The sequence below is a fragment of the Eptesicus fuscus genome, chromosome 2 (assembly GCF_027574615.1).
Source record: "Eptesicus fuscus isolate TK198812 chromosome 2, DD_ASM_mEF_20220401, whole genome shotgun sequence".
NCBI classification, from domain to species: domain Eukaryota; kingdom Metazoa; phylum Chordata; class Mammalia; order Chiroptera; family Vespertilionidae; genus Eptesicus; species Eptesicus fuscus.
In genome coordinates this window covers 102,744,645-102,888,408 of record NC_072474.1, presented here as the reverse complement: position 1 = coordinate 102,888,408, position 143,764 = coordinate 102,744,645, and the positions used below count along the sequence as shown (strand labels likewise).

At 47.2% G+C, this 143,764-nt stretch overlaps 1 protein-coding gene across 2 annotated transcripts; it reads left to right on the top strand.

Annotated features, from left to right (window-relative positions):
- Positions 1-78,816: 78,816 nt before the first annotated feature.
- Positions 78,817-143,174, top strand: SLC34A2 (solute carrier family 34 member 2). Of its 2 annotated transcripts, none has more exons than XM_028143609.2 (14): positions 78,817-79,047; positions 125,939-126,012; positions 133,672-133,786; positions 133,889-134,023; positions 135,032-135,160; positions 136,476-136,619; positions 137,517-137,628; positions 138,638-138,833; positions 139,546-139,641; positions 139,999-140,119; positions 140,291-140,458; positions 140,839-140,955; positions 141,047-141,171; positions 142,424-143,174. In XM_028143609.2, exons 1-14 carry the CDS (start codon positions 78,999-79,001, stop codon positions 143,048-143,050), a joined length of 2,208 nt encoding a protein of 735 aa, XP_027999410.2. In that variant the 5' UTR covers positions 78,817-78,998; the 3' UTR covers positions 143,051-143,174. The 2 variants fall into 2 exon arrangements, with proteins under 2 accessions (XP_027999410.2, XP_054585690.1); XM_054729715.1 differs by lacking the exon at positions 78,817-79,047 and adding an exon at positions 98,838-98,895.
- Positions 143,175-143,764: the final 590 nt, after the last annotated feature.

Genomic DNA, 143,764 nt, shown 5'->3' with positions numbered 1-143,764 from the left:
TCTGGCCTCCAGGGAGGGGCTTGAAGAGGAGGAAGAGATGGTGAGGAGGTCAGGAGAGTGTCCCCCTCTCCGGTACCCACAATCAGTCTTCTCCTCCCAGAGGAGGGGTCAGGCCCAGGTCCCCAGAGCAGACAGTGAGGAGATAGGGCACAGGACCCTCTTGGTTGTGCAGGTGGTTTGGCGCAGTGTGGCCTCTGGGCAAGGTGGGTCCCTAAATTTTATAAACTTTGGTTCGAATTTGTGTGATCAAATAGGTGACTCGGTTTCTAGGTGAACATGTTTTAGAAAGATCAAAGTTATGGGATTTCAAGAAGAAAGATGGGTGTTTTCCAAAGAGGCTGTGTCAGGTGGAGAGGGAGAGGGAGAAAGGGAGCCGCGGGAGGAATGGCTCCCTCTAGTGGCCGCAGTGGGAACAGCGTTAAACTGAAGCAGTTACTGGAAAGGGGATGGCTGAGAGGTGCAGAAAGGAAGAGGGAGAGCGGCGAAGGCTGGCTTGCTTCTCCTCTTGGGAGCCCCATCCACGTCCCTCCATGGCTTCCTTTACCACTGGACCCTGTGCCCTAGCTCCTCTGCTCCACAGTGTTTTTAACAAACACCCCTGCGCATCAGACCCTAAGTGCTTTATTAACAGTAATCCATTTAATTCTCCCAACACCCTGGGGAAATTTTCCATGTTGATGTATGGTACATTTTATCTGTATTTTACCACAATTAAGAAAAAAATAGCTGCAACATGTGGCCGCTTGGGATTCACTACAGGCAAGGTACAAATCACACACCACAGGGAGCTTGATTCTGTTTGAGGAGCGAGTCATTCATTCATTGATTCATTCATTCTTTTATCCCGTCAATCAGTCCATGTTGAGCACCTCCTGGGTACTAGCCACTGTGCTTGTGTGAGAAACAGCAGTCGCCCTCCCAGCACACTCCCCATCCCTGTTTAGTTTCTCTTCTTGGCACTGACTGTGACTGCACTGGTAATAAACTTACTTAAGTTTCTGGTTGTCTGTCTCCTGGCTTCATGATGGCAAGGAGCTGGACTTTTTGCTTAACCGTGGTGAGCATGTGCCAGGACATAGCAGGTACTCAATAAACACTGAAGGACTCAAACATGTATTGGGGGTCTTCTATGTGCCAGGTACCGGAAATGCTGATAGATCAATGAAACCTAGTCCCTGGCCCCAGGTCTGGCAGGGAGATGCCCAAGCAAGCAGATGGGCATAGTCCTGTGCCCCAAGTGCCGGCACGGTGGCACACTCAGGGCGGAGTCACTTGGGTGGCGGCCAGGAAAGCTTCTTGGGGGAGGGAGCCCCCTAAGCTTAGTTCTCAAGAATGAGTTGAGGATGCTCTGGTGAAGAAGTGGAAGGAAAAATATGCTTCACCCTGAATAGCAGCTGTCCTTCTAGCAAGGTCACCTGCCTCCCCATCCCCCATCCCTCAAGTTTTCTTCAATCTGGGCCCTGTAGGCAATTCAATATTTTTAGCCCTGGACTATTTGATTTTTTTCCTTTCTTCCATTTTTAATGTTGTGACTTGGAAACTCATATATATATATTTATTTATATATATAGATACACATATATATTTATATATATTTAAATGTGGGGGAAATGGTAAAAGACATGTTTAAGAGCTTCTATGCACTGTATTCTAAGTATTTTACATATATGATCTCACGTAATCTTTAAAACAATTGTTTAACATCAGTATTATTTTTATTACCCCCAAGTTACAAGTGAGGAACAAAGGCCTAGAGAAGCTAATTTGCCCAAAGTCATAGGGCAGCTGAGTGGTAAATCAGGATTTGAACCCAACATTCTGACTCCAGAGCTAGTGCTTCTAAACCAGTGGTCAGCGAACTCATTAGTCAACAGAGCCAAATATCAACAGTACAATGATTGAAATTTCTTTGGAGAGCCAAATTTTTTAAACTTAAATTTCTTCTAATGCCACTTCTTCAAAATAGACTCACCCAGGCCGTGGTATTTTGTGGAAGAGCCACACTCAAGGGGCCAAAGAGCCACATGTGGCTCGCGAGCCGCAGTTTGCCGACCACTGTTCTAAACCATTAAGATCTTTGACAGGAAGATCAGTGAATTTTGGGGAAAGGCTCGTTGGTTCTAGGTATAGGGGAGGAGGATGGTCAGTGTGTCATCATGGACAAGAAGGGGATGAAGATAACTAAGATACATGGCACCCTAGGTAGAGGAGTGAGAATCCTCGGCCGTTGTGAATTTCCACACCAAACATCAAACCACCAGAAGGAGAGACCCATGTAGTCCTAGTGGCAACGAAGCACTGAGAGAGAGCGAGCGTAAGAGGCCTTCGGAAAGGATTTAAGAATTAAGGGAGGAATGGCCTCCAGAGTGCCAGCTCGGGGTTGGGGGAGGGTGGCAGAGTAAAGCAGACATGTGCTAGCCCCTTTCTTCTGCCAGGAAGCTGCAGGAGCAAGCTCAGAATTTGGACTGGAGGCCAGGTAGGTGAGATGTTGCTGTACCTCTGTCAAATCCCGTTTACAAACTATGCCGAGCAAGTTGTTTTTGTAAGACTATCCAGAGTGCCACTGGGCGATGGAGCTACCAGGAAAGCTTAGGGACTCTTTTAAATTTCCAGTTTATTAACTGTGGATAGCTAAAATATATAACCCATTTTAATAAAATATGGAAAAATTAAAAAAAAAAAAAGAAGAGGGATTTCTAGGCAGAGGGAACAGCATGTGAAAAGGCCCAGAGGCCTGAAAGAGCCCTGACCGCCCTTTAGGAGAACCCAGATAGTCGGTGCAAGGGAGCAAGGAGGAGGTTTGTGTCCTGGGAGGAGGCCCAGGCAGAGCTTCAAGGACCTTGATTGCCTGCCGGGGACCCCTGCTGGGTCCGGAGAGCTGTTCCTCTCACTGTCTCCTTTCCTGTTTCCTCTGTTCCAAGTGGGGGAGGGGGGAAGGTGCCTCAATATATATTAAACCAAATTCCAGCTCAGTTGGGCCTGAAATTCCATCAGCGATGAGCAAAAAGGGAAAAGTGCCCCAGATCTTATCATTCAGAAATAACCACTGTTTATATTTTGGTATGGTTTAGTCTTTCAATTTTTTCTTTTTTAAACAAGACAAGCCCAGCCAGTGTGGCTCAGTGGTTGAGTGTCGACCTATGAACCAGGAGGTCACAGTTCAATTCCCAGTCAGGGCACATGCCCCAGGTGGCAGGCTCGATCCCCAGTGTGGGGTGTGCAGGAGGCAGCCAATCAATGGTTCTCCCTCATCATTGATGTTTCTATCTCCTTCTCTCTTCCTCTCTGAAATCAATGAACATATATATAAAAAATTAAAAAACAAGACATCTTGTTTTTTTACAGGGATTTTAGTTGTTATGATTATAAAAGTGAAACCAAGAATGGTCAGTGTGGAAAGAGTAGACGAGGTGAATGAGGAAAGGAATGAGAAGAGGGATGGTTCCCGCCCCCCGCCCCCACCCCCCCACCCCCCCCCCCCCGCCCCCTGGCTCGCCCAGCTCGCACCAGGGTTAACCCGTGGGCATTTCCTTTGCTTCTTTGTTGCAATTTCCCTTGTGTCTTCTTTGCTATTTCCCTCTCCCCTTTGGTGTCTGACATAAAATAAAACTCCGAAGTTTTTTCTTCCCTGTTTTGGGCCAAATTAGAAAACACAAATAAGCAAATAAATGAATACAAATAAAAAGAAAGAAAAACAGTCCGCAATCACCAGGTCTGTTGCGAGACCATAGATCTAAGTCTGTCTACCTCCTTCCCTCTCCCTCTGTTTTTCTTTTTTCTACTTGTTTGTCTTGAACAGAACAGGGAGCCATTGGGCGAGTCGGTGGAACAAGTGGGTATCCCTGCATGCCGTTCACACAATGCCCACATTTACCAGCGATGGTGACAGGGGCTGAGAAAGATGATGGAGGCACACTGAGCCTTGCCACTCACTGTAGGACTGAGAATAGATTTTGAAAGGACCTTTGTCCCCCTCTTAAAAAAAATAAATCCTGAGAGGTGGGGATGGGTTCGTCAATGAAGAGCGAGCTCAAGTTGTCCTGTGGAACTCTGAGATTTCCCTATGAGTAAAAAGGAGAAGCGGGGCTTCTTGTCATTGTCTTAAACAGGAATACAGACACCTTTTTTAAATTATTGATTTCAGAGAAGGGAGAGGGGGAGAGAGAGAGAGATATCAATGATGAGAATCATAGATTGGCTGCCTCCTGCACACTCCACACTGGGGATCGAGCCCACAACCCGGGCATGTGCCCTGAATGGGAATCCAACAGTGACCTCCGATTCATAGGTCAATGCTCAACCACTGTGCCATGCCAACCAGGCCCTCAGATTCTTTTAACAACCTTCTCCCATCTGTCCAGGGAGGAAATGGATGGGATCCTGGGTGGGACACACCCAGTTTGTCTATGGAGGGGCACTGGGGCAATCCAATGGAGAGGCTCTAGGGGAGCATGCTGCTACCGGAAGCCGGTGGTCTGTGTCAACACACCCTGGACCTCGAACCCCCTGCACCACCTCGTCCCACCCACCAAGCATTCACTACGACCCCCCCCCCCCAACCCCACCCCGTGCTCTGTGGAGGCTGTGCTGGGCTCCAGGAGACCCAACAAAGTGACGTATGGTCTGTCCTCAAGAACTGAAAACATTGCTTATTCCTGTCTTTCACTCTGCCTCATGCCCCTTTTGATTGGGGCCAGCTATTATTATTTAAATTTAAAATATGAACCACTACTCCTTCTGGAAGCTTTGCAATATTTTAATCTGATTTTAAAAATGTTTTGTACAGTACCATAAAGCACATAGCTTATGAAGTCACACAGGGTTGGCTCATGTCCCTCCCGTTATTAACAGAAGGAATTTAATCAAGGGGTTGATTAGGTAAGCGGTGGGAGAGCCAAGAAGCCAAACAAGATGGTGAGGCAACTCAGAGATAGGCAACTGCAGGCTGCTGCTGCCACGCCCAGCCTGAACCCACAGATGGGAGGCAGTGCCGTTGGGGCCCAGGCCTGGGTAGTGGGAGCACACGCTAGGTTCAAGGAAGAGATGTGGCCACTGCTAGATGATGCCCAAGAGAGAGGAGAGAGGCAGAGTGGAGAAAGGGCTTCCTTCTCCAATGGCTTCTCTCCCCAGTCTCCTACCAGTGTCTTCCAGGGACTAAACCTGAGTTTCTCAGCCTTTTAAAAAAAATTATGGTCCCTACCCCAGGAGACTTTTCAGACATTTGTTTTCCTAATAGTCTCTCCCCCATACAATTTTCAGACCACACTATACTGTATATCTGTTTATGTAGTTTGTAGTGTGCTTTATACATACAAAAATAAGACTTTTTTTCACACAGCCCCCACCAAGAACCAATTTTTGCCTTTTGGGAGGTGAGCTGGCCCCAGTTGGGAATGGATGGAAGACAGGGAGCTGGAAGCCAGCTGTGTGGAGACCTGGGAAACTGCCCGCAGGGGTCAGCTGTGTTGCGAAATCGAGGTGAGCACGGGAGGGTAAGGGGTGGGTCGCATCATGCAGGCCTGGGACGGTCTTTTGTCCATCCTCTCCCTGTTTTGGTTGCTTGACTAGATGTAGGATCTAGGTTAGAAGTCATTTCCCATCAGAAATGTGAAGGCTCTGCTGTCACATTTCTGATGGGAAATTACTTCCGGCTTCCAGTTCCTGGCTGAGAACCCCATGCAGTTCTGATTCCTGTTTAGGCCCAAGGCAAGCTGCCCCATAAAGTCCCACAATGGCACATTGATTATTTCAAACTCAAATCAACAGGGCTCTAGCCAGTTTGGCTCAGTGGATAGAGCATCGGCCTGTGGACTGAAGGGTCCTGGGTTCGATTCCAGTCAAAGGCACATCCTGGGTTGAGGGCTTGATCCCGGTAGGAAGCGTGCAGGAGGAAGCCAATCCATGATTCTCTCCCGTCATGGATGCCTCTATTTCTCTCTCCCTCTCCCTTCCTCTCTGAAGTCAATAAAAATATTTTTAAAATAAAGAAGAAAATTAAATCAACCAGAAGCAGCAGGAGTGGGAGGACCTCTCTCACTCTGCTCGGTCCTCCTAAAAGCAAAATAACTGCATCATTGGTGCCCTCCCACTTCTGGAAGGCCCAGAGACACCTTATCAGTTAGAAAATCTAGAGTCAGTAAAGCTTGTCTAAACAAACCTTGTAATAACACCTTCACTCATCACTACCCAAGCCCCAACCTTGTTTAGATTTCTCACTAGAGAATGCTCACACCTTGCTTAGATTCCTTTCTCATGAGCACTAACTTTCTTTGTCCTGTCAGTTTTTCACAAATGTATTTATTGTTTTTTTGTTTAAAGAAATATAAAGATGCCGAAACCGGTTTGGCTCAGTGGATAGAGCGTCGGCCTGTGGACTGAAGGGTCCTGGGTTCGATCCTGGTCAAGGGCATGTACCTTGGTTGCGGGCACATCCCCGGTAGGGGGTGTGCAGGAGGCAGCTGGTCGATGTTTCTCTCTCATCGATGTTTCTAGCTCTCTGTCCCTCTCCCTTCCTCTCTGTAAAAAAATCAATAAAATACATTAAAAAAAAAAGAAATATAAAGAGATGCCTGGTTCAATCGTCTTTTGGAGCCTCATTTCATGATCAGAATATCCTGTGTGATTATTCCTGTGCATCTATTAACTTGTTTTTTTTCCCTGTTCATGTAGTCTTGTGTCTATTTTATTACTTTATTTTTTAAAATATATTTTTATTGATTTCAGAGAGGAAGGGAGAGATAGAAATATCAAGGATGAGAGAGAATCATTGATCGGCTGTCTCCTGCACACCCTCTAACTACTGGGGATCAAACCCGCAACCTGGGCATTTGCCCTGACCTGGAATTGAACCTGGTTCATAGGTCGACACTCAACCCCTGAGCCACACTGGCTGAGCTATTTTATAACTTTACTAGAGGCCCGATGCACAAAGATTCGTGCAAGAATGGGCCTTCCTTCCCCTGGCTGCCGACACCGCCTTCACTCCGGCCAGAGCCTCCTTTAGCCTTCCCACGCTGCCCAGAGGCCTGGAGCAGCTGGGGCGGTGCAGAACGCCTGCGTCATTGCCATGGCAACAACACAAGCGTCCCACCCACCCCCACTGCTTGGTACCTGCATATGCAAATCAACCCACCATCTGTGTTGAGTTAATTTGCATACTTGCTCCTGATTGGTTGGTGGGTGTCATGAAGGTATGGTCAATTTGCACCTTACTCTTTTATTAGTGTAGATAACTAGTTCAGACATAAGAACTAAAGAAGGGTAGTGAGGGTAATTCTCCTCTGCTCCCCAATATTCCCAATAGGGATGCTTTTACAATTTTCTTTTTAACCCTTTTGTTCTGAAATTTCATGACAATAAGGCTTTTTAAAAAACAATTGTAATTAACATATAGTGTTATGCAATTATCAGTGTTAGCTCTTCATTGCGACCCAGTTTGGGGCTCTTCAAAGGACGGCCAACAAGTATTCAAGAATTGGTGCTACAGGGAGGTTTCGGGCTGGCTCTCAGAGCCACAGGGGGTCACTGCTAGCCATATGCTTGAGAAAAGCATGGTCTGGACAACATGCACCAGAAGAGGAACAGATGTCATCACGGACAGCTTTGCAGAGCCTGAGGTTGAAGCCTGTTCTTGACCTCACTCAACACTGAGTTCAGTTGGTGCTTGGGCTTGGAAGGGAGGTGTGATGAGGGCTACAGGCCAACTGTGTCACCTGCTACAGACTCAGGGGGACTTGGGGAAAGTTCAGAATTAACTGGAGCTCCACTTCCTATTTACAGATGAGGAGGCTGCTGGATTCAATAGGATTTGTCCAAGGCCACAGTGCTGGGTTGAAAGTAATGTAAGTCATGATCTCTTGGCTTCTGGTCCCTCCTGCAGCCAGATTTAGCTCCTTTTTTATAATGAGTATCATTAACATCATCAATGCGATAGCAGCAATGATACCACAACAGCTTTTGTTCACTCAGTTCCTGCCACTGCTAATCCTTGTGGGATATTTTACATGCACAGACTTTACAGGTATTTTGGCTGAGTATTTTCAGGATAGAGAGCAGAGGCTCTTTTCTATGCATTATGGGCCAATTTTTCAGATGTAGCACCTTTTGTTTGGTCAAAAATACCCATTCAACACATATTGTCGCTTCAATGACATTTCGAGGCACTTGGTGGCGCTATGTATATATAGAGAAAAAGCCAATTCCTGCCCTCGAGAAGGTCACAGTGCAGAGAAAATGGAAGACCAGGAGGCAGGTGGTTACCACACAGCAGGTCAAGTGCAGGATAGAGCTAATCACAGGGTGGGGTCCTGTGGGAGCACAGCAGGGGACGGGGGAGGTGGTCAAGAGAATATGTCCTTGAACTTCGCCTCTAGGGATGAAATTTACCAGATGAAGGGGTTGGGGGTGAGCAGGTGGAAAGGTGGTGATGGTGGTGGGGAGCCATGAGGCCATTCCAGGAAGAGGAACTCGCTTGTGAAAACCCCAGTGACTTGTTAACATTTTTGTGCCCTAGCCCAGCCACACCCTGTACACTGAGGTTTGGGATAAATACTTGTTGGATGGATGAATGATCAAACACAAATTTGATTTGAAGACTGACCTGCTTGTTGAGTTGTGCTGCATTTGATGTTGTCGGAGGGGCTGCAAGGGAGCCCGGCAGACCCAGGGAGACACTGGGGTGGCCTGACCCAGCTGAATCTGGGGCAGGAGGTCTTGGCCAGACTTCTTCAGCCAAATGAAAGTTAATGTTAATTGGCATGTGAATGTTGGAGGGAAAATTCTTGCAAAGCCAGTCCCAGGTGTTGCATGAAGCCTGGGGTGGGGTGGAGGGGGGCAGGTGAGGTATTGCAGAGTTCTTGCCTCTGACTGGTGTCACGTCCAGGAGGGGATGTGAATGTAGGTCACAAGTATCTTCTGCCAGCTTGGCCTTCACCTTGATGCGCTCTCTCTCCCGACTTCTGGAGATTCCTAGCATTCACTGGTTTGTAGGTGGCATCACTCCAATCTCTGTGTTTCCTTGTCCTTACCTTTTATAAGGACATCAGTCATTGGAGGTAGGGCTCATCCTCAATCAAGAATGATTTCGCCCTAGCCGGCTCTCAGTGGGTAGAGCATCGTGTGGACTGAAGGGTCCTGGGTTCCATTCTGGTCAAGGGCACATGCCCGGGTTGTGGGTTTGATCTCCAGTTGGGGGTGTGCAGGAAGCAGCTGATCAATGATTCTTTCTCATCATTGATGTTTCAATCTCTCTCTCTCCCTTCCTCTCTGAAATCAATAAAAATATTTTTTTTTAAAAAAAGAATGATTTCATCTCGAGATCCTTTACTAATTACAGCTTCAAAGACTCTATTTTGTAAAAAAAAAAAAAAAGTCATATTGTGAGGTTCTTCATAGATGTGAATTTTGGGGGGACACTATTCAGTCCTCTGCACTATGCAAAAATAATTTTTAAGAGAAAAATATAGCTGTTGTGAAATAACATTTCACAAGCATTGCAAAAAAACAACAATACTAATTCTTTTAAAAGTTAGCATTTCTAGGTTAAGCAAGCATTACAGCTGGAAGACAATAGAAATCCATTCCAAAAACAAATGGCTCAACACCATTTACCCATCTCAGAGGAAGAAGAGAGCTGTGAGTGAATGAAAAATATTAAACACCCATTGAGCATAAAGAGGCAGTTGAATGAACAGAGACCAATGAACTACATTTTTGCTGAGTCTGTGTTGTGTAAATGGTGGTTTCTGTGCCTACATCTAAGAGCGGCTCAGAAGGCCTTTGCTGTAACAGTGCTGAGCTCACAGCTCGGAATTGGGGACATGGCATTTTAAGAAGAAGAGCTGAGAAAAAGTGTTTGGGTATTGTCTTAGTCTGCTCTGGCTGCCATGATGTTTACAGTAGACTGGGTGGCTAAACAACAGAAACTTCTTTCTTACTAGAGGCCCAGCGCACAAAATTTGTGTGCAGGTATGGTCCCTAGGCCTGGCCTGTGATCAGGGCCATCTTCCCCAGATGCCCACAGCCGGCCCTGTCCCTGGCCACCACCCACCCCCGGTTCCCCTTTCACCCCAGCTGACAGCGGGGGGGAGGGGGCGGGGGGGGGCGGGGGGGCGGGGGGGCGGGGAGGGGAAGGGACTGAGAAGTCGGCTGTTACCACCCACTCGCCAGCCCTGCCCCCACCACAGGTTGCCCTCTGTGTGTGGGGTGACCAGCAGGGCGGGGGCCTTGGCCTGGCGCTGCCTGCATCCCCCACCTCCACCCCCAGTTCCTCATTTGCCATCAGGCAATCGGAGCCTGCTGGCCAGGGAAAGGAACCGAAAGGTGGTCAGTGCGCCTCATAATGACTGGTCCAGCGGTCCTTCTGATCGTTCCACCTTTAGGGTCAATTTGCATATTACCCTTTTATTATATAGGATAGTTCTGGAGACTGGGAAGTCCAAGATCAAGGTGCCTGCTGATTCAGTTCTTGGTGAGAACTCTGTCTTGCTTTTCACTGTGTCCTCAAATGGCAGAGGGAGAAGGACACACACACACACACACACACACACACACACACACTCACAGAGAGAGAGAGAGAGAGAGAGAGAGAGAGAGAGAACATGAGCTCTCTAATATCACTTCTTTTTGAAAAAAAAATATTTTTTATTGATTTCAGAGAGGAAGGGAAAGGAAGAGAGAGATAGAAACATCAATGATGAGAGAGAATCATTGATTGGCTGCCTCCTGCACACCTCACACTGGGGATTGAGCCTACAACCTGGGCATGTGCCCTGACCGGTAAATGATCTCCTGGTTCATAGGCTGATACTCAACTACTGAGCCATGTTGGCTGGGCTGATGTTTCTTCTTATAGGGACACTAATCCTACTGGATCAGGGCTCCTTATGACCCCACTTGACCTTAATCACTTCTTTACTCCAAATACAGACACACTAAGGTTAGAACTTTAGCATATAAATTTTAGAGGAACATAATTCAGTCCATAGCAGGTATTTTAAATCAACATTGGCAAAGAGGAATGATATAAGACTCTGCTATGGATTCTGAATCAGGCAGAATTTAAGATATTTTGGACACAATCATGAGGAACCCTAGTTTAATCATTTAACAAGCCGTGTCCTGGCTTGGGTCCTGGAGATGAACAACAAGATATTAATTCATGTGAATAGGAGGTGCTTCCTCTTAAAATCTTTAGGGTTAAAAAGAAACAATCGTCCCTTCAAGAAGAGTACTTAGAGACCTAAGGCCCAGAGCCAGACCTCCCCAGCTCCGGCACTCAGCAGCTGCCTCCCACCTCTGAGGCTTCCTTTCCCTCAACTATAAAATGGGAATATAATAGTTCTCCTTGGGTTGCCAGGGAATTAAATGGTATGAGATCCATGGCTATTATTATCAACTAGAGGCCCGGTGCACGAAATTCGTGCACGGAGGGTGGTTGTCCCTCAGCCCAGCCTGTACCCTCTGCAATATGGGACCCCTTGAGGGATGTCCCACCGGGATCGGGCCTAAACGGGCAGTCGGACATCCCTCTCACAATCCAGGACTGCTGGCTTCCAACTGCTTGCCTGCCTGCCTTCCTGATTTCCCCTAACCACTTCTGCCTGCCAGCCTGATCACCCCCTAAACCACTCTGCTGCCAGCCTGTTTGCCCCCAACTTCCCTCCTCTGCTGGCCTGGTCACCCCTAACTGCCCTCTCCTGCAGGGTTGATCACTTCCAACTGCCCTCCCTTGCAGGCTTGGTCCCTCTCAACTGCCCTCCCTTGCAGGCCAGGTGCCTCCCAACTGCCCTCTCCTGCTGGCCATCTTGTGGTGGCCATCTTGTGTCCACATGGGGGCAGGATCTTTGACCACATGGGGGCAGCTATATTGTGTGGTGCAGTGATGATCAATCTGCATATCACTTTTTTATTAGATAGGATAGAGGCCTGGTACAGGGGTGGGGGCCAGCTGGTTTGCCCTGAAGAGCATCCCGGATCAGGTGGGGTTTCCCTTAGGGTGTGGGGTGGCCTGAGCGAGGGGCCTGTGGTGGTTTGCAGGCCGGCCACGCCCCCTGGCGACCCAAGCAGAGGCCCTGGTATCTGGAATTTATTTTCCTTCTACAATTGAAACTTTGTAGCCTGGAGCGGAGCCAAGCCTGGGGCTCCCTCCGAGGCTGGCCAGCAGCCATTTGTGTTGGAGTTATAATTGAAACTTTGTTGCTTTAAGCGGGTGGGCCTGGCCAGGGTGTGCGAAAAGTTTTGCTTCCCCTGTTGCCTGCGGCAACCCTGGCCTGCTCTCTCAAGCTCCATTCTGCCGCCATTTGTTTGAATTTGTTTACCTTCTATAATTGAAACTTTGTAGCTTGAGTGGAGGCTTAGGCCTGGCTAGGGCAGGCGGAAAGCTTGACTTCCTCTGTTACCTAGGAAACCTTGCTCTCTGTGGCTGTAGCCATCTTGGTTTGGGTTAATTTGCATACTCGCTCTGATTGGATGGTGGGCGTGGCTTGTGGGCGTGGCTTGTGGGTGTGTCGGGGGTATGGTCAATTTGCATATTTGTCTATTATTAGAGAAGATAACAACAAAAAGACCATCATAGAGGAAGTTTTGCCCAGTGCTCAGCAAAGCTGCAGAGAGGAGGACGAAGCAGGCGATTCGTGGCACCGAGGAAGGCAGCGCTGCCCGATTTAGGAACGATGGCGCGCTGGCTTTGGCTGAGCGTGGAGTGCAATTACTCCCTCACTTCACAGACCTTTGACATTTATACTCTAGGAACAAAAGAAGTTAGAGGAATTCATACCCATTTGAAAAGTTAATGAGTAATGTTTCACTGTAATGAAGAAGAAGCACAATCTTCACTGGGAATCTACACCCCAGAGCTTACAGCTTTGCTCACCTCACACTTGCCAGAGCCCCACTTAGGACCTTGAAGAGAATGCGCACCAGCTCCGGGGTAACATCATACACGTACTGGAGTCTTCCACTGTGGGCTCCTTGCGGGGAGCTTTTGCACATTTTCTCTTAAAAAGAACATGGTGATGTCTCACTTAATGGACTGATTAAGGACTCATTGTAGAAACACAACAACAAGGGGAACTAGAGAAACAGCTGAAGCATCTGTTTTTTAACCTGTTTATAGAGCAAGAGAGAATAGCCTATAGGATATATTTCTTCACTAGGAGGAAAAGTATTACTGAATTTGGGCTTAGAATGTCCTTGTGTTGGGATAAAATAACAGCCTTCACACTTAATGTCTCTTGACTTCCCTCCTCTCTCTCCACTTTTTTTTTTTTTAACCTAAAATGTATTAAAGGCATTGAACAGGAGCTAAGTGGGAGAAGGCATCGGAGAGGTTGGTTGGGACCAAGCTGTGGAAACACCTTGAAAGCCAGAGTGGGTTTCTCCTTACCTATGTATGCAATGGAGACACATGGTCTCTTTCTGGGCAGGAGGCAGCGTATATCGCAGGGGAAGGAGTTTGGGATCTCGTTAGCAAGGTGGCCTCAGGATGGCACCAGACTTCTTTACAGAAGGAGAACGAGGTGCTTCTGGAAAGCTGGGAAGCCCTGTGCGCTGGAGTAGTGCATAAATTACAAGACTGGTTTTAGTGTGCTCACCCATCCGAGTTCCGTTTGGGAAAAACTAACCAGGCAAAGGGATGAAGGCTGAGTTGGAGTGGGGACCCAGAGGAGCTGGGGCAAGCTCCTGGCAGGCCATTGCCATGGTCATAGACAGAGACTGCCGAGGAGGACAGGAGGGTGGATGGGAATAATGTTGCAAGAATAGAGGGCGAGTCCATGTGACATAAGGTCATCTGGGATGGGGAGGAGACAGCAGAGCCCCTCCAAGTTTCGGGGTGGGTGAGGAGGATTGTAAGTTACAATGCCAGGTGCATGGGACAAAGAGAAGCAGTAGGTCTGGAGGCCAAGGGGACAGGTTCATTTTGGGCTGTGTTGAGGTGAAAGTGTCCTGAGATGCCAGTCAAGATGGACAAAGGGAAAAGCTCTGGGAGCAATTAGTGCAGGGGAGGAGGAGGTGGTGATGGCTAGGGTTGAGGGAGAGAAGAGAGTCCCTGAGAAAGAGGAGGGCAGACCCCCACCTAGAGCGCATGGGCGTGACAGTCAGACTGCCGGGCCTCAGATTCACTGACCTTGACCATATTGCTTGATCTCTCTGTGCCTCAGTTTTCTCCTCTGTCAAACTGGGGATAAAAAAAAAACAAAAACCACACACAATCTTTGGGTTGTTAGGGAGAGTTAATGAAGCCATGAGCACCAAACTCTTAAAATCGTTCCTGGCACACAGCATGCACTCAATAAATAGCGGTTCTTAAAATTAGGAGGTGAGTCCGAAGCGTTTATGTATTTGAAGGTGCATCATAGTCGTTTTCCTCCCTTTGTTTACGTGGCTTGCTATTACTTCCCATATAGTTTACAACCAAACACCACACACGGGCTTATGTAGGGTCATGGAAGTTAAATGGACATTCGAATGTATGAGGTCCCTTCATGAAGGACAGTCATTCATTACTTAAGATCCCTGGCACTAATTACAGGTTTCAGTACATGAAAGTGTTGCTCCAATTAAATGTCCTTCTTTTTAAATGTAAGAGACGTGAAAATAAAGCATGCCAATGGGAATGCCAATGCCTCAAACACAGCTTTATCAAGATCGATTACTTCACCGGTAAAAACACGCCAACCATTGGTTTAGCCTGTGGTCAGACAAATCAATCACAATAAATGGATGTGGCACGGCTCTTCCTTTCGAAGCATGCCTCGGACAGGAGCTCTGGTCTTCCTCAATTATAAATAGATCCACGTGCATATTAATATATTGGCATTCATAGGACACCAGCGAAATGACTGAGTCTCTGGCGGCCTGCCATCTTTGCTTATTGCTTTAATAATTCAATGAACTCAAAGGTCTTTTCATGTCTGCTAAATATTTGCGAGGGGTGGCTATAAGTTAATGAAACAGATTTTTTAATTTTAATAAATATTCCAGAGACAGGCATTCAGAGCCCTTCAGAGGAGCTGCTTTGACACCATTATGGAGACTCCGAACACTTTCGGAACATCTTTCTGGGACTTGCCTTCCTAATTCTTGGCACATTCTTTTAGATATACACACTACAGAATGATTTAAAAAGAACAGAAATATGACCAGCCTGCATGGCTCAGTGGTTGAGCATTGACCTATGAACCAGGAGGTCACGGTTCAATTCCTGGTTAGGGTGCATGCCTGGGTTGTGTGCTCGATCCCCAGTAGCGGGTGTGCAGGAGGCACCTGATCCATGATTTTCTTTCATCATTGATGTTTCTCTCTCTCTCTCTCTCTCTCTCTCTCTCTTCTCTCCCCTCCCCCTCCCTTCCTCTCTGTAATCAATAAAAACACACACACAGAGAAATAAATCAAATCAAAAGGGAAAAGAGAATCGACTAGGATGATAAAGCACAGAGAATCAGTATACAGATGTGCCTGGCACAAAATCTGCGCTAACATTTTCAAGGTGCGAAGCAAATTCATGTCTGAGCTTCCTGACAGCCAAGGTGAAGAGGGGAACAGGGCGGTTATGAGACTTACAGTCTTTATTAGACAAAGACATATCACTTTCTCAGAAGAGGACCTGTTTTTTTTTTTTTTTCTTAGATAAAGATGACCATGGCCCTGACCGGTTTTGCTCAGTGGATAGAGCGTCGGCCTGCGGACTGAAGGGTCCCGGGTTCGATTCCGGTCAAGGGCATGTACCTTGGTTGCAGGCACATCACCGATAGGAGGTGTGCAGGAGGCCGCTGATCGATGTTTCTCTCTCATCGATGTTCCTAACTTTCTATCCCTCTCCCTTCCTCTCTGTAAAAAATCAATAAAATATATTTTTAAAAAAAGATAAAGATGACCATGAACCATCTGCTTTGGTCTTGATGCTATTGGGTGGGGTGACTACTTGGTAACCCCTTAGCTGTTCTGGAGGGAGCTTAGTCTCGTCTGCAGCCTCACTCATCCACCACCAGAGGTGACCAGAAATTCATCCAAACCAGAAGCAGCTAGTGACAGGCTACGTGACACTCACTCGAGGGCAGAACTGGTGGGAGAGGAATGTAAATAGTCGATTCCTGTCCTTCTGTCCCCTCCAGAGCCTGCATCACTCTGCAAGTCTTATCTCCACCGCCGAAGAGGAAAGTTACTAAGAAATCTGGGAAAACTCATTGAAATCCGGACCCTCTGTTTGTCTCTCTTCCTTTGACTTATTCAAGTTTCTTTCAAGGACTACTTACGTGAGACGTCTGGTTTGGCTGACAGTGTATTTTTAAGAGTGAAACCAGGTGAGTAGGGGAGAGGAAGCTGATTTGCCAAGCAATTAAAAGGTGGTTTTGAAAAAATAATACATCTACCGTGTAAACACACTTCAAATAGGGCAAATAGTATCCATCGATAAGGTCACATTTTTATGTGTTCTTGCAGAGATATTAATATTTGTACATATACATAAACACTTTCTGTTACATAAATGAAAATTTATGATACAAACTCTTCCCTTGCTTTTTTTAACTTAATACATCTTGGAGAACATTCCCTCTGAGTTTCTATTAAGCCACTTTATTCTTTTAAAAATTGGAATGGTGTTCTGTTACATGAGTACCATCATTTATGTACCCAGTTTCCCAACTGATGGATAGTAGGCTGTTTCCAGTGTTTGCTATTGCAAACAACTCTTTGATGAAATCAATGAAATCTGAATTTGCATCAGAGAGGGTTCTGGAAGCAAGCAGTTCTGGAACTCAGAAGGTTCGAACTAGGAGACTTGTGAAGGGGACTACTTTGCAGAGGTGTGGGCAGGTTTAAGGAACCATCGGTGGATGCTGAGGTGCCCGGGATGGGAGCTGTTACCAGCCCCAGGCCCGAAGGGGAAAATGGTGCCACTGCAGGCCACCTAGCAGGAGCTGTGTATTTGCAGAAACACACCATTGAAGGGTCGAGGGGACAGGGAAAAGAATACATCTACCACTCTCCTCTTGCTCTGAAGTTTCCTGCCAATAACTCCCATGAGCCAGACCCAACCACAGAGGCCAGATGGCAAGGGACATCGCTGATCAGAGTGGTTGCTCTCCTGGCACAGATCTGGGCAGAGAACAGCAGAAAGTGGATCTGGGTGAGAGTGGAGCCTACGTATCTATGAGAATTTCTAGAAGTGGAATAGCTAGCTCAAAGGCATAGACATCATTATTATTGTTTTGTCAGTCAGTATTCACTTTTATTTACTTCCTTTCTGCATTTCTGTATTTCTACTGGGAATACTTTTCTTTCTATCTGAAGAACTCCTGTCAGTGTTTCTTTTAGTTCTGCTGGCTGAGAATTCTCTCGGGTTTGCTGGTCCTTTGACCTTTAGTTTTGAAGGATAATTTCATTGAGTATTTGATCCAACATAGGCAGTTATTTTCTTTCAGCACCTTGTTTTCTGAATTTCATTGTTTCTGTTAAAAAATCACCTTTTAGTCTTGACATGGTTCCATTAAAGACTGTCTCTACTTTTAAGCTTTTATCTTAATCTTTGGTTGTTAGCAGTTCGAAAGCAGTTTTCCTATGATATGCCTTGATGTGTTGTGGTTGTTTTTTGTTTCCATCATGATCAAGTTCAATGCACTTCTTAAATCTGAATTGTAACATATTTCATCAGTTTCATAAAATTCTTGTCTGTTATCTTTTCAAATATTGCTTCTGCCCTATTTTCTCTTCCTGTGTCTCCAATTTCGCATATAGTATCCCTTTTCTTTGTGTCCTATTTGTCTTGTACACTTTTTCTATATTTTCCATCCATTTTTCTCTTTGTCCTTAGTCTAGATATTTTCTGTCGTCTTCCACTAAACTAATCTAGGTCTAAATCTGGGTCTCAATCTACCCTTAAAACCATCTATTGGATTTCAAATTTTCACTTGCATTTTTCAGTCCTACCATTTTGATTTAATTTTTTTTTTTACAGATTCTGCTTACCTTGTGAAATTATCCTTCACCTGTTTATCCACTGTTTTTCCTACTTAAAAATATAACATTAGCTCTTTTTTAAAAAAACTCTAACATTTGAGTCATCTATAGGTCTTTTGCTAATCTCCTTTTTCTCCTCTTAGTTTGTGGTTATTTGGACCTGTCTCTTAGTTTGCCTGGTCATTTAAAAAAAATATATATTTTATTGATTTTTTTACAGAGAGGAAGAGAGAGGGATAGAGAGTTAGAAACATCGATGAGAGAGAAACATCGATCAGCTGCCTCCTGCACACCACCTACTGGGGATATGCCCGCAACGAAGGTACATGCCCTTGACCGGAATCAAACCTGGGACCCCTCAGTCAGCAGGCCGATGCTCCATCCGCTGAGCCAAACTGGCTAGGGCTGGTAATTTTTAAGGGAATGATGGACACTGTGTATGAAAAAAAAAAAAAGTTGAGACTAAATGATGTTGTCTTCCAGAGGGAGGTATCTTTTCCTTAGCTATTCAGAGAGAGTGGGGATTGATCGTTTTAAGACAGAGACAATCAATTTTTGGGCTGGTTGCAGTTTTGACAAGCCTCTGCTTCGCTCTATTTCCCCCGCTTTTAGGGTGCATTTTCCCATGTGTACCAACTGTGAATCTAAGGTATTAGCTGGGGATCTTCTCTTTTATTAGGTCTTGAACTCTCATACGTGCATCCTGACCACTGTGAGACTGCCAAAACCCTCCATTTATTTATTGAAATTTTTTACTGTTGAATCAAAACCCTGCTTTTAGTTTCTGGGACTTTCTATTGGTCTTCTTCTTCTTTTTTTTTTAATTACTTTATTGATTAAGGTATCACATATTTGTCATCAACCCCCTCCCCCCGTTCCCTTCCCAAAGCCCCCCACACGCATGCCCCCCTCCCCCTGTTGTCCATGAACACTGGTTAGGCTCATCTGCAAGCTCACAAGTCCTTTGGTTGATCTATCTCCCTTGTCCCCACCCTCTCCTACCTTCCCTCTGAGGTCTGACAGTCTGATCAATGCTGTTCTTGTTCTTCAGTCTATGTTGTTCATCTTTTCCCCTAGATGAGTGAGCTCATGTGATACTAGGAATACACTTATAGGAACCGAAAATGAGACAAGCAATAATAGTTATGCTGAGAGGCAAATGAATCAGTCTATAGTGAGTTTCTTTCTGGGCCAACAGTTCTTTTGAGTCCCGGTTTCTATGTCCAACAGTTGTTTATGTGTTCATAACAGCAATGATATTTCAGTTCTGGATGGTGGACAAATGGTGGTAATGCAGGTCCGACCCTCTCTGGTTTGGTCCTAGGCAATCTGCAGTGATGCATATCTGCTGATTGCTAGTATGGCAAGGCATGGTCAGCGTCTTCTATCTCTGGACTGTTTCTCTTCTGACTTCATGGCTGGAGCACTCTCTATTGGTCTTCTTAGTCGCTACCTCAGATAGCTTAGGAATGTGGCTGATGTCTTCTGGGAAAGCTGGTAGTGTTGGGCTCAGTTCTCTGCTCCTTCCTTCTCACTGGGGTTCTGGCTCCCAAGCCTCTAATTTTATCTCTCTAGTCCCACAGACCGTCAACAGATTTGCTACTTTCTTTGCCTCTTAACAGAAGTCCTCTGATTGGTGTGACTGGGATTTTTTGCCTCCTTCCCTTTAATTAGAATTGGTAAATATGCAGAGGAGAAAAAACACTGCGGAGTGCCTACTCACCTTTCCACAGCGGCCTTTTCCCAGTAGTGTTACCCATCAAGTCCTAGTTCCTCAACATCCTTCTAATGCTTCAAGCAGATGTTTTCTTTTTTAAATTTTATTTGGGCCTGGTCAGCGTGGCTCAGTGGTTGAATGTTGAACCTCTGAACCAGGAGGTCGCTGGTTCTATTCCCAATCAGGGCACATGCTTGGGTTGTGGGCTGGATCCTCAGTAGGGGGCGTGCAGGAGGCAGACGATCAATGATGTTCCTCTTTCATCGATGTTTCTATCTCTTTATCCCGCTCCCTTCCTCTTTCTCTAAGAATCAACTAAAAAACATTTTAAATAATTTATTTGGCTTTCCTTATTCTTTGTTGGAAGATTGATCTCCTACAGTCTACTCCATTTATTCAGAAATGGAAGTCATGTCTGGTAGTCTATTGTTTACTTTTCTTGGTTCTCTACTGTTCTTTTCTAGTTCCTCTCCTATTTTAAATTCAGAATTTTCTTTGCATTTTGGGATTAAATCTTATTGCCTTTGATTCCAAGGGAGTTTGGACTAGGTTACAACTTCAACCCAAACTTACATGACTGGACTCTCCTCTGGACTGGGTTATACATCACACAGGTATATTCTCTGGCATCAAGCAAAATAAGCGCCCCCTTCCTTATCTGTAAAATGGGGATATGACCTTTCCCTCATTGGGTTGTTTAAAGCTTAGTTAGATGGTGTGTATCAGGATGAGCATGCTGCACAGGGTTTCGTACCTAGTGAAGTGCCAAGTAAAAGTCACTCAATATTAGGAAGAGATAAAGAAGGACTAAGACAAAAGGGAGTTTGTAGAGGGCCGTTGGAATTCAAGGCAGTCGCGCCTCCTCTCCCACACGACACCAGATGAAGCTCCTGCTCTAGGTCACGGGCTGCAGAAGGCGCCCCTGCTTCCAGCTCTCGCTGGCTTGTTTGGATTCTGGCTCCCATCTCATTTTTGGCTCCTGGGTATCTTCCTTACTTTCTTTCCATCTCAGTCACGCATTTTGAAATACTTTAAAATTTTTATCTATTATTTTAAAGTTTTCTTTTTTAATAGCCAGAGGATGCTTCAGGATATCCAGTCCATTCATTAATTCTTCAAACATCTATTCATGTTTGCTAAGTGCCAGGTACCCTGCTGGTGGCAAGGAGCTGGCTAGAACCTAGATTAATCTTCTCTTTGTGTCCATAAGGACAGGCTACCTTCTTTTAGGAGGAATTTGCATCTTAAAGCAGAAAGAAAGGAGGGCAACAGGGTGGGGAGTTGAAGAACTTACAGCTTTAAAAACTCACATAGGTTTTATCCTGGTGAAATTTAAAAATTCCAGAGTAGGAGAGAATTCTTAAAGCTTCAAGGTAAGCAAGTATCAGATTGGCACCAGGCTTCTTCATGGCAACGCCAGTGGCCAGAAGACAACAATGAAATAGTCCAAGGTTCTGAGCACTTGTTACTAAGCCTCCTCGAGAGAGCGGAGTGAGGGGTTTACTAACCCAGCTGTGTGACATTGGAGGACTCAGCTGTCTGGGCCTGTAAAATGGAAATAAAAATAGCTGCTCATAGGGTTCTTGTAGAGGTTAAATGAACTGATACATGTAAGCTCTTGGGATAGTGCCTGGCATAGATGACAGCTCAGTAACGTAATCCATTACAGGCAGTCCTTGGGTTACGTCGGACTCGACTTACATCGTTTCGTGGTTACGCCGCCATCTCCCATTTACAGTATTTATTAAAAAAAAAAAAAGTTCCGTCATTTTGACATATGTACATAGGTGCTTTATGTTTTTTATTATTTATTTGCCACAAGTAAAGCTCAGGAATTGTTATCTTTCTTTTAATTTTTTTTTACTGTTTCACTTCATTACTGCTGTGGATGTGCGCCATGTGAGTGATGTAGGTGCTTATGTAGGTGGGTCCCAACTTACGGCGAAAATCGCGTTACGTCGTGCCGTAGGAACGGATCTCTGATGTAAGCCAAGGACTTCCTGTATTATGACTACTGTGCAATCAAATATCCTATATAATAAAAGGGTAGTATGCAAATTGACCCTAATGGCAGAACAACCAGTCGCTATGATATGCACTGACCACCAGGGGGCAGACACTCAATGCAGGAGCTGCCCCCTGGTCGTCAGTTGCTCCCATAGGAGGAGCTCCGCTCAGCCACAAGCCGGGCTGATGGCTGCGAGTGCAGCTGCGGTGGTGGGAGCCTCTCCCACCTCCTCGGCAGTGCTAAGGTTGTCCAACTGCAGCTTAGGCTCACTCCCCATAGAGGGCGGGCCTAAGCTGACAGGTGGACATCCCCCAAGGGCTCCCAGACTGAGAGAGGGCACAGGCCGGGCTGAGGGACCCCCCGAGTGCATGAATTTTCATGCACCGGGCCTCTACTGTATATTATAAAATATAAAGAAATTTTAAGATTGCGATATACATAACTAGAAATAGGTCTTGTATGTTCCTTAACACTCATGGGTTATCTTGTGAACCCTGGGGTGTATTCACCCCCACTTTGGAGACTGCTGGCTGGGCAGTGACAGGAGCATGCCATGTCCCTCAGTATTCTGACTCTGAGGTACCTTGTGAGGCTTGGAGGACTGCGGTGGGTCTCCCTACACCTGGATTATGTGCACTCTCATTTCTATACAAGCCGGTGGCTTTGCAGCTTGTAAATAGTAATCATGTCAGGCTGAACTTGGGGCCGGTGCGGCCTTGGTCTCCTGGCCGGGCCTGCCTGCTCATTACTCAGGATCCACTTCCTTTGCTCCTTGCTTTGCATTCGCCAGCTCCCACCCAGCTTAACGCCAGGGAGACAGTGGGGACACTGTGTTTTGAAAGCAGCCATCACTCTAATCAAGTGTGATAACAGCTGATTAAAGCAGAACTACCTAAAGACAGGTTTGTAGCATGCTCACGCCGCCAGAGGCCCCCGCTGCCAGCAGCTGCTCTTCTTGACCTGGGGCCAAGCGGGAGACCCTAGGATCCCTCGGAGGCTCCAGCAGTCCTGGAGCTGCTGAAAGCGCTGGCGTCATCGGGACTGGCGGAAGGTCTGGCACGTCAGGGGCATCAGCTAAAGAATGCCCCTGACTCTGCCCAGGGAAGGGGCTGGTGGGCGCTGCATGAACAGCGTGACTAGGACACCCGTTGGGAGCTGGGTCTGGTTACTGACAAGGCGCTCAGTGGATCGATAGGAATGGCCCCAATTCCAGCTGCCTTAGGTCGGATCATGTGAGAGTTGAAAAGACCCTACAAACCCATCTGGTGGATTCCAAACCTGGCTGCTTACCCTGTCAACGGGAGCTTTAAAGTTTTATGATGAATGAGCTCAGACCTGTAAGACAGTGTGCACGATGTGCATTTCACCCAGCTTAGGAAGTCAAGCTTTCTCAGGGCAGCGAAGTCCCTGGTGCCTCGCCCTGAATGGATCTCCCTTCACCCCCTCAACCCAGAGGTAACTTCATCCTGGATTTGGATTATCATTCCAATTAATTCCTCTCTTTGGGGCCCATGGATTAAATGTAATGCCTAATCTACATAACTGAATAATTTAAGACAACCATTCTCCCTTTCTCCTCCATACCTCAAGTTTAGGCTTCTCAATACATTGTCTACTGAGAAGGTCCCTTTAGGAACAAGCAGTATCCCTAGAAATCACCACAGGCTGCACTCCACCAAAGCCTGAGAGGCGGATCCAAGGTTAGTCTGTCAAGAAGAGCCATTTTGCCTCTGGTTAATTAAATCATATGGTCCAATCATTAATCACCTGTGCTATGGGAGCTCCTTACTAGAATAGTTACTTAGTAAAGCCATAGAACCCCTTTTTCTTGCCTGGAAAAAGTCCCCCAGAGCAAGGCTATAAGACCAAGTCTACTTACAAAGAAACAAACAAAACAAAAAATCAAAACCGAAACCAAATCAATAATATTGAGTGTGAACAGAACCACACTCAATATTATTATTTTAATAGTATGCTAAACAAGGCCAAACTGTTTTTGCGTATCAAAACAACCCAAAGAAGCTGAAAGAAGTTTAGGTAGATATTCTGAAATGATTGAAACCCAGGATTCCAAAAATAGTCTCTGAATTGGAGCTAAATCAAATTGGCATTTCTCTGAATTGATTGATATAAAGAAGGATCAAGGGCAGGAAGTGTCTCTAAGATAATTTATGTTGAATTTCATATGCTGTATAGATTGAATACCACTAATTTTATCAAGGGAGCCCTTTTGGTACATCCATTACGTGACTAACAAGTCACTAAGTATCCTGCTAAAAACGCATTTCTAACATTCATCCTGTGGACTAGCAAAGCCTCTGGGTGTCACGATTGGACATGAAAATGGAGAAGGTGCTATGGTACTGTCCTCTGAATGGGATCTTTGGGGTTCAGCGGATAGCGCACCAGGCCTGGCGTGTGCCTGCCTCACCTAGCCGACAGGATGCCCCTGCGAACGCCTCATTCATATCACACTGGCTTTGATGAAGTATTTTAAAGAAAATTATTAATATCACAATAAGATTTGTGCAATTAAAAGGCAATCTGAGATAATAGGGCAAGTCTTTAACGTGGGATAGTGATAACAAATGGATACTAATTACTGAATCCTTACTCTGGCGCTGAAAGTTCTTTGCATGAGTATTTCATTTCATTTCCACAGCAGCCCTGTGAGTGAGATGGTATCATCTTCACTTTGATGATCAAATGGAGCCTCAGAGAGTGACTTCCCCAGGACTCCAGCTGGTGCGTAGCAAAAGATGACTTCAGACTCGGCCCTGCCTGCTCCTGCAGCATGTGTTGTAAACACAGCACCCTGCTCCTCGGGCTCACGACGTGGATTTGACGCTTGTCCTTGGAAAAATTGCTAATCTTGCTATGCTTTGATTTCCTATCTATACAATGGGGGAGGGCTGATAAAGATGAATGAGCCACTGCGTGGGAAGGCGTTTCATAAGCAGGGAGAGCACTCCTGTGTGAGTGTCGTTGCTTGCATGGCCCATTCCTCTCCCAGGTCCCTCGCTTAAGTGCCCGCAGTCTTTCTCAACGACAGGGACATGGCTCGGTGTGTTTTGTGCGGTGCCCAGCATAACCTCTGGGCTCTGTCTTCCCTTGGCTGGTCTTCAGCCTGAGCTTGGGACACTCCATGGCTCATGGCATTTTCTCTCTCTCCCCCCACTTTTTTTTCCTTCAAATTATAAGAGACAGTTTACTTAGAAAGTTTCAGAGATAGTAAACGTGGGCTGTAGAAGAAATGGGCTCAGGGAACAAGTTCCAGAGGCAAAAGAAGGGCCCTGGAGCTTAGGAGAGAGGAAGGCAAAGGTAACGCCTGCGGGGAGAAGAGGGAAAAGCCAAGTGCCCGCAGCCATACTCCTGGGAGGGAGAGAGCGCTGCCCAGGGCATGTTCTTGAAAGTTGTTGTGCACACAGCAGTCCCTTGCCCTTCTTAGAAACAGCCCCAGGCCATCCTCCTGAGAGAGCGAGTGTGCATCCTGGTGAAGGGTGTGCCAACCCGGTCTTACTCTGGCAGGTGCTGGGCATGTGTGGGGGCACATGGATGTGTTATGAGAAGGTTCATGGCATGGGGAAGGAGGACTTCAAATCCCACCCCCGATGCTTGGCTCGCTGTGTTCATTCATTCCCTGACCCTGTGTGAATTTAGCATCTGCCGCTAGGTGGGGAGAATATAATGGTGAATATGCAGACAGAGCCCTGGCTATGGAGCTAATGATCTATCAGGAAGAGAGACAATAAACACTTAGAACACATTGAATGAAGTGAGCCAAGAATGCATGGAGTGTGTATGGAAAGCTAACTTCATATAACCTTGGGGAAATCAGGGAGTGCTTCCTGGAGGCAGGGATGTTTAATTTGAGGGCATTTACCTGGTAAGAAGAGTGGGGAGATAGGAAAGATTTCTTGGTAGTGGGTTTTGGGTGTGACCTAGAGCTCATAGATTAAATGTCCTTGCATGAGCTTTGGAAGGCATCTGCTGGTGTCGAGCAGAGTATAGCATTGCTGGTTTTTCTGCAATGTGTTCCAGCATCCAGGGGCCAGCTTCTGGAGTCAAGAGGCAGGGTGCAGGCCATTTATGCTTTGCTAGCTGGCGTCTCTTAGGTGTGGTGTGGCTCTAAATCTAACACGGGAGGCTTGAAGGGTGTGTTTCTGGAGCCAGCAGCTCCGGGAGTGGCTTCCTCAGTCCTGCCCTCGTGATGGTGGCAGCTCCCTTGGCAGGCTGGTTCTCAGTGTTGTCCTGGGCACCATTCCTGGGAGCTTGGTCTAGAACCTGCCGCTCTAGCCCTCGCCAGGATTTTTGTACATTCTCAGTAGCCCAGACTGAATCCCTTTCTGCTTGATTTCAATTTGCCTCTGGAACTTGCTTCCTTTCAACGTGTTTCCTGCTCCAGGCCCTCGTGAAATATTTCCTTATGGTTAGGTTCATTCCCAGGACCGGGTTTAGGCTCTGGGAATACAACAATAAACAAGGCAAAGGTCATATTGCCTCTGTCCTATTATCATGGCAATTACATTCCAGGTCAGAGTTAGCCAATAGAAATACCATGTGAGCCGCATGTGTAGTTTCAAAATTTCCAGTATCCACATTTTTACAAAGTAAAAGGAAATTGGTGAAATTAACGTTAGTATTTTATTTAGCCTAACATATCTAATATATTAGTTCAACATGTGATGAATATAAATAATTATCAATGAGATGTTTTATCTACTTTTTTAGACTAAGTCTTGGAAATTCAATGTTTAGTTCTTCCTTACAGTGCATCTTGATTCTAACACAAAATTTTTGTTAGCTACACTTCCTCTGTGATTTCATGTAATTTACAGTTGAAAAAGTAGTTTCACATACCTACTATATGCCAAACATACTTGAAAGTTTTTAACCAACCAAATATAGTAACCCCAATTTTTTTCTTTAATATTTGCATCCATTTTGACAAAGTTTGTTTGTCTTTTCCAGAAGAATTTATTTGACTTTGGAGCAAAAGCATAACAGTTTCAAAACTACATCTGCGCAGTTAGGTAAATTCACCAACTGTTGGGTTGTATAAACTGAAAGGCAACTCAAAGTTGCTCAATGACAATGAAATGTCTTGGACTTTTTTTAGTCTTGAAGCAATTTACATAACACCTATCAATTATGATGAAAGTAATTTGAATATTGAGTCATCTTAGAAAAATATGTAAAATCATTATTATTGATTTGTATTATAAAAGTATCAGTGTCAACATAAATTCTTATACCTGTCACAAGTAAGCTTTTCTTACTTGAGCTAAATTTCAAATTTAGCTCATTCATATGCAATATGATTTTGATGAGAAAACATATCACACTGCCATTTTCTCTCTTTGATGATTGAATATTCAGTAAGCATTCCCTTTGTTTCAAGAAAATATTTTTTAATATATATTTTTTATTGATTTCAGAGAGGAAGGAAGGGGGAGAGAGAGATAGAAACATCAATGATGAGAGAGAATCACTGATTGGCTGCCTCCTGCATGCCCCCATCGGGGATCAAGCCCACAACTGGGGCACGTGCCCTTGACTGAAATCGAACCCAGGACCCTTCAGTCTACAGGCTGACACTCTATCCATTGAGCCAAACCATCTAGGGCTGTTTCAAGAAAATCTTGAATTGAGTTAAACATACAGTAAATCTTTGTAAAACTCTTCCTTGATTCAATGAGCAGGCCAAGGACACAAGGTCATGCCCTTCATCATATTCTATGAAGATGATTCATAGTATTTGAGTGTATATAATGAACAACTTTAACAATGCTACCCATGATGCTTTCCATAGAGTCTGCTGTAGAAAACTAAGCACACGTATTTTCAGCATATATCATATAGTGGAATAAACAATAAAGGCAGTGTAAGCCTGGCCTGTGTGGCTCAGTGGTTGAGTGTCGACCTACGAACCAGGAGGTTACGGTTCGATTCCCTGTCAGGGCACATGCCCGGTTGTGGGCTCAATCCCCAGGAGGGGGCAGACAGGAGGCAGCCAATCAATGACTCTCATCATTGTTGTTTCTATCTCTCTCTCCCTCTCTTTTGAAATATTTTCATTACTTCCTATTTCTTCAGCTAAAAGGGTTTTTCTTTTGTGCAAGAATCCAAGCTCTTTTATAGCTAGCTGACTTTATTACTGTAGATCCTGTTTACATTTATTTAAAATATTTTTCAATAATTAAAAGTTTTTGTTAAATATTTAATTCTGTTTTTAGGCAATTAATTTCATGGATTATTTTTTGACTATTGCAAGGGAACTGCTTATCTGAAATCAATAAAAATATATTTATAAAAATAAAGGAAATATCAGTTTGAAAGTTTCTATAAATTCAAATTTTTGATTTAGCATAAGCTGAACTACCCCCTGTGGTACTAGAAATTAGTTTTTCTTATCTAGCTGCTGTTCTTCACCAACAGACATAAAAGATTTTTAAATGTCTTTGCCATGCATTAGGTTTTTTTTTTTTTTAGGCAATGAATTGACATCTCTTTGTAAATTGGAAGTCCTTTGAGACAAAATGTGCCCAAAGTATTATTTGGGCAGGGCAGTGACGATTATGTCGCATGACTCATTTGAAGCTAAGGAAAGCGCTGGTGATTTTCAGGCTCATCATTACTCTTTGCTGTTGTTAGCAAAGTCTTGTATTTTAGGAGCAATTACTTGGTGGCAATTGAAGAGCATTCACTTTTTGTAAAATCACTTTTCTAGTCTTTTCCTCAGAGTTTTGAAATATTTTCATTACTTCCTATTTCTTCAGCTAAAAGGGTTTTTCTTTTGTGCAAGAATCCAAGCTCTTTTATAGCTGGCTGACTTTATTACTGTAGATCCTGTTTACATTTATTTAAAAATATTTTTCAATAATTAAAAGTTTTTGTTAAATATTTAATTCTGTTTTTAGGCAATTAATTTCATGGATTATTTTTTGACTATTGCAAGGGAACTGCTTATCAAATCCACTATGCATTTGCTGGAAATACCTCTTAATGTTGTCCACTTTATTATCTTAAAATTGTTTTTTTACACAACAATCTACTAAGGCAAATTGCAATTACTTTTATCTTCTCTTGATTTGCTCTGCCGATTATAGTGCTGGCTTCGGCGTCCCTACTTGATTCTGCATCAGTAGTTTAGCTCCATTAAAATTTTTCAATGTGTCCATACCTTTATTAACTAGAAAATTTAATTTATAGTATAATTAAAACAAGTACAGTATTTCAATTTAATTACCAATTATGATTTACACAGGTCTCTCTGTACCTCTTAGTGTCTGCAGATAATATTCAAATAAACACGTGACAGTGTTATATAAGTGCATAGAAAAAGAAAACATTTAAACTGAAGCAACTCATTGACGTGCTATGTAACACTAGCAACGTGATGTTTGTGATCTACGTGCACACTACAATAACATCTATGTGATGTTAAAATGAAATGTAGTTTTTCCAAAACAATAAAGTTTCTGTGTTCAATGGGAAAACAGAGTGTTTCTCACTCTAGTGCAGTGATGGACAACCTTTTGAGCTTGGTGTGTCAAACTTCGCCAAAAAACTGAGCATAACTCGGGTAGTGTGTCACTTTGAGGAAAAAAACATTATTTTGCAAATGTTTCATCCTCAGAAGCAGCAAATGTTTCATCCTTGGCATGCGGCCGCCTCAGCGGCCGCGTGTCATCAGAAATGGCTACGCGTGTCAGTGCTGACACGCGTGTCATAGGTTCGCCATCACTGGTCTAGTGTGACTGTCCCTCCCTCCCGCAGACTCACCAGCCCCGTGTGCTCAGGGGCCACATGTGGCCCGTGGCTCGCACACTGGTGCGTTCTGAATCTAGATAATGTAATGTTCTCAATATCAGGCCATGGGATTTGACCTGCATTGGGCAAGGGGGCAGGGCACTCCTGAGCTTCCACAGAGGGTGCTGGGAAGAACTCCTTGGTTTGAGAAGGTTAAGGGACAGTAACATACATAGTGGGCCTGGGGCTGGAGAGCCTGCGGGCCAGGCAAGAGCAGAGACAGAATTCTGGGCTTGGGGTTACAACAGGTTGTACAGAGGTGATGGGAACTCAGAGAAGGTAAAGCAAGAGCTACAGGGAAGGCTTGGGCCACTGGGTGAAAATGGAAGGGGACGAGTCTGAAGAGCTGGAGGACAGAGGGCTTGGGGACCCCCGGTTTGAAGTTGAGGTTAGCTGGTTCCTATTCAACTGGACATTTATTTGCATGTCTGCTCTGTGCCCGCCGTGTATCAGTCAGTGGTGAGTATCAAGTGCTCAGCTGAGATGGAATGAAAACACTAATGACCCTGACCCTCTGAACTCAGCTCTTGGGGCAAACACTGAAGGAATGAAGACTGCAGAGTAAAGCCCTAAATAAACATGCTCTCCTCTCTCTGTCTTGAGATAGTACCAGTTCTTCTGGAAGTAGCTCTGAAACACATTTTCATGCAGAATTTTCCATCTAGATGTAGTTTTTAATGGCGTGAGTTCCAAAGGTCTGGCTGGATGCACGTCAGCTACACACACGTCTGCCCTCAAGTCAAACACTGACCATGTTTCCATTTCAGAGACAAGGCAGTTTACAAGACAAGATGTTCCCTCCCTCCCTCCCTCCCTCCCTCCCTCCCTCCTTCCCTCCCTCCCTCCTTTCCTTCCTTCCTTCCTTCCTTCCTTCCTTCCTTCCTTCCTTCCTTCCTTCCTTCCTTCCTTCCTTCCTTTCTTCCCGCCCCCCCAACCCCCTCCAGCCTCCTCTCAATAACCTAAATGTGCATGTGTATTTTAAGGAAAGTCAGGAGAAAACAATAAAAGTTAATGCAACCAACTGAGAGGAGCCCCCCACCCCACCCCCTGGTTTCAGCCTCGCTCCAATGATTCCAGCCCTCAGGCTGTAGATTCCTTGGTCAGAGAGGCATCACCCAGGATGTTGGGGGGCTGAAAAGAGGCTAAAGGTCCAGGAGGACAAGAGGGTGGTATGGGGGCTGAGTGTTGTGAGAGAGGCTGGAGACCATGTGTGGAGAGGCTTGGAGACATGATTAAGAGGGGGTGCTCAGGCCTGGGAGGTGAGCGGTGGCAGGTAGCAGGGAGTCAGCCTGTGGCATTCGGAGCAGGTCAGATGGGAGAGTGGAGATGAGGGAGGTTTGGAACAGTGAGGCAGGAGGATCAAAATTAGTTTCCAGTAAGTCAGCTGGTGGCAATACAGAGGGTGTGTGTGTGTGTGTGTGTGTGTGTGTGTGTGTGTGTGTGTGTGTGTTGGGGGTGGAGGTGGGAGAGCCCAAAGACAGGAAGAAGATGAGGGTCAGACAGAGGGGAGTGTTTCTAAGGACCGTTTAAAAGTAGAATCAGCCACAATCGATCACCTGTGGGAGAGAGAGGTGTTTTTGTTAATCTATGTATTCCTAGTTTTCTAGCACAGTATCAGACTTGCCTTCCTTCACACCTTCATTCGTTTATGCATCCATCCGAGAAGTACTAATTCGGGCTTATTGCGAGCCAGGCATGTGCTTGGATCACGGACAGATGCCACCTTCTTTTGGGGGTGGGAATAGACTGTAAACCAAAGCAAACAGAAGTAGTGGTAATTTCCAATACTGTTAGTAAAACAAGGGAATTGACTGTGGATTAGGGGTGGAGGTGGGAGGGTGGCTTCCAGTTCCAATGGGCTGAGACTTGTAGCCACACGGCTGCCAAGACTCCTCCCCAACCCTCCCTAACCCCCCTCCCTTTGGCCATTGTTGCTGTACATCCTGAGGATACACACTCTGGGCAAAGGCCAGGCTTCGTTTTCATTTTACTTACTTTTAAAAGTGGAAGTACGGCTTAAAGTAAAATGAAGCAAAAATCTCAAGGGCATGATTCGGTTCATTTTTATAGTTGACTTTTTAAAAAAATTTTACATATTTCATATGTACAAGTCACCACCACCCAGATCATATATAGACTATTTCTAGGTCCCTAAAAAGTCCTCTTATGCTTTTCCTAGGCAATATCTCAAAGTAACCGCTTCTGACCTCCATCATCATCAAATTTGCTGGTTCTTTACTTCGCGCAAATGGAATCCGTTAGTACGTGCTTTTGTTTTTTGCATCTGGATTCTTTCACTCAACATTGTACCTATGAGACTCAGTTCATTGTGTGGCTCATGGGTTGATGAGGTCACCCTTGCTGCCAGCTTACCAACGAGGTCTATTCCTTTCCTCACAAGCCTACGCATTGCAAACTTGTGGCTTTTAAAGTCCCCCCCAGGAGACACTTACATCAACTGTTTGGATTGCTGTGATGAATTAATCTAGCTCTAATAAAGTGTTCCTTTTCTTCATTATTATTTCTCAGACTTCAGTGTAGCTGGGAAAACTCATAAAACTGATTCTAATTAGTTGTATGCTGGAAATTGTGTCTAGGAGAAGAGTATTAAAAATTGCAGATAATTTCCTCCCAAGTCCTAATTCCTAAATTCTGCTGTGAGCAGTGATTCCCATCTGCCTTGTTTCAGCCTGAACTTCCCTGTAAAATTGATCACAACGTGACTTCCTGCCCTTCCCCTCCTGGTATGGTTGTGGCTTTTCTATTTGTGATTAAAACTCTTTCACAACTGCTGGGCGACCTCTTTGAGCTCCTCAGCTCTCCTTGGTCCACGGCATCTATTGGATGATGCCCTCCTGCTTCTTCCTACTTGTTTCCTTTTTCACCTGATTCTGTCGACACACGGATTCATTTCCACCTGACCAGAGTCAACTTCGCTCAGACGCACGTTCCTCTCAACTCTTTCTTCCTGCCAACTTTCCAGTTCCAACCCTCTTCCCTTTTTTTCTGTATTTTTGCGTGGGTTCAGACTACAGCTTAAAAAAATTAGTGGATGTTAGTTAGTACACTGTTAAATTTACAGATGTATTGAGCAGATAGTAAGTACATAGGGTTCAATATACCCACCCCACCTCCAACCCCGCACTGGCCCCTACTATTAACATCTTGCAGTAGTGCAGTACATTTGTTATAGCTAATGATCCATACTGGTACATTATCAACTATAATTCCTAATTTAAAGTTCACTCGTCGTGTTGTGCACCGCTATGGGTTTTGACAACTGCGGTATGACATGTATCCACCATTGCAGTTTCCTAAGAATAGCTGCATTACCCTAACAAGCCCCTCAGAGGAGAGCTTGGTGAGGCTGTTTTCCACCTGCCACCTCGTCTCCATCTGACATACTCTATAGTTTTCATTATTATTTTTTGTCTATTGTCTGTCTTCCCCTCACCCCAGCCCATTTTAGATTGTAATGCAAGAACGAGATTTATCTACTCTGTTTATTGTTGTATCCCCAGCTCCTAGACCATTGCACGCCATATTGTAGGCACTCAGATATTTGTTGAATAAACAAACAATTGAATGGATGGAAGGATGACTTAATGGCCATCTAGATCTGAGTGATTTGTTAATCTGTGTGCTCTCTTTGTTAGTTGTTGAAAGGATTGCCACACAACGTATTAGAATGTATCCAAACCTTTATGGATTCCTGCCTCTCTGAAAAGGCCAGCCGGCCCGGGTCCAGGAGGAGGGCTCTGGTCAGGCAGTTAATCATACTGACAGGTGTTGGCCGCTCTGGGGAGACCTCCAGGGGACCCATGTGATGTTTTGCTCTGAGCCTTATCCACTAGACCAGTGGTCGGCAAACTCATTAGTCAACAGAGCCAAATATCAACAGTACAACGATTGAAATTTCTTTTGAGAGCCAAATTTTTTAAACTTAAACTTCTTCTAACGCCACTTCTTCAAAATAGACTCGCCCAGGCCATGGTATTTTGTGGAAGAGCCACACTCAAGGGGCCAATGAGCCGCATATGGCTCGCGAGCCGCAGTTTGCCGACCACTGCACTAGACTAGTGTTTCTCAACCATCCTTTTTCATTGTTGTCCCTTTAAGGAGCCTTGTTAGACACTTTTACCCAAATACTTGTCCCTCTTATGAAATTTTAACACCACAGATGATATAGTTTATACCTGTTTACATATTATATGCATGTCTATGCTTTATATGTAAAGAGTAAGGTGTTGTTGTTTTTTGACCCTTTGGGGATGATATCACCCCCTTTAAGAATGCAGGCTCTCCCTAACTGGTTTGGCTCAGTGGATAGAGCCTCGGCCTGCGGACTGAAAGGTCCCAGGTTCGATTCCAGTCAAGGGCATGTACCTTGGTTGCGGGCACATCTCCAATAGGAGGTGTGCATGAGGCAGCTGATCGATGTTTCTCTCTCATTGATGTTTCTAACTCTCTATACCTCTCTCTTCCTCTCTGTAAAAAATCAATAAAGTATATATTAAAAAAAAACCACAATGCAGGCTCTCAGTATTTTTACTGATTACTTAGAGAGAAGGATAAGGACAGCGTGCTGATGAAACAATATTGAACAAGAAGGGGGATATAACAGATGACAGAATCCAGATTCAAAACTATTTGGAATCATTAGATTCTCACCGATCAGTTTCAAATACAAACTCTTTCACCCAGGTTCAAAACCTCACTTGCTCGGACAGGCTAGGGGAAACCAGCTTGATGGGCTGTGATAATTGAACGGGAGTTTCTCTTTCTTGGAAAGTGGTGGATTCATGGTGTTCCATGTGGACATGCTGCCTGTGGAGAAACCTGTTCTCTTCTGGGAATGGTGTTTAAAAGGGATTCTACCAAAGTTGAGGTTGCCCAGAGGAGAGGCCCTGAGCCATCTGGAAATTGTGGCCAATAAGACAGAGAGCTCTCCAAGACAGGAGAAGGGACATGCTACGGAGTCCCAAGTGCTCCAGGTACTGCAGTTTGGAGCAGGAAGTTGACTTCATTGTCATAACCCCATAGGAATATGGCAAGGGCTGAACTGTGTCCCCCACAAGACACTCAAGTCCTAACTTCCACTACCTGTAAACGTGGCCTTATTTGGAAATAGGGTCTTTGCAGATGATCAAGTTAAGATGAGGTCGTTAGGGTGAACCCTGATCCAGTATCACCAGTGTCCTCATAAAAGAAGGAAATTCACACACCAAGCTAGACAGCCTGGAGGGATGGTGCTGTGAAGACCCAGGGAGAAGGGGGCCATCTACAAGGAATGCCTGAGGCCGCCCAGAAACTAGGAAGGAGGCATGAAACAGATTCTCTCCCAAAACTCTCTGAAGGAACCGACCTTGGACTTCCAGCCTCCAGAACTGTGAGACAATAAACTTCTGTGGTTTAAGCCACCAGTCCGTGGTCCTTTGTCACAGCCCTCGCAAACGAATACAGGGCATAAGCAGGGTCCAAGGGTAGGAGCTTTAGGAAGCAGCCTTTAGTTTAATGAAGGCCGGGAGTGGGGGGAGATTCATGCAGCTCACTCCTTCATCCTCAGCAGGGGCCCCAGAAACGGGTGTTACTGGCACCTCCGTTTCCGTCACAGGAAAGGGAGGCTCCCCGAGAGAATGCCACTTGCTCACACTAGTCAACGTCAGAGCCAGGTTTCAAATTTATGTTGGTTCGATTTCAAAGTCCGTATCTTTGCTATGAAGCCCCGCCAAGTCTGGGAGACAGTGGAACAGAGTGTACCAGGATGATGGGCGGGGGCTACTCCAGGTGAAGGGGGTGACGCTGGTTCAGGGTGGTGTGAGATGGCTGTCGGGCACATGACTGGGGAGGGAAAGGCCGCCAAGCTTTCTGAGCGCCTCGCTGCCCGTGCCTCGGTGTTGACATCTGTCTTCTTAGTCCTCACGGCAGCCCTTTGAGATGAATCGCAGTTTCCCCATTTTGCAAACGAGGAAGTCTAGACACAGAGAATTGCACAATTTCCCCGAAGTTAATGGCCCGTGAGTAGAGAAACAGGGCTGATCCACTGGTGCGCAAAGTCCTGCCCTCTCTCGTCCCCTTGCTCTCCCGTGGCAGTGGGCTGGGTGACAGGGCCCCTGTCGTCCTCCCAACGCTAAGTCTCAGACTCGCCCCGGGGGCTCTGTGCTATGATTTAGAATAAATAAGTCCCTGCCCAAAGGAATGTTTGCTCACCTTTCTCAATCAGGACAGCCAAGTTCCTGATGCCCAGATGTCTCGCTGCTTTGCGCGCTCTGCTGAGTTCCAGCAGAGAGCCCTTCATCTGTAGTCTTCTTAAACAAAGGCTAATTAGCCAGTCTTAAGGCTGTGGCTTTGGACTCAGACTCCCTGGGTTTGAAGCCTAGCTCTGCCCATCACAGCTGTGTGCCCTTGGGCGTGTTGCTTAACCTCTCTGTGCCTTAGTCTCCTCTCCTCCCCTGGGAGACGATGCCTACTACGTTGACAGTATCTGTGCCATAAAGGTCACATGTGGATCAGTACATTCTCCCATGTGAACCGGTTGGTGTAGTTTCTGACATATGCCGGCCATTCAGCCCTAGCTGTTCCCTTAGTTTCTGACATGTGCCGGCCATTCAGCCCTAGCTGTTCCCTTACTATTTTCTTCGTGCATGACTCAGTTGCCCCATGATTTAGGCTCAGTTCAAAGGATTGCATTTCCCGCAGCAGCAATAAGGCAGGTAAATTGAAAGCACGGGGATGGGGGGAATGCAAAAAAACCTTGTTAGCAGGGAAGGGCACTTTGAGAGGCAGAATCCACATAAAATGAAATCACTCTTGTTTATTTTCTCCCTGCGGAGTGTTTTGTCTCCGGCTTTCCAGAGGCACCTACAGTAATTTGCAGTTCCAGTTGGTGGTAGAGCCTTAAAGGACTATTGTCTTCTGCCTGGCTGATTTGTAAAGAAAACATCCCCCAGCATGACAGGACCCTTTGTGCCTTTTATTTGTGTTGCCTCTTTGGCTCAGTCGGCAACATTTAATTTGATGTAAAGACCCAGAAGGACCTCAACACTTGAGGGGAGAATTACAGGATTCCAGCCGGTCTTGGCAGGAGGAGCGCGCGAGGGATCACAGAACTGCTTTCTCAGAGTCTCAGGAAAGAGCTGTTATAATTCTGAAGTTCCCTCTGGCCGTCCTGTTTTTCCTCACTTTGCATCAGCCTGGGGGCCACCAAGGATAAGCTACAGCATCAGCAATGATCCCTGGCTTTGCCATCTAAAAGGGGAATTGCTTGACCCAGTGATTTCCCCATATGGGCTCTCCCTCTCCTCTAAGGGAGGGTGATGGGAAGAGGCAGGAGAGGGAGAAGATGCAGGGCAGCCAGCTGAGAGCAGAGTGCTTTGGAGACCAAGGCAGGCAGGTAGTGACATAAGCCCTGGAGGGAGAATCCAAAGATCCGGCCACCCACGGCGTTATTTTGGGCAAATGGCATTAATTGCCCTCATCTATAAAATAGGTGAGCCGAAACCGGTTTGGCTCAGTGGATAGAGCGTCAGCCTGCGGACTGAAAGGTCCCAGGTTCGATTCCGGTTAAGGGCATGTACCTTGGTTGCGGGCACATCCCCAGTAGGGGGTGTGCAGGAGGCAGCTGATCGATGTTTCTCTCTCATCTCTCTCTCATCGATGTTTCTAACTCTCTATCCCTGTCCCTTCCTCTCTGTAAAAAATCAATAAAATATATATTTTTTTTAAAAAAAAATAAATAAAATAAAATAAAATAAAATAAAATAAAATAAAATAGGTGAGTTGGGTTGGACCAATTTCTTTCTCCCACAGCAGAACACTTTCTTCAAGCAAAATCTTGCACATAAGCCCAACATGGAAATCAGAGAGCAGCCCAGCCTCCTTTCTCCACGGTGTGTGTGTGTGTGTGTGTGTGTGTGTGTGTGTGTGTGTGTGTCTGGAGTCACATCCCCAGCCTTTATCTTTTCTCACCACTCCCTCCCCACTTGCCAGGAACCTCAAGGCATCAAGGAGCACAGTTGGAAAACAACCCAAACCTAACGATCTCACAGGCTCCTTTCGGTTGGAAAATACCTGTGTCTAATCTTGGGGGCCTTAGGAAGGACCCCCTCCTGAAATTTTACCACTAGCAGTTTATTTGTCTGTTGCCTTTTTCTTGGTCCTCCTTTAAGCAAATTCATTCTGGAAAGGCGGTGTTAAGTCACTAACACTTTAGTATGAATCAGTGCATTTTATTGGCCTGTTACTGTCTTCAGGGTAGTCTTTCACAGGCATCCACTCTGTGCCCGGGGCCCTGCTAGACCTGGGAATACAGGTCTGGAAAGGGACCACAAAGCAGAAACTCCCAATCATGACCGTGGCTGTGTCCTTGGGGTTAAAAGCATGACTAGGAAGAGGTCAGCTCAGGGACCCTGGGTGGGGAAGGTACCTCTGGGAAGATAAAGGAATGGCTTCTAGGAAGAAGGGACACTTGAACTGAGTCTTAAAGACTGGGAGATCGAAGGCCTGAAAGTCCCAAACGCCCTTCCCTTGGTTCCAGGGGCAGAATTCCAAATCTAACACCTATTTCTGGGGAGGTTGAGGGTGAAGATAACAAAGGGGAAGGTTTAGTTTTGCTTCCCGGTGAGCCTATCACAATAAAACAAAGAGTGTATGTGTGTGTCTACACTCTTACATGCATAGAATCTCTTTCAAACCCTTGAAGAGCCCTGTGAGATGTTCCATTCGCAGATCAGAACCACTTAGAGACTAATAGGCAAGCTGGTCAGTGTCTTAGGCATATGTCTGCACGTGTAGGTAACACCACAGCTCAGCCCTTTTGCATCATGTCACTCTGATTTACTTCTGTTCTCTCAGGAGGAGAGAGGGGAATAAGAGAGAGATGGAGAAGAGAAGAGACGGATATAAGACGATAAAAGGTTGCTTGAGGATTCAGAGGAAGGGTAGGAGGAGATGGGCCTTCAGCCTGCCAGGACCCTACTAGGCTCCGTGTGCCTGCCCTCGGCTCAGCTCTGGCTCAGCTCCGGGACGGGATCCATGCGATCTTCCTTGTGGCCACACTGCAAACCCCACTGGCTCTGGTTGCTCTCCTGGATTTTTTGGACCTCTCTATATTCTGCCCACAGCCCCCTTCGCCACTGGCACTAGACAGGGCAATTTTATTGGCAAGATCCAGAAGCCGACAAGCCAGGCAGCCACAGGGCTGGCACAGACTAGCCACACAATGAATATCATCACTGAAACTGAGCGATCCTGGGGGAGCCAGCCACTGGTGAGGTGGTAACACACACAGGGCATGGCCCTGAGGTACCGGATTAACGCTTCCTGGCACCAAACACAGCGGGCTAAGTCGCAGGTCAGAGAGTGAGTTCTCTCCTTGTTTTGTGGGGTCCCTTAGACAGATCCTCTCTGCACCTCGTTCTTCCCACTCATGAAAGCAAGCGCCCTGTGATTCCTAAGGCACCTGCCCGCTCCGCCTAGCCCTCACTCCGTAAATCGCCCAGATGAATTCAGCAGTGAGTGGATTCCATTGTGCACGGGTCATGCTGCAGATTAATTTGTGCGAGGAGAGTCGCATGCTCAGACAGGGTGGGTCAGGGCCATTAATTCCCAGCGACAACGGGCTACACATTAGGATCTGGGTGTTTCTCTTGCCAGGGAGGCTGGACTCACTGTGGCAAGTGTAGTGATGACGTGTAACCTTTGGGTGTCCATTTCTTTTCCCTGATGGAGCAGGTGGCCTCGCCGGGCACAGCTAACCCAATTGCACCCCTGCCGGTCATGGTTCCCCTTTTGGATCAGTTATAATCAGCCACGTTTATTGCCCCTTAGTTGAACTTCCCATGAGAGAAGTTTCATGTGCCTGACGGATGGGAAAGGGCAGGAAAGCAGGTCACTGAGGCCAAACGTTTGGGCCTTTCCCCGGTTCTGCTCACAGGTACGTGATGGAGACACAGGTGGGCACCATGTGTGTAATCTGGATGCTTTTATCTGCTCCTCGGGCGGAAGCCCTGCCTCCGCCACCCGCTGTGTGTGACCTGGAGACTTTAACCTCATCTCTTTCCTGAACACGGGGAGTTGTGAAAACTCCCCAGGGTTCAGAACAGTGCTCAGGAAACAGATTAACCCAACGCAGGTCCTGTGCTCTGGAAGTCACAGGAAACAGTTACTAGAGACTGTGTCCTTCCAGGGTCTCTCCTAAGGCAGCTGTCCCATGGGGACGAACAGCAGATACGGTGGGGGTGCCAACCCTCCACCGTCCTGCACAGGGGCTCCCTGAGCGGTAGCTGTGTCGGAAATTTCTTTAAATTTATTTTTAAACTGAGGTATCACCTATGTAAAGTGCACACATATGTTTACACCCATGGGACCACCACCACCATCAAAATGATGACGTGACTATGTCCCAGGCAGGAGGCTCCTCTCCAGGTCATCTCTTTGCTGACTTCTATTAGCATGACTTGGTTTTTCCTATTCTTTAAAACATTAAAAAAAATAATAATAATTTCCCATTCTTTTTAAAAAATATGTTTTAAAGTTGATTTCAGAGAGGAAGAGAGAGGGAGATAGAAACATCAATGATGAGAATCATTGATTGGTTGCCTCCTGCATGTCCCCCCACTGGGGATGGAGCCCACAACCCAGGCATGTGCCCTGACCTGGAATAGAACCGTGGCCTCCTTGTTCATAGGTCACACTCAATCACTGAGCCACTCTGGCCGGGCGGTTTTTCCTATTCTTGAACTTCATAAAAATGGGATCACATCTGTGGTGTGTTGTTAAATGTTTGACACCTGACTCCCCGAAAATTAAAAAGTAAAAGCCCTGATTTATAGCTTTTGTCAATTTCCCTGGCAATCACCAGCAGTGACTTGAAGCTACGGAGGTGAGGCCTTTGAACACAGTCAGGAATAGATGTGAAGTAGAGCACAGCTGTATAGCATTTCCACCATGCAGCTGCAATAGGTGTGAATAGCCTTCATTTGGATAATAGTAGAAAGGTAGTCAAGAATTAGAAAGAAAAGAGTTTTCAATATTTATTACCTGTCTATACTAATAAAAGGGTAATATGCTAATTAGACCAGGAGACCTTCCAGGAGACTGGCCAGGGAGGGCAGTTGGGATCCATGAGGCTGGCAAGGGGGGCAGTTGAGGGTGAGCAGGCCAGCAGGCAGAATGGTTAGGGGTGATCGGGCAGACAGGCAGGTGAGCGGTTAGGAGCCAGTGGTCCCGGATTGCAAGAGGGATGTCTGACTATTGGCAGTCGGACATCCCCTGAGGGGTCCCAGATTGGTGAGGGTGCAGGCTGGGCTGAGGGACAACCCCCTCATGCACGAATTTCATGCACTGGGCCACTAGTTTTAAATATAATTTACTTCACTGTAAGTTCACATAATTTATTTTTTAACAAAGGCTGTATTTAACAACAAGTGCCTTGTGAAATTCCTGAAAACATAACAGTAACTTTTCCTGAGCCATTATGAGTTGAATCGCTCACTGTGTACTAATCTTTTGTGTCCGACTTCTTTCTTTCAATCAACATAATGTCTGTGGGTTTTGTTTGTTATTCTGTGATTCACTCATTTGCCTTCTTTTTTTCTTTTTTGTATGGCTGCGTAGCATTCTATTGCATGGATATACTGGAATTTATTTACTCTTTTTTTTTTATAATGGCCATTGGATTATTTCCTGTTTTTTCCTACCAATTAGTAAAGCTGCTGTGATCATTCATGCACATGTATTTTAGTGAACATATGTACTCATTTCTCTTAGACATATACTTAGGAGTGGATTTGCTGGGTCTTAGATAGGCATATGTTTGTCTTTAATAGATTAGCCAAGTGGTTTTACCGCATGGTTGAACCAGCTTATCTTTTTATCTGCAATGTTTGAGAGTTCCATCACTCCACTTCCTTGACAGCACTTGGTACTGTCAGTCTTTAAAATTTTAGCCATTCTGCCCTGGCCGGTGTGGCTCTGTTGGTTGGAGTGTTCTCCGGGACACCAAAAGGTGCCGGGTTCAATTCCCAGTCAGGGCATGTACAGGAGGCAACTGATCGATGTTTCTCTCTCTTTCCCTTCCTCTCTCTAAAATCAATTAAAAAAATAACGTAACCATTCTGGTAAATGTGTAGGGATTATGTCATAACAATTTTAACTTGCATTCCCCTGATGAGTCAATGATACTGAGTTGTGGTTGGGTTTGACTGTTATTTTTTCCTCTGTTCCAGGGGCATTACATTCAGTTTTAGAAATTGTTCCTGGGGTTATTGGTGACCTTATTTAGCTTTGCCAGTTGTACAGGCTGCTATTGTTTTGTTTTGCTTTTCCTTAGAGGCCAAGCTAATCCCTGTATCCTTCCAATTTTAGTATGTGTGCTGATAAAGCCAGCACCACCGGCTGTTACTCTGAGATTTAGGTTCTTTCCAAGGAAAGTGAACATTGGACACTTGTTAACACCTTGTCTGTCACCAAGGGACTATTTGTGACCAGAGGGACAGATCCCCAAGGCCAACCTAGGGTGACTCCTATGAAGCCCATGATGCTTCTCAGGTTGTGACTGATAGGTACCCCCAGGCCCTAGAGGGTGGCCCTAGGAGACACAAAGGATTGAGAATCAGAAGATCTGAGATTCAGGTTCTACTTCTGTTCTCCCCCCCCTTTTTTTTTTAACCATGTGACTTTGGGAGGTCATGTAACCTCTGGATTCTCAATTTTCTCTTGAGTTAAATGTGATAAGAGCTGTTGAGGGGCTCCAAAGAGCCTTGGAGGAGACACTATAAAACAGTGGGTAATATTGATTCCAATGCCAGTTCTCTGGGGTCAGCAGGAGAGAGACAGTGATCCCCTAGAGGACACTGGACCCAGTTCTCAGGGCTTCCTCACAGAGGCACACCTGGGAGAGTCTTAGCTGGGCTCTGTGTACTGAGCCCTCATCTCCTCGTTAGTTCTAAGCCCTGACTGTGGGAGATACCGAGGCCAGGTTATTCCAAGATGGTGCTGCCTAGAAGCCTCAGACCTCTAGAAAGTCCATTCAAGGGACAAACAAAATGGTGTGACGTTGTACCCCCAGAGAGTCAGGGTGTCTGAGGACCATGAGAGGGAAAGACGACCTGAGCACGCTGTGCCCTGCAGGGAGATTCACGCTGGTGGATTCATTCCGGCAAGCACTCAACAACAGGGGAAAGTCTGACATATTTTTAAATTCTAAAAATCATGAATTCTAATGGAAGGAAATCTTGGGAACAGATGAAAGTATAAAATGGAAGAAAAAAATGATCCATAATCCCATCTCCCCAAGTCATTGTTAATATTGTACATGTACACATTTCCCCCATTTAGCATTATAATATCAAATTAATAACTCTTTAATATCACATTTTAATGGTTACATTGCATCCCATTTTGCAGACTTATTAAAATTTATTTAACTACCAATTGGTGTCCTTTATCTGACCTCCACTTAAGATTGTCTGGATACTTTAAGATTTACCAATCTTCCACAGTTTATTGTGCTACAGGAAGAAGGTGCCAGGACTTGCGTAGTCATCACTTTTTGAGCATTAAATCTCCCACCACTAACAGGACTGTCTGGCTAACAGTTGTTTATGGACAAAGAAGTGACTCTGAAAGTAAACAGGGGAGAAACAAAGTCCTACAGTGGAACTTTAAATTTTTAACATATATAATAACTAGGGGCCCAGTGCATGAATTCGTGCACCTTGAAAGAAACTGTGGGCCACGAGACTGTGGTAGGCACAGGGTCGGGACTTGGCTCATCCTCCGTGCCCCTGCCTGGCCCCTCCCACTGCAGACCCAGGTCACCTGTCTGCCAGCAGCCCAGCTCCCACCGCCACCGCTCCCACACGCTGACTGTGCCTGCCCTGCTCACACCTGCTGAAGGCGCGAAGCAATTGGGGCCGGCGCCAGCAGCAGGTGCGAGTGGCAGCTGCTGCCCTGATCACCCCTCGGGAGCAGGGGGAGGTGGAGAAGCCCTCAGGGACGATTGGGGCTGGCAGCTGCTGCTCACACCTGCTGATGGCGCTGAGGGACTGGCACCGGGCACCAGCAGTGGGTGCGAGCAGCAGTTTCAGCTGTGGGTGCTAGCGGGGCTGAGGCTGGCAGTGGGTGTGAGCGGCAGCTCCAGCACTGGCAGCAGGTTCGAGCAGGGCCATCACTGGCAGTGGGTGTGAGAGGCATCTGCCGACCTCGATCTCCCCTCAGGAGCAGGAGGAGGTGGAGAAGCCCTGAGGGGTGATTGGGGCCGGCAGCTGCTCGCTCCCGCTGATGGTGCTGAGCGATCGGGGCCAGCGCTGGGCACCGGCATTGGTGTGAGCGGCAGCTCTGGTGCCGGCAGCGGGTGCAAGTGCCAGGCGGGACCGCGGAACGTGGGAGTAAAGAATTTTCAGTAACCACCAGAGGCTCAACCTGATGACAGCGACCGGTGCCCCGCCTTGGTCTGGCACCCCCGTTCACCTGCTACACCATCCTGCCATGGCTGATGCCTGCCATGTTCCACGCACGCCCCCTGGTGGTCAGCGCATGTCATAGGGATTGGTTGTTTGGTTGTTCGGTTGTTTCGGTTGTTCCGGGTGTTCCGCCATTTGGTCTATTTGCATATTACCTTTTTATTATATAGGCCTAGAGGCCCGGTGCACAAAATTTGTGCATGGGGCGGGGGTCCCCTCAGCCCAGCCTGCACCCTCTCCAGTCCGGGACCCCTAGGGGGATGTCCAACTGCTGGTTTAGGCCCAATTCTCTCACAATCCTGAACCGCTGCCTCCTAATCACTCACCTGCCTGCCAGCCTGATCACCCCTAACTGCCCCCCCCCCCGCCAGCCTAGTGACCCCTCACTGCCCCCCCCCAGCCTAATCGCCCCCAACTGCCCTACCTGCCGGCCTGGTTGCCCCCTACTGCCTCCCCCACTGTTGGCCTGGTTGCCCCTCACGCCCCCCCTGCTGGCCTGGTCACCTCACACAGCCTCCTGTTCAGTCGTTTGGTCATCCCTCACTAACCCCCTTGCCAACCTGGTCACCCCATGCAGCCTGCTTGTTCAGTCATTGGGTCGTCCCTCACTAACCCCCTGCCAGCCTGGTGGCCCCATGCAGCCTACTTCTTCAGTCGTTTGGTCGTCCATCACTAACCCCCCTGCCGGCCTGGTCGTAGGCAGCCATCTTATGAGGGCATGGCAGTCAATTTGCATATTACCTCTTTATTATATAGGATATTAACTCATTATCCCTTTATCATTCAATTATCTCTCATTCATTTACCATTTCATATTTTTTTTAAAGCCAGACATATCTGTTTTCTTGACTCAACTCTGACACTTATCAGCTGAGGGACATTTATTTGGCCTCTGAATTCCCTTCTATAAAGTGGGTAACAGTGCCTTTCAAGGTTGTTATGAGAATTAAAACTAATGAAATACACTGGGCACTTTTCCCCACCTGACCGCCTCTCTTCGATTGTTTGAGTACCATGGTGAGCTCCAGTGAATTATCCACACAGAGGCCTATAAAGTTGGTTTTGTTGATGAGTGGAGGAAGATAGAGAATGTAGCTGGGGGAAAGTAGGGTCACTTGTAAGATCAGAGCTAGAGCCTGAAGAACACGGGTCTTTGTTCCTTCCAATGGCCCCTAGTAGGTCATTTGTCTCATGGAGTTCAGAAGTCCATGCAAATGTCAGACTTCTCACCATGCTCTTGTGTGGAGAGGTCAAACATAATAGGAACTGCAGAGCTGCGCTTAGCAAAATGACACTTAAGATTCCCAATTTTTCCCCTGTAACTTTTCCAATGTCTCTTAACTTCAAGAGTTTTCATTTTGTCTACCTATTACTTTCTGATGCCTTCTAGTATTTTTCTCTAAGAATGAAGGAAGAAGCCCATTTGAAGTCTCCAGAACTAACAGATGTCACCTCACTGACTTCCATGGGCCATTAGGCAGCCAATCAGCAGCATTTATATCCTTGCTACCAGCAGGATATGGAATATGGGGGAAGGAGGAATCATTCTCTCCTGCTGGTCTGACATCCATTAATATGTTAGAAACACAGGAGGCATTGCTAACTGCAGCTCCCATCTGAGGCACAGACTTCCTGGAAAGATTCATGTTCTCTTCAATATGAAAAAAAATAAGATAATAAAATAAAAATCCAAGCCACCTAGCACTTCCAGGAAAGAAGCCAAGGTGTGCCTGTCCTCCTTGTCCCCTGCTCCTCCTATTCCTGGCGCTCTGTTTGAAGAAGGATTTCTCCATTTCTACAGTGAATAATACTCTATTGAACAACACATGGCAGTGATTGAATTTCCTTTGTGGATCCTTTGGACAACCTGAGACATGGGGGAAACTGATACCCTGCAACCTCCATTACCTTCCTCACAGAGAAGTCAAGACTTCAATTTAGCCCACTCTTAATCCACTGCCATTTGGGCTTGGCGCTGGGCCCTGCACTGAGCCTGTTCCTGCCAAGACCGCAATGTCAGTAGAGCCATAGGTCACTCTTCGGTCCTCCTCCTACCTGACCTCCCTCTGGCCTTTGGTGCCTTTGATCACTCCCTCCCTCCTGAAAGCTTCCACTCCTTAGGCTTCCTGGTCAGCAAACCTTCCTCCTTCCTCTTACTTCTTGGCAGATCCTTCTCATTTTGCTTTGTGAGTTGCTCTTTTCTCTGCCCATCCTATAAATCACTGGTTTTGAAACTTTTTTTTTTGTAGTGGAATCTTTTTTTTTTTTTTTAACAAATGAAATTTTATGTACATCCAAGCCCAATATACAAACCAGATTCAGCCCTAGCTGATTTGGTTCAGTGGATAGAGCGTCAGCCTGTGGACCAAAGGGTCCCGGGTTCGATTCTGGTCAAGGGCACAAGCCTCGGTTGCAGACTACTCCCTGACCTGGGCCCTGGTCAGGGCTCCTGCAGGAGGCAATCAATCGATGTGTTTCTCTCACATCGATATTTCTCTCTGTCTTTCCCTCTCTCTTCCACTCTCTAAAAATCAATGGAAAAATGTCCTCCGATGAGAATTAAAAACAAAAACAAAAAATAAAATTAAAACAACAAAAAAATAATAAATTCTTTAAAATATCCCAAAAAACAGAATCACAACTGGAGGTCGGTGGCGGTTCTTGGAGAAACACTTTCCCCTAGCCCAGGGGCACTGTATTTTTGGGGTTCTGAGAAGCACAGTTGGCGAAGCACAGCCTTCATGTTGAGGTTCTTCAGGGCTCGGACTTGGCCTCTTCACAGCTCCCTCCACTCACTCTCCCTGGCTGGTCTCATCCTTCCTAGGAGTGACAATGACGGTCCTTTCTCCAACTGTGGTGTGTGTGGAGGGCAATAAAAACACCCCTTTCTTCCCCCAATGCTTCCTTCAAGCAGTTAAGAAGTGAGGTTTAGGAGACAGCAAAGAGTCAGCTTAATTACTGACAAGGCGATTAGAGAGCGTGGCTTTAAATCTGGAGCCAAATGGGCTGCTGTTCTTCTCAGAGTTAACCCACCCACTGGACCCGGGCTACAGTGAGCTTTTGCAAGTGTTTCTGCCTGGCTGGGGAACAGTCCAGACTGCAAATTCCTCCAGAAAGCTTAGTGCGCTAGAGAAACTTGAAGGGGCAATCTTTTTTAAAAAATATATTTTTATTGATTTCAGAGAGGAAGGGTGGGGACAGAGACCAGGCATGTTACCTCCCCCCAGAAAGGTGTTCCACTCCCTGGGCTGTTTGGAAGTTTGTGGAGGGCTCAGGCATGGGTTGGATGGCGGCCAGTGATGCTGCCATCGCAATACATGGAACAATTCTGCCCATTAAAGAGCTCTCCCTCGTCCTGCTTGAGCTCCTAGTGTCCCACCTGGACATCTTTCTAGGGGAATGATGCTTCTAAACATGTGTCTAGAGCATAGCTCAGTCTTGACACACTGAAAGTGCTTTGGGCATGGTGTCGATACACATTTTATATGGAGCTTTCTAGAGAAGCAAACACTATGGGAAGGAATCGAGTGTTGGTTACACTTTGGTGCACTGAGAACTTATCTGAGGGTTGTTAACATTTCAGAAAAGTATCTCACTTACCACGATGACTCCTGCAGTATTTTCATCACCAATACATTATTATTGTCCCTAGTGTATTGGCCAGTATCTGTGGCGGTTGTATTCACTGTGTTTCTATCAACACATACAAACATCTGATGGCTCCTTATTTGGCTTCTAGTAAACTTGTGCTCAAATATTTACATACTAAAGTAATTATTACAAATTTTTTAATTATAATTTTAATAATTATTAAAATAGAAAGATTTGCATATTCACACAATTATTAAAAATCACCCTTCTTTTCTCCCTTACATTACAGGTGGGGTAGTATAATAATTTTTTAAAGTATTTTTCCTTAGGTAGGTTAGATTACCTGTGCATTCCATTTCAGGATAGCAAAAGCAGTGTAATAAAATATTTCTGATGAAAATGAAGCATTGGGACGAATGCTGTCCTAATGGAGAACCCTCACAGAACCATGAGATTGAAAAATGGAGTCCTCGCCTTCAGGGTGATCTTTAACAATTCAGATCCCTGGGTCCCCTCCCTGGCCTGCGGAATCAAACCCCAAGAGAAAGACCAGGCTCCTTCCCATGCCTAGTGGCCCCTCTATGATGTGGCCTCTGCCTGCTTCACCGTCCTACCCTCCAGGCTGGCTCAGATGCAGGCAGTTTCCTGCAGGAACCATAGGGCCTCTCTCCTCCCAGACCTTGTACTTCCTACACCTCCCTTACTTCTCTGAGAAGCATCCCTGACAGCCCAGTGTGACATAGAGCCCCTCTTTGGGCTCCCCCAGCACTTCTCACCCGCCTTGGTTTCTGTCTGCTGCCTCTGCCCCTGACCTTAGGTTCTGCCAGGGGGAAGACCATCTACTTTGGATCTGTAGTCTCAGTGCCTGGCCCAGGTTCAAGCCCACAAAATAAATCCCTTTTCTTGATGCCCTGGACAGGGAATGGATATATATCTTCACACCAAATAAGCAACATTTATTTGAAAAGCTGTAAATCTCAGATCCATCAGGCACTAATGGGGACAAATGGTGGGCTCTTCCCATCAAACCTGAGGTGAAATAAAGGTCTCTGGGAGAAGGAAATCTTTCCAAGAGATTATCTTGGGAGACAGCGTCTTTTATTCTTTTGTGTCTCTGCCAGAAAATCAATTGTTAAATATTCATTGAGTCTGATCAGGTCATTTTTGAAAGCGATCTTCACAGCACGCAAAGCTTTATCAAAGTTGACATTATTCCTGATATCAGAGCAGATTAGTCTTATAATTTAATACTTAATCTGCCCACAAAATACAATGGTAAAGAAGATGTCGCTGCATCCTGGGTGCTGAGAGAACCGAAGACCGTGATTGGTTTTATTCTCCTGTTATCTTATCAAGTGAATAAAGCTTGCAAGTAGTAAAAGAGGCGCATGAAACAATGCTCATTTGGGTTTACTATTCGAATCCCTTAATTATTAGCAGCTTAACCGCTTCCCTGACTTCCCTTAGACTCCCACTGAATAACAGGGTGCCGTCACAGATCCAGGGACACTGGAAGGAAACTTAGAGGTTGTCCTTACCTGTAAGTCAGAGCAGGCGGGTTAAAGGACATGAAGCTCAAGCTGGCACATCCGGGTTCTGACCTCAGTTCATTAGTTGGTGGCCTTGGGTGGCCGGGGTGGCGGGGCGGGGGGGGGGGGGGGGGGGGGGGGGGGTCCCTGGATCTCTTTGAACCTTGTTTTCTTCCAATGGGAGGCCGGAGGCCCACTTTGCAGAGTTGGTAGGGGGATTGAATGAATGATGATTGAATGGCCCCTGACGGAGGTAAAGGTTAGCCCCTCTGCACGGGGACACACATCCGCAGTGCTTTCTTCCCTCTTACACCATAAGCATTCTCTTTGGCCCTAGACCACAGTGGAATATCTCATTTCTTCTTTTTAAAAAATAGGTTTTTATTGCTTTTTAGAGAGAGAGAGGAAGGGAGAGGGATAGAGAAACATCGATGAGAGAGAAATATCATCAATCGGCTGCCTCCTGCACAACCCCTACCAGGGATCGAGCCCATAATCTGGGCATGTGCCCTGACTGGGAATTGACCAGTGACCTCTTGGTTCCTGGGTCGATGCTCAACCACTGAGCCACACCAGCCAGGCTCATTTCTCTTTTGAATTAGATCCCTTGGTCAGAATTTGAGTGCTCCTCAGTAAGTCTGTTAGGTTAGTAACTGCATATTTATCCTAGCGGGATTAGGGATATTTTTTGGTGTTTAATAAAAACCATGCATGTGGCTCAAAGTGTGGCAGGGTCAGGGTGAAATTTTTCACTGAGACATAGAATTTTGGAAGAAATCAAGCTTCACCTTTTACAAAGACTCCAGTTCTATTTACAGAGAGAACCTGACTCCACATTTCACCAGGTCTCATTTTGGTTAGCTAGGATTCATTCACGAGTTTACCCACGGCCATAGATCAGGACAACAGCTCTTCCCTGTGGCTTATCGGCGACACAAGGACAGGGACCCCTAAGACAGTGTCTGACACCCAGTAGATTCTCAAAATATAACTGTCAAATGAATGAATGAATATATCTCACCCATTCATGAAATCATAGCATTGAAAGGAGCATTGACATGTTCCTTAGGTGTCCACCATCAATGATTTTATGCCTTACCAAAGCCACCTGTAGCCCAAAGAACTTTCCATGTGTTAACCTGATGATGGCTGGAAAAATGCTGTATTTTGGGTGGCTGTCTCCATACAGAGCCCAGTTCACTTTCGCTTTGGTATATTTCATAGGTCACCCTTGGTTAGACAGAGAGAGGATATTCTGGGAAACTTGTGCTAGTGAGAAAGTCAATTAAAGCCCCAATAGAAAGAATTTAATGACCTGTAGTAACTCTGATGTCTGAGGAATGCTCAAGTCTCTTCCTTCTTAAAGCCAATGCCTGCTTTTCCAACCTTCTTACTGCTGTTGTAATGGGATTTTGTTGTTGTTCATGATGTTGAAATTTCTAGTGAAATACTGGCCATCCAGATAACCGTTTAAAGCACTTACTTTAGAAATGAGGAAACCTGGGAAATGTCTCCTTTCGTGTTAATTTTACCAGATTTATATATTGGGGCAGCACTGGGTGGAGTTGGAATAGTTGGGGAACTAAACATATAGTGGCTGGTTATTATTATTACCTTAGCATTATTACCAGCTCTAAATTACAATGGTTGTTTTCAATTGAAATAGTACAGGAAAATCTCAGTAAATAGGACATCAGCCTCCTAGAAACTTCAAGTAATTTGATGAAACACAACAAAGCACAACACGAAAAGGAAACGTAACCCAGTTCCCATAGGGGTGTCTAGGTATGCTCCATGCTCAGTGCACATGCGGTCTACATTTTGCATATTACTATCACTTATATCTAATTATAGTATTAAGTAATGAGTGGGGATGCGAACCAAGATGGTCTTGAGGCTCTATAGTCTAGAACTCCCCAATAGACCATTCTGAGATGATGGATACATTCTAAAACTCCTCTGTCCACTACGGTAACCATCTGTGCCGAATGAGCACTTGAAATGTAGCTAAAGGGACTGGGGAACTGACTTTTTAATTAAATAAAAATTAAAATGCAAGTTTAATTTAACGATTAGGAAGCCCAGCTCTATAATATTTTGAGTAGATAATGCATTTTTTATTATGAAGTATTTTAAACATTCAGAAAAGTGGACTATACATACAGTTAACCTTTTGCTGCATTTGCTTCAGATGTTTTTAAAGAAATAAAATATTTAATATGTAATAGAAGTTTTCTTTGCAGTCCTCTCCTTCCCATCCATATTTTTATAGTTTAACCATTTATAAACAATACTAGAGGCCCGGTGCACAAATTCGTGCACATTGAGAGGAAATTAATTAATAGGTGGCTGGCGGGGCAGGACTGGGCGAGACAGGCTGGACATGCCCTGGAGCCAACCTCCTGTGGTCCCTCCCCAGCCAGCTGCACCTGGGGTGGCGCCATGGCTTGAAGGGTGTCTGCGGAGTGAGTGGGGTCCCTCTGGTAGGTGGGGTCCCTCAGCCGAGCCTGCAGGGATTGGGCCAAAACCAACTCTCCAACATCCCCCAAGGGGTCCCGGAGTGTGAGAGGGCACTCTGTAAAGTTGCTGTCATATAGCGTGTGGAACACAAACACATATGTGCAGTAAACCAGAGTCAGGGCCAACAGTGCCCCAGCAACAACTTAACCCACGACCAAGGTGGAATCACATGGCCCCTCGAGGAATCAGGTTCCCTCCTCTCTGGTTTCGGGTGTGTCATCTGAGAACCTTCGCTGCCAAGTCACTGCAGCTCAGCAGCTCCTGCGTTGAGTGTCTTCCCCCTGGTGGTCAGTGTGCATCATAGCGACCAGTTGGGCAGTAGGACACTTAGCATATTAGCCTTTTATATATAGAGAGGCTCAGTGCACGAAATCCGTGCATGGGAGTAGGGTTCCCTCAGCCCAGCCTGCACCCTCTAGCAATCTGGGACCCCTCAGGGGATGTCCAACTGCCAGTTTAGGCCCGATCCCCTAAACTGGCAGTTGGACATCCCTTTCATAATCTGGGACCACTGGTTCCTAACTGCTCACCTGCCTACCTGCCTGATCACCCTTAACCTCTCTGCCTGTCTGCCTCATCATCCCTAATCACTCGTCTGCCTGCCTGATCGCCCCTAACCACTTTGGCTGCCTGCCTGATTGCCCCTAACCTCTCTGTGTGTCTGTCTGATCACCCCTAACCACTCTGTCTGCCTGCTGATCACCCCTAACTGCTTGCCTGCCTGCCTGATTGCCCCTAACCACCTCTGCCTGCCTGATTGCCCCTAACCACTCTGGCTGCTTGCCTGATCACCCCTAACCCCTCTGCCTGCCTTCCTGATCACCCCTAACTGCTTCTGCCTGCCTGCCTGATCACCCCTAACTGCCTCTACCTGCCTGCCTGATTGCCCCTAATTGCTCCCCTGCCTGCCTGATTGCCCCAACTGCCTCTGCCTCGGCCCCTGCCACTGTGGCTTTGTCCAGAATGACTTCCGGAAGGTCATTCAGCTGTCCAATGTAATTATCATATTACACTTTTATTATTATAGATATATTGTGGTGTTCAAATAATTTAAACAAATGCCATTATACTGTATATATCAGTGGTCGGCAAACTCATTAGTCAACAGAGCCAAATATCAACAGTACAACGATTGAAATTTCTTTTGAGAGCCGAAAACCGACTTCTGCGCATGGGCCACAAAGTTTCAATCGCACTGTATGTGCGCACTCGCACGTGGTATTTTGTGGAAGAGCCACACTCAAGGGGCCAAAGAGCCGCATGTGGCTCGCGAGCTGCGGTTTGCCGACTACTGGTATATATCATTCTGAAACTTGCTTTTTTTCATTTATAAATATATTTTGGGGCCCTATCCATGTTGATATATAAAATCAATTTCATATATAAACCAATTTCATTCATTTTAAACTCTCATAGAGAGTCCCAATTTATAAATGTACCACAGTGAATTTATCCAGTCTCCTAAGGATGATAAATTTGGGTTGTTCCTAATTTTTTTTTTTTATTATAAACAATAGTGTGATGAACCTCCTGGTAGATTTTTTTCCTGGACATATTTGGGTGAATTTCTCCATGGTCATTTATAGTTCCTGTAATTACTTATATATTTTGGGTTGTTTTTACTAATTTATTTTATTTTTCTATTTACCATGCTTTTTGTTTTTTGTCTCCATCCACCTCTCTCTCCTTCATTGTTTAGAAGTTAACATTCAATTTCTACTCGTTGGGTGGTTAATTATTACCACACATGATTAAAAAGGTTTCGATCTAATCAACATCCCTAATATTCCTTTTTTCAAACAACACTAGCAATTCAGAATGCTTTAATTCCTAAAATCCTCTCCCATCTTCTATATTATTGTTGGGTAATATTTTAGTTCCATCTTTTTATAGAAATAAACCTCCCACTTTGGTTATCATCATTGTTAACATTTCACACACAGTCAGTATTATTTAGCGTTATCAACTTTCTCACCAACTTCTTGGCTAACCATTGCTTTTGGCATCCCACCTCTTCTGAGTCCAGTTTCTTTCTTGCTGAGATAGCACCTTTGATATTGCTTTTAGTAAGAAAATGTTACAGCAAATTATCTTAGACTTTTATATTAAAGTGTCTTTCTCTACTCACTCCTACATGGTGATTTGGCCTGGACTTCTAATATCTCCTATCGTCTCTCTCCCTTCTCTGGGACTCCTGTTAAATGTATGCGGAATCTTTTCATTCTGTATTATGCAGCTCTTAACTTCTTTCATATTTCCCACCTCGTCATTGCTATGAACTGCAGTCTGATTTTCTCAGATCTGCCATTCAGGGCATTAGTTCCCTCTTCAGAAGAGTGCTCACTGAATTTTTTAATTTTAATGACCTTTAAAAATTTCTAGTTCAGTTGAATTTTTAAAAATTTCATAGTTCCTTTCTTAGTGTCATGTTCTTTTATTTTATGTCTTACTTTCATGCATTTTACTCCTTTCCATTATTGCATGCCTAGATTATATGATTTTAAGGTCTCTTTGAGATTGCTTTATATCCATAGTTCTTGATTCTGGATTTTGTTGCATTTGTTGTGTTTGCTGATTTTCTCTCACAGCAGTTATTTCTTTCATGAGATTAGTAATTTTTTATTGTGAGCTCATCTTCAGTGGAAGTGGTGTTCCATGAAGTTCGTGTACCAGTTTTATGTAAGTTTCTTGGGATGAGTTTCTTGTGCCTAATTGGTAATATGGATTCAGATCATGATGCAGGTTCTATACCTTCCCTGGCCCTAAAAGGTGATCAACTTCCTTTTTGCATCCCTGGCCAATGAAAGGACTTCTATTGCCTGTTTCAGAGACAGAGAGCCTACGTGCTCCCAGCCTGTGTTGGGGGGAGGCTCAGTTCCAGCTCCCCGCCTCTCACGGGCTGAGATCCTGGGTAGGTGTTTCATGAGCAGTCTCTGCAATATTGACCTGGATCCAATCCCCACATGGGCTGTTTCCTTTCAGCTCCCTGCTCTGGAACCTGGGGATAGTCTTTGCCTATTTTCAAGTTGACCATGTATTTAAGAACTGGGGGGTGAGGGAGGGAGAAAAGGGGCTACATTTTATACAGCATTTGAATGTGCTAGGAGCAGAAGGGTCTTTCCAGTCTGTAAAATTATCAGAAAATACAGTAATAAATGATTCCAACTTTGTTCCTAGAACATTACTGGCCCTTTTTGAGCCTTGACACCCTTAACTGTGTATGGAAATAATATTAGTACCTATCTAATAGGATGGTTGTGAAGATTAAAGAAAGAATATAATGGAAGTGTTACCTAGTGTTGCCAGCTAGGATCTTGCTACCCCTTAAATTTATTATATTTTTAAAATATATTTTTTAGTGATTTCAGAGAGGAAGAGAGAGAGAGAGAGAGAGAGAGAGAGAGAGAGAGAGAGAGAGAGAGAGAGAGAAACATAAATGATGAGAGAGAATCATTGATCGGCTGCCTCCTGCACTCCCCCTACTGGGGATTGAGCCTGCAACACAGGCATGTGCCCTGATTGGGAAATTGAACCGTGACCTCCTGGTTCTTAGGTCAAAGCTCAACCTCTGAGCCACACCAGCCAGACACTGCCCCTTAAATTTAGATACAATGTCTTCAAAGCCCATTCCACATGACATCAATGGGCGGTGGTGGTGATCACATTCTTCTGCTCACTTCTGCTGCTGAGTTTCAGCATCTGCCGAATTTGTTCTGGTTAAGAATTGCCTCCACATCCTGAACATGCTGTGCCTTTCCCACTCCAGATGAGGAAAACTTCTACAAACAAGAAACAAACAGCATAAGCCACTCCTAGGGCACTGTGCATTCGGAAACAGACACAATGAAAGGCATTGTTCAACTAAACATTGAAGCTCTCTTGGTCATTTCAGAAACTTGAGATCCATCCATTCTCCACACTGATGGGCCCTCCCCTTGCTCGGCCCCCCTCCCCATCTCTCCTCTCATCCCTTCTCTCTGTGATTACCCCAGAACTCCACATTCTCCTCACTTCACGAGCCAAAGTGGTGGGCTCTCTCCAGCTCTGAGCACCAGCTCCACACTCACTTTGAGTAACTGAACCAAGGTGCTCAGCCGAACAGCGGTTTCCAGACAAAAGACTCCCTCTCCTTAGAAGGAAGTTGTTATTTTAAGTAGCAACGTTTTCATTCCTTTATATATGTGAAGCCCATAGCACGGTGACTAACACATAGTAAGCACTCAACAAATGTTAGCTGTCACTATTTCCATGTCTAAAGTCTGTGATTCTAAATCAGATTTCACGACTGCCTAAGCAGAATTAACTTAGAAAGGGAAGTGTGGAGACCAATCACTGATAATTCCAAAGTTCAATTAAACTTACTTTTTAATTACTTGCATTGGCTATTCCTTTGCTCGTGCATACGAATGAAGAAAATTGAGATGGCTGGGCGCAAGTAACTTATGATAATCTGGGATACAGAAAAACAACAACAAAATAAAAAATGTATCTCACAAAGAGGCGCTCAACCTCACTCATAATCAGGGACATTCAAAATAAAGCCACAGGGAGATGCCATTTTTCTCTCACCAGAATGACGGCAATTCTGACAGGAGTCTGATCATACCAAGTATCGATAAGGATGTGGAGTAACAGTGACCCCCACCAAGCATTGCTAGTGGGAGTGTTAACTAGTACAACCACTTTGGACCACAACTTGGCTTCATCTGGCAAAACAGAAGTGCCTTCCCTTCTAGGGAAATCCTTACACACGCACACCTGAAGCTTGTCAAGAATACCCACACCAAGATGGATCAAAACCCCTCACACTTGAATCAGTTCAGAAAAATATATTTTATACTCCTCTTTGCAATGGCATCCCACACAGCAATAGACGCGAATATAGTTACAGCTGCACATGGCAACACGGATAAATCCTGCAGTCAGAATATGAGTGACAGTCCCCCAAGGACACGTAAAGAATGAATTATTTATAGGAGGTGCAAAAGCAGGTAGAACTAAACCCTATTCACAGACAATCAGTTCTCCTGGTTCCTCTTGTTCTGTTCGTCTCTCCTGCCATCCTGAGATGACCTGGGAGCCCAGGTCTTAATTTGCCAGCACAGGCCCTGCTCTGGTGGTGCTTACACTGTATGCATCCGGTGCCATTTGTTCGTACATTCATTCAACAAGCACTGAGTGCCAGGTGCTGTTCTTGGTGCTGATGGGAAAACAGATAAAAATCCTGCTTCCATCCGGGAGCTAACGTTTTTGGTGGCGAGTGAGAGTGTAAATTATATAATACTAGAGGCCGGGTCCTCAGCCTGGCCTGTGGACATCCCCAGAGGGGTTCTGGATTGTGAGAAGGCACAGGTCAGGCGGAGGCACCCCACCGGAGCACAATTAGGGTCAGGGAGAGACCACAGGAGGGCTCTAGGGCGTGTCTGGCCCACCTTGCCCAGTCCCGATAGGGTGGACCCCAGCAGCAAGCTAACCTATCAGTTGGAGCATCTGCCCTCTGGTGGTCAGTGCGCATCATAGTGACTGGTCCAACAGTCGCACGAATGGTCGAATACTTAGTATATTATGTAGGACTAGTGGCCCAGTGCACAAAATTTGTGCATGATGGGGGTGCCCTTTTGCCCGGCCTGCACCCTCTCCAATCTGGGAACCCTCGGGGGACATCCCTCTCACAATCCAGGACCGCTGGCTCCTGACTGCTCACCTGTCTGCCTGCCTGATTGCCCCTAAACACTCTGCTGCCACCTTCTCGCCCCCAGCTGCCCCCCCCCCCCGCCCTGCTGGCCTGATCACCCCCAACTGCCCTCCCCTCCTGGACTGATTGCTCATAACTGCCTCTGCCTCGGCCCTGCCACCATGGCTTTGTCTGGAAGGACGTCTGGGAGGTCTCCCGGTCTAATTAGCATATTACCCTTTTATTAGTATAGATTATATAGGATTATATAGAATATTATATAGGATTATACAGGAGAGTAGAGAGTGATAAGTACCATGAAGAAAATAAAGCCAGGTGAGGTTACAGTCTTAAATGGAGTGGTCAGAGGAGAACACTTTTTGAGGGTAACAATTAAACAAAGACTTGAAGAAGTGAGGCAGTATCTGGGGAAGACCTTTTCAAGTAGAGGAAACAGCACATGCAAAGGCACTGAGGGTCTCCCTTATCAATAATTTTAGAATCTTATCAACAGTTACTTCAAAAATCTCTAAATTTTCTTTCACTGTTAGGTGGTTCTTACCAGATTGGAGGCACAGTTTTACAATGAAAAGAGAAGCCTGCTGTACTTTGTCACTGTCAACATGCGTAACGGAGTAATCTTGGGGTAAAGGAACACTTTACCCAAGTCACACTTTGTCACTTCATTCATTTCTATCAGTTCCTTTGGGCTAGCATAGTTACCATACAGAGCGCAAAAGGGAGGTCGGCAGACACAGGTGTGAATTTCAGCTCCTCGCTTCACCTCTGTGAAATTGAGCAACCACATTAATTTTCCTGGGTGTAAAAAGGTGAAATAATACTATACTTATGTGAAGACTGGGAGAAAATACAAGTTCAAGTCTGTGTGTCCTTCAACAAAATTTACTATTTGTCTTTACATAGGTCTTGTATATTTTTTAAGTTATGAATATCCTACGTGTGTTGTATATTTTGCTGAAAGGGAAAGTATAAAAGCTCCCACTGAGCAAAGGCAGATCATTTAATAAGAAATGTGGAGATCAAGTTCAGAGTTGGTGTAGTGGCTCCACAATGCCCTTGGTGCTCTGGTCCTCTGTCATTCCTCCTCACCACCCTGAGCAGGTGGCTTTTGTCCTGTACTTATCACCTCATGGTTGCAAGATAGCTATTTCACCTCCACTCTCAGGTCCACATAAAGAAGGAGGGAGCCCAGTAGTTGAACATCGACCTATGAACCAGGAGGTTTGATTCCCAGTCAGGGGACATGACCAGGATTGCAAGCTCAATCCCCAGTGTGGGACGTGCAGGAGGCAGCCGATCCATGATTCTCACTCATCATTGATCTTTCTCTTTCTCTCTCCCTCTCCCTTCCTCTCTGAAATCAATAAAAATATACTTGGAAAAAAAAAAAAAGAAGGGGGCACTTGTGAACATTTTTACATCTTGAAATATTCTTCTACAACATCAATTAACATGCCCACCTTTGAGCAGGTGTGCTAAAATTTATTTACCTCTTCCCCCACTGGTGCATAGATGATGTATAATGCATATATATGTATATATGGTGCATATGTGATGTGTAATGTTTATACATGGGTATATATTGCTAATAATAGCACGTACTTATCTATATATTATTATATATACATTAACAGTGCTGCAGTGGACATCTTTGTAGTGAAATCTTTGCATCTATTCCAAGTTATTTTCTCAGGACAAATTCCTAGAAGTATCTTTGAATCAGAGCATATGTCCATTTCTAAGACTTTTGATGTATTTTGCCAAATTGCTCTTGAGGAGATAGATTTTACTCCTTCGTGTTGAATGTGAATATCCTGCCACATTTTTCCCACCTCCCATCACACCAGCCATTGTCAACATTACTTAATCAATTAATTTATATATTCAATTGATAAATGACAAGTAATATTTTATTATTCTATATTTCTTTATTACTAGTGAGATTGATCACTTTCAACATCTTTTATCCAGTTTCTGATATTTATAAAAGGTTTATAAAATAGTTTTGAAGACTTACATTTTCCTCCTAGCTCTAGTAAATCAGAGGAGAAAAAGATGGAATAAATAATGTGTGCCGACATCGGTTCTTCTTGCTGTACTGTACAGCAACTTATCTGTGTTACAGTCTTTGCAATCTCACACCCTCGGTTCACCAACGTCTTTGGTTCACACCCACATCATTTTAGTGTATTAAGATTAGATTAATCTCAACTATAAACATGAAGTAATAATAGTATGCTAAAGTCATAATGTTTTATGCTTAAATAGTTTGTTTCTTGGAAGATCAAAGCACTGTGATAGTGTTATTTCAATGAATCATTTTTGCTAACCTGCCTGCTATTTCCTTGTGTATTTGAAGTTCAAATTTAACTGAGAGGTCTGGTGTTTTGTTTTGTTTTGTTTTGTTTTTCCTCAATCTGGCAACCCTGCGTGAGGAGGGTCTGGAGTTTGAAGTTCTGGGCAGGGCGGTCTGTAGGAGCTGCATTAGGCAGAGGTTGAGCCGACTCCGGAGAAGAAGAGGCTGATAGCCTTTCCCTCCTGCAACCCCCTGGCTCCTAGTTACTGGTCCAAGCCCTTCTGGTGTTTGGGACTCAGGCAGGGGTTGTGGTGGAGGGTCTTGCTGATGCCCCTGAGGCTGAGCTGGCACATCCCTGTCATTCCTGTCCCCTTAGTCCACCTGGCATGGCAGAAAGAGTTTTGGAGACAGGTAGTCTTTATTTAATCCCCCTCCTCCCCTTCCTCCTCCTTCTTTTGAATTTTTATAAGAGTTGATTTGAACAAAACAACATAGGCTGCCGGACAAGATATCTAATGCCCCCTCCCATCCTTTCTTTTAATCAGCTTCATGATTTGTGCAAGCGGCTTGAGCTCCAGGAATACTGAGGGCAGGTGGAGTCACTGAACTAGTCCTAAACATTAGCTCTAGACTTCTTATTGTGACATTTCTGCCCAGCCAGTGTGGCTCAGTGGTTGGGCGTTGACCCATGATCCAAGGAATCACCGGTTGGATTCCTGGTCAGGGTACATGCCCAGATTGTGGGCTCAATCCTAGTAGGAGGGTGTGCAGGAGGCAGCTGATCAATGATTCTCTCTCATCATTGATGTTTCTCTCTTTCTCTCTCTCTCTCTTCCTTCCTCTCTGAAATCAATAAAAATACATTTGAAAAAAAAAAGAAGGGAGGCACCTGTGAACATTTTTACATCTTGAAATATTCTTCTACAACATCAGTTAAAATGCCTACCTTTGAGCAGGTGTGCTAAATTTATTTACCTCTTCCCCCACTGGTGCATATATGATGTGTAATGCATATATGTGTATATATGGTGCATGTGTGATGTATGATGTTTATACATGTGTATATATTGCTAATAATAGCATGTGCTTATCTATAATTATATATATACTAGTGGCCTGGTGCACAAAATTCGTGCACATTAAAAGGGAATTAATTAGAGGAAATATTTTAATATTGCTATTTGCCCTTTCTCTATAATAGAAGTGTCAGAGATGAAAGAAAATTAGTAAAATGTATATGAAAATCTTCCTCCTGTCAGAGTATGGGGTGCATCTCGGGACCCAGAGTCAAGTCCCCATCCACCCGCGCACACCTCGAAATCACGCGAGACCCAGCCCCAGCAGGCCGCACCCCCATCAATCCCTGCCAGGCGGGGGAGTGCAGCCTCAGGTCCCCCGGTGCACGCTGGGTGGGGGGCGTGGCCTGAGGACCCTCGGCCTTGTGCTGGGGCAGAGGGCATGGCCTCAGGTCCCCTGTCAAGCCCTGCTGGGTGGGAAGGGGGCGCAGCCTCAGGTCCCCCACCCCAGCCCAGCACCACACAGCTCAGGTCCCTTCTGATCACTCGTTACAACTCGTTATGGGAGCCCTGCCTCCGCTGTGGGCGCAACCATCTTGTGTTACGAGAACCCAGCCTTTCTGTGTGTGCTGCCATCTTGTGATGATGTAAGGGTCAATTTGCATATTACCTCTTTATTATATAGGATATATATTAACAATGCTGCAATGGACATCTTTGTAGTGAAATCTTTGCATCTATTCCAAGTTATTTTCTCAGGACAAATTCCTAGAAGTATCCTTGAGTAAAGCATATGTCCATTTCTAAGACTTTTGGTGTATTTTGCCAAATTGCTCTTGAGAAGATAGACTTTACTCCTTTATGGTGAATGTGAATATCCTACCGCATCCTGATTTAATTTATGTATTCATTTGATACATCTTTTATCCAGTTTCTGATATTTATAAAAGGTCATAAAATAGTTTTGAAGACTTACATTTTCCTCCTAGCTCTAGTAAATCAGAGGAGAAAAAGATGGAATAAATAATGTGTGCCGACATCGGTTCTTCTTGCTGTACTGTACAGCAACTTATCTGTGTTACAGTCTTTGCAATCTCACACCCTCGGTTCACCAACGTCTTTGGTTCACACCCACATCATTTTAGTGTATTAAGATTAGATTAATCTCAACTATAAACATGAATTAATAATAGTATGCTAAAGTCATAATGTTTTATGCTTAAATAGTTTGTTTCTTGGAAGATCAAAGCACTGTGATAGTGTTAGTTCAATGAATCATCTTTGCTAACCTGCCTGCTATTTCCTTGTGTATTTGAAGTTCAAATTTAACTGAGAGGTCTGGTGTTTTGTTTTGTTTTTCCTCAATCTGGCAACCCTGCATGAGGAGGGTCTGGAGTTCGAAGTTCTGGGCGGGGAGGTCTGTAGGAGCTGCATTAGGCAGAGGTTGAGCCAACCCCTGGAGAAGAAGAGGCTGATAGCCTTTCCCTCCTGCAACCCCCTGGCTCCTAGTTACTGGTCCAAGCCCTTCTGGTGTTTGGGACTCAGGCAGGGGTTGTGGTGGAGGAGGGTACTGCTGGTGCCCCTGAGACTGAGCTGGCACATCCCTGTCATTCCTGTCCCCTTAGTCCATCTGGCATGGCAGAAAGAGTTTTGGAGACAGGTAGTCTTTGTTCAAACCCCAACTCCTCCTCCTCCCCCTCCTCCTTCTCTTTCTTCTTCTCCTCCTCCTCCTCCTCCTCCTCCTCCTCCTCCTCCTCCTCCTTCTTTTGACTTTTTATAAGAGTTCATTTGAGCAAGATCTCAAATGCACCCTCCCATCCCTTCTTTTAACCAGCTTCATGATTTGTACAAGTGGCTTGAGCTCCAGGAATATTAAGGGCAGGTGGAGTCACTGAACTAGTCCTGAACATTAGCTCTAGACTTCTTATCGAGACATTTCTGCCCAGCCAGAGATCACCAGTTGGATTCCTGGTCAGGATACATGCCTGGTTTGTTGGCTTGATCCCAGTAGAGGGTGTGCAGGAGGCAGCTGACCAATGATTCTCCCACATCATTGATGTTTCTCTCTCTCCCTTCCTCTCTCTCTAAAAAAAAAAATCAATATAAACATATTAGAAAAAAAGATATTTCCTGGCACACAGAAAAAATCAGACACAAACTCACAGGGGTGTTGTGAGGTTTCCTTGAGATGATGTTTGCAAGCATGCAGTGGTCTTTGGTACCACGTGAGCAGCCAGGGGTTGAGTCTGAACCTCGAGGCAGCAGCGGGGATTCGTGGATGCACAGTCGTTGCTTTCAGGATTCAGGAGTCCCTGGAAAAAGTGAAAATACTAACAGCATGGGGAGCCTGCCAACCTGAGAGACCTGCAAGTCTGGTTTTTGGTGGCGTAAGGTCTGCAACCCTTCAAAGGGAAATTACTTCTGTTTTTCTATCCGTGTTTTCCTCTGGGAATGAAACTAAATCCGTGAAGCCCATGTTGAATACAAATTTGAAAGAGAACAGCCTGGGCTGTGAAAACCCAGCCGCCCCCTGGTTTCGCAATCGGCCCAAGTAGAAGCCTGCGCTGATGGGCATCCACGTGCTTCTCTTTAGGGGAAAAGCAAACCCTTGACCTCGGCTTTTTATAGCTCTACCGGAGGCTCAACAAATCTCTCGTGATTCAAGATCTTATTGCAAAGCTAAAGAGTTACCTATTTGTAAATATTTTTAAGGCAGGTGTGGCCATCCCAGCCAACCTCTTCCCTCTCTCTGTCTCCAAGAGCTCTGGCCACAGCTCAAGTGGCTTCCAATTTCCTCCCCAAGGGGTTTGTTAACCGTGAAGTGGGGCATGATCTTAAAGGGCCAGAGGAGCAATTAGGGCTTCCGGCTGTGCTGGTCCTGTCATTAGTGGGACAGGTGGTGTCTCCTCCTCAGGTTTTCGCCTACTCACACAGTTATCATCCGCCTGCCTGACAGGTGAGGTCTGGGAGGCGTCTCCTCCAGCTCACCTCTAGATTAGGGTGTGGGAAGCACACCCTTCGTCTCTTCCTGAAGGCATGGCCTTGACCCAGGAAGCAGCACGAGCTGAAAAGAAATGCCCTTCCTGGTTTCAGGGAGGGAATGGGACACATCCCACAGGACTTCTTTCTTGACCGCTGAGCAGGCGGAGGTGGGCATTTGTAAGGAAGGAGAGCAGGAAGACAGTTGCCGAAAGCAGGCGCTGTTTTCAGTCTAGAGCACAATTTCTGAATGTTTGAATATTTGCATTCCACCTTAGAGGTTTTTGCTGAATCTCTTTAATACATCTGCTATTGTTTACTTAATCTTTTAAAAATCGACTCTACATTTTAACTTAAATACCATTTTTATCCTCAATATAGGCAGCAACATCCATGAAACCATGGGCAAAGTATATGTTTTCTTTCTAATAAGCATTTTTTCAATAAATGCACTTAATGAACTTAAAAACACTTATCGAAGTGACCTTTAAAATCGTCTCATGTAATAATAGCTAAGATTTATTGAGGGTTGTGGGTCAGGAACTGTTCCAATCCCTCCGTGGGTATGAGTTTATTTAATCTTCAGGGCGAGGTAGGGAGAAGGGTAACAGTAACACTGACTTGTGTGATTGCTGTCGAGGATTAGCTGACTGGTGGCTGTAAAGGGCTCAGAACTGCGTCTGCTGGGGAGAAGACCCTGCACGTGTTTGCTCTTATTATTGTTATCATTTCTCTGTGATACAGACCATTTTTTGCCGTTATACAGATGGGGGTGGGGGGTGGGGGCCGTCTTAGGGACATTAGCTTGCATGTAGGAACCTGAGCTGTAAGGGGCTAAGCCAGGACTCAAAGCAGACACTGAAGCCCAGACTGTGGTCCATGATGCTGCTCACCTTCCCTGGTTTTGGACACATTACCTAGGGAGCAGGTCCCAACCCATGAGAAGAGGTTTCTGTCACCTGGATGCAATGGGGAAGAAGGGGTACCAACTTCCCTGGACAGTTGGGGCCAGGTGTTTGTAGAGGAGCTGGGGGTAAAGGAGCCAGATATCTGCTCAGAGATGGCAGGGCCACACCCACTACGCTGGCTGCTAAGCCTGGCCAGGGACGGCCAGGGAGGATGCTGTGCAGAGCGGTTTGCTGCTCTGTTGACTAATGAGTTTGCCAACCACTGGGATAGGGGCTTAATCACAAGGAACAACAACAGCCTGTAATTATTGGAATCGAGAGTCTAGGTCAGTGGTCGGCAAACTCATTAGTCAACAGAGCGGCAAACCGAGGCTCTCGAGCTGCATGCGAGCCACAGTTTGCCAATCACTGCTCTAGAGTAAGGAGAACCTATTTCACTTTGCCTTCCTACAGTTCAGCACCAACTTCTCCAGCTTTTGAGCAAACACATCAACAAAGAGTTCATTGCCTGCATTTTACATGTGCCTAACCTTGAAGGAAGTGTGAGGGACTTTCAAATCCAAACTGCTCCATAAGTGTGCAGTGCCTGACTGTCTGAAGAAGGTTGTGAAAGGAGGTTTTGATTTTTTGGAGAATAATCTATATTTTGGCCACCCGAGAGGCCTTTATTTACATACTAGAGGCCCGGTGCATGAAAATTCATACACTGGAGGGGGGTCCCTCAGGGTCCCTGCCCCCTCTCACAGTCTGGAAGCCCTCAGGGGCGGGAGGTGACCCGGTGATCAGGGGAAGGTGACGCCCCATCACACCTCTGCTGCTGCCACTGCTGGCAGCGCAAGCCTCAGCCAGCCCTGGTTACCTGAGCCTTGGGCAGCCCTGGGTGGCTGGGCAGCTGCCATCTGAGGCTTGCCTGCACCTTGGGCTGGCCCTAGGCAGCTGGGGGGCTGAGGGGGCTGGGGAACTCCAGAGGCAGGCTCACGGAGCAGCCAGGCTGAGTGGACTGGGCCCCGCCATCTTGTGGCTGTGGACACCATCATCTTTGAGGGTGTGGCAGAAATAATTAGCATATTTCTTCCTTATTGGCTGTGAGTGCCGCCATCTTTGCAATGGTGTGAGGGTCAATTAGCATATTACCTCTTTATTAGATAGGATACACATGTTGGCTTGGTAAATAAATCAGTCCCAACTCTTTTTTTAAAATACATTTTTATTGATTTCAGAGAGAAAGGGAGAGGGAGAGAGATAGAAACATCAATGATGAGAGAAAATCATTGATCAGCTGCCTCCTGCATGCTCCCCCTAGGGATCAAGCCCACAACACAGCATGTGCCCTGACAGGGTATCAAATTGGGAACCTCTTGGTTCATGAGTCAACGCTCAACCACTCAGCCACACTGGCTGGGCAGTCCCATCTCTTTCTTAGAGCAGATCCTGAAAGTCTCACCCTGACAAGGGGAGCCCAGTTAGTGACTCCAGGGACTGGAAAGTGTCTCCTGGCCTATGTCACATGGTTGAAGCTTGAGCTTTCCATCATCTTAGATTTCAAGATGACCCTAAATAATGCACAGCCTATGCCGCATGCATTAACTCTTTTGCTGTCAGAAACACCTGCCCTCTCCCCTCTGCCTTTCAGAGAAGACTATTAGTTGTAAACATCATTTAGAACATGTTTCTAATGCAGATTCATCTTAACACATTTAATTAATTACTCTTTGACTGGCCCCAAGCAGAGCTGTGACATGGGTGAAGTTCGTCAGTTATCTTTACTCCTCCTTACTTAGCTCCTTTCCAGAATCTTCCTGAGAACTGCTGCCCCTCGACTGTCTACACCCGCTGTGTCTCCAACAATGGCTTATAAGGGCAGCCTACCCAAGGTCAGGGACTTTACATAAACTATTCTAGTTCTTACCAGAGACCCTGCAATGAGGGGCCCATCACCCCCATTTTATAGATAAGGAACTGAGGTGCAGTGTCTCCCAGCAAACTGAGGGGCTGAGCTCAGATCTGAATGTGTCCAGCTCTAAAACTAGGGAGGTTTCAGATCAAGGACTGGCTGCATGATCCCAGAACCAAGTTCTTAAATTCTTTTTTTTTTTTTTTTTTTTTTTTTTTTTTTTTTAATTTCTTTATTGATTAAGGTGTCACATATTTGTCCTCATCCCCCCATTCCCATCCCACCCCTCTCCCCACGCATGCCCCAATCCCCTGTTGAACTTAACCGTTGGATAGGCTTATATGCATGCATACAGGTCCTTTGGTTGAACTCTCCCCCTCCCCCCACCCTCCCCCTCCCCTCCCCTATCCTCCCTCTGAGGCCCGATAGTCCGATCGATGCCTCCTTGCTTCTGGTTCTGTTCTTGTTCCTCAGTCTATGTTGTTCATCATTTCCTCTAGATGAACGAGATCATATGTCACTAGATATATACTAATAAGAACTGAATGTGAGACGAGCAACAATATTTATGCTGACAGGCAAATGAATCAATCTGTAGCGAGCTTCCCCCTGGACCAACAGTTCTTTTGAGACCCAATTTCGATGTCCAGTAGTTCCTTATGTGTACATGTCAGCACTGACCCCTCAGCTCTGGATGGTGGACAAATGGTGGTAACGGAGGTCTGACTCCCTCTGGTTTGGTCTCGGCCGAACCCAGGGGCACGGCGTCACCCAGACTAAGGGGAACGTGGCCTCACCCATACCCAAGGGGCGCGTGGTCTCACCTGGGCCTGGGACCCAGCCTCACCCGGATGGATCCAGGGGCGCATGGCCTCACCCGGACCCAGGATCTAGCTTCACCCGTACCCAGGGACGCTTGGCCTCTCCCAGACCCAGGGGCACATGGCCTCACCCGGGCTTAGTTGCACAAGGCCTCACCTGGATCCAGGGACACATGGTCTCTCCCGGACCCAGGGACGCTTGGCCTCTCCCAGACCCAGGGCCACTTGGGCTCACCCGGGCCTAGGTGCACGAGGCCTCATCCGGATCCAGGGACGCATGGTCTCACCCGGACCCAGGGACGCTTGGCCTCTCCCAGCCCCAGGGCCACTTGGGCTCACCCGGGCCTAGGTTCACGAGGCCTCACCCGGATCCAGGGACACATGGTCTCACCCAGACCCAGGAACGCTTGGCCACTCCCAGACCCAGGGCCACTTGGGCTCACCCGGGCCTAGGTGCACGAGGCCTCACCCAGATCCAGGGACACATGGTCTCACCCGGACCCCGGGACGCTTAGCCTCTCCCAGACCCAGGGGCACATGGCCTCACCTGGGCCTAGGTGCACGAGGCCTCATCCGGATCCAGGGACACATGGTCTCACCCGGACCCCGGGATGCTTGGCCTCTCCCAGACCCAGGGCCACTTGGGCTCACCCGGGCCTAGGTGCACGAGGCCTCATCCGGATCCAGGGACGCATGGTCTCACCCGGACCCAGGGACGCTTGGCCTCTCCCCGACCCAGGGCCACTTGGGCTCACCCGGGCCTAGGTGCACGAGGCCTCACCCGGATCCAGGGACACATGGTCTCACCCAGACCCAGGAACGGTTGGCCACTCCCAGACCCAGGGCCACTTGGGCTCACCCGGGCCTAGGTGCACGAGGCCTCACCCAGATCCAGGGACACATGGTCTCACCCGGACCCAAGGACGCTTAGCCTCTCCCAGACCCAGGGGCACGTGGCCTCACCCAGGCCTAGGTGCACGAGGCCTCATCCGGATCCAGGGACACATGGTCTCACCCGGACCCAGGGACGTTTGGCCTCTCCCAGACCCAGGGCCACTTGGGCTCACCCGGGCCTAGGTGCACGAGGCCTCATCCGGATCCAGGGACGCATGGTCTCACCCGGACCCAGGGACGCTTGGCCTCTCCCAGACCCAGGGCCACTTGGGCTCACCCGGGCCTAGGTGCACGAGGCCTCACCCGGATCCTGGGACACATGGTCTCACCCGGACCCAGGGATGCTTGGCCTCTCCCAGACCCAGGGCCACTTGGGCTCACCCGGGCCTAGGTGCACGAGGCTTCACCCGGATCCAGGGACATATGGTCTCTCCCGGACCCAGGGATGCTTGGCCTCTCCCAGACCCAGGGCCACTTGGGCTCACCCGGGCCTAGGTGCACGAGGCCTCACCCGGATCCAGGGACACATGGTCTCACCCGGACCCAGGGATGCTTGGCCTCTCCCAGACCCAGGGCCACTTAGGCTCACCCGGGCCTAGGTGCACGAGGCCTCATCCGGATCCAGGGACACATGGTCTCACCCGGACCCAGGGACGTTTGGCCTCTCCCAGACCCAGGGCCACTTGGGCTCACCCGGGCCTAGGTGCACGAGGCCTCATCCGGATCCAGGGACGCATGGTCTCACCCGGACCCAGGGACGCTTGGCCTCTCCCAGACCCAGGGCCACTTGGGCTCACCCGGGCCTAGGTGCACGAGGCCTCACCCGGATCCTGGGACACATGGTCTCACCCGGACCCAGGGATGCTTGGCCTCTCCCAGACCCAGGGCCACTTGGGCTCACCCGGGCCTAGGTGCACGAGGCCTCACCCGGATCCAGGGACATATGGTCTCTCCCGGACCCAGGGATGCTTGGCCTCTCCCAGACCCAGGGCCACTTGGGCTCACCCGGGCCTAGGTGCACGAGGCCTCACCCGGATCCAGGGACTCATGGTCTCACCCGGACCCAGGGACGCTTGGCCTCTCCCAGACCCAGGGCCACTTGGGCTCACCCGGGCCTAGGTGCACGAGGCCTCACCCAGATCCAGGGACACATGGTCTCACCCGGACCCAGGGACGCTTGTCCTCTCCCAGACCCAGGGCCACTTGGGCTCACCCGGGCCTAGGTGCACGAGGCCTCATCCGGATCCAGGGACGCATGGTCTCACCCGGACCCAGGGACGCTTGGCCTCTCCCAGACCCAGGGCCACTTGGGCTCACCCGGGCCTAGGTGCACGAGGCCTCACCCGGATCCAGGGACGCATGGTCTCGCCCGGACCCAGGGACGCTTGGCCTCTCCCAGACCCAGGGCCACTTGGGCTCACCCGGGCCTAGGTGCACGAGGCCTCATCCGGATCCAGGGACACATGGTCTCGCCCGGACCCAGGGACGCTTGGCCTCTCCCAGACCCAGGGCCACTTGGGCTCACCCGGGCCTAGATGCACGCGGCCTCACCCAGATCCAGGGACACCTGGTCTCGCCTGGACCCAGGGGTGTGTGGGCTCTCCCAGACTCAGGGGCGCTTGGCCTCGCCCGGGCACGGGATCCAGCGTCATCCGGGTCCAGGGGCACTTGGCCTCACCCGGACCCGGAGTCCGGCCTCACCTGGACCCAGGGGCATGTGGCCTCACCTAGACCCAGGGACTTGAGACCTCACTTATACCCAGGGGCGTGTGACCACACCCGAGCCCAGAGGCGCGCAACCCCGCCCGCACCCGGGTCTCAGCGGGGCCCCGTCTTCCCGATCCCAATTCCTGCCGGTCAATCCCCCCTCAGCAATTCCCCTGGCCATCCTTCCAGAGCTCCAGTATGGCTGCTGCAGAACTCGTCGGGCGGCGGCTCGGCGAAGCTCCGGTGCACCCGGTGCATGGCGGTGGGCCAGTCTGGCGTCGCTGCGTCGGCCCTTGGGTCTGCATCGGTGGCCGGTCGCCGAGCATGTGCACCTGGCCGCTTCTGGGGCGTTGAGATTCTTGACGGACTCAGAGGTCAGCAAGCGCGGAGTCTCCCACCCCATGTCTCATAGGGGCTCGTCTGTCCGTGCTTGGCTGCCAGTGGAGCCGTCCCCTCAGCCGGAGACCGCCGGGGGAACTGCGCCGAGCACGTTCCAGGCCGCTGTTGTATCGCCTGAGCCATAGTTCTTTTGTGTCGCCTGAGCCGTAGTTCTTAAAGTGTGGTCTTTGGGTCACCGGCATCAGCAACATCCCACATACCCCTTTTATTCTAGTTGTAGAGCATCTACTCAGCCAGCCCTATGGTGGTCTTGGATGGTGTCTGCTCTGCTCTCTTGTCGTAGTCTCAAAGTTGTTGTGGTAGGCAACAATCAGGCTTCCGCCCTATGCCTCCATCTTGGTCCTCCTTTGTATAGTTAAGTCTTGATTGTTGTTGGTGTCACTGGGGGGGCTCTCTTTGTCTATAAAGGAAGAGTTGCTGTGCAGGAGACACGTTTATGGGCCGGGTCTTGGTGCAGCAAAGCTTTGGCGCTCACTGAATATTCCCGTTGAATGTGTCCCTTATGCACGTGGTTGAAATCTGGTGTCATCTCCCACAGACCACTAGATGCCCTCGTTTCTGGGTCTCCAATGGGGTGTAGATCAGCTACTGCCTTAGGCACTCAGCAAGGATTACAGCAAAAACTGTAGTTTCTTCCTCCTGTCTGAGTGGCCCTGGAGCAGTCCGACTAGAACAGCAGATCATCTGGTCCGCTGCCAGAGGGCAGGCCACCCACATGCATAAGCCATCGCTTGGGGCACAGGTGTGCCTGAAGACTTGCAGGGCGGGTCTTCAAAACGTGCGGGGCGGGTCCCAGGGCGGGGCGGGGTCTCAGGGCGCCAACAGGCCATGGTGCGGCGAGCCGCAATGCCTGTGAGTCTGGTCCTTCTGCCTTCCACGTATCTAAGTCCCCTCGTTCCGCACTCCAGCGCAGCAAACACTGATTGCTGGGCGCACCTCCGCAAAAGTCCCGCCTCTCCCCGCAGGCATCTGGGTCTCCCGGGGTTCGCCAGAAGATGGGTTTCAGGGTGATGGAGAGCTAATCTCCCTTAGGTTTGGAACAAAAGCCCCTTTCCTCCGCCACCAGCCAGACCCACGCACCTCCACACCGCATCCCCTCCGATTTCGCTGGGTGCGAGGCAACAGAACAGCCTTTAACCTCCGCCGCCATCTTTTTCAAACTTCTCAATTTGTACTTCTTAATCCCTTCATTTCAGTCAACTCTACTGAAGTCTAGCGCCGCCGGGAGGTGCACGGAAAGGGCACCCGGGCCTCCGTCCGGTGCGCGGTGCGTGCGTCCCGCGGAACCAGGCGCGCGAGGGCCGCGCGGCTGGGACGGGCGCTGGGCGGCCGCCGAGCTCCAGGCACCGCCATCGCCGCGTTCCGGACGTCGCCGCCGCGGCGTCCCCCCAATTTATACTTCTTAATCCCTTGAATTCAGTCAACTCTACTGAAGTCTAGCGCCGCCGGGAGGTGCACGGAGAGGGCGCCAGGCGCGCGGGGGCTGCGCGGCGGGGACGGGTGCTGGGAGGCCGCCGGGCTCCAGGCACCGCCATCGCCGCGTTCCGGACGTCGCCGCCGCGGCGTCCCCCCAATTTATACTTCTTAATCCCTTGAATTCAGTCAACTCTACTGAAGTCTAGCGCCGCTGGGAGGTGCACGGAGAGGGCGCCCGGCGCGCGGGGGCTGCGCGGCGGGAACGGGTGCTGGGAGGCCGCCGGGCTCCGGGCGCCGCCGCTGCGGCGGCGTCCCCAGCGTCCCGGGCCGGGAGGCCTGCGGGGGCGGAGGAGTTGCGAAAGTGAGTGAGTTTCCCAGGGTTTCGCCCGGAATGGGGTTCAGTGCAATCGGAGCCGGCGCTCAGCGCACTCCGGAGCCTTTATCTCCTTCCTGCCAGTGAACTCCGGCCAGGTCATCAGCCGCCCCCTCCTCTCCGGTTCCATCCTCCCCGCAGGCGCGTGTGCTCGTGTCTCCGCCCGTTTCTCCATACCTCAGGCTTTTACGGCTTCCCCGACTGTCCCCGTGGCCTTCTCCTTCCCCCCAGCTGTGGGCATTTCAGTCCACCAACTTTCCTGTGGTTCTGGACGATGTCCGTTCTGACCTCTAGTTGTATTTTTGAAATTGTTGTGCCCGGCTGCAGGTTAGGTGTTTAACCTATGCCGCCATCTTGGTTTCTCCCTTAAATTCTTAATTGCTTTGCTTTATGCCTTTTCAAGTAAGTGAAATATATATATATATAATATATATAATGTATATATATATATATTATGTATGTATATATAATATATATATCCTATATAATAAAGAGGTAATATGCAAATTGATCCTCACGCCATAACGCCGTCACAAGATGGTGGCACGCACAGTGGAGGCTGGGTTCCCATAACACAAGATAGCTGGGCTCACAGCAGAGGCGGGGTTCCCGTAACGAGCCATAATGAGTGATCAACAGGGACCTGAGGCTGTGTGGTGCTGGGCTGGGGCAGGGGCAGGGGACCTGAGGCTATGCCCCCTGCCTGCTCGGCAGGGCTTCACAGGGGACCTCAGGCTGTGGCCCCTCCACCCAGTGGGGCTTGATGGGGGACCTCAAGGTGCACCCCATGCCCCGGCCCAGGCTGGGGGACCCCTGCCCCGGTGCTGAGCCAAGGGAACTCAGGCTGTGCCCCCCACCCCAGCCCGTGCCGGGGGACCTCAGGCCATGCCCCCCCACCTGGCAGGGCTTGATGTGTGACCTGAGGCTGCGCCCCCCACCCAGCTCCGGGCCAGGGGACCTGAGGCTGCACTCCCCACCCAAGGGGGCTTGACGGGGATGGGGCTAGCTGGGTCTGGATCTTGCCCAATGGGGGTGGGTCCTGCTGGGTCTGGGTCTCGTGCGATTTTCAGGCGTGCATGGGTGGGTGGGGACTTGGCTCTGGGTCCTGCGGCATGCCCCAGACTCTGACAGGAGGAAGATTTTCATATACATTTTCTTTCATCTCTGACACTTCTATTATAGAGAAAGGGCAAATAGCAATATTAAAATATTTCCTCTAATTAATTCCCTTTTAATGTGCACAAATTTCGTGCACCAGGCCACTAGTGTATGTATGCGTGTGTGTGTGTGTGTGTGTGTGTGTGTGTGTGTATGTATATGTATATATATTTCATGGAAGATGAACAGAGGAAGTAGGCATAAACTATTGATATCTTTGCCCATTCTGGGAAGGACTTGGGCAGGTCATTTTCCTCTTTGAGTCTTAGCATTTCCATTCCCAGGATGTCCTTAGTCCAGGACATTTTCTGATTGCTCTCAACACTTCCTCTTCTGGGAAGTCCCCCTCGGCACTCTTTGTAACCATGTTTGGCAACAGCACCAAAAGGTATTTATTGTGGATCTAGCGAGCTCTGGCAGGCTCCAGGCCAGAGGGTGGTTACAGTGAGTAGAGAAATGAACTCTGGCTTTGAGAGGGAAAGGTAATATTAGTCAGGGTACTGGATTTGGATCAGCCACATACCTGTGTGACCTCGGGCAAGACACTTAATCTTGACCTCAGTTTCTTTTGTGTATGAAAGGAGCACAATGCTACCCTAACCAGGTTGGGAGGACTGGTGAGATTGTATCTGTAGAAGCACTTTCAGACTATAAAATATTATATAGACATAAACTGTTCTTAATTATGTACATGTGTACTTTTCCCACATAAGGTAGAAAATTTGAGTAGGTCTGTCCTGACAAAGTTTGGAGAGCCACATAGGAACTTTCAGATCCCTTATGACTCTGATTTGATCTCAGCAGAAAATAGTGCTCATACTGTTGCTTGAACAAACCCCAGGGCCTTTGCACAGCTGTCTGAATACTCTTCCCCCATTAGCATTGCTTGCCCTCTCAGTTCATTCAGGTTCTGCTTTACAGAATCTATATTTTTTTTACAGAATATTTTTGAAGACTTACCAAGATGCTAGTTCCTTGCCCAATAAATGCCCATTTCTGTTTAGATATCATGACGTGAAGGCAAAGACTGTCCTGATTAGGTGGGAAATGAATATGAGGTCAATAGGGCTTAGAATTTTAATTTTAAGAAAGCCAATCAAAACAGGTAAAAAGGCAGAGGATAGTGACTTATTCAAGGACTGTATCAGCCTCTATATTATGAACATCTTCATCCCACAAGCCGATATCATAGAATCCTGGAAACCCAATAGCTGTGAGGCATCACGGGGCTCTCTAACGCTAGAAGCCCTCTTAGACCATCCCCCCAAAGGGGTCACCTCATCTCTCCTCAAATACTTATAAAGTCACCAATTCACTGTCGCACAAGGTTGGCAATTTTGCTTTTGATCAGTCAGCTCTTTCTAAGGTCTGCCCCCAACTCTTCCTTCACCTGACTTCCATCAGCATCTGGCAAAGCGCATTTTCTCATTTCTTCTTTCTGCAACTTGGCGGAGATTGGATTTTAATGGTAATCTATGGAGCAGAATACTTTATAGTGCTTGATCATAGGCCAGTATTCAGACAGATCAATACTAGCACTGCTTAAGTTTAAAAAGAAATTCGCAAAGCACCCAATTTGGGTGGTTTAGTAGCGTTGCATTTGTAATTCTTGTTACTACCTGCAATGCAGGATGGTGGGCCCGGCGGTTCACAATGGCAATGATGGGAGGGATAGTATAATTCTTAGATAAAATATATATCTGGGTATTGCATCTTGAGTTCAGTTCATTTATCAACATTATTGAGCACCTACCAGGCTATGGGAGGCACTAAATCCAACATAAGCCTGCACAGTGGCTTTTTCTTTCAGTTTCTATTATCTTGTTTAGAAACCCATTCCCAAGATGTGAGTATAAAATAACGTGTTCGAAAAAATAAAAAAATAACGTGTTTGATGTTTTTTAACAAAGCCACAGGGTTGGGTGAGGGGTGGGGAGCAGCTTAAATTTATGTTAGAAAATCTGGATGCAGGGCTGGGACCAGGGTGAGGAGAGTGAGGCACCTGGGACATCACCTCCAAGGAGATGCTGTGTCAGGGATTCTGTCCCCCAGTCCCAGCCCTGTCCCCATGGCCTCTGTGGGTCTGGCATTTTGTGATTTGGTGCATACTAATGAGGTACCTCGTCCTGAATGCCACCACCTTGGAAAGATTCACTTTCAAACAATGCTTCCATTGTTCTCATTTTAGGAACTCTTTCTTGAGAATTATCTTCAGAGCCTGAGGTGCATTTGCAATTTCAGTTCATCCTCGGGGATGGCAAATCTTAATCGTTAGAAGGTGGGTTTGATTTTTTAAATAGACATAACCCAGTTATGGTCAAATCTGGAGACTAATATAGAGTAGACAAGTCATGTAATGCTATTTGGGTCAAAGGTAGATTTTTATGAGTGTCTTGTAAATTAGCTTTGAAAGCAGTCTTCAAAGAATTGCAGGATGTGTTTTGAGCCATGTCAACACTTTCCAGATTGGAACATATTCTCGGAGGCCAACACTTCTTCTATTATGAAAGTTTTGGAGTGTTTACTCTGAAAGTAAGTTGCCCTCATTACTCTCTAGTCAAATTTTGTATTATTAAGTTATAGTAAATAGAAATTATTTAACTTATCTCCAACCTTTTTCTGGAGAGATTACATAAGAATATTGCAAAATACAGATGTATTTGCTTTATAATTCAAAGAGTTGACCCTCATGAGAAGTTGAACGGAACCAAAACATCTTAAGTTTTCTCTTAACTTCCCAAACATCTCCATTGCTCTTCAGGTTTGATTCAAATATTTGGCATTGGGGTAATCCAAAGTTAAAGAGTCCTTCTTGGCAAATCATCTGAATCACGGCATTTACTAACGTACTCTGAAGAGTCTTGGAAGCAGAGGGGAGAGGGTCCTTCCAACATTTCTACTGCTGATCTGTAAAATCTTAGTTGGCAGAGAAATGAAGGAAGAACTGAAGATTTTGCCATCCAAGCAGTAAGACAGTTGAAGAACTCAGATTTGTTGACTTCTTTTCTTTTTAATCCTCCCCTGAGGATTTTTAGAGAGAGAAGGCGGGGAGAGAGAGAAACACCGATCGGTTGCCTCCCATACGTGCCCCTGACTGGGAATCGAACCCACAACCTCTTTGGTGTATGGGACAACACTCCAACCAACTGAGCTACCCAGACAGAGCTCGTTGACTTCTAACTGTGGTCATGTAGCCAAAGGTTGAAAAACAGAATTCTTAAATTTCATTCTTCAAACCCACCCTGGTTTGGCACTGGGCTCTTAATCTCTCCAGATTCCCACTCACCCACTTACAAGGCCTTGCCCCTCCATCTTTCCAGGGAGCGTTGATCCCGGCTAAGAAATCAGCAGCCTCGAATGTCAATCACTGGCGTTCAGTCTCTCCTTTCTCAGGCGCTGGTCCGGTTGGCCACTTGCTGGCAGCATGGTCTGCAGGTGGAAGTGGCCTCCAGCTGTGCTTCTCTGCCTCTGAGGTTTCCAGGAAACCATTTGGTTCAAGCCTTCAAGGAACTGCAGGCTTCTAAACCTTCTTAGCCTGTACATTGGAGCCTGAGCACACAGTCCTACTCCCTGAGAATTGTTGGATAGCAGTTGTTGCTAATTGTTTCACGGTTTTGCAGCTACACTTGGTGGCTTCAGTCGGTTCTAAGCCAAGATCAAGAAATCATGTACCTTTCAGATATTTGGGGGAAAAAAGAAGGAGTTATTATCCTTGAATGGAGAGTGATAGAGGGAAGGTTCAGAGGTTTATGCTTGAAGGGGAAAGAGAACGAGAACCAATTCCCTTTCAGCACCTACTATGAGCCAGGCACTGCCAGGCAATTTTCTATGTTGTTTCTTTGACCCACAGCACTCTAAGAGGTTAGGGCTAGTAGCTCCTTTTCAGCAGATAAGAAAAAGGAGACTCCAGGAGGTTAAGAAATAGCCCACAAAGTCACAGAACTAGAGAGTGGCAGGGCCACAGTTTTAACCCAGAGTCCAACTGAGGATGGGAATTGTGGAGAGGTGGGGAGAGGGAGGAATGTGGAATGGTTGTAGTGGGCAGAAGGACGAAAGGAAGAACTTCTGCTGACATAAGAAGTGTCCTGGGGATATGATGCTTTGAGAGAGGAGCTGAGAGAAGAGGTGGAAAGAAGGAAAATGAAGCCAAAGCGAAGTCTCCCATTTACTCAGTGTTTCATTCAACAAACATTTGCAATTTATACAGTTAGATTTGCTCACAGCCTCAGTCACACAAACGTCAAACTGTGGAGGAGAAGCAAAGAGCTATCTAATGTGAGGTCATCATTACAATCTACTTACAAGGCATGTGTACAGGGCCCCCCGCTGGGCTGAGACAAGGGCTACACAGAGGAAGTTAAATAGATGTGGTTCCTGACCTCTAACCCTTGGATCCATATCTCAGCTTCCCTACTTCCTAGCTGGGTGACCTTGGGTATGTTACTTTACCTCTTTGGGCCTCAGTTTCCTCACTTCTAGAAAAGGATAATAATAATACCCATCTGGCACATGGAAAACACTTATTTTGGGGCATGAGTTGAATTCTGTGGCCTATAGCCTAGTGTGGCTCCTGGGCTAACTCCCCCTCACTAACCACAGGAGGAACTAAAGACTTTTATGATACAGATTCAGCCCCCCCCCCCCCCCCCCGTCTCTCTTAGCACCATGACAGGAAAGAAGGGGGGAGGTGCTGCTGGCTGTCCCTAGAGCAGAGTAGAAAGCTGAATTCTCTTGATACATACACCCTGAGGCTAGAAAGTCTAGATCTTGTGTCTCCCCATTCTGCGTTGGTGGGATATATGGGATCAACTTCCAGAGATACCTTAGGGAGACATCCCTTGGTGGGAGGAAAACCTTGAGGGGAATGTGTCATTATCCCTCTTCTGGGGGACCCTTGGTGTCCCCAGCCCCTTGAAGAAGTGGTGCCCTTGTTCTTTGCTGTGTGTGCTGATTGACTGGGGCCCCATGAGTGATCTTATTGGGGTTTGCTTTGGTTTCTGACTGAAAGATTTTCTGGGCCCAGGAAGGAAGTTTAGGTGAGCTCTGAGATGGACCCAGAGTGGATTCTGGGCTTCACCTAGAACCCAGGACTCTGCATGAGAAGGAAACGAGAGTGTATCTCATCTGGCCTTCTTCTAAGGCGCCTTGGACCCTGGGATTGTGTCTTACCTTCATCTGATCGCTCAAGGGCCCTGGCCTGGCCTGGCCTTTGTGTGTGTGGCTTCCTGTCTCCTCCTTGTGTAACCCCAACACACTCAGTATTGAAGTTCAAGCTTCAGCTTAGGTACCACTTTCTCCAGGAAGCCCCCCATGATTTTCTCAAGACAAGAAGTTGCTTTGCCAGCTCTGCGGTTCCCTCTACCCATAATTTCCTCTGTTAGGCCTCATATGTACTTACTTGTTTAATGGTCTGTTTCTCCTTCCAGACTATAACCCTGGAGGGCAGGGGTTGGGTCTGTCTTACTCCCTCCTGTAGCCCTAGTGCCTAGGGTGGTGAGCTCATAGTAGGTACCCAGTGAATGTTTGTTAAATGCACAAACAAATGATGAGTTGGGGCAGAGTGAGTCTCTGGGCCTGATGCAACATACATGGCCTAGAACCATGTAGAACTTGGCAGGGGGGCGGGAGGGGGGAGAAAGACCAAAGTAGAGGGCCTCTGGGTGCCCTGCTTCTGCCCCCTCACCTCAGACAGAAGTTTAAGAGCAATGGGGTGTTTGAATAATTTCTTATTTGGGGTTCCCAAGGCTTGGCCAATGTGGGTCAGCTTTGTCAGGGCTTGTGTTCAGCTACAAGAAGCAAGGAGCTTCTGGAGTTTCCCCCTGAAAGAAAGAGAGCTGGTCTCATGGTTACCTGTGCAGTGATGGATGGTGGGAACAGAATCTCCCGGAAAGGTAAGAATTGGACCTGCCATGGAGTGCGGGCTCCCTGAGAATGAATGTGTCAGTCACCTGTATCTAAGGTGGGGCCAGGGACCTCTCATATCCAGAAATTCATCTGGATATGAGAGGTGGATAAAATCATGGGGGGCTTCCTGGAGAAAGTGGTACCTAAAAAATCGCTTTAGGGTTGCACCGCCAATGTGATGGGGCTCTTCCTGTGTCCCCTTCTCTCTGTCTCCTTGTGTCTGATGGGGGGACACTCCCCAAGAGAGGGTGGCATGAACCCCGCTCATCATGTCATTCCAAGCACAGACATAGTCTTCAGGTCAGCTGACAGAACGACTGTCCTGGGGGTGGGATCCATTCCTGGTCCAATGAGTTGTGGTTGGGGAAGGGGGATGCAGAAGGAAGCAGGGAGGAGCTGAGGGTGGATGGGCCCAGGAAGCATGCCCGGTACAGTCTGTTAGACCAAACTTCTACCATGCTAAGGTGACCAGATCGTCCCGCTTTTGGCAGGACAAAACTGATTTTTAACAATTTGTCCCGCGTCCCACGGCATTTTAAAAAAGTCCCTATTTTTTGAAAGATCTTTCCAAAAATAGGGACTTTTTTAAAACACCGTGGGACGTGGGACAAATTGTTAAAAATCTTTCCAAAAATAGGGACTTTTTTAAAACACCGTGGGACGTGGGACAAATTGTTAAAAATCGGGACTGTCCCGCCAAAAGCGGGACGATCTGGTCACCTTAACATGTCCCCACTCCAGAGCTCTCTCAGAGGTGACACCACAATCTGAGCTTCGCGGACACAGTCCTCAGTCCCACAGCATAAGATCAGAATGTATTATTTATGGCCCTCCCATAGACGGGGTGTCAAGATGAAACAAATAATAATCCTAAATCTTACACAAAGGCTGTGGAGATCATTGAGGTAATTTATATGAAATCGTTTTGGCTCCCCTGAAGGCAGGAGGGCATAAATTTAGGCTTTTTCACTGGATGGACCCCCTGCCAGTAACTCAGTCCAGTTAATGAAAAACTCACTTGGCTCTAGACCAGTGGTTGGCAAACTCATTAGTCAACAGAGCGGCAAACAGAGCCGACCACTGCTCTAGACTGGGCAGGCTGCTATCAGAATTCAGAATGCAATATCTGACTGAGAGTGGACTTGATCTAACCAGGATGTGGATACTTACCTGTCTCAAGTCTTTTCCATCACAGAGCAAGGTGTCTATGAATGCAGGCACCTGTTTGGATCTGTAATACAATAGCAAATGGCGCCTGGGGATCACACCACCCACTTCAAGCCATATTTTGGTTGCTTCTAACTCAACTCTAGATCCCAAGCTTCTGTTTTTCTTGTGACTCCAAATAAATGTAAAATTGAGTTACTTGAAACATTGAAAATGTGCAGTTGCCATCACTGAATGATCCGAACTCTGGGCAGGTGCCTTGCAAACTGCAGTTCTGTATAAATTATAACTGCTGTGCCATGGGCCCATGTACAAGAAATTAGCATTTATTACCCTGGTCAGTGTGGCTTGGTTGGTTGGTCATTATCCTGTGCACCGAAAAGTTGCTGGATCGATTCCCGGTCAGGGTACATGCCTGGGTTGCAGGCTCAATCTCCAGTAGGGGGCGTGTAAGAGGCAGCCAATCAAGGATTTTCTCTCATCATTGATGTTTGTATCTCTCTCTCCCTTTTTCTCTTCCTCTCTGAAATCAATAAAAATATTTTTTTAAAAGAAAAGAAACGGAAACTGTTCAAAAGGGTTGCTTATGCCCATGCTCTCCTACTGTCCGCCTCTGAGCCTATTGCAGTCAGGCTTTCGCCCTCATCAAGCCAGTGAAGCTGCTGTTCCTTGTTCAGGCCATCCATGACCCTGTGTTTCTATAGCCAATGGCAATTCTCTTTCTTCCTCTGACTCAACCTGCATTTGGTAAAATGCATTACTCCCCTTTGTAACAATTCCTGCACTTGGCTTCCAGAACACCATGCCTTCAGTTCTCTTTCCACACTGCATGACTCCTTTCCACACTGCCATTTGCCTCGATCAGGGTTTGACAAACTACAGCCTGCAGCGCAAATCCAGCCCACCACCTGTTTTTGTAAATAAAGTTTTATTGAGCACAGCCATAGCCATTCATTTACATATTGTCTATGCTCTCATGATAGTGGCAGTGATGAGTGATGGCAACAGAGACCAGATGGCCTTCAAAGTCAAAAAAATATTTACTATGTGGTTCCGGTTCACTACCACCCTCTTCTGTCCTTCACCTCTGCCCCACTCAGGAGGCCCCTTGTAGGGTTTCACCTACCCCCTCCTGGGGACACACCTGCCTGGGAAGGCACATCGCCCTCCCTGTCCTCACATGGCCAGGCTGGCTGCAAACCAGTGGCTGGGACAAACAGGCAGTCACAGTCAAGCTTCACTCCTGCTGTTTGTGTGTTCTTTGGGGGATGGGGGTGAGAAGAGCTCATCCCTGGAGCTGGCCATTTGCCCAGATGGACAGAGCACCATAGAGAATGCCAGGTTGTGGAGAAGGGCCTGCCCTTGGGGGACCTTTGCCTGAGAAACAGCCCCTCCCTCTGGTCTGGGGAGCAGCACAGGAAGTGCTGGGCATGGAGTTTCAAGATGGGGCTCCAGTTCTGATTATCCCAAGCCATAATGTCCGGATCTGTAAAATGGGTCAACTTGTATTTTTAGTTTAGAGGGTCACTGAGAAAATCCTATAAAAAAATGTATGTGGAGCCTGGCTGTCATGGCTCAGTGGTTGAGCATTGACCTGTGAACCAGGAGGTCACAGTTGGATTCAGGGCAGGGCACATGCCCTGGTTGCAGGCTTGATCCCCAGTGTGGGGCGTGCGGGAGGCAGCTGATCAATGATTCTCTCTCATTATTGATGTTTCTAGCTCTCTCTTTCTATACTATATAATAAAGAGGGAATATGCTGATTGACTGCCACGCCCACAAAGATGGCGGCACCCACAGCCACAAGATGGCAGCACCCAGTCCCCTCAGCCCCCCAGCTGCCCAGGGCCAGCCCAAGGTGCAGGCAAGCCTCGGATGGCAGCTGCCCAGCCACCCAGGGCTGCCCAAGGCTCAGGTAACCAGGGCCGTCTGAGACTTGCACTGCCGGCAGTGGCAGCAGCAGAGGTGTGATGGGGATGTCGCCTTTCCCTGATTGCTGGGTCACCTCCCACCCCTGAGGGCTCCCAGATTATGAGAGGAGGCAGGCTTGGCTAAGGGACGCCCCCCTTCAGTGCATGAATTTTCATGCACCGGGCCTCTAGTATATATATATATATATATAAATAAAAGAAATGTACTTGGAAGTACCAGGCACTGCACCTGGGAAAATCATGACTCCTGTAACAAGGGCAGACACTGAAGAGCCCTTACCATGTACCAGGCACAGCCCCTGGTGCTGCACATGTACAAACCCATTTCATCCTCACAGCAACCCAGTGAGGCAGCTACTTTTATTATCCACATTTTACTGTTCAGGAAACAGCACAGAGATGTGAAGCAACTTGCCCAAGATCACACAGCTAAGACCCAGGTCATCCAGTCCCTAAAGTTTGTGTTCCATGATGTCCTGACATTGGGAAATTGGGAAGAGCCCTTTTTACTTAACCCATACACTCCCTCTAATAAAGTCTTGTAAGGAAATCTAACAAAAGGAGGTACAAATGGATCAATTCTGGTTACAAAGGGGTGCTGTGAACCACAATCTGGCCTCCTCTGCTTCCTCTTCCCCCCCGACAGTGGAATCTAGGTCCAAGAGGGGCTGCACAGGGTGCTGGTTGAAAGCAAAGAGCAATATCACCTGAGTGATAGTTAATTGGGCTTAAGAAGTTCTTGGGGGAAAAAAAAGAAGTTCTTGGAATTTGGGACCTCCCTGACCTCAAGGCTGGGATTATCTATTGGCGCTGGTAATGAGCACACACACACACACACACACATACACACACACACACACACTCACCTGATGCACACACACTCATACATTCACCTCTGCACATGTGCATGCTCACACGGTTATATACACACACAGATGCACACATATACGTATTCCCCTCACCCCCACACAAATGCATTCTCTCACACGCACTCTTACACATGGACTTCCCCCCTCTCGCTACCCCATTCCTGTATTGTATCAGATTCCAGCTGAGTGAGGGGGAGGAGGAGGCCTCCCAGGAGCCCCTGACCCCAGTGAATACAGGGCTGGCCCTGAGCCAGACTGGTCAGCATCCTGCCCCATCACAAGCCTTTTCATCTCTGGAGTTCTGTACACAAGAACGTCATTAAAGCCCATTTTACAGAAGGGCAAACTCTCATCATTGTAATGACATCTCCTAGAGAGTGGACTTTCATCTGTGGATCACAAAGGACTCTCTCCCACAGTAATTAGAAGTCCCAGAGGAGGAGTCACCACCGTTCTTGCCACGCCGCAGTCCTGGAAAGAGCAGGCGTAGGCAGAGACTGAGGATTAGAATATGAGAAAGGTGTAGCCCATTTTCCCCTCCAGGGACCTGGCTGCCCGAGGGAGCCGAGTGTGTCCATCAGGAACTAGGGAGCCAGGCAAGGGACTTAGGGATGGAGAAGAAGCCTCGGGGATCTGACTTGAAATGGGATAATCATGGGAGCTACTTTGACTGGGTGCTTCCTATGCAGTGAGCGTAGTCCCTGGCAAACGCTGTACCTGGTAGATCAGCAGGACTTGTTTTGTGTGCGAGGGCTGAGGGCAGTTTTTAAGCATTTCCCAGCACACTCTGCTTGGAAGACACTGGGAATTTCTCAGCCAGTGAAGCATGGTGCTGCAGGACGATGAATCTTAACGCTGAACATAAAACAGATTGAAAAGGGGGGGTCAGGGTCCAGCCGGGCTGGTTTGGGCCTGGGGCAACTTGGATGTGATCTGTTAGGACTTGGCAAGGGGAAGGAAGGCGGTTGTAGAGCTAGTATAAAGCAACATGGCAGCTGGAAGATGCTAGTTGCCTTCCTGGACTTGAGCCTGGGTTTCCAGGGGTCTGGAACACGGTGCATCTGATTGCACCCTGGCAGATTTTTTAATTTGCTTCTGCTCGGGGTCCAGATTTTGGTTCAGGCCTGGACCCACTCCCCGCCACCCCTCCCGTCCCAATATGCCTCCCCATGTGATCCTGAAGGACAGCCACAGCTCAGGATCATTGTGCTGAATCCCTCGCGGCTCAAGCTGTAGTTCAACCTCCACAGCACTGGCAGCAGCGGGAAATTTGCTAGAAATGCGGATTATTGGTCCCCCACCCCTTCAAAGTCCACTGAATCCAAATTTGTACCCTAAGTCCTTCTTTCACCCCCGGGAACTTGGTGAAATGGAGTTTCTGCTTCTGATTTAGACCTTCCTGAGCTCTAGTGAGTTGTCTGCTTGATGATGACTGACTTTTCTACAATGACTTGGAGCTCATCAGGCACTTTCAGTGACTCACCACACTTTGCCCAGCTTTTATCCTTATGCCGCCCCGCAAAGCAGGCAGGCCAGGCACCATAAGCCCCACTTCAGCGGTGCTATTTCAGGGGGGCTGAGGCTCGGAGTGTAAAGCCACTCCTTCCTGACACAAGGCCCTCTAGCAAATAAGCTGTGACTTGTAACTACAGATACCTGACTACATTGATTAGGGTCGCAAGCCTCCCGAAACTACTTGCTAGTTGAACGACACCTTCCTACCTGCGAAGGGACATGATTAGCATGAGACTAGTACGAGGACGGAAAGGGTCATAGACCAGGATTTTTCAACCTTGACTACACAATGGAATCTTCTAGGGGATCTTTGAAAAACACTCAAGCCTGTGTCCCAGCTCAGCAACTCGGATTTAACTGATCTAGACATGGTCTGTGCTTTGAAATGTTGCTCAAATGCTGTGTGTCTGCACCCCTCAATAACCAACACTTATTACTGACCATTTATTTATTTAAAAAAATATATATTTTTTTATTGATTTCAGAGGGGAAGGGAAAAGGAGAGAGATAGAAACATCAATGATGAGAGCGAACCACTGATTGGCTGCCCTTCTGCATGTCACCCACGGAGGATCAAACCTGCAACCCGGCATGTGCCCTTGACCAGAATCAAACCCCAGACCCTTCAGTCTACAGGCCAACTCTCTATCCACCAAGCCAAACCGACTAGGATTGAAATGTTTTAAAAGTTATTCTATCCCTAGCCGGTTTGGCTCGGTGGATAGAGCACCTGCCTGTGGACTGAAGAGCCAGGGTTCGATTCTGGTCAAGGGCACATGCCTGGGTTGCAGGATCAATGCCCAGTAGGGGGAGTGCAGGAGTCAGTTGATCAATGATTCTCACTCATCATTGATGTTTTTATCTCTCTCACCCTCTCTCTTCCTCTTTGAAATCAATAAAAATATATTCTTTTAAAAAGTGATTCTAACGTGCAGCTGAGATTGGGAACCCCTTGCTGTCTCCCTGACCACATGACATAGGACCCTGAACAAAGACAGCCATCTGATAGCTCAAATCCCTCCTCCAGGCCCTGGCACTCGTCCGTTGTCCCTGGGCAGCCCAGCAGCGGAGGGTGCCTGCTGGGCACACACGCTCTCTCAGAGTCGCAACCTGCAAACTCATTCCCAGTTGCCAGGTTTAGCGAATAAAATGCACGATGCCCAGTTAAATCTGATTTTCAGGTCAATGACGAGTAATTGTTTTGTAGCATAAGTATGTCCTATGCAATGTGTGGGGCCTACTTACACTGTACATTTATTCCTTATTTATCTGAACTTGGACTTTCACTGGGTGCCCTGTATTTTATCTGGCAGTCAGGTTCTCGTCCCCAGCAGCCACACCTTCTAAAACGAGGGTACCTGAGGTGAGGGTGTCTGGGCTTGGTTAGGGGCATCCAGTTTTGTCAAATGAGGCTGCTAAGAAGGATTGGTTTTCAGGTTTCTTTATTCCAACTGCCCCAGCTGGACAGACACAACACCCTCCTTGTCCTCTTGGCTATGGAGTAAGCTTTCCATGAATAAGTCTCATGTGAATGAGCAAACCGGTTTCTCCTCTCCCTGGCACCAGGCAGTGCACGCCAGTGGCGCAGCCCCATGGGAAGCTGGAACCCAGAATTTGAACATGGAAAGATCCTCCCCCCCGCTCCCTGGAACCAAACAGCTCTATATAAAATGTGGTAGACACCCTGGCCCGTGTGACTCCTTTGGTTGGAGTGTCGTCCTGTACCCCAAAAGGTCACAGGGTTCAATTCCTAGTCAGGACACATACCCAGGTTGTGGGTTTGCTCCCTAGAAGGCAACCGATCAATGTTTCTCTCTCACATTGATGTTCCTCTCTGTCTCCCTCACTCTAAAAAAATAAAATAAAAAGATATTTAAAAACCAATAAGATTTGGTAGAAATGTCGCCGATAGCACGTTCTAAGAAAGTTGGCTGTGGGTGATCTTGACTTACACTGCAGGCCTGCAACCAATGCTGTCTAATACAAATAATTGCTGAGTGAAGTCAGGGTGATGGGAAACTAAACTGCAATGGTATAAGTTAGTATCAGTTGCCTGCTCATTCATTAACTGATTTTAAAAATATTTCTTGTTTTACTTGTACACAAGGGTCTCAAGAAAAGGAAGGCAGTTAGGCCTTATCTATTATTATTACCTATGCCAGGGGCGGGGAACATCCAGCCTGCGGGCCATATATGGCCCACAAAGTCATTTGGTCTGGCCCGGCCAAGGCAAATTGCAGGCCGGATTTGAAATTCAATAAATCTAGGAGCTTCACTCATAGCAGCGTAAATTTATATTAAGGGAATTATATTAAGTGAATGATGTTATAAATATCCAAATGGTCCTTGGCAGCAAAAAGGTTCCCCACCCCTGATCCATGCGTAGCAAATGTGGTGAGCAAGGAAGTGAGCATAATAGGAATTAGTATTTATTATTGGTTTTTTTATTTTATTTATTTATTACTTTAAAAATTAAATTAAAATTGATTTTCTTATGGTTCTGGAAGCTGGAAATCCAAGATTAAGGTGTCAGCAGGGTTCGTTTCTCCTGAGGCCTCTCTCCTTGGCGTGTAGATGGCCATCTTCTTCCTGTGTCCTCACATGCTGTGTGTCTGTACCCCTCAATAACTAACACTTATTACTGACCATATACCAGGAATGCTTCTACATTTCACACAATTCATTCTGTACAATGCCTTGAGATGGTCACTATAATTATTTCAATCTTATGTAGAGGAAGCTAAAGCACAGAGAAGTTAAGTAACTTGCCCAAGGTCACACTACTAGAATTAACAGAATTTGGCCACTCAGTATCTCTCTTTCACCTTATTTTTTTGTAACACTCCAAGAATTTCCTCTACCAGGAAAAAGTTTGACATTTATTTAGCTTAGATTATTTTCTTCACCAAGAACTCCAAATAACCTAGAGCTGTGTTACTCAAATTGTGTTCCATGGTTCACTACATGTGTAGCATAACATATTAGCAGCAGTTAATGCTCCCGAAGGGTTCCATGGCCAAGGGAGTTTGGGAAATGCTAGACTAAGCAAAGTTTACCTGCTTAGACAACTGCAGGCCTTCTCAGGAACTTTAAGATGCTAGTGTAGGCACGCCCTCCTTCCCGGTAGCGCACCCACGCCTCTCTCTCTCTCTCTCTCTCTCTCTCTCTCTCTCAACTTTTATTTCTCAATGAGCTAACAGCATCCCTGCCTTGGCTCCTTCCTTTCTAGACAGCCAAAGCGGCCCCGCCTAGGCTCTCTCTTGTAGCTTCTTCTATCCTAAGCCCTTCCTTGTTTCACTGTCCCCAGCTTTAATAGACGTACTCTCAAAATAAAAATAAAATAAATTGCTAGTGTACATATTCGAATCTCTGGGTGGGAAATAGAAAAGCTTCTCAGCCCTAGCCGGTTTGGCTCAGTGGATAGAGCCTTGGCCTGCGGACTGAAGGGTCCTGGGTTCGATTCCAGTCAAGGGCACATGCCCAGGTTGCGGGCTTGATCCCCAGTAGGGGGCGTGCAGGAGGCTGTCAATCAATGATTATCTCTCATCATTGATGTTTCTATCTCTTTATCTCTCTCCCTTCCTCTCTGAAATCAATAAAAAAATATAAAAATATATGTATGTATTTATATTGATTTTAGAGAGGAAGGGAGAGATAGATGCTCTATCAACTGAGCCAAACTGGCTAGGGCCAAACTACAGATTTTAATTGCCCTTTTCCTCTTCCAACTCCCCAGCTTTCTATGACTCTATTTCACCACTAGCACTTAGGTCAGTATTTCCCAGTGTGTTTCATGGGACACAAGTTATGTGAGAAGCTTTTCTTTTTCTTTAAAATATATATAAAAAAATATATATATCCCTAGCTGGTTTGGCTCCGGTTTGATTCTGGTCAGGAGTATATACCCGGGTTGCAGGCTCCATCCCCAGTGGGGGATGTGCAGGAGGCAGCCGATCAATGATTCTCATCATTGATGTTTCTATCTCTCTCCCCCTCTTCCTTCCTCTCTGAAATCAATAAAAATATATTTATTCATCAAATTATGTTGAACAAAAATAGAGCCAGAGACAAATGGCAGGGGAAGTGGAGGTCTAGAGAGCAACCAAGGGACTTGTATGCATGCATATTAGCATAACCAATGGACACAGACACTGGTGCGGTGGGGGCTTTGAAGTTTGAGTACCAGTTCAGAAAGAATAGGAATCCTATCTCACTTAGAATTCACAGATAGGGCAAACTGGAACACAATTTTTATTTGACTCTCACTATTTACAAAATAAATAAATAAAGGAGTGAGGGGAATTTTACATAAATATCCATTTGATAGTTGCATTTGATAACACTGGGCTCACATCCCTGCCTGACAATAATTGGCTGCCCTGCTTCAGTTAGGCAATTTGCTACAGTCCTCACAGGGACTACCATATTATAATTGGCCCACTTCCCTCATTTATGTTAGTTACATGAAAGTGTTCACGTTTGTGACCCCTGGTCTAACAGCATCTTGTAAACCTCACAGAAGCTGGAAGAGCAGTTTATACTCTAATACTACCTTTCAGACATTTATTTTTATAACTAGTTTTTTTCCCTCATTGTAAAAATTACACATATTAATCGTAGAAACTTTGGAAATACAGAACAGTATTAAAAAATAGAACAATGGCATGCATAATAACCACAATTCAGAGATAACTACTATTAATCTTCTGGTGTACCCTTTCTCATATTTTTCTTTGTATCTACATAAATATCTGTTTTCTTCATATTTTGGATCACACCACATATGTAATTTTGTATCTTCCCTTATTCAGGACATTCTATTAACTGCTAAGTATGGTTTATTCCACACTATAATAGCTGAATTTCGAAGAAAACCTATTTTCTTAAAAAATCACTTACAGTGGGGAGATGGGGGGTGTTAGAATAAGGTATGGAGGGTGGAATAGTGATAGAAGGAGACTTGACTTAGGGGTGTGAACATACAATATACAGATGCTGTATAATAGAATTGTCCACCTGAAACCTATATAATTTTATAAACCAATGTCACCCCAATAAATTCAATTAAAAAGAATTTTAAGTCCTTGCAATGGTTTCAGAAAGATTAAGGGATAGACATTTTAGACTCACAGTGAAAAAAGTCTTTTTCCTGCCAGAATGTCTAACTTAAGGGTGTTTTTATACTCACAAACAGAACTCTAAGTACTCTAAAAGTTAAACACTATCGAAAAAAATCCAACATTATACAGTTCAAAAGTGACTCTAATAAAAAAGAAAGTAATGTCAGAGTACATGTAAAAGACTTGAATGTTATTTCACTAAATATGAAAATGAAAAAAGCAACTTTTCTAAATTCACATATGATAATTTTATATAGTATATAAACGTAAAGATTTATGTAGCTGATATAGTAAGTTAAAGGTGTGAATAGCTATTTGAGTTGTGGATGAAAAGGAGTTCTAAGGAAAGTAATTTCATAGGGTAATCTGATCATAAATTACTAACTGGGCAGGTCATGGTGGGTAGTCACACCCAGGTAAATAACTTTTTAAACAAATGGTTTATTTTTGCCTTAAGCAAGTCTTATCCATTGTTTTTGTGCATCTAGATTAGCACATCTTTGAAATAAGTGAAACCACCGCTGACAGAGCATGTAATCTTATTTACTACTGGAGGCCCAGTGCATGAAATTTGTGCACTTGTGGGGAGGGTCCCTCAGCCTGCCCTGTGCCCTCTCGCAATCTGGGAGCCCTTGGGAGATGTCTGACTGATGGCTTAGGTGGGGAGTGGACTAAACCATCAGTCGGACATCCTTAGCGCTGCCATGGAGGCGGGAGAGGCTCCTGCTACCACTGCTACACTTGCCAGCTATGAGACTGGCTTCTGGCTGAGCGGTGCTCCCATGTGGGAATGCACTGAACACCAGGGGGCAGCTCCTGCATTGAGTGTCTGCCCCCTCGTGGTCAGGATGCATCATAGTGACCCTTCATCCCGCCGTTTGGTTGATTGCATATTAGCCTTTTATTATATAGGACCCTATAATCCAATCCCATCTTGCTTTCTCCTACCATCATGTAATCTTCCTTCCCTTCCCTTCCCTCCTTAATGTCAGATGTGTAAAATAAACTGCAAAACTGTCATTCTACGAAGCATTTGAGATCTTGCTTCCTGACAATTTTGGCTCAAATGAAATCTTACAGTTTATTTTATAATATATTTTATTGATTTCAGAGAGGAAGGAAGAGGGAGAGAGAGATAGAAACGTCCATGATGAGAGAGAATCATGGATCGGCTACCTCCTGCAAGTCCCCCACTGGGGATTGAGCCCACAACCTGGGCATGTGCCCTTGACTGGAATCAAACCTGGGACCTTTCAGTTCACAGGCTGACGCTCTAACCACTGAGCCAAACCAGCTAGGGCAAATCTTATAATTTTTAAAAAAATATATATTTTTATTGATTTCAAAGAGGAAGGTAGAGGGAGAGAGAGATTGCAACGTCAATGATGAGAGAGAATCATTGATCAGTTGCCTCCTGCATGCCTCCTACTGGGGATCGAGCCTGCAACCCAGGCATGTGCCCTTGACTGGAATCAAACCTGGGACCCTTCAGTCCACAGGCCTGACACTCTATCCACTGAGCCAAACCAGCTAAGGCTTATAACATTTTTTATAGGTTCAGACATTCTTATGTCAACAGACTATTTCATTTTTGTATTTCTAAAAGTTTATACCTTCAAATTACTAAAATATCTTTTTTCATTGGAAACACTGAAGATACTCTTACATTGGGGGCATAAATGGGAATTGTATTTGACACTTTATTTAGAATCCTAGTATCCTCTAAGTGAGAGGGCTTTGGTGGCCACCCATGTAACTGTCTTCTTGAAGGAGGAGTCTCCTCCACAAGTCACAATCCGTGATTGCCCATTCTCAACAGGAAGGTCAATGGGATGGGAAGCCAGTCAGAGCTTGTTATTGTTACTAAACAATTTTTCTTCCCATTGAAGCAAAGTGTCTTCTGCTAAGTTCCACCCAGTCACCCAATTTCACTCTCCAAGTTGAAATCTGATTATTTTTATATGACAGCCCTTTAAATATTTCTAGGAAGGGATTGCTTTGCCAAACAATCATTTTTTCCCTTAAGGTAAGCATCTTTAATTTTTTCAACATTCTAATATAGTTTCCAGATATTTCTAGAAACTCAGAATGAATTTAGGACTACATAAAATAAAAAAGCAGTAAAATGAAGATAGCTTTGGATTAAAACAAGAACAAGACAGGGAAAGGGAATCTGGCCCATAGTCTGTATCTTTTATATCATCTTGATTAATCTTGGTAGTTACCCAATGAGACAATGCTGGTTAAGATGTACTATCCTGCAAGTGACAAAAAAAAAAAAAAAAAAAAAAAAAAGAAAAAGAAAGAAAGAAAGAAAGGAAAGAAAACAAACTCACAGTGGCTTAGGCAAAACAAATAGGTTAATAAGAAACTGAAAAATCCCAAGAGTAGATCTTGGTCTTCAGTATAACTTGGTCTAGGAACTCAAATAATTACACTAGGACTTGGCTTCTTTCCATCTCTCAGCAACACAAAAACAAAAACAGTAAGCAAAATCAGTCTCTGTATGACCTTCATTCTTGGTTGAAAATAGTGTGACTTGCTGAACTCCAGGCTTACATCCTCCCAAGTTCAAGTTCAGCAGGAAAGAGCCCCTTAAGTTCCAATAAAAGTTTCATTGCATTTTATTGGCTGTAACTGCTCATGTGCCTGCTTATGAACCAATGGTTGGGTCGGGAACATGGGTAACCTTGTTACCCAGGCCTGAGACCTCCACCCACCTCTGAAGTTAAGGGTAGAGGCACCACCCAAAATGTATAAATTATGAGTGGTATTGGGGTGGTTCCTTAGAAAGTAATTTGGTTGCTGTTACCTGTCAGAAGAGGGAGGATTCACCCCCTCTACCCTTCTTTAGTTCTTATGGCTGGACTGATAATAAAATCAAGACTAGATTAACAGGAGACAAACCAATCCTATATAATAAAAGGCTAATATGCAAATTGTCCCCTCAACGGGGAGTTCGACTGGGAATTTGATCAGGGGGTAGGGCTGGCCCGCCAACCACCCAAGGCCCCTCCCTCCAACTGGCATGAATTCCTATACTGGGCCTCTAGTTTAATATAAGAGCAAGGGAGACTCATTATATGAGGCTAAGGTCATAAAATGAGGCTCAATGATCAAACCAGGCACCTTTTCAGACAAAGAAGCAATACATTTGTGAGAAATTGACAGGACAAAGAAAGTTAGTGCTCATAAAAAAGGAATCTCAGCAAGGTTTGGGCTGAGATAGAAAATCCATAAGGGTGCTACAAGGTTTGTTTATACAAGCTTTGCCATTCTGGATTTCTTCTTCTTCTTCTTCTTCTTCTTCTTCTTCTTCTTCTTCTTCTTCTTCTTCTTCTTCTTCTTCTTCTTCTTCTTCCTCCTCCTCCTCCTCCTCCTCCTCCTCCTCCTCCTCCTCCTCCTCCTCCTCCTCCTCTCCTTCTTCTTGTTCTTCTTTTCATTCCAGATTTTTTTAACTCTTGTGATAAGCTTGTCTCTCAGTGGAAGCAGGGTACCTGAGAGAGCAGGGAGAGTTATTTCCTGCTTTTAGAGACAGAGGAGAGTCAGAGAATGCTTCCCCCCACCCCCTGCTTCTCAAGTGATTTCAATTTGAAATATCCTGAGGTGGCCTGCCATGGGCCCCAACATACCCAAAGAGGTGGGAATGAAGCACTAAGTCAGACTAATGCATTTATTATTATTTTAATCTCCCATTTAGAGACAAGGGAACCAAAGCTCAGAGACCGGAAGTGGTTTGTCCAAGGTCACACACCTGGAAAGTGTCGGGAGGGGCGGGGATTTTTGTGTGCATACCTTCTCCCCACAGCAGTGTCCAGGGGAGTTCTGCTAGCCAGAATGGAACCTAGCATCCTCTTATGATTCAGTGCTTTGGGTGACAAAGTAACTAATTTTTAGCCCTGGTGATTCATGGACTTTCCTGAATTGTTTGAGCTAAGCTACAGTTTCAGCTAGGATTCCTGGCAAAGGTGTTGGAATTTCTCCATGATTGGTCAGTGAGTTCATCAGCATCTTCCCAGAATGGGGGTAGGAGAAGTGGGGGGTCACAGCTGGGGGGACTTTAGAAGCCAGTCACCCATGGCATCCTGATTTTCATTTCCCGGTAGCAAGTCTGGTGTTGCCCATCATGGACAGCCTCAATGGTGCGCCTTGGGGACACGAGGGTGGGACCCCATGGGCATCCTGCCCCAGAGATGAGACTTGGTTGACCTTTGCACTATTTAAAGATGTAAATGTGACACTTTGGTCATTGTGGGGCCTAGTCCCCATTATCAGTAGAGCATTTCACATATTTCTCTAACTTGTGACATTTGAAATGCCACCCCAGATAGACTTTAGAAAGATAAACTACGTCCCTTCTCAATAGCAGAATAAACTGTGATGGGATCATGCATGAAATATATTCACACATGAGATACTACCCACCATAAAGGTAATGTGGAGCAACAAGAAGCATTGTAGAAGGACACATGTGAAATCATGCTGTATGTGGTATAGGCTGCATGAAAAGTAAAGGTATAAACACATGCAAAGGCATCGTATGGTGGTGGTTTACTGGGGTACATGGAAGGGGTTTCAAATGGAAAAGGGAAACAGGCATCATCAATCTTTTATATATTGATTGATTTCAGAGAGGAAGGGAAAGGGAGAAAGAGACAGAAACATCAATGATGAGAGAGAAGAATTTATTGGCTGCCTCCTGCATGCCCCTTACTAGGGACTGTGCCCAAAACCTGGGCATGTGCTCTTGATTGGAATCGAACCTGGGACCCTTTAGTCTGCAGGCTGATGCTCTATCCACTGAGTCAAACCAGCTAGGGTGGCATCATCAATCTTATTTGTAACTAGAGGCCTGTGGGTCCCTCCCTCGGCCTGGCCTGTGCCCTCTCGAAATCTGGGACCCCTCAGGGGATGTCAGACTGCTGGTTTTGGCCCAATCCCCACAGGTCAGGCCTAGGGACCCCACAGGTGAACAAATCCATGCACTGGGCCTCTAGTATGCATATAAGATCTTTGGTTAATCGCTTCCCACCCTCCCCCCATCCCCTTTCCCTCTGAGATTCATCAGTCTGTCCCATGCTTCCATGCCTGTGCGTTGAGCGTCTGCCCCCTGCTGGTCAGTGTGCATCATAGCTACTGGGCAAACAGTCGCTTAGGCCTTTATATATATAGATACTTTATTTCTCAAGCTGGGTGGCAGATACAGAGATGTTATCACAGTATTTTCTATACTTAAAAAGGGTATTTGGTAATGAGACATGTTCCCTTCAGTCATGGTCCAGTTTCCACCTTTCAGATGCTGTATTTGGTCAGGATTCAAAGGCAGAGACATAATCCACTCTAGCTCCTGACTTAGGCTGATAAAAGATTTAATACTGTTACTAGAATTTCTTCAAAAAAAAGAAAAAGTATATAATTACTCAGGAGGCTGAAGGTACCCACTGAGATTTCAGGAATAGTTTTGAGAGCCACACTACAGAATGAGGGAGCACCAAGGGCATGATTGTCCTTTACAATCAAGATGCTATCAACTGTGCCCTGGCCAGTGTGGCTCAGTAGTTGGAGTGTCATCCCATGCACTGAAAGGTCTTGGATTTGATTCCCATTGAGAGCACATATCTAGTTTTTGGGTTTGATTCCCGATATGGGAGGCAACCAATAGATGTTTCTCTTTCTTTCCCTATCCCCACTTCCTCTCTCTCTCTAAAATCAATTAGGGGGAAAAAAAAAAAAAAAGGTGCTACTTGGAAAGACCAGACTCCGCAGTAATGGGGCTTGCCAGAGGAAACAGCAGAAGTGTGCCTCCCCATGCCCACTTCCCCCAGTTGGTGGATCCTCGTGTACATCTGGGAATTGTGGTTTGTAACTTCTCAGTCTCTGCAGTGCAGGAGGACATGTGAGGAGAAAGTAGGAAATGTTAATCCACCATATCATGGAAGCTGTATTGTACCATCATACAATCTCTTCCTGCCCTACACCACCTAAGCCCAGCCTTTACTCCTACCTTCACTCCCACTCTGAATTCCTACCCCAGCCTCCATAATAAATTGGAGATTGGTAGTCAGAAGACACAGTGAAAAAGCAATATGAAGTTCTGTAGGCACTGTTATAATATGGCAACTTTATGCATATAAGACCCAGGCACAGGATTGCAAAGAATGCATTAGACCTGGAAAAAAAAAAAACACAGGGGTCTGAGTGGATCACAGTCAGCTAGGTGGTCCCAGAGGGAAAGTGGTAGTACTTAGTGGTGAAACAGTCCAGCTCTGGATTCAGACCAACCATCTCAAGCCATATGTTTTGGTGCCCTGACTTGGATCCAAACATCTCAGGCCATTTTTTGATGGCCCCGTCACTTACTAAAGGGTGCCATTGGACAAATTCCCTTAAGTTTTCTCATCAACAAAAAGGTAGATAATGATGATGATGATGATAAAATACCCCTCATGATACAGAAATAACAATTATAGCAAATACAGTGTTTACCAGGCACTGGACTAAGTATAACACCTACTTTAACGCATTTAACTTCACAAAAAGGCTACAGATATGGGTATTTTTGTTGTTCATGGCTCACAAAGGTGGAAACTGGGGTTCAAACCCAACAGTCTGGCTCTGTGCTCATGATCGCTCCACAATGCTCCTCTCAGGATACATGCAGGGCTCAGGACAGACTGAGTACTGAGTGAGTCTGAAATAGTCCTTAGCCATTATTATCAGGAGAGCAGCTAGAGAGAGAGGTGGGCATATAACCAACCAATCACATTACTAAATTAGGTCAAATGGAAAAATGTGCTACCTGCAGGCCCAGGGTAGGGCACGGCTAGGCGGAGTGCCCTGAGGCAGGTGTGTCATATCTCTCTATATAAAAGCCTAATATGCACATTGTCCCCTCGGGCGGGTGTTTGACGGACTAGGAGCTCGACACCTCCCTATGATGTGTGCTAACCACCAGGGGGTGGTGAGGAATGAAGGAAGGCCCTGGCCGGCAGCCAGCAGCCGCTAGGGACCATACCAGTCATGAATTTCGTGCACTGGGCCTCTAGTGTTACTGTAAATCTCATCTCAGGGTGAGTGGAAGGGAAAAGAGTCTACAGCAAAAGCCATTGTGCTGGTTTGATTCCCGGTCAGGGCACATACTGAATTTTGAGTTAAATCCCCAGTTGTTTCTCTCTCTCTCTCTCTCTCTCTCTCTCTCTCTCTCTCTCTCTCTCTCTCTCTCTCTCTCTCCATGACCTTGGGTAAGGATTAAAACAAAAAAAGGTATACTAGAATCCAACTGAGACTTTCTCTGGTACAAACTATACATAATGTTAAAATGCCACTTCAATGGCATTCAGGGCACTCTTTTAAATAAGTGTGTACTTTCTTAAATTCATCAATGACTATATAGCTTTGAAAAATCGCATCAGATAGATATGCAAAAAGCAAAAATAGCAGCAGAGAGATATGCAAAAAGTATTCAGTCAGCCTTCAGATAATGAATGCTTGGTAAACAGACTTCAGAGGACAAGGACTTGATCTTTGTCTTATTCCCAGGAGTTGAAAAATAGGAAGATGTGAGCCCCAGCCTTCATGATTTCCACACCCACCAGGCAGGAGAAGCTACATAATTTGCAAGGCTAAGTGCAAAAAGAAAAGTGTGGGGTGGATCCCTCATTAAAAATGTATTAAGAGTTTTAACACAGCGATAGAAGAACATTAATGCAAGTGTGGGGACCCTCTCAGTGTGGGTCCTGTGAGACTGCACAGGTCACATGTATATGAAGCTGGTCTTACCACGAAGGGATTCCCCCCAAATGGAGGAGGAGAGTAGATGCTAAACCATGACCTCTCAACTGGGGTGACCTTTTTACAGTCTAAGCAGTTAGCTGAGCAGGGTGACATGTGATTTAGTGGAGTAGGACAACACAGGAAGCTCAAAGGGCTCCCCATCACCTCTCTTTCCTTTCTTCTTTCTATAAGCATTTATTGAGCACTTTCTCGGTGCCTGGTTTCAACATTCAGGGTGCTCACAGTCTACTGAGGAAGGTAGTTTTAGCCAGGATGGTGTGGCTCAGTGGCTGGGGGTCACCTATGAACCAGGAAGTCACAGTTCAATTCTTCATCAGGGCACATCCCTAGGTTGTGGGCTCAATTCCGAGTAGGGGGCATGCAGGAGGCGGCCCATCAATGATTCTCTCTAGTCAGTGATGCTTCTCTCTCTCCCTCTCCCTTCCTCTGAAATCAATAAAAATATATATTTTTAAAGGACCATTGGTCATCCTGGGGGAGGCAGGAAAGGACCCCGATAGACCCTTCCAAAGGACTTTGCAGACCTGGGAGCCAGGGCAGAGGCTGGATTTGTGGAAGGCCTCGCTGGCACTGGGGAGCCCAGTAGGAGGAGTGCTCACTGCCCTGGTGAGGAATAACTGGGCCCAGAGAGAGCGAGAGAGCAGCGGTGTCTGGTACTCCTCCCAGAGAGGACTAGGTGGATTCAAGATAATGGCTGAATTTGTGGATGAGCAACCAGAAGATGTAAAGCAGGTGGAAACCTTTCATTCCAGTACCAAGTGGAAGCTTCTGGGAAGCCACAGAGAGGCTCTACCTTCACACAGACATTTCAGTCATGACTCCCAAGATTCATCTCCTCCCAGGAGGGCCCAGCTCAGGTCCTCAGATATCTCTCCCCTCCGAAGGGCTTGTAACAGCTTCCCTGACACGTCTCACCGAGAAGGACTCTTGACCCCTTTGACACATGGAAACTCAGGAGGGCCTGACATGACTCCCCCAATTTGGATCCTAGTGTTCCTCACTCATTGCCCAGTACCCAAACCAGTAAAGCCCCCAGAAAGAGCCTCTAGCAAAACTTCTCCACATCGGAAGGGGCCAGCACCCTCTCATCCCTCCATCCCGAAGAACAGTAAATGTGACTATGACTCGGACCTCTCTCTACCATGAAAAAAAGCAGGCAAAATTCCATTTTGGAAATAAGGCTCTTCACCAGTTATAGGAAATTTCATACAAGTTCTTCACTTAAGGACATAAAGGTCACACACTGGACTCCTCTTCCTACCCAAGTGGCAGTTGGAAAGACTTGGATTCAGATCTGTCACCTCCACGGAATAGACTGAGACACCAGAGCTCTGATTCCGACCTGTCTCCACCGAGGAGGAAACAGAGGGCCAACTCTTCTGATTCCGACCTGTCTCCACCTCGAAGGGCTCGGCCTCGGGGAAGAAGCCTGCACACAGGTATTGTGGGGCTAACACCAGGTTGGGGTTGGTGTTAACTGACACAGTGAGAGAGCAGGGACTCAGGAAACGGGACCAATAAACCATGGCAATTGAAGCTGAATTCCAATATAACGAAACCGTATTTTGAGATAAGTCTGGTCGTAGGAGGAATTTGAAACTGGAGTGTTTAGAGTAAAAAGCAAAAGCAGAGCAGGACTCAGAGAGAGAGAGAGAGAGAGAGAGAGAGAGAGAGAGAGAGAGAGAGAGATGTGCTGTATGCCCAATGGGGAGAGGGCTTGTCCAGAGCAGGCAACAGCAACCAACTGTGGAGGATGCAATAAAGGAAATGCATTCTTTAACCTCGGTACTTGAGTTTGGCTTGAAAGAATTCAGAGCCAAAGAACTCAAATTATAAGGGAACGTTTATTTAGAAAGTTACAGAGGTAGAAGAAGGGCCCTTGGAGCTTAGGAGAAAGAGGGAGAGAGACACGCACCTTGAGGGATAAAAGAGGAGAGACACGCCGTGCTCCGGAAAAGAGAGAGAGCTCATGCAGAGTCCCTGTACCTAAGGCTTTTATCTGGAGGCCTTAGGGGAGAATCCCAATAGAACATTCATCAGCTTTCCAGGTGTGCCCCTTCGTGATCTCCACTGATTGGTGGGCACCAGGGGGTCATCAGTCAATGCGGCTGGTCCTGATGTTGGTCATGGTGTCACTCCATCTGATTTTGCTGCTTTTCTGGGCCTGGAGCTGAAACCTAGATGTCATCTTCCAAGGGTTAATGCTTAAGAGAGTGGTCCTGCAAGGGCTTCTTGTTTTGCCCGTTGCTAGGCATCCGGGGCTCTCTGCCATGGTAACCCTCTGCACCTGGCCTATTGTTCCTACTACAACATCATCTGAGCATTAAGCCACACCATGTCCATTTCTCATTTCACACTTTATAGACCCTTTGGTTCCACCTCAGCAGTAATGGAAGGAAACTACTCAGGTATTCATATATGCCAGGTCACAACCGGCGCTCTGAGGGGGGGGATATTCCCCTGGTAGAACTGAGCCAGTGAGTTCTTGTCTGTTGAAATACACACCAGTTTTCAAGTTCCACAGAGTTGGTCTTCAAGCCAGTTCTTTTCTTTCCTTCCTTGGTGTCATGAGGACACCTTGGTCTGCCTCCTCCCAAGCCATGTGTTTTTCTTAGTGTGGCTTTGGGCGACGGGCATGGGAGCCACAATGGCTGAGATTCTCATTCTCAGAACTCCTGCTCTCAGCTCTCTGCTAGCTTCTGTGGGGGATGCTTTCCAGAACACAGCTGGGGGGGGGGGGGCACAGCCCAAGCACAGGTGCTCTGAGTTGCTCTGAGTCCATATATTCTTCTAAATTCTCCTCGACTATGCCAGAGTAGGTTCCTTCGCAAACCATGCTCGCTACACTAACTGTTGGGTCTGAGCCCCTCTGCCTAGGGCTGGACTTTCTTGGACACCGGGTGTATAGAAGCCAGTGGCCATTTAGCCATTAGACAAAACAGTCCTTCACAGAAGTCCTAGACAGGCAGGCTGCCGGACACCGGCTGGTAAGTACATACCTTTCCCATAAAAACAGCATCAGTCTCTGTCCCTACAGTTATTATCTGAGCAGCCGCATGCTGCCCCCTAGACTCACCACCTCACAAAGTAGTGGCACCTGAGCTCTCTGCTTCAGCAGCTTCACCAGCCTCTCTGGCTCAGCAGCTTCTCCTGTCACCCCTGCACACATAGGATCTACGTCCTCTGAGCCTGTCTCTGCTTCTCTAGCACACTCTTCTGTCCAGCACAGCGGCTGGTCTCTGTGGCCTCACATAGTAACTACCTCTGAGCTTCTCTCTCAGCTCTGTCTCTCCAGCACACTAGCTGGTCAGTAACTTGTATATTATTCCAGAGACAAAGAAGGCTTCATGCCAATAGTTATATCAATCATATTGTGGCAATAGAAGGGCATGCATGCACAGTATTCCATGGGATTGTTGTGCTTGTGTCCTTGAACCTGCTTATGGTATCTTAGCCTAGGCACAGAGAGTGACCTTGGACATCCGGTGTATTGACAACAAGGCCTCTGTGCTTTCATGGGCCTTGACTATCAGGCATCTCTGGTGTGGCTCCCACAGTGCTGCTTCTGTCTGCAGCTGGCAGGAGCACATCAAGAAAGAGATTTTCCTACTGGCCTGTGAAATAACTTTTATATAAGTAATTGCTCAGTGAACTTGGTCTCTAAGTACTTCCACCTGCGGGGCTGGGCAGCAGAGGGGGGAGAGAGGGTGAATTGCATAATGAGGCCTGATGATACTGCTCTTCCTTTCTCTCTGACTTGTACATGGCGTTTCTCTCATAGGCCAGGTGTCTAGTGGCATATGAGTCCCGTTCAGCCAAAGGGTCCGAGTTGGCCAGGGAGACTTCATATGTTGGAATTGCTGTTATTATTCTTTACAGGAAGCCATCCCTGTGTGCTCTAAACCAGCTAAACCAGACTTCTCTCTAGGACAATGTTTGATCAGAGACTTTCCATTTCAGATGGGCTATGCTGTAGGGATTGAAGAATGACCAAATTGATTCGGGTTCTAAACACTTAATCAAGCATCTTCTTAAATGGGATTACTCACATTCCTGAGGCAGGTGAAGCAAAACTGAAACCGGCTCCAACATTTTCACTGGAAGCAGGTGGCAGTTTTGTAACCAGCCCTTTGGGGAAGATGCCAGATGTCTAGATGGACAGAGAAGTAAGTTTCCCAGGCAGGCTGGCAGTCGAAAAGCATGAATGGAGTCACAGATTGTACTTTGGAGAAGAGTGGGACAGTGGCTAGCTCTGGAGGAGTCACGCAGCGGTCAAGGTATCAAAGTGTCAGGCCATGAAAGCCTTGGCCCAGGTAATTTCTGGATGACTGGTGTAGAGCGCATCAAGGCTAAACTAGCTTCAAACCTCTGGCTGAATTAGTGGCAGTCATTGATTACCAACTCCTGTGTGTGTGTGTGTGTGTGCGGGGAGAAGTGGGGGGCGCCGAGCCTTGGTGGCTAAACCGAGGGGAATTAAATGACCTTCTCCATTGAGAGCCATTGACCCATTGCTGGCCTTTTCTGGGTACCTTCTTGGTGTGCTCCAGAAAAAAGAGAGTGCACATGCTGAGTCCCTATACCAAGGGCTTTTATCTGAAGACATTAGGGGAGAATCCCAATAGAACATCCATCAGCTTTCCAGGGTGCCCCCTCGTGATCTCCACTGATTGGTTGGTGCCAGGGAGTCATCCGGTTTTGGAAAAACTCCCTTCTGAAACCAGAACTCGCAGAGTTACTGAAATGCCCCTTCAGGAAAGGAATGTTTCATTTTCTTATCTCCACTTCAGGGAAGCTGGTCAGTGGCTCTGAGGCAAGGGGTCTCCCAGCTGAAAGGGACAGGGAGGGAGCCTAGAGGATGGGGTGCAAATGCAGGAATGGAGGATGGGAATGACCTCACGTATCCCTTCCTCGACGAGGCCTTCAGGGCCACCCAAGGTAATTTACCCCCCACCCCATGCAATGTTTACCAAGTCATTCTGATACATTTCCGTACATATTATAGCACTTCTTACTACCTGAAATTACCTTGTTTGTTTAAATATTTCCTTGCTTGGGGTAAGAGGTGGGGGCAGGCTGGAGGGGGTCAGTGGGAGGAAAAAGGGGACATATGTAATACTTTCAACAATAAAGAATTATTTTAAATAAATAAATACTTCTTTGCTTAAGGTCTCTTCCCCACCTAGAATGTAAATTCCAGCGGAACAAGGATCCCATATGTCTTGTTCACCCCTCTTTTCTCACCAGCTAGGCAGTGCCTGGTCTATGGCAGTTGCTCAATAAATATTTCTTGAATGAAGGCATGAATTCACAGGGTGTAAATATTCTACAGAGCCTCATTTGTTTCTAATGTAGACATTTGGGTTAGAAATTTTATGAAAAGGAATTATTTGGTTTCGTGCCTTCTATAGATAGTTGATATCAGAAAATGAAGCCTACTCTGAATAAAGGAGAGCATCATTATGCGTGCTGGCTGTTAGTCCTGGGCTCTCATCCCATCCTACAGGGAGTATGATTTGTTGAATTTGCATTTAGACAATCCATTGTGATTGTTGAAGCCTTGGCTCTTGGCTTTTCTCACTTCATTTTGGCCTGGCTGTCAGCTCTTCTCTTTCTATCATTGAGGCCTACAACAACCATTCCCCTAATATTCATTTGTAACTGATGAAACTGTATAGTTGAACTTAGGAGAGATGAATATAAAATACAATGCCCTGGCCTGGTAGCTCAGTTGGTAAGAGCATTGTCCCGATACCCCAAGGTTGTGGTTTTGATTCCTGGTCAGGTCACATACAAGAATCAACCATTTAATGCATAAATAAGTGGAACAACAAGTCCATCTCTCTCTCTCTCTCTCTCTCTCCCTCTCTAAAAATCAATTACAAACACACACACACACACACACACACACACACACACACACGTAAATAGGTCCTGCCTAGAAGTAAGAGAATCTCTTGGCTACATACAAGTGTTAAAATGTCCTTGGTGGGCCCGGCTGGTGTGGCTTAGTAGTTGAGCATTGACCTATGGACCAGGAGGTCATGATTTGATTCCTGGTCAGGGCACCTGCCTGGGTTGTGGGCTTGATCCCCAGTAAGGGGCATGCAGGAGGCAGCCAATCAATGATTCTCTCATCATTGATGTTTCTATTCCTCTCTTCCTCTCCCTTCCTCTCTGAAATCAATAAAAATATGTTTTTAAAAAATGTCCTTGGTGGCATTTATTTAACTTAATCCAAATTTTGTTCCCACTGCCAATTAATGGATGATAAGTTAAGTGTATTTTTATTGCAAGTGACAACAAAAAAATGATGTTGGTTATCTCAAGAAAGAGGACTCTCTTCTTCCTTCAAGGAGCACACCTTTGCTCTCTCTCTCTTCCCTAAGTTCCAAGGCTTCTTCTTTTGCCTCTGTAACTCATATCCTCAGCCCATGAAACCCAGCTGGCTCACCTTTTCTATCTCTGTCTGTGACTTTATAAATAAATAAATAATATTTGATAAAAAAGAAAGAAAGAAAGCAAGAAAAGAAAAAGGTGACTTTTTTGGAACCCTGTGGGAGAGCTCATAGAATTAAAAGAATTCCATGTCATCAAGGAGCTTACTGTCTACATGAAGAAATTAGATAAAACTAGTTTGAGGTAATTATTAGTCAAGGTTCTCCAGAGAAACAGAACCAATAGAGTGGATAGATAGATAGATAGACAGATAGATAAGAAAGATTTACTCTAGGAGTTGGCTCATGTGATTATGGAGGCAGAGGAAACACAGGATCTGCCCTTCGTTTGCTGGAGAACCAAGAAAGTCGTTGGCCCTGACCAGTGTTGCTCAATGGTTGGAGCGTTGGCCCCACACACCGAAGGGTTGCATGTTAGATCCCTATTGTATTTGCGAGGCAACCAATAGATGTGTCTCATTCACATTGATGTTTCTCTCTCTCTCTCTCTCTCTCTCTCTCTCTCTCTCTCTCTCTCCCTCTCTCTGTGTCTCTCTCTCTTTCCCTCCTTCCCTTCCACTCTCTCTAAAAACCAATGGAAAAAATACCCTGGGATGAATATTAACAACAACAAAAAAAATAATAAAAAATACATTTTTAAAAAAGAAAGTAATTGGTTTAATTTAGTCCAAGTCTGAAGGCCTGAGAGCCAGGAATGCTGATCTCTGAAGGAAGAAAATGGATGTCTCAGCTCAAGCAGTGAGAGCAAATTGTCCCTTCTTCTGCCTTTTTGTTCTCCTCAAGCCCTCAGCAGACTGGGTGATGCCCACCCATATTAGTGAAGGTGACCTTCTCCATCCAGTCTACCAATTCAAATGTTAATCTCTCCAGGAGGCATCTTCACAGACATACCCAGAAATAATGTTTTGCCAGCTATCCGGGCATCTCTGAGCCCAGTCAAGTTGACACAAAAAAATTAACCATCACAGGCAATAATACAAGTGGCACCATAATGTTCTTTCTTCTGAGTCTCCAAATTAATTAAATAGGCTACAAATAAGGAATTCTGAAGCAGGAGCGATCCCTGACCACTGAGGACGCCATATTAGGCTTTAAGAAAGGTGGAGCCCAAGGGGGTGCTTATAATTTATCTCAGAAGAGAGCAGTGTGTGTGGGAAGGTGATCAAACCTCAAGGAACAACATGAGCAAAAGAATGGAAGCAGGATCCTGTGTGACATTTTTAGGGGCAAGTAAGTAAACGGGTCTGTCTGTAGTAGAAGTTTCCAGAAAGGGAGTAGTGGGAGGTAAAGCTGGATGCCTCGAGCAGGTCAGGCCAAATTAGATTGAGCCTTGCATGAGCCAAGCAAGGGACTTAGAATGACATCCACATCTGAACAGTTGACCTAGTAGGGCAGATCAGAAACCAATCATCAATGTTTAATCAATACTTACTATAGGTAGTACAAACGGACCACCTAGCCTTGAAGGTGTGACTTATCTTCTTTACCTTCCAAATAGAAAGTGACCACAGGCAGGTCTGCTGTTATTACTTTGTGAAAATACCATAATCTTATTTTGAAACCTATTATCCAATTAGAAATGTGCCTAAATCCTAAATCCCAAGTGAAGTGAGCTTGCAGGCCAGTCATTCCATAGCAATATTATTATTACATACTGCTATAATGATGACCGAAATTTGTTGAACACTGACCATATGCCAGATATACTTCTAATAGCTTATGCACCTTTACTTAATCCTCTTTTATGTTATCACTAGAGGCCTGGTGCACTAAATTTGTGCACTGGGGGGGGGGGGGCATCCCCTCAGCCCAGCCTGCACCCTCTCCAATTTGAGACTCCTCAGGGGACATGCCTCTCACAATCCGGGACTGCTGGCTCCCAACCGCTTGCCTGCCTGCCAGTCTGATCACCCCTAACCACTCACCTGCCAGCCTGATCGACGCCTAATTGCTCCCCTGCTGGCCTGATTGCCCCCAACTGCCCTCTCTGCCGGCCCGGTCACCCTTAACTGCCCTCCCCTGCTGGCCCGGTCACCCCTAACTACCCTCCCCTGATGGCCTGGTCACCCCTAACTGCCCTCTCCTGCAGGCCTGGTCGCCCCCAACTGCCCTCCCCTGCTAGCCGGGTTGCCCCCAACTGCCCTCCCCTGATGGCCTGGTCACCCCTAACTGCTCTCCCCTGCCGACCTGGACACCTCCAACTGTTCTCCCCTGCAGGGCTGGTCGCCTCCAATTGCCCTCCCCTACAGGCCTGGTCACCCCCTACTGTCCTCCCTTGCTGGCCTGGTTGCCCACAACTACCTTCCCCTGCCAGCCATGTTGTGGCGGCCATCTTTGACCACATGGGGTGGCCATCTTGTGTGAGGGCATGGGAGTCAATTTGCATATTACATCTTTATTATTCTTTATTATATAGGATATTTCCAGTTTTATAGGTGAAATAACTTAGGGACAGGGAGGCTACAGCTAGTCTTTGGTAGACTTGGAAATCCAACCCCTATCCCTGTTCAAATTCCAAACTCTTAATTACCAGGGCTGAGGTCCCACAGTGCTTGAAGATTGTGGGGGAACTGGACCAGTTCCTTGGGGGTGGAAAAAGGGAGTAGTGGTAGCCACCTTCACCTCTCTCCACCTGGCAGTTGGCAGAATTCTATCAATTGCTTTGCAGATGCCAACCAAGTTTTTTCAGGAGAAAAATGTCGGTTTCCTGTGTTTTATTTCCCCCAAAAGTTTTTTATTGGATGGATGGATGGATGAATGGATAGTAGAGGGATAGATGGTGGAGAGATGGATGGATGGATGGATGGATGGATGGATGGTGGATGACTGATGGATGGAAAGAGACCCATTGTAGGTTATAGGGCAGCTCATCTAATATTTCAAGAAAGCACCAAACTCTTGTTGAATAACAAACACCCTCCCCACAACAATATATATTTTTAAAGAGACTATAATTAGGGAACTAATTATATAATCAACTAGAGGCTCGGTGCACGAAATTCGTGCATGGGTGGGGTCCCTAGGCCTGGCCAGCAATCAGGACCAATCTGTGGGGCAACTGGCAGACACCACTGCCACTGGTCAGGGCCTGCAGGCTGGGGGCAGCTCCTGCGTTGAGTGTCTGCCTCCTGGTGGTCAGTGCATGTTATAGCGACCAGTCATTCCACCGTTAGGTCAATTTGCATATTAGGGTTTTATTATATAGGATAACTGACCCTTCATTTCAAGCAATTCTTAGTGACCTGCACTTTGGGTTGGAATATTCATCCTGTAGTATGTTAGATCTTGACTCAAAAAATATGCATGTATCATTCAAAGGCAACGTTTTCAGTGCCTTTGAGCTGTGCTAAGTGCTGGGGCTACAGCAATGCATGGGCAGATGTGGTTCCTGTCTTCTCATATATTTCTGCAATTAAGTAAAATATTTTATGAGAAAATGCTTAGCGCAATGCCTAGAAGCTAGTGTGTGCTCAGTGTTGGTGGAATTAAAAAGTGAGTGAATTAATGAAAATGGTAAAACTAGCAATTTTTATGAAATCACTTCATTGGGTGGTTTTCAAGCTTTTATCATTTACAAACCAGCATCATTTTTTTTTTTTTTGCCTTATGCACAAGCTACATTGCTATGATTTATTGAATATTTATTCTCAAAGTCTAATCACTTATTTTTTGCCTAATTTTTTTTCTGAAATGAAAACATCCTATTACTGTTACAAATGGAACCTCATTAAACTTGCTATTAAATATAAGTAACCCTGAAACTACTTATAAGGGGGAAAATAAAGTAGCAATGTTACTCGGTTCTAGCCAGATATTTCTGCTGGGGGAAGGTTCTGAGCCTGAGGCCTCTTTTCTATTGTTCATACAAGGAGTTTAGCAAGTCTTAGAGAATTGTTAAAGACAGGCTAGGTTAAACTATATAACCTGAGAGTTTATGGAGTACAAAGTACATGCCACTTAGAATTAAGGAACTCTTTCAATGAACGTGGATTTTATTAAATTCAACAGGGGCTACAGAGCTTTGAAAAATAGCAGTAGGTAAACTCAACCCAGCCTGATTGGATGGAAGTCTCTGGAGGAGAGGCCTGGCCATCAGTATTTTGTCAGCCTCCCCACATGATTCCACTGTACAGCAATCACTTGAGCCACCAGAAAACATGCTTTAGGAAATGGGGACATGGTCTTGTTTACAGCTAGCTGTCTATCAGACTTCTAAGGCTGCCAAATAACGGACCACAGACTGGGTGGCTTAAATAGCAGAAATTTATTGTCTCACAGTTCTGGAGGCTGGAAGTCGGAAATCAAAGTGTTGGCAGGTTGGTTTCTTCTGAGGCCTCTCTCCTTGGCTTGTGGATGGCCATCTTCTTCCTGTGTCTTCACATGGTCTTTCTCTGTGTCCTAACCTCCTCTTCATATAAGGACACCAATTACATTGGGCGAGGGTCAACCCTATGAGCTCATTTTTAATTTAATCACATCTTTAAAATCCCTGTCTCTAAATACAATCCTATTCTGAGATACTGCCGGTTAGAATTTCAACATATGAGTTTCCGGTGAACACAATTTGGCCTCAAACAAGCAGCATCCTTCCTGGTATCTAGAATAGTGCTTGGCACATAGTAGGTGCTTGATTAATGTTTGTTGAATGAGAGAATGAGTGGATGACCCTGCAGCCCCTGAGGGTGTTCTATGATATCAGAAGATTCTACTGGTTAAAATTTGTTTAATCTTTTCAGGAGCTTTTTCATGGTTGCCTTTGACTATGTACTAGCTCAATTATCCGTAAAGTTATTCCCAGTGAACTCATAGTATAAAGGCTCATAGAGTAAGTGTATAGCTAGGAGGGATGGTTACTTGGTCCTGGACTCTTTTTCTTTTCTTTTCTTTTTTTTTTTAATTCTTATTGATTTCAGAGAGGAAGGGAGGGGGAGAGAAAGAGAGATAGAAACATCAATGATAAGAGAGAATCACTGATTGATTGGCTGCCTCCTTCACACCCCCTAATGGGGATTGAACCACAACCCGGGCATGTGCCCTGACCAGGAATTGAACCTTGACATCCTGTTTCATAGGTCAACGCTCTACCACTGAGCCATGCCAGTTGGGCAGTCCCGGCTTCTTTTTCTGTCTTTATTCCTTGGTTTCAACTCTGATTATAAGTCTTGGTCTATATCCAATACCCAGGAATCTCTAACAGATTACCTACACACCTGAGGACCTAGATCTGGCCAAGGCCTTATAAATTCCAGGAGGCTCCACACTTTCCCAGGCCTGGCTGCAGTTAGAACCACCCGAGAAGCTTTAGAAAAGCTTCCATTGCCCAAGCCTCAACCCAGCCTGATTGGATTGCAGTCTTGGGAAGAGGCCTGGGTGTCAGTCTTTTGTCAACCTCCCCGCATGACACCACTGTCCAGCAAGCACTGAGACCCAAGGACCTCCATGCCCCTCTGTAGAACAATCAGATCACGTAACTGCACATTCCTGGGGTTCCCCACAAGCCTCAGTCTTCCAAAGATGCTGTCTTCCTGCTTTAGCCATCCTCACTGACTCCCATTTTCCTACACGGAGACACACTTGTCCATCCTATCAACCAAGACTCATCAAGTGCGAAGGTGGAGGCTATTTGGAGAAAAATATAAACATGATATGATCTTTCTTGTTTAAAAAAAAAACCAAAACTTACAGTCATGTAGGAAAACCAGGAGTATGAGGATTTGCTGAGTATAATGCTATTCATTCATGTATCCATTCATCAATGATTTATTGAGTGTCTATTTTGTACCAGGCTTGGGGATACAGAGATGTGCAAGATAGCCAGAGCCCATACCTGTGGGTTGACAGCCTGGCAGGAAAGAGAGAGGTTAAACAATGGTAAGGTGTAGTATATGTTATGGCAGAGAAAAAACACGCTAAGAACACACACCGAGGGACTTAGCCTGGTTCAGGGGGCGGGGCGCATTCCCTTCAGGAACTGACATTTAAGCTGAGATCTTGAGGATGAAACAGATCCACCAGCCAGTGTAGACCTCATAAAAGCAAAAGTCATGTTTGTCTTATTGTACTCCTGGTGCCTGGCTCCCAGCAGGTGCCCTGTAAATTTTTGTTGACTGAATAAATAAGTGAGTGAATAGTGAAAAACCCAGGGGAATGTTTAGCATTCTCTGCCTGGAGCAGGGCGTGTCAGAGGGAAAACCTCAAGGTTTACAATGGGAGGGTAGGCAGGGCCTGTATCGGGGAGTCTCTTAGGACATATAGAAAGGAATTTGGACGTTATCTTGGGGTCAAGAGGAAGCCACTGACAATTAGGCAGAGCCTTGACTGGCCGGGTTTGTATTTCAGAAGCATCACTTCAGCTGCAATGTGGTTTGGAGTGGGGGGCTGGGAGGGTGGCTTGAGAGACTGGAGATCGGCGGTTTGTGATGGGGCAAGAACTCTAGGAGAGTGGAGAGATGAGGATGGTCCAGGCAGGGTAGACTGGGGTTAGTGGTGGATTGATTGGATATGCGGTGAAGGAGGAAGTGAGGGACCTCTGGGCAGCTGGTTTAGGAAGCATAGCGGATGATGACATTGACATTATTCACAGAAACAGGAGACTCTAGAGGCAGAGCAGGCTTGGGGTACAGATGCAGTGTTTATCTTGTGCCATGCTGAGTTTGGGGTGCCCATGGGCCACTGACATAGAAATACCCAACAGGCAGTGGGCGGATGAGCTCGCTGATTTTAGGAGAGAGGCCTGAGCTGGAAGCAGAGTTGGGGGAGGACTGTGCAGAGAGGGGACAGTGGAAGCCCTGGCAGTGGGGAGGGCTCTGGCAGGATTGCGTAAAGGGAGAGGGAGAGAGACTGAGTGATTTTACGATTTGCAACTACCTTCCACAGTCAATTGGCCATTGTTCTCGTGGGAGCCTGAACAGCCAGTCCCTCCTTCTCACGTGGGACGTTACCCAAGTCATAAACTGACTTTTTGGACTCATGAAATCTTTTAACAAGAACACATAAGAACTACCACTTACTGAAGAACAAAACACATTACTGAGGCGCCCTGGCCCTTGTTAGCTGTGTGGCTTTGGGAAAATGACTTAGCCTCTTTGTTCCTCACTTTCCTAACCTGTAAAATGCGGCTGAAAGTGTTTCCTTTTCAGGGTTGCTGTGAGGGTTGAATGAGTCACGACGTGCAATGTCTGGAGTAACCTCATGGAACATGTTAAGAGCTACCTAACATTTGTTCTTTATTACCTTTATTACTGTTGCTGCGTTTCATCCTTCCAACTTCTCTGCACAGCAGGAATCAGTAGCTTCGTTTTCAGCATGAAGAAACAGGCTCAGAGAGGAAAAGGGATTTGTCCAGGGCCCACCCCTAACCTGTAAGGACTCTTGGTCATAAGAAATGGAAATTCACTGGGGCTCATTTAAGGGGGTGTATACGGGCTTTCTCATGAAACACACACAGGTGATATAACTGTATCAGTCAGGGTCTCTTAGTTGCAAATAAGAGAAACCAGCTCCAGTTTTGCTAACACAAAGGGAATGTAAGGAAGGCTGATGTGGCACAGGGAGTTTTTGTCCAACTGCAGATGGTGCAGGCCCCAAAGCAGCCTGGAGGGACAAAGTCAGGGGGTCCGGCAGGGACTGCCTGGGCAGCAGCCACCATCTCGGTCACTGGGGTGAATGGACCCGTCAGTCACTTGCCCAGATCCATGTCCTGGGAGAGGCCTCTGTGCTCATCTGGCTCAGGACATGCTCCAGTACACGGCGGTTCCTGGGGCGGGCAGAGTACCTAACATAGTGAGGCAGGTCCCTAGAATGACTGGTCCCTGCAAGGTGACTCACAGTGAAGGAAGGTCACTCCCCATGAGGAAAAGGAAACATATTTTGGAAGATGATGAGTTCTGGACATCCGGAAACACACAAGCCTGCACTTCACCAGCTCTTGACCATGAACTGACCAGGGACAGGAATGCCCACAAGACAGCCTCCAAATATCATGTTTAAAATATGTTTTCATTTATTTCAGAGAGGAAGGGAGAGGGAGGGAGGGATAGAAACATCAATGATGAGAGAGAATCATTGATTGGCTGTCTCCCGCATGCCCCCTACTGGGGATGGAGCCCGAATTCGGATATGTGCCCTGACGGAGAATCTAACCGTGACCTCCTAGGTATGGGCCCATGCAAATGTCATTTTGAGCCCTGCTTCGTCCATCTCTCTCTTTCCCGGAAAACGGACTTTCTCTGCATCCTGGGTAGAAAATGGCTGTGCACAGCCTCAGGGTTTTCTGGCCCATTCAACCCCAGCAGGACTGCACCTCAGCACAGTGTTTCCAGGCAAGAAAACAAAAACAAAAACAAAAAAACCTTTTCAAGGCAAGGAACTGATTGGTCCAACTCAGATCATGTGTCCACTCCTGGCCCAATCTGTTGAGGCCAGCGGGGTGGAGACCATCTGAGCACTCTAGGAATGTGAATTGAGGGAGGGGAGCACTGTACAGGATTGTACTAAACTGCCTTTTGATAGCATCTCAACCCGCTGGGTCTCCAGACCAGTCCCCACCCTGGGGTCATCTCCAGTACCAACAGTCTTCAGACTCTCCCAGCTCAGCATAAAAGAGATGACCACAAGACACTTGTTACCTCCCGGCCAGCATGGCTCAATGGTTGAGCGTTGACCTATAAACCAGGAGATCACTGGTGGTCAACCTCAGAGGAAGGAGAGAGCTTGTGTATAAAAGATGAAAGAACTGAATTAGAGCGGGGGTGAAGGAAGGTTCCAGAAGGGGAAAGTAGATAGAGAAGAATGGCACTTGATGTGACCCCTGGCTGTGACCCCTCCCTCTGACTTCCTGTCTTTATCTTCATCTTGAATTGAATCTGCCCCCAGCACAAACTACTGGGGGTGAGGTCTGTCACAAGCCTGCAGAGGCCCAGGTCGGCACGGCCCGGTCCACTCTGGATGTCGCTCACATCGCCTCTGCAGCAGATGGATGCGCTCGCTGTCTCTGGGAAGGAGGGCTCATTGGTGACCATGAGCCAGCAATCATGGGGTCCCAGAGGCCTTTCGCTATTGACGCGATGCCCACTAGTATTTGTATTCACTGTAGGTCTCTGTAGACCCGGGGTAGCTGAGGTCTCTGCCAAGTGCTATGTCGTGGCTTTGCCACTTGGAGAGGGTCATGGAACGCATTTTGGGGCTTTCAGAAAGCCACGCTTTTGACTTTTCCCCCTGAATTTGTTTCTTATTTTCCTCATCCCAATAAATAGCACCATCACCCACCCAGCTGTTCGAGCTAAATTCCTGGCAGTCACCAGAGACTTCTTTCTTTTTCTTTGATCCATCAGTGAGTTGAATGGCCTCGGCTTCCATTCACAGTGGCTCTGACTTGCCAGGGATTGTCCCATTTCAGCATTAATGGTCCCACATCCCAGGAAGCCCCCTCATTTCAGGCAAACGGGGGTGGGCGATCACCCTAACCTGCCATGGCCACACCAGTCCAACGTGCACTGCAGCGGTCCCCCCATCCGTGGTTTCACCTGTCCTGGTGTCTGGTTACCTGGGGTCAACGGTGGTCTGAAAATACTAAATGGAAACTTGCAGAAACAAACAATGTGTGCGTTTTAAATTGTGCGCCATTCTGAGTAGTGTGATCTTGTGCCATCCGCTCCGTCCTGCCCGGGAGGTGACGCATCCCTTTGTCCAGCGGCTGCACACTGCGGACGCTCCCCTGTCATTCGTCTCTTAGCAGCCGACTTGGTTATCAGATGGGCTGTCATGGTGTCCCAGTGCCCTCCCCGAAGGGCCCGCGCTAGTGTGAGCGGCAAAGGGAAGACGATCAGACTGGGAGAAAGAAGCCAAATGCAAGGACCATTCAGAGGGAAGAAATTCTAGGGCTTTGTGGTGGTTTGGAGCTTCGTGGCAAAGCGGAAGGAACTATCCAACCTATCACCTAACTCATGTTGATTTCTAATAGAATCCATTTGAACTGAGCAATGAAGTAGGCAAAAGCAGAAATCAATAGGATTTGGAAATTCAATAGAAAGAGCAATCGAATAAGGTAATTGGTCAGATGTTTTTGGCAAAGGAGAAGGCATAGGAAAGCCGACAGTCTGCTGGGTGGAGGGGGATCTCTGTGGGAGGGACCTGTGCGGGAGGGTCCCTCCAACACAGTGGTTTTGTAGACTGCTGTGAGTGGGGTGCTGGTGCAACAGCATGTGGGTGCTTTATGTCAGCCACTAGACCCGTGGGACCGGAGAGAGATGTACAAGGCACTCTTGCCTCAGCAGGAAGCTCTTAAACTTCTTTGGGTCACATACTCAGAAAAACTTACATTCAAAATCAACCCAGTGGTCAAATGGGTGTTTTTGTTTTTTCTTTACATGTATGTGCCTTTGAGATGGGCCTTTTCTGCATGAAAAGGGTTCTTCCGAACATATTTCAGTTTTAAAGATCATTTTAAATGTGTTCAAGTTCCAGTTGTTAAAAGCTCCTCTTCTCTCATCATCTTCTTAAATTCCTTTTACAAGTGTCTTTGCACTATTTATAAATCTACCAAAGTTTAAACAACCAATTTTAAAAGTACTTTGTTTACATGTGAAACTTCATCTATGCTTTCAATATATTTTGTTTCTTTGAATTATTGCAGTTGTTAAATATAACATCGAACCGTCCAAGATACCTAAATAGTTTGTATAAATCTAGCAACTTAAACCTTAAAGTGATGGATTTCAGTTCTCTCAAGTGTTTCAATGTGGTTTACAAACTTAATACAATTTCAGTTTAATTTCTCAAGTCTAAATCAATTATGCAATTACCTGTTTTAAAACAAAATGACTAAGTGGACTTATTATAAATACTAACATGCTAAATTTTCCTTAACATTTCAAGAAATTAGAATAACAGACATGTACAGATTACTTCTAAATGTGTCACAAAAATATTGACATTCTAGGCTTGATTGACTTTGCAGCTCTTCTGAATCCTGAGTCTCCCTGGGATTAATTTTGCTTACTCATCTAAAGGGGGGAAATCCCTTCAGTACTAAGCCTTTTTTCATTATGCCAAGGGCTCTAAAACTCTTAAGGAAATATCCCCTAATCTAGTCCCAGAAGTCTGCAGCTCCACCCTAGGTGCTACATTATCCTATTACATTTTTAAAGTGGATTTGACTTTTGTGGGCTTTTGTGTTTTTGTTCTTAGGATATTTAAATGTCTTTTCTGTCTAACCCTGAAGACCTTGAATTTGATGGGATTCTTTCTTCCTTTGTGTTGCTCACATCTGGCGGCACCCACAGCTCACAGAAAGTCCAGTAATGTCCCATGGGCTCTCTCAAGGCTTCGAGGAGCCCAGGGTCACGTGCAGCTAGAGCCACGCCTGAGAGCAACGGGGCTGTATGAGGCCCACGGACCCCCAGTTATGGCCCCTGAGTGGTGCTAACAGCTGACTGTAGAGAAAGCAGAGAAGGCAACTTGTTCAAAGCGGGTGAGGGAGGTCAGGGGAGGGGTCAAACTGTTAGAAAGAAGGCAATCTCCACCCTAGCTGGTTTGGCTCAGTGGATAGAGCGGTGGCCTGAGGATTGAAGGGTCTTGGGTTCGATTCCAGTCAAGGGCACGTTTTCAGGTTTCAGGCTCGATCCCCAGTGGGGGGCATACAGGAGGCAGCTGGTCAATGATTCTCTCTCATCATTGTTGTTTCTATCTCTCTCTCCCTCTCTCTCGCTCTCTGAAATCAATAAAAATATATTAAAAAAAAAAAAAAATGAAGGCAAGCCCCCAAACCAAGGGTCCTGGTAGAACACAAAGGATGCTCAGGAACCAGACATCAAAGCAAATATCTTTACTCCTGCAGGAGGGTTCCCACCAACACAGGGTCTGGCAGCACGCACACTGCATGGGCAATCTGCTCAGGGTTTTATCCCTGACACACGCAGTCTGTCCCTCGCTCTTGATTGGTCAAAGTTTAGACTCACATTCTTGCACAACTGGCTAATTTAAAGGAAAAAGAGAGGGTTAGACTTTGCAGTTTCAAAATGGCAGTTGCCTAAACTCCCTTCTTTGATAGAAAAGATTACTTGTTTATTTTCAGAGTTCTCACAAAACCACAGTGGCAGCCCGGAGCCCAGAGGCATCGATCAGCACACCAGAACAAACAAGGTCACAGAAGCCAAGATTACAGAGTCTTAAGAAGGGAGCATTTATAAAAAAAACGTTAAAACCACAGAAAGGTGGAGATGGATGAGTGTCAGAAAGACCAGAAATCTCTTGGATTACAAGAGCCTGGTGCCTGAACTTGACCGCTAGCTGAGGCTTCTCTGATACCAGGCACAAAGGCCAATGTCCTTTGAGTCATGGAGCTCCTTTTCCCAAAAAATGTTAGAATTTCTAGGTCCTCCGGGTAATTATTAGCGTGAAAGAGACAGGCTCCATATTATTGTACCAGGTAGTTCAGATTTCAAACTCCCTCAATCTGTTATTCGAGGGACCGGAAGCGGAAATGGATCATGACTCTCCTTCAAGTCACGTCGGGGTCTCTGGCAGAGAGAGATTCATTAACCTTCGCACTGTCAGCTTCCTGAGCAGTAGCGAGGGCAGTGCCACGAAGCAGACAGATCACAGATTTAGGGCACAAGTGGGAAAGCGGCAGGCCTCTGGGGTTTGAAGAAAACAGGACACACCTGCCGGGACCCCTCAGCCTCGGCACTGGGGACAGATTCGCTGGGTCATCCTGTTGCGGGCGCTGCCCTGCACAGTGCAGGCCAGCAGCGTCCCAGCCTCTGCCCGCTGGATGCCAGTAGAGAGGAGTTTCATTCAAGGAAGGAGGAGCTTTCCGAAGCACACCAACTGGAAGATTTTTTTTAAATATTTTTTTATTGATTTCAGAGAGGCACAGAGAGGGAGAGAAAGATAGAAACATCAATGATGAGAGAGAACCATTGATTGGCTGCCTCGTACATGCCCCACACTGGGGATCGAGCCCACAACCCAGGCACGTGCCCTGACCAGGAATCGAACCATGACCTCCTGGTTCATAGGTTGATGCTCAATCACTGAGCTATGCCAGCTGGGCCCGGAAGTGATTTTGTCAGTGTCAGACGGACCTGGTTGCAAACCCTTGGTCCTGCCCCTTACCAGCTGGGTGCTGCAGACAAGTTATTTAATTTCTTTGAACTCTGGTTTCCCCATTTCAGAAATGGTGAAGAATAGCTGGACCAGTAACTTATCTCTCTACCACCCCAAAATGGGGAAACAAAATAGTATCTTTCTTTTTTTAAAAAATATTTTTTTATTGATGTCACCGAGGAAGGGAGAGGGAGAGAGACAAAAACATCAATGATGAGAATCATTGATCAGCTGCCTCCTGCACCTATAGGGCCCCCAATATGGAATTGAGCCTGCAACCCAGGCATGTGCCCTGACTGGCATCAAACCATGACCTCCTGGTCCATAGATCCATGCTCAACCACTGAGCCACACCAGCTGGGCAAAATAGTACCTCTTTCATAGGGAAATATTCTTAAGTGCTGGCAGCTGGGCCTCACTCTGCAGGGGCTCAACCCATATTAACTATTTTTATCGTTGTCAGGATTTCGAAGGCAGAGTGCAGACAGGCACGTTGTAGGTGGACAAGGAGGGCAGCTATAGGTAGTCGTGGCATCACATCTCATCGGCAGTAGCAAGGGCTGTCTTCTTAGGAAAGGAATTTTAAAGACACTGTCCAGCCATGGGCCGCACCTGGCCCTCCACTTCGTTTCAGCCCGATTGCAGGGCAGGTCCGATACCACTGCAAGGGACGACGGATACTGAGACCCACGTTGAGGGTGGGAGTTGAGTCTGAGCTGTGCTTGGCCTGCTTGTGTTCTTCTTCCTTTTTTAAATCCTCACCGAGGACATGTGTATTGTTTTTAGAGAGAGAGAGGACAGAAGAGAGAGAGAGAGAGAGAGAGAGAGAGAGAGAGAGAGAGAGAAAATGGAGGGGGACCCCAGGCTGCTCCCCCCGCCCGATGTGACAGAGAAATGTGCCCCCCGCCTCCCCCCGCCTTCCCCGAATGTGCCTGACCTGGGGGTTGAACCCGCCACCTAGGTACGTGCCTGAGGGGAATCGAACCGAAAACCTTGGGTGCAGGGGAAGGACGCCCCAAGCAATGGAGACACTCCCCCACTCCCCACCACCAGACTCAGCCTCCTCTCCTTGGGGACCTTGATGAGGGACCTGGATGATGTCCGTCAGGACCCCCCAGGGAAGAAGAGGAGCACCCTGATGGGGGAGCCCAAGTTCACAGCAGCCCATGCGTCTGTAGGAGGCTGAAAGGCTGGGCACCGTGACCGTGACCTTCAGGAGAAGCTGGTTGCTCCTTGCTGAGGATGGAGGCCGGAGGCAGGGTGACTGGAAGCGGGTCATCCTCTGTGGCTGCTCAGGGGAACGTAGGTGCCTCCCCATTGGCCCTAAGGAGGACAGGGGCAAAGACTAGGGAGCCTGGCAGTTACCGAGCCAAGTCTTTTTTTAAAATTCTCACCCCAGGATATGTTTTTACTAGAGGCCTGTTGCACGACATTCATGCAAGAATAGGCCTTCCTTCCCCTGGCTTCACTCCCAGCCGCTCGGGAGCCAGCAAGTCCCTGCTCCCCAGCCGCCCGGGAGCTGGCAAGTCCTCACTTCTGTTGGAACACCACTCCAGTAGCTCTCTCCAGCGTCCCCCTTCCCCTCATAGCAGGCTTCACACCGCTCTGTGCCTGCTAGTGGAGGTACAGTCAATTTACATGTTTGTCTATTATTAGGTAAGATTGTTTATAAAGAGCAGGGAGTGGGGGGGAGAGAGGAACATCTATGTGAGAAGCATCTGTCGGTTGCCTCCTTATCTGTACCCCGACTGGGGATGGAACCCGAAACCCGGGTATATAAGGTGCCCTGACTAGGGATGGAACCCGAAACCCGGATATATAGATGCCCCGACCGGGGATGGAACCCAAAACTCGGGTATATACGATGCCCTGACCGGGAGTGGAACCCCGCCACCTTGTTGGTTTACCGGATGACACTCCAACCCACCGAGCCACCACGCCTGGGCCGTGACCAAGTCCTGGCTGATGGGAGCCTATTGCTGCAGAGGTGGCAGGTATGGCCATTGCTGGTATATATTCCATCGTTGCACTTTGTGTAGGACACAGACCCGCCGCCCGCCCTGGCTCTACAAGAAAGACATCTTCCCAGGCAGCTGATGGGTGGGAACCACTCCCGACCTCCTTCGACGTTAGTCCTCCTGAGCTCCTGGATTGCCCTCCTGTGTCTGGGACTCACCTGGGACCGACCTTGTTGGTTGCTTTACCCAACAGCCATCGCCTAGGAACTCACAGATACTTGTTACTTGCTACCATGACCCTGCAACTTGTATATTCCTGAAAGTCTGGAATCTAAGTTCCAAAGGATAAGTCTTTAAGAAAGAAAGAAAGAAAGAAAGAAAGAAAGAAAGAAAGAAAGAAAGAAAGAAAGAAAAAAAGAAAGAAAGAAGAAAGAAAGAAAGAAATGGAAGCCCAGAAAGATTCAATGACTCACTGAGAATCAAAGACAATGTCAATGTTACACCCTAGACCAGTGGTCGGCAAACTCATTAGTCAACAGAGACAAATATCAACAGTACAACGATTGAAATTTCTTTTCAGAGCCAAATTTTTTAAACTTAAACTTCTTCAAAATAGGCCAGGCCGTGGTATTTTGTTGAAGAGCCACATTCAAGGGTCCAAAGAGCCGCATGTGGCTCGTGAGCCGCAGTTTGCTGACCACGGCCCTAGACTATTTAGCTTCCTGCCCACAGATTCACCCACCTCACCACATTTCTCTCCAGAAATCAGGGCTTTCCGGGTGAGGCCATGTGTCCCTGGATCCGGGTGAGGCCTCGCGCACCTAGGTCCGGGTGAGGCCACGCGCCCCTGGGTCTGGGAGAGGCCACGCGCCCCTGGGTCCAGGTGAGGCTGGGTCCCGGGTCCGGGTGAGGCCTCTCACACCTGGCTCCGGGTGAGGCCACGCGCCCCTGGGTCTGGGTGAGGCCACGTGCCCCTGAGTCCGGGTGAAGCCGTGCCCCTGGGTCCGGCCGAGACCAAACCAGAGGGAGTCAGACCTCCATTACCACCATTTGTCCACCATCCAGAGCTGAGGGGTCAGTGCTGACATGTACACATAAGGAACTGGTGGACATTGAAATTGGGTCTCTAAAGAACTGTTGGTCCAGAAAGAAACTCACTACAGACTGATTCATTTGCCTGTCAGCATAGCTATTATTGCTCGTCTCACATTCAGTTCTTATAAGTATATCTCTAGTGACACATGATCTCGCTCATCTAGGGGAAATGATGAACAACATAGACTGATGAACAAGAACAGAACCAGAAACAAGGAGGCATCGATCGGACTATCGGGCCTCAGAGGGAGGATAGGGGAGGTTGGGGGGAGGGGGGAGAGATCAACCAAAGGACTTGTGTGCATGCATATGAGCCTATCCAACAGTTGGGTTCGGCGGGGGGTTGGGGCATCCGTGGGGAGGGGTGTGGGATGGGAATGGGGGGATGAGGACAAATATGTGACACCTTGGTCAATAAAAAAATTAAAAAAAAAAAAGAATTTGACTCCTAAGACCAGATATTTTAAATAGATAAATAAATAAACAAATAATGGTGCAATGAAAAACAAACAAACAAACAAACAAAAAGAAATCAGGGCTCACGGATCAATGAATTGTCTTTGATTCTCAGTGAGTCATTGAATCTTTCTGGGCTTCCATTTCTTTCTTTCTTTCCTTTCTTTCTTTCTTTCTTTCTTTCTTTCTTTTTTTCTTTCTTTCTTTCTTTCTTTCTTAAAAACTTATCCTTTGGAACTTAGATTCCACATAAAATAACCTCACAGCCTAAACAAAATTAGACCTAGAAAAGCCTGAAGGTAAAAATTCCAACTAGTTATCTCAAAATACTATGTTCTATTTTTTTCTTCCTTGAAAGTAATGCTCTTTGATGCTAACTACAGCACAAGAGAGAAAAAGGTGCTTGAATTCCCATTGGAAGGTATTTGCTCTTCTAAGAAACAATAAGCTTTCAGGTTATTATCATATGTTATTAAAGCCTGAAAATATGATGAATATTTTATACAGACATTTTAGATCTTTTCCTGATGTGGGTCTCTCTGTAAGTGTAATGACTAGGCCAAAGGGTAAAAATAGTGTTGTTTCTTTTTTTAAAATATAATTTTATTGATTTCACAGAGGAAGGGAGTGGGAGAGAGAGACAGAAACATCAATAATGAGAAAAATCATTGATCAGCTGCCTCCCGCATCTGCAGGTCCCCTCCTGGGGCTGAAGCCTGCAACCTGGGCATGTGCCCTTGATTGGAATTGAACCTGGGACTCTTCAGTCCGCAGGCCGATGCTCTATCCACTGAGCCAAACCAGCTAGGCTGACATGCCTTCTTTATGAAATTTTAGCAGGGACTGTTTCTGGGCTATTTTATTCAATTAATCCACCTTGTTGCTTTTAGGCTATTGTCATACTGGGCTTTATTTGTTTCCCCCCACCCCCCACCCCCTTTTTTTCTTTCTGTTCTCTTTTAGCATACTGTTTTGATAACTGTGGTCTTTTAGTATGTTTTGATATCTTTTAAGGCCTGTTCCATCTCAGTTCTTTCTTCTGAACTTTTTTCCTTATTCTTGCTTTTTCTATTCCTCCACATGAGTTTTAGAATTTTCTTGCCAATGTCCATAACTTCTCCCCTGGTGGAGGATGTCCAGATGACCAAGTGGCCTAGGTCTTTAATGCCCCCATAGCACATGCGTGTGAGCCAGACTAGCCTGCTCAGATAGGGTCATCAGAGCAAGGGGGTAGGGTATGAGCAGAACCCAGAAACAGGCCCCAAAATAAGCCCCAAAGCCAGGTTTCTAAGCCTTGAGGAGAGGATAAAACCCGCCCTAGGAGGGGCTGCAATGATAGGTTTAGGGAGGGAGCTGGCATGGGAGGGGCCGTCCCGCCCTAAGGTAGGAGCTAGGTGGAGTAGATATAAAAAGGCTGAAGCACTGCAGTCAACGCTATCTCCTGGCTCATTCTGGCGTCTCCTTCCTCAGAGAGCAGCTCTTCCAGATTGCACCCTCCCAAGGTAAGGAGACTGCGGTGGGGTCCGAGGGATCTAGAGCCTTCACCACAGTCTGCTTGGAATCCTCCAGTCCCTGGCGAACAGAGATGGTCTCTGGTAGGGTGGTGGTGGGTGTTGAAGCTCTCGCTTGGCAGGGAGCGATGAAGAAAGTCAGTGAGCCCTAGTCAGCTTGGCTCGGTGGATAGAGCATCGGATTGAAGGGTCCTGGGTTTGATGCTAGTCAAGGGCACGTACGTCAGTCAGTTGCAGGCTCAATCCTCGGCCCTGGTTGGGGTAAGTGTGTGAAGCAACCAATGGCTGGGTCTCTCTGTCTTTCCCCCTCACTTCTACTCTAAAAGTCAATGGAAAAATGAGGTTTAACAACAATAAAAAGTCCCTAGCCGGTTTGGCTCACTGGATAGAGTGTCGGCGTGTGGACCAAAGGGTTCCAGGTTCATTTCTGGTCAAGGGCACGTATCTTGGTTGCAGACTTCTTCTCAGCTCAGGCCCTGGTTGGAGCGCATTGCAGGAGGCAACCAATCGATGTTTCCCACTCACATCTATATTTCTCCCTGTCTCTCCACCTCCCACCCTCTCTAAAAACAACTGGAAAAATATCCTCATGTGAGGGTTACAGAAAAAGAAAAAAAAAAGTCAGTGATTCCGATTTCAGCCCTAGCAGGCTCTGTGTGTTGGGAGTAGAGCAAGAAGGTGGGTGGGTCCCTGTGCTCAGAGGAATGGGTGTTGGGTGTCACTGAGCTCCCCACTAGGGCTGCCTGTTGGAGACCTCGGGTCCCACGGACAGATGGGTGCAGAGATTCATACTTAGGCTGCGGGAGGTGCTGTGGAACAGTGGTTATGGTTAATCTGGGTTTAAATCCTGAAGAGACCAGAAACTACATTTGTAACTTCGAGCGAAATAGAAGCCTGTCTGAGCTCCTTATCTGTAAAGTGGAGATTTAAATGAGCAGATTTCTTAGGATTGTTGTGAGAATTAAGCAATGAGTCTTGGGGCTTGCTACAGTTTAGAGAGGCAAAATCATAGGCTTTGGTATCCTGTGTGCTTTGCCACTTACTAGCTGTGTGATTTCGGTAATCTGAAAAAATGTGGATAATGATGGCGTCAAGGTTTAAGATGACTTAGAAGGTTAAATGAGATAACCTCAATGAGATTTACTGCCAGGTGACTCAGTTGGTTGGAACGTCGTCTCGTACACCAAAATGGTTTGGGTTCGATTCCAGGTCAGGGTGCTTATGGGAGGCAATGGATTGATGTTTCTCTCTCCCACTAATCTCTCTCTCTCTCTCTTTCCTGCCCTCCCTCCCTCTCTTCCCTGTCCTCTGTGTCTCAAATCATCCTCTGGTGGGGGGCAGGGTGGAGGGAGTGAGCAAAAGAGAAAAAGAACTCATGGACATGGAGAACAGGGTGGTGATTTTGTGGGTGGAGTGGGATGGGTGGAGATGGAAGAGGGCATAGAGGGGATACATAGTGACGGGGGTGGGAGGGTGGGGGGCGTGAGGCGGGAAGACATTAGCCCAAACCGACAAAGGCTTAACCTGGGCTATCATATGTAACTCCACTCTTGGCAAATAGTGATTTCCTGAGCCCTGAGGATATTCCATTTACTGAGATGTTCCATCCACCTCCCCCCAGGCACATGGTGGAGGGGACTTGGGGCCTTGAGGGGCTCCTAGCATTGCCTCCAGGCTAAATTATGTGGTCTTGTTTTTTTTTACTCATCTGTGGATTTAGGATGTGAGTGGATGGTGCCACCTCACCCCTAGGGAACCACCAGGTTCAGAGATCCCCATAAACAACTCTTCCCAAAGACCAGGGTGAGGGGTCCTATCCAAGAGGCATTTGCAAGTTTTGGAGTCAATCACTTCAAATAAATTTTAAGGACAAAGACAAATGCTCACAACATTAATAACGGGAGGAACAGGGAAATCAAAGCAAATGTGTCCAATGATAGCAGTTCTATTAACATCTCCATAGGTCATCTCAGAAGAGGTTGCTTCTGAAGCTTCTGGAAAGAAGTGAAATTTGGCCAGATTTACCATAAAGGGGAGGGATCATGTGAATTGACCCCAGATTGGGAGGGGCCCACTTTTGCCCTGGTCTGGCTGCCGCTGCATTTTTTCTGAGTCACATTCAATGGTGCCCTTCCCCATTCCTACAGATCAGAAAGAATAAATAACAGCGAAGGTAGCAGTTAAAAATGGCAAACCTGCTTGCCCTTTCTCAGAGGTTATAAGATCTGTTTTATTGAGTTCCCTTAAGGACAGAAGTTTGCATTGTTCTGGTAACTAGCGGCTGCTCCCAGCTTACAGTCCTCTGGACACCTGCCCAGTGTAAACATGAACACAGGGGCACGGAGCCCCTCCTCACCCTCGGCATTCTGAGGTTAATGGACGTTAATCGTGGGAAGGCATCAGGTGCTTTGGAGGGGGGGTGGGAGTGTGATGCCTGCGATCAGGTGGCTCCTGGGGGCCTTCTGCGGAGAGCCAGGTTCTGATAAAGGGAACCGGCACAAAAGTGCAGGTCATGGTGATGACGGTGTAGGATGTCCTCTGCCATTCAGTCCACAATGTCAATTGTGCTCTGAGTTGGGCACCCCTCTAGGTTTGGGGAACACAGCGGTAGGAGACAAACATCCCTGGCTTCATGCTGCTCATACTCTATTGTTCTCGAGATCCTAGGTTCTAGGAAGATTTAAACAGTGATGCTGGTGGAGAGAGAACTAGCGAGCAGCTAGTCCGCTTGCTGCATTTGGCCTGAGATGAAATTTCATTTGGCTTCTTTGAGTTTTAAATATATATTTGTTGATTTCAGAGAGGAAGGGAGAAGGAGAGAGAGATAGAAACATCAATGATGAGAGAGAATCATTGATCAGCTGCCTCCTGCACGCCCCACACTGGGGATCGAGCCCACAACCTGGGCCTGTGCCCTGACCGGGAATCAAACCGTGACCTCCTGGTTCAAAGATCGATGCTCAACCACTGAGCAACACCAGCTGGTTTTAGAGCAAGTTTTGAGCCAACATCAGACATTCTGAAATCTAACCTAGAGGTCTTACCTTCTGGCTTCTGAAATGTGAAACAGCAGCCCTGGCCCTTATATCTAACAGCAACATCGGCTGCCCCTTTGAGGGGGAAGTAAGTGGGTCAGTTCACTGTTCTGAGGCCTTCGGTTACGTCTGGCCTTTCCTCTCAAGCCCTGCCTGGCTGCCGTGTGGGAACTTGCCTCTCACTTCCCTACATTTCTCTTTGCCTCTTTTCACTTCTTTTTCTTCTATTTTGTTTTCTTCTGTTATTAAAAAAAAAATTTATTGACATTATTGCTGATGTCCTCATTCCTCCCCAAGCTTTGCCCCCTTCCCCCCAGCCCCTCTCCCCCTTTCCTTGGCCATCACCACGCTGTTGTCTGTGCTTTGGGTTATGCATATATGTTCTTTGGCTAATCCCTTCACCTTCTTTCATCCAGTCCTCCCCCCACCCCCACCTTTGCATTTATTTTTGAATCAATTTTCCTTGTCAATCTGTAAACTGTCTTGAATTCTTTTTGGAGCATCATACAAATAGGAAATAAAGCCACCTGCTCCCACTGCCACAGATAACCACTGTGAACATTTTTGTGTATTGCTTTTCCCTGAATGTTTGTGTACATATTTAAGTCAAGTTGAAAACAGCCTATAATTATGTCAGCCCGAGTTCTGTTCTCCATCTAAACCTGTGCTTCCTCACAGCTAGGTAATGCTATTTGACATTTCCTGAGTTCTGGCTGCATCCAAGGGGATCCATAGCTTGTCAGTAGGCCTGACTAAGCACCCCTAGAATTATCAGCACTGTCACAGGGCCCCGAAGAAGCTAAAGGGCTGTGAGGTGAGGTGCTTGGGAGTCACTCAACATGTCTTCCTTTAACATCTCCAACAGGCCTGCTGGACCCAGACTCCACGGAGAACAGAAGGGAGAAGAAGATTTCAGCCTCTTGGAAGATGTTCAGAGCTGTGAGTCCCTGCTTAATTTTACGTTATTTTATCTTCTGACTTTAATTATGTGATTAGAAGTTACTTGTGATAAAAAGTTATATATTCTAGTAACTTAAAGTTCCCTTGGTTAAAAATGTTGAAGTAGAAAGTGAAATATTGAGGGAACAATTGGGACCCTTAAATTTCAATCCCCCAACCCATGAAGAGACAATTTATTTGGAAGTCTGTCAATGAAAAGGTCATACAATAATCTATGAAGGAAACATAAATAGGGCGACAATGGCTGTGGGCAAGAGAAATGCTCAGTGAAGCTCTCTTAGACCTGAAGGACAAAGAGTGTCCATGTGAAAATGGGAGGATGCTCCAGGTACAAGGGATGGCAAGAGCAAAGGTGGGTTCAGTGACAGAAGCAGAAGGTCCAAATGGCATAGAAGTCACCTTTCTTCACACTGGACTCCTGGTCATCACCCAAGTTGTAAGACCGAGTGACAATCTGACCTGATCCATCCTGGTTATCACAGCCCTCTGCAGAGCCCAACTTGTTAGTCTTATTTCTAATATGTGTGTCCTTGGGAAGTGGGAGTTTCGTGCCAATGGCCTCAATTATTTAGAATCTAGCCCAGTACTAAGTCGTAAGAAAGTTTTCTGCTTATAATAGTAAATATTAACTTAATAGTAAATACGGGGTGTCCCTCAAAAAGTGGATGCACACTTTGGCTGCCATTATTCATCCCAATGGGCTAATCTGAGAAGAAAGAAACATCAATTGAGCTACCAGCTGTTAAAATGTGTATACACCTTTTGGGGGCACCCTGTATTTAGTCTAGGTTGTCAAAGATGCACAGAAATAGACCCATCAGACCTTTCGGTTTTACTTACTTTTGCTTTACAGCTTTTATGACTTAATTGAGAAAGGTGAGCCATTTTCTTAATCCACAACAGGTTAGAAATACCAATACAATAATGATGGGTGCTAAAGCAGGGAGGTCACTGCTACATATAGTTATAGTGATAACTCAGAAAGTGCCTCACAGCATCTTTCTAGAAATGGAAAGTTCTCAACGGTGGAGCATACCTGGCCTTAGGGGTTCAGTAAGGGGTGTGGGCCTATACTAATTAGCTCACAGTTTTATAGCCTGGAGGCAAGATGCTGGTTGACCTCATCAGGTCTCAATATCAAATTAATGATACCATTTAATTCAATCAATGCTGCCTTATTGGACAGCAGTAGGCACAAATAAGTATGAATACAAACAAGTACTTTAACATAAGCTGTATGCTTACACACTATGACGTGATAGGGTTCTGTGTCTGAGATGGAATAAAGACAAAAATATTCTGCATCAAATTAAAGGGAGAGAGTCTACACACGCACACACGCACAGTCTACCTTTCCTCCACACTGCACAAAAAGTAATACAAAAACTACAATCCAAAACGAGAGCCAGACATCAGCCCTGATCTATTACTAACCTTTTGCACTCGGATGTCGAGTCGGTAGCAGGAATCGAGAAAAAAGCAAGTGAGTGCAAAGGGCTAAGATCCATATACCTTTCAAAAAAGGTCTCCTGATTGAACCAGCATTTTGCCTTTTCAATTGGAACATAAAAGGGAAACCTGTCTTTTTCCAAGTTTTTTGGAATTTTGATCTATTAGTTCCTTGTTGGGGGTGATAAAGGAGATGTGAAGCCGGTAAGGTCTGGGTCCCACATCAAAACCACTGCAGGAGGCTTGTCTGATGAATGTCCAATGACGGCTGGCCTCTGGGAGCCCCTGAGCTGGGTCTGCAGCCCTCATGGCCAGGGCTGGAGGCGGAGCTGAGCTCAATGGATGCCAGTGGTTGATCCCTGTCTCCAAAGGCTGGCTTTTAAGTCTAGCACCCACTCGCAAAAAACCATTGTCCCTCCAATAAGAATAATTTGATTGCTAATGCACACTCTCCAAGCAGTACGTCCTGGCCTCTGGACCGATGTGACCAGCATCTGAGGCTGTGGAGTAATGGACTCCAGGCTCTAGATGAGTCTAATCAAAAAGCTTTCCATTCATCTCCCAACATGGGAGGTTCTCAGGGAAACTGAAATGCTTAGCACTGAGCACTCATCCAGGTACTTTAGCTCATCTTATTCGGATAGGGACCAGCATTCCCATTTTACACAGGAACAAATGAAGGCAGGGGGAGCAAGGGGCAGGACCCGGGACTGATGGGACTGATCTCAGGCAGTGCGACGCCAGTCAGCCAGTCAGCCGCAGGGAGATCCTGGCTTGCTCTGCAGGTTCCTGGAAGCAGTACTCCGGACTTCTCCCGGAGGGGGAGGGCGGCGGCGGAGAGAGCTATTGGCTGTGGAATGGAACCGGCCTACCTCCCATAGGGCACGCCCACTGCATATTAGCTGTGGGCAGCTGGTCCGCTAGTTAGCTGCTAAGCTTCACTTTCCTCGGCTGTAAAACCAGGGCCCTGTGGCAGAGGGAATAAGACCTGGGCTTTGCAGTGAGACCCAGGTTTGATCCTGGCTCAGCAAATCCCTAGTAATCCCATGTCATGCCTCCCACCGCTCTAAGCCCTCCTGGAAAAGGGAGCTACTTTGAGCCCAGGGAAGGCGCTAGTGTACGCATTGAAAACGTGTCTGCCTGGTCGGGTTGCTGTTAGGATAAGCGTGGCGATGGGCTCTCCCTGGCGCGGGTTTGAATGGAAAAAGAGGAGGGACGACACTGGGTACACACAGGCAGCTCAGATGGTGAAAGAGGGCCATGGTTTGCTTCCTCAACCTGCCCCATCCAGCCCTGTCCCGTCTCAGACCCAGGGCTCCTAGTGTCCATTGCTCAGTCCGGGCTACTAACGCAGAAAGCATCCCCAAGACCGGTGAGGCCGAACAATCCTGGCTTTGTTTTGAAAGGTTTTGTCCCTGAGTTTTCTAGCTGGTGTTTATCTGACTTCCTCCGCTCTAGAGGAGCTAAACTAGCAGATTCAGGTTCTTGGGGGGAACCCGGAGCCCCACTAGCGCCCATGTGCTGGGATCTTCTGTGTCCTGCGCTGGGACAGAGCAAAGCGCGCCAGCCCGGGACAGGGGCGCACGGGGGCGCGGGCACGCTCGCTGCCCTCCGTCTCCTGGGAAAGGCTGAGATTTCTCCCCGCCGCCTGGCCGCCTTTCTTTCCTCCGCGCAGCCGGGCGGGCGAGGTCACGTTGGGCTCATTAAGCCAGCAGGTAGGCAGTGCCCTGGCGGCCACAGGCGGTCCTGGAATGTGCGAGGGGCGTGGTGACAGCCCCTGCCGCCGGCCTCTTTGCGCAACACCTTGGCTATATAAGCGGGCCGCTGCGCAGCACCTGGGTGACTGCTTGGGTCCCCTACCTGCGCAGGGAGCGCTGGTGAGTACCGCCGCCCTGGCCAGGGCGCTTCCCGCCCCCCATCTCACTCTCCAGAGAGAACCTTAGACTACTGAATTCTTTTAGATATTCCTCCATGCTGACCTCAAGGAGCTTGGCTGGCTTTGGGCTGAGGAAGAGGGGGAAAAAAAAGTCATAAACCTCCAAATTTTCAGATTTCTTTCTTAGCATTACTGCTGTAGCTATTACCACAGCTCCTGTGAGTACACTCCTGCTACTGGCAGTTATGAATGAGCCACACTTGGGGAGTTCTAAAATTATAGATTATGTTAGGGCTCCTGGTTTTGGGGAGGAAAAGGAGGTGGGGAATGGAAGTACTATGCAGCATCGGGAGGGCTAGGCGCTCTGTGTAGTCACTGATTCTCTGTGTGACCCAAGGCAGGTCTCTCAGTTGCTGGGCCTCTGCTTTTCCTCTTTAAAAGAACAGGCATCTGAGATTTGAGCTGAAATTCTAGGTCTGTGTGGTTGTCCAATGCTGCACACCCCGACCCCGCCACCCCCCACCCAGCAGGACTTCCCACTGCTAAGTTGTTCTTTCTCTAAAGTGACTGCAAGGTACAGTGCAAACTTGTTCATCAGGGCAGGTGGCTGGAATCAGGAGAGGGCTGGCCTGTCCTTTATTTTGTCTTGGGAAAAACAGAGCTCACAATTTTTCAATGTTTTGAGGTTGTCAGGCCAGATAACCAGGGAAATGGCTCACCAGGAGATAGATGTGCACAGGTGCAGCTTCGGGGGAGGGGAAGTGGGGGGAACCCAGGCTCTCCAGGCCAGATGGAGGGCGACCGGTGGACTGGTGTTAATTCAGTCTTCAGATCCCCTGGGACAGTGGTCGGCAAACTGCGGCTCGCGAGCCACAAGCGGCTCTTTGGCCCCTTGAGTTTTTAGCAAAGGCCAGCTTAGGAGTACCCTAATTAAGTTAATAACAATGTACCTACCTATATAGTTTAAGTTTTAAAAATTTGGCTCTCAAAAGAAATTTCAGTCGTTGTACTGTTGATATTTGGCTCTGTTGACTAATGAGTTTGCCGACCACTGTCCTGGGAGATGCCTGCCCTGGGTCACGGGCACTGAGGTGAACAGAGTAGAACCTCTCCTGCTCCTTAGCAAGGAGACAGCTTGTCGGTTTCATCATGTGCAATCCTCCCCTCCCCCTGTGTGTTGGGTTCACCAAGCGACTTCTGTGCTAGCCCTCCTGTGTTGGAGTTCATTGGCCTGCTCTTCCCTGGGAATGCTTGCTAAGTTGTGCCTCCTAGAAGACCATTGTTTCAGAGTGCTAAACGTGTTTGCATCTCTTGGTTTGTGCCAGCCAACCAGCTGATAATGATCTGCTGGCAAGAAAGGCATGCTTCCAAAATCCACCCCAAATCACTCAACCACTCATTCAAAGGAATCCCCAGCGGTGGGAGGACCTCTGGGTTATTACTGTTAGACACCAAGTTGACAGAAACAGCCTGAGTTCAACTTAAGAAGGCAGCCACCTTCCACCCCACCTTCCTCTCCCACCTCCTCCCATCCCATCCCACCCCCACCCTGGGGACAGAATGGCTGTATCAGCAGGGAGCAAGCAGGCTGTCCCAGTGAGTTAAGTCATCCCAATGGACTTTAAACATGCAGAAGAGTTCAAAAAGAGGGCTGCAAAATGATTGAAATGTGTTTTAAATGTTTATTATTATATATTAGCCCTTTTACCCCCCTCCCCAATGCAATGCAAAATAATTGATATAGTTATAATTACAGGATTTATTTAAAATGTTCTAAATCCAAATTTAAGGTACACTGGGAGGGTGGTATGGTCATGGGGCCCTACTTCCAAGAGAGGGCAAATGTCTTTAAAAATCCTATTAGTGCATATCAAAAGTCTAAAGCCATTCAACAACGTAAAATCAGGCCAATTGCTTCCCTGTCACCTGCCCCACACCCCTCCCTCCCACCACTACCAGGTCCTTGGGAGTTATTTTGCCTTGTGGTGGCTAAAGGAAGCTAAAGAAAAGTAGTCACCACCCTCTTGGGAATGTTTGAATTCTTGATCATTTTTTCCAAGTGTACGAACACGGTCCCTTGAAGTGCGGGTGAGATGCACGAGGTTAACTTGTGTACGAGGCTTGCAGCAGTGCCTGGCACCGTGCACTCAGCAAGCAGTCTCCTAAGTGCCCTGCATGCTGGGCTGCAGAGCTCATCCTCCCTGTGCTTGGGGCCGCCGCCCAGGGGGAGAAGGAGTGGGTGTCTTGGTCTGTCTGCAGGATGCTGCCCCAGGCCTCCTCTCCCCACCTTTTCAGATGTCCTTGGGCTGAGCACAGGCAGCCCAGAACAGGTCCGGGTTGGAAAGACCCCAACAAAGCAGAGTGTAGGGGTTGGGTGACGGCCAGGTGCCCTACATTTCCCTGTTACCCAGGTCTGACAAGAGCCAAGACGTTTCCTCTCCTTAGCCTGCGAGACTTCCTCTTGGCATGGGGTGCACGGGTGGATGCAGGGATGTCAGCCAAAAGGACTATCAACACAGCCAGATGGGCTGTAGGGACTAGTGGTGCGAAGTAAAGGAGCGGGTGTGTGATCATAACCCTAGCCTCATGCTCAGCCATCAAAAGCACCTGTCTGGGTATCAGAACTGCCCACACAGATGCCTTCACTCTCCTCGGCTCCTGTGGCAGGTAGCGAGAGCATGCTGGAGTGTGGCCTTGGGGAGGCAGGGGGAGGAACAGCTGGGTCAGGAGTGTGGTGTTAGGAGAAAGCCTTTGGAGCAACTCCTAGCTTTATCAATATGAGTAACAGTTCAGGTATCCCTGAACCTCCTTACCTTTGTGGCCTTGGGGGTTGGGCTGTATCTTAAAATTTAGAAATTTCAGATGGAAGAAAATAACCATCATCCAATCCCACCATCCACTCTGAACCCCATGGAACATTTCTGGGTCCTGATTGAAGTGCTGTGAATGGGACAACAATTGCCCTTTATTCAGTTTTCCTGGCTTTCTGTTGTGTTTGTTGTTGTTGTTCTGATTCTTTATAACCTCTGTAATGGATGCACACAGTTGAACTCCCTATTTACATTCTACTCTCTGACAGTGCAGCAAAGGGCTGTGGTCTACATCATGTTCATTCCGGCTGCAAACATGTTCCGAGCACTGCCCTGTGCCAGGCAGAGCTGTAGGCCCTGCGGATGCAGTGAACGAGACAAAGCCCCCTTCAAAGAGGCGATCAGCGCCAGGAAGGTCTTTTTAACTGTCTCAGGGAAAATCCTCAATCCCGAATTGTAGTCAAATGACTGGGTCAAGATTTGTGTAAAATGGGTGGCTCTTTAGCTATTTTGCCAAATGTTCTCCAGCATTGCCTATAGTGCTCATCTTACTGCATCCTCTCCAGTATGACATATATTATACAAAAAAATTTTTTGCTCATCTTATTTAATTTGCACCTATTGGGTTACTGACGAGGCTGAACTCTTATTTGTAGCCACTTGTACTTCCTCTTCTGTGACTTGTTTGTTCCAGTCCTTTGCGTTGCATTGTGTCAGGACAAGGACCACAGGGGGGACTTCCAGGAGCGACACCTCCACTCCATGTCACTGAGAAAGCCTTTGCCAGGGAAATGGGTTCTGAGGAAGGAAGCCTGGAAAGAACAGGGTCTGACATTAATCCAGGCAGCACGGCGCAGTAACAATCGCTACTATGTATGGGATGCCTGCTTGGTGCCAGGCACTTTCCTAGGCATCGCCATTAACCTCATAACCCTGCAAAATAGAATTGTCTCCCCTCTATACAAGGGGAAACTGACACTTGATGTTCAGAGGCATAAAGGGACTAGAATAAGCACACGGCCCCTGATAAGGGGCACCTCTAGGATTTGAACCAGGTCCAATGTGTCTTGCTTACCGCAGAAGACCTGATGGTTGGTAAAAGCAGGTGAAATGTATATGAGCACATATGTTAAGTCCACTGGGGGCACCTTGGAGGATCGTGAGGACTTGGCAGACCAAGAATCAGTGAAGGTGGATGAGTTTGCATCCTCTTTCTGACTGAAGGGGACAGTCAAGACAGAGGACGAGACAGGAAGTAGGGAAATCAAAGCTGGGTAGACTGAAATAGAGATTTGAGGCTGGCATGGAAGCACACGTTAAGAAGTGGTTGAAGGAGGCCTGCAGAGGAGTGTAATATGGCGCCGAAGAGCCCACACTTAGGAGGTGTAAGCACAACACTCCTCCACTCCCCCAAATCTTGCAGCTGCTGGCTCTCCCTGCCATGACCTCTGAGTGACCTCCTTTCAGTGGCTGCTCCTTTAAGCTCTGTTTTCCCACCCACAGACCATGGCTCCTTGGCCTGAGGTGGAAAATGCCCAGCCCAACCCAGGTAAATACATCGGAGGCATCACGAGCCAACAGCCCCCCACAGATGGAAAAGGAAAGGAGCCCAACAAAAGTAAGTGCCGCTCATCCAGCCCCAAGGGGCCTCCCGTGGGCACCCCAAGAGACACGGGGCTGATCCCGCCTTTCTCCTGGCCTTTGTCGTTTGTTTGGCCAGATGTCGCCGGGACCTCTGAAACCAAGATTGAACTTCAGCCATCCAACTCCACCGCCACCCTGATAGAGGAGCCCACCGACATTGAAGACCCCTGGGACCTGCCCGAGCTTCAGCACAAGGGGATCAAGTGGTCAGGTAACGTGAGATGGGCAAGGGAGTGAGCTCACCACCATTACAGCATCGCCTCCCTTCCCACTGTCCTGGTGCCCTTTGAACAAAGGGCCTGGCCACGGTTGTCACCCGACCGTCTAGGGGGCTTGGAGTGAAAGCACGGAGTGATGATTGGGGAATCCTTTGTACTTTCTTTCATTCATTCGGCAAATGTGCCATTGCTGGGGTTATAACCAGGCTGGTCACGGTGCTGCTCCTTAATTACCCATTGCGTGCTGACCAGCTCCTGGGTACTGTCAAGGTGCTGTGGCTGCAGCAGTGAGCAGTTAGGGTCCCTGCTCTGAAAGCTGAATGGAGGGGGGGGGTGTCCCCCTACCCTAAATGCAAGCATCAGAGCAGTCTTCTAGAAGACAGGTAGTATAGCCAGCATAGCCGGGCAAGCAAATGTTGCACTTTTTTTCCTGGTTCAGGGTGTAAGGTGATCTGTGGCTCGCAGGACTGGGAGGGGAAGGGAGCTTTCAGGGGGGTGGGAGAGTGGGGGTGGTGCGAACCACTTTAAGAGTGGAGAAAATAGCCATCCAGGGCGCAGCATTGCCCAAGCCTCCCCAAATGGAGGCCGTGATTGCTACCTTGCAGCCACATCCTAGAAAATAGTCTGTGCTGTTCAGAGGAGCTTAGGAGAGCCATTATCTCTGACCCCACACTTAGCGGGTGGTAAGTGCTCTTCACCGCCTCGCTCAGTGACACGGGCTCAGCTGAGCATGGAGCCTGCTTTGCTTGTCCCAGACTACACCGAACCCCTCCTCGCCAGTGCACATCCTGTGGAGACACTTCAGGGGTTTCAACTAAGTGGGCGATAGTGGTGATTTCTCAGAAACTGCAGCCACAGCTGCCCACCATCTCTGGGCCTTGCTGTCCATAAGTGCTCATAGGCCCCTGGCTGGGGGAGGTGAGGTGGGGGGTTCAGAGTTCATTGCCAAACCCCTCAGGGTTTCAGATACTGAAAGTCTTTGTGCTTTTTCCCTCCCCCAGAGAGAGACACCGAAGGGAAGATTCTGTGTATCCTGCAAGGGGTCGGGAAGTTCCTCCTGCTCCTGGGGTTCCTCTACCTGTTCGTGTGCTCCTTGGATATTCTCAGCAGTGCCTTCCAGCTGGTTGGAGGTATGGATGGAAGGGTTGAAGGGCTGGGGTAGGGGTGTTCTCATTTGGTTCAGGTCCTCACAAGGCATCAAGCTCGCTCCAGCTGCATTTTAGGGCTGGGAGCCACCTCAGCTCATCTCCCATTTTACAGAGGAGAAAACCGAGGCCTACAGAAGTCTGACTGGCTTAGGTGGCTTAGGCCAGGAGCCAGGGCTGGAGCCAGTTCCAGGCATCCAGCGCCTGTGTTTGTCCACAAACTTTAGATAGGAAGCTGCTTGACATAGATTTATCGAAGGGATCTCTTCTTTCTTGGGGACCCCCATCTGAGGGGAGTATTGGATAAAAATCATCTTAGGCCAAAGCTACTAAGGGAATCAAAGCTGGACCTTTGCTGGAGAAGGATAGGGAGAACCTTCATCCAGCGCTGAGCATGGCTCAGCCTGGCCGTGAAGTGTGAAATCACCACGGGTTTGGTCACCTTTGTGCCCAAAATGGGCAACGACACTGACAGCTGGCACTTGGAGTGCCTCCTGGGTCTGGGCATTTTCAGGGGCACTGTCTTCAACATTCCTTCCCATTTATAGAGAGGGCCAAGGCTCAAAGAGATTCCCAAGGCTCACAGCCTGTAACTGGCATAACAACATTCAAATTCAGGTCTGGGTGACACCTGGCACATGGATTTTTGCATCCCTTGGTGCTTCTCTTGAGAACTCATCTTTGTGACCTGGGAGAATTGGGGTAAGTGGCTTACTAACTTTCTAGATGCCACTTCTGGTCCCCCTGGTCTGAAGCAATAGCAGCGAGGGGCTTTGCTCTGAATATCTCAGACAAGTCACCTCCACTCTCTGAGCCTCAGTCTTCTTTATAAAATGGATTGGTGGTCTCAGAGGCACACACAGAAATGACACCTCCAGCATTCAATTACAGGCTGGGGCTAGGGCTAGGGCTTGGGGGAGGGAGAGTGGATAGATGAGAAGATTACTCCTGGAGGACAAATCTTATGAATTGGGAATACACCCCGGAGATAGGAATTGAGACAGGAAATTCACTGGCATCGATAGGGCCAAGTACAGAGTTGAGGCTAGGTTCATGATCAGAAGGCTAGTGGTTGAAGAAAGGAAGGGTTCAGGATGAAGCCACAAGAGGAACAGGGTCTGGGGGTGGGTGGGGCATGTCTCCTGGCATCAAGGCAGTGCAGGGGAAATGCATGAGGGTGCAAGCTGCCACAGGTGCCAGCAGAACTGGAGGCTGAGATCCACAACCCACAGCCCATGTTGGCCACTTGGTGCCCACCTAACCCCCTATCATGTGGCCATGATTTGTTTTGTTTTTCCAGGAAAAGTGGCCGGGAAGTTCTTCAGCAACAACTCTATCATGTCCAACCCCCTGGCGGGACTGATGATCGGGGTGCTGGTGACGGCCATGGTGCAAAGCTCGAGCACCTCCACATCTATCATCGTCAGCATGGTGGCCTCCTCACGTGAGTCCAGTTACCCGTGAACCCAGATGTAATTCCAGGCATTTCCCTTGCAGCTGGGAGCCCGGGATTTACTCTGCATGTGTCCAGGCTTGTCACCATGATCTCCCCATCTTGTCCTACTATGATGTGTTCACCTGAACCTCCGGCAGCCTCCTGTTTCTATTTCCATAGCCCAGACTGAGACTAGACCCTGAATTATCTGGAGCTGTGCTGTCCGGTCCAGCAGATACTCACCATATGTGGCTATTTAATTTTATTTAACTGTAATTGATTTTAATTGAAAATATATAGCCCGGCTGCTCAGTTGCACTAGCTGTATTTTAAGGGGTCAGTAGTCATATGTGGCTAGCAGCTGCCATTCCAAACTTGAACCTGACTGAGAGGGGAGACAGATTCCCTGAGTGGGACAAGTGTGAACACATGAATTTTCAACCCAAACCAGCATTTTAGCCAAAATTAACTAGAGCCTTTTCTGGGCCCAATTAGAAAAAGGTATTACTTCTTTAAATATGTGCCAGAACATTGTGGCACTATATTAATCTTGTTTAGAAAAAGGAATTTGCCATGCTTGTTATTTGTTTTCTAGTCTCCTTCAAGGTGGCCTTGCATCTGAGGAATTGAGAAAGACACTTTAAAGTAGAGCTCACGAAGGGTTTCTTGGGGGTCTGTGGATTCCCTGGAATTATGTGCTAAAAGGTCTTTTTGGTCCATGTTTGTATTTCTACATGAGTTGCCCTAGCTTTTATCAGATTCTTTGCACAGGTGCATACAGGTGAAGAGCTGCAGTTCTAGGCAGCGACTAGCCTGGTGGGTTCAGACTGCCCGGGGCTCATCAGGAACCTGGCCAGGCTGCCTATCTATACTCGCTGGCTTGCTGACTTCCTGTTTTCTACCCAGTGCTGTCGGTGCGGACTGCCATCCCCTTTGTCATGGGAGCCAACATTGGGACCTCGATCACCAACACCCTCGTGGCGCTCATGCAGGCAGGAGACCGGAATGTGTTCAGAAGGTAGGAGGCTCAGAGCCAGCCCTTGCCACCAACAGGCCCTTCGGTATTGGCCAGCTTGTCATAGCTACCTTTAGCTCGCCCCTGAGAATGTGCTGGTCAGTTCTGGATCGCTTATTCCTGGCCATAGCGGAGTGCAGTTGAGGGTAGGGCTCACGAATGGAAACAGCCCCCTGATCTGCACAGCGGGGATGGGAATGGCACCATCACTGTGTGGTCTAAAGGAGTAAACACAATCGTACAGGTAAACACTTAGCAAGGTGCCTGGCACAGAGTCAGGGTTCCCTAAATGCAAGCTCAAGCTAGAAGCTTACTTGCAACGTGGTGCAGTTAAGACAAGGCCAGCTAGGTTGTGGTTTCCTGTCCTGCTTAGTCAGAAATAATTATAACCTGAAGCTTTCATTCTTGGCCAGCTCAACCCATGCCACTTTTCCTTTGTTCTTCACTCGCCTGCTACTGAAAGGCAAAATGTAGCTTTTGTGGATGTGGATGTGTGAGATATGAAATGGGGCGGGCTGGAACCAGGCAAAGGGAACCCTTTTCTTCCAAAGGTTAATGTGAAAAGTAAGCACATTTCCTGGCCTCTCTTCTAACAGGTGACAGCTTTTTTTTTTTTTTTTTTTTTTAACTTACTAAGATGGAGAGGCAGGCTGGTTGGGGGCAGTGGTAATAGATGAAACACTACCAGGGTGTTTTGCTAATCTGATCTTCTCAAGAAGCCAAGTGGGCGTTCCTATGCCCCATTATATTAATGTAGCGATGCAAAGAGGCTAAGTAACTTTGCTGAGGGGCATGGCTGGGATTCAAGGTTTTCTTATCCAGATTTTTTTGCCTCTGGATGACCCATGACATATAAACATAAGCATGCGATCTATGGTGATGCCTGCTCATAGGAATGTGGTTGACTTTGCTCACCCCTGTGGGAGATATATCCATAGATATGACCTTCCTAGACTGGTGCCCACTTGCTCATTGACTAATCTGGCTGTTGGCTTGGGGTTCCCTTCTGTAGGGCTTTTGCAGGGGCCACCGTCCATGACTTCTTCAACTGGCTCTCCGTGCTGGTGCTCCTGCCCGTGGAGGTCTCCACCCATTACCTGGAGGCCCTGACCAACCTGATAGTGGAGTCCTTCAATTTCAAAAGCGGAGAAGATGCCCCGGAACTTCTGAAAGTTATCACGAATCCCCTTACAAAGCAAATTATCCAGGTAAGGGCCAAGTGCCAACTCCCTCCCCCTTGCCCTTCACCCCGCTCAGCCCGGGATGGACAGGAAGGAGTCTCTGAACACTGCTATTTGGCTGCCTCTGAAAATAGCCACGAAACTGGGGAAACAGTAGGGAGAGTAACGGACCTTTCTTGTTTCCTTGACCTCAACATGCGTGTCGTGTTGGAGGGTGGAGGGAGATGGTGAGTCTTCTCAAGGCTCAAGCACTCTCCACTGGACATCTGGGGCTACTTTGGTCTCACTACTGACCTCAGCACCAGTGGGATCACTGGCAAAGTATTATCCTACTTCTAGCCAAAAAGAAAGACTACTGCCCTTCCCATCCATCTTCCCCTCTGGTCACCAGAGTCTGTCCATATTATTAAAATGAAAGAAGGCTTTGTGAATGTTGCCTTTGGAGAAGGGGCCAGCTTAGACCTTGCCCTCTCACTCTCACTTCTGGTTTTCTCTGCCATTCTGTCCCCCATTGAATACCTACACGCTTTCTAGGCACCAGTTCTCTATTCACATCTTTACTCATTTATCTAGCACTTGCTGATGTCTAGGTGCTGACAGGGTGAGTCCCAGCTCACCTCTGCAGGGCCTCACCATCTATTCACCTCCTCTGAAGCCCTGTTTGCAGCAGCCCCTGCGAGTCCCTCCCATGTTCGTGTTGAGCATGTGCTGACTCTCTTCTGTCTATTGCCTTCCTCAGCTGGATAAAAAGGTTATCAATCAGGTTGCAATGAATGACCCAGCAGCTCAGAACAAGAGTCTGATCAAGATTTGGTGCAAAACTTTGACCAACGTGGTAAGTTTCTAAGAATATTGGTGGGTGGGTGGACTCTTTCATCTGTACTTTAAGCAAATTCTTTCATTCGAAGTGGGAAAATAAAAGGTCAGGCAAAAGAAAATTGGGGACTCCTGAAAAATCAAAACTGGCCCGTGAGAGTCCATAAGGAAATAAGTCCTTGCATGCTGGATGGACAGACAGAATGCAGTAGAATGGAGAGAACCTTTTGCCCCATCCCACAACACAGATACATTATCTTCACTTGGCATTATTTTCATGTCCCTCGACTTTCTGGCTGCTTCTGTCTCCATTTATGGGGAGACCATGGTCTCCCCCTTCTCCCCACTAAAATTGAGTGTTATGTTTGCCATCTAGACTCAGATGAATGTCACCGTCCCCTCGATTCAGAACTGTACCTCTCCTGACCTCTGTTGGACAAATGGTTTCCACACCTGGACCATCAAGAATGTGACCCACAAGGAGAATATTGCCAAGTGTGAGTAGAACTCAGAGCATCAGCCACTGGGACGGGCTGTCTGGGGTGCTGGTGGTGAACAACCAAGATTCTGTCACTATAAGACAGAAGGAATAAGCTAGGGCCTAAATAACAATCTGTGGCTTGGGGGGACTACACTCTTCTAATAAGGACTTACCATGATTTCTTCAGGCCAGCACCTCTTTGTGAATGCCAACCTCTTGGATCTTGTTGTCGGCATCATCCTTCTGGTCACCTCCCTGCTGGTGCTCTGTGGCTGTCTGATCATGATCGTCAAGCTCCTGGCCTCTGTGCTTAAGGGGCAAGTAGCCGTTGTCATCAAGAAGACCATCAACACCGGTAGGTGAACTGGCCCCCATTCGGGGCTTTCTAAGGGTGGCATCACTGAGGGAAGCTCCTTTAGATTCTTATCAAGCAGTGGCCTCTGCATGGATTTTATCTTTGGATTTGAGAAGCTGCGGAAGCTAAGACACTCTTGGCCCTTGAAATCTTTCTTGGTGTCTTGGGTGGGACCTGGGGAGCAAGAACAAACTTGGATCGCATGTTTGCAAGGTCCTGAGAAAGAGCCAGCTCAAATCCAGAACTGTGAAACCATCCTTCCCACAGGTTTCCTACCCTAGCACGTGCACCCACTCTGGTCCTGTGGAGGTGCACCCAGGCCTCCATCCCATGCCTTCCTAGAAGGCTTGTGACAGATCACTTTTCCTTCTGTCTTCCAGATTTCCCTTTCCCCTTTTCCTGGCTGACTGGCTACCTGGCTATCTTAGTGGGGGCAGGCATGACCTTCATCGTGCAGAGCAGCTCCGTGTTCACGTCTACTTTGACCCCACTGATCGGTGAGTTTCTCCCTGGCTTCTCCCTCTGGCACCGTTACCATCTCCTGTCATCCTCTGGGACTGATGTTATGGACTTTGTATTTCCCCCCAGGTGTCGGTGTGATTAGTATTGAGAGGGCGTATCCACTCACGCTGGGGGCCAACATCGGCACCACCACCACTGCCATCATGGCTGCCTTGGCCAGTCCAGGCAAGACCTTGAAGAGCTCACTCCAGGTCAGGAAATGCTGAGTGGGACAGGGGCTCTGTGGGTGGGATGCAACAATATCGGTGGTCTTGCAAGCAGATGGTTTCTAACAAGAACCCTGCTTCTCTTAAGTCTAAAATGGTAATGTGGAGGAGAAGCCATCTACTCCTTAGAGCGGCAGTGAGACTCCCATCACTGGCAGTTGATTAAACAAAAGTGGGATGGCCACTTGATAGAGGTAGACAGAGTATTTTGGAATCATAGACATTATGAAGATTGAGGTTCTGGCGAAAGCCATGATGTCCAATAGAAATATAATGTGAGTGTAGAATACAAATTTGAGTCACCCATGTAATTTGAAATTTTTAGTAGCTACATTTAAAAGGTGAAAAAAAAAAAAACACCAGGAAGATCAATTTTAATGATGTATTTATTTAATCCATTACCATTTCAACATGTAATGCATATTTTTTAAATGTAATATTTTACATTCTCTTTTGGACTAAGTCTTTGAGGTAGCCACATTTCAAGTGCTCAGTTGCCACACATGTCTACTGTATTAGCCAGGGCTGGTTCAAGTCCCTAGCATGATGCCTGGCACCTTGTGGGAGGACATAGGACAGTCTGAAGTCAGACTTTCTGGGGTTTGAAACCCACCTCTACCTTCTCTCATCTGTTTGACTTCGGGAAAATAAGCTTAAACCCACGGTGCCTCCGTTATTGCTAATATCACATGGGGACAATATTGATAGCCACCTCATAGGATATTGTTTGAGGATTGAAGGAAGCCACACAACGTGCTTAGAACAGTTGTTTCGCTCCTAAGTAAACATTATAAACGTCAGCTGCTGATGCTGCTAACTGTCCCCATTCCTTCTTCCCTCCCCTCTCCCTAGAATGGGGCATTGAGCCAAGGGACCCAGCTATCCTGCAAGCCTTGCCCTCTGCCCCTCCAGCTCTTAACTGCTCAGCTGGAAACTGCAGGGCCAACACACAGGCTAGCAGTGGGCACATGCACGAGGTGCATTGTTAGTTTGCCTAAAGGACTTCAGGCTCTGAAAACTGTGCTGTAATTAAACTGGCCAAACCACCCCCCCCCCCCCCCCACCCACACACACACACCTCCCCTCAACCTGACATATGGCAGGCCCTCAGGCAATACAGGCCCCTTGACTCTACTACCTCAGCCAGCTAGGTGACACCCCTTTAACCCCCCCACCCCACCCCAACCACCACCACCATGCGACAGACCATTCACCTGTTCAACCTCTTGTGTTTCAGATCGCCCTGTGCCACTTTTTCTTCAACATCACGGGTATCCTTCTGTGGTACCCAATCCCGTTCACCCGCCTGCCCATCCGCCTGGCCAAGGGGCTGGGCAACATCTCAGCTAAGTACCGCTGGTTTGCCGTCTTCTACCTGGTCATCTTGTTCTTCCTGGTCCCACTGTCCGTGTTTGGCCTCTCGCTGGCTGGATGGCCAGTGCTGGTGGGCGTGGGGGTGCCCATCATCCTCGTGATCCTTCTGGTGGTGGTGCTCAAGCTCCTGCAGGCCAGCTGCCCCCGCGTCCTGCCCAAGGTGTTCCAGACGTGGAGCTTCCTGCCCCTGTGCATGCGCTCGCTGAAGCCCTGGGACATCGCGATCTCCCTGGCCACCGGCTGCTGCATGAGGAACTGCTGCTGCTGCTGCCGCATCTGCTGCCGCTTCTGCTGCTCGCTCTGCTGCCCCAGGTGCTGCCGCTGCAGCAAGTGCTGCCAGGAGCCTCAGGAGGAGGAGGAGGACATCCACATCAAGGTTCCCGAGTCCTTTCGTACCATCTCCATGGTCGTGGAGGCCCCGGAAGGGGTCCCCAAGTCCCAAGTGGACACCCTGAACACGAACACCACCTCCAGCCTCACAGCCTTGTAGGGGCTGCCCTGAGGCAGGCGGAGGGGCCCCAAGTCTACCTTGCTCCCTCCTTGGTTCTGCAACGCCATTCTCCACTTTGCTGAGCAATGGCATCAACATCAGCTCTGACCCTCGTTCCCCTTTGCGCATGTGTCAGCCTACGTGGTCGCTCTGGCTCCGCCCCTGCTCCCTGGGTCTCCCACTCCCAGGAAGGTGCAGAAAGAGAATTAGACAATGACGCCTGGCTAGATAACGGATCCCCTCCACCCACCCACCCACTCCTGCACACAGATGGGTTGGCCAATGGGACTTGCTCTCAGACATAACCATCTTCTGAAGTCCCAAGGGAGGAATTTATGGAAGGCTCTCAAAGATGCGCACACACACATATGCTTTTCTTATTGTGATAAAATTCTCCTTTACCAAAGCCTGGCTGCCACCAGGTGTCCTCTCCCCAGAGCAGGCCAGTTCAGGGCAAGAGGCCTTGGAGGACACAGGCATGGGCCTTGCTCTCTTCCCAGTGCTCCCCAAGGCCCCCTCACCTGGGCAGGTCTGGCTAGTCCAAGCATAGTACCTGCTGAGTCTTTGAGTTTCCAGGAGTCAGGATGCACTTTGACCCACCTGTTGCCTCTTGAGATCAGGTGGCAGCAGGGTCTGTGGGTCCAAGGGATATGCTCCTTCTTGCCCCATATGCCCTCTGTGCCTTCTAGAGCTCCAGCTGTATTTACCCCTTTG

What these genes read in the sequence shown, in the direction of transcription:
- SLC34A2 (XM_028143609.2), top strand. Translation starts at nt 78,999, where the DNA reads ATGGTTACCTGTGCAGTGATGGATGGTGGGAACAGAATCTCCCGGAAA. An exon ending in GAACAGAATCTCCCGGAAAG is followed by an intron (nt 79,048 to 125,938) that starts GTAAGAATTGGA and finishes CATCTCCAACAG; the next exon opens with GCCTGCTGGACCCAGACTCC. An exon ending in CAGCATGGTGGCCTCCTCAC is followed by an intron (nt 136,620 to 137,516) that starts GTGAGTCCAGTT and finishes TTTTCTACCCAG; the next exon opens with TGCTGTCGGTGCGGACTGCC.